This window comes from Amphiura filiformis, chromosome 16, assembly GCF_039555335.1.
Source record: "Amphiura filiformis chromosome 16, Afil_fr2py, whole genome shotgun sequence".
NCBI lineage: Eukaryota > Metazoa > Echinodermata > Ophiuroidea > Amphilepidida > Amphiuridae > Amphiura > Amphiura filiformis.
In genome coordinates, this window is record NC_092643.1 from 26,261,751 (window position 1) to 26,403,521 (window position 141,771).

General features: G+C 37.1%; 6 protein-coding genes across 7 annotated transcripts; 3 read left to right on the forward strand and 3 right to left on the reverse strand.

The window, feature by feature from the left end:
- Positions 1–1,051: 1,051 nt before the first annotated feature.
- On the reverse strand, positions 1,052–6,339 carry LOC140135798 (protein rolling stone-like). The gene is made up of 3 exons (XM_072157417.1): positions 6,099–6,339; positions 4,179–4,395; positions 1,052–2,516 (listed from the first exon to the last, which is right to left on the reverse strand). Exons 1-3 carry the CDS (start codon positions 6,207–6,209, stop codon positions 1,789–1,791), a joined length of 1,056 nt encoding a protein of 351 aa, XP_072013518.1. The 5' UTR covers positions 6,210–6,339; the 3' UTR covers positions 1,052–1,788.
- A 3,855-nt stretch (positions 6,340–10,194) lies between these two features.
- Positions 10,195–13,527, forward strand: LOC140135799 (uncharacterized). Its single transcript, XM_072157418.1, has 2 exons — positions 10,195–10,701; positions 12,978–13,527. Exons 1-2 carry the CDS (start codon positions 10,284–10,286, stop codon positions 13,514–13,516), a joined length of 957 nt encoding a protein of 318 aa, XP_072013519.1. The 5' UTR covers positions 10,195–10,283; the 3' UTR covers positions 13,517–13,527.
- Positions 13,528–21,792: 8,265 nt separating this feature from the next.
- On the reverse strand, positions 21,793–35,992 carry LOC140135800 (uncharacterized). Its single transcript, XM_072157419.1, has 8 exons — positions 35,818–35,992; positions 35,364–35,411; positions 33,623–33,910; positions 31,896–32,177; positions 30,592–30,849; positions 29,947–30,204; positions 28,402–28,689; positions 21,793–23,455 (listed from the first exon to the last, which is right to left on the reverse strand). The coding sequence occupies exons 1-8, from the start codon at positions 35,876–35,878 to the stop codon at positions 22,542–22,544; spliced, it is 2,397 nt and encodes a 798-aa protein (XP_072013520.1). The 5' UTR covers positions 35,879–35,992; the 3' UTR covers positions 21,793–22,541.
- Positions 35,993–39,517: 3,525 nt separating this feature from the next.
- On the forward strand, positions 39,518–50,660 carry LOC140135801 (uncharacterized). Of its 2 annotated transcripts, none has more exons than XM_072157420.1 (5): positions 39,518–39,663; positions 40,545–41,289; positions 44,563–44,742; positions 45,861–46,068; positions 48,255–50,660. In XM_072157420.1, exons 2-5 carry the CDS (start codon positions 40,561–40,563, stop codon positions 48,614–48,616), a joined length of 1,479 nt encoding a protein of 492 aa, XP_072013521.1. In that variant the 5' UTR covers positions 39,518–39,663; positions 40,545–40,560; the 3' UTR covers positions 48,617–50,660. The 2 variants fall into 2 exon arrangements, with proteins under 2 accessions (XP_072013521.1, XP_072013522.1); XM_072157421.1 differs by having other exon boundaries at positions 40,548–41,289.
- Positions 50,661–54,456: 3,796 nt separating this feature from the next.
- Positions 54,457–69,823, reverse strand: LOC140135803 (NADH dehydrogenase (ubiquinone) complex I, assembly factor 6-like). The gene is made up of 7 exons (XM_072157423.1): positions 69,659–69,823; positions 67,268–67,448; positions 66,663–66,761; positions 65,750–65,852; positions 64,339–64,472; positions 55,756–55,857; positions 54,457–54,986 (listed from the first exon to the last, which is right to left on the reverse strand). The coding sequence occupies exons 1-7, from the start codon at positions 69,805–69,807 to the stop codon at positions 54,801–54,803; spliced, it is 954 nt and encodes a 317-aa protein (XP_072013524.1). The 5' UTR covers positions 69,808–69,823; the 3' UTR covers positions 54,457–54,800.
- A 263-nt stretch (positions 69,824–70,086) lies between these two features.
- LOC140135802 (aspartate aminotransferase, mitochondrial-like) lies at positions 70,087–85,151 on the forward strand. The gene is made up of 11 exons (XM_072157422.1): positions 70,087–70,340; positions 73,929–74,082; positions 74,603–74,731; positions 76,047–76,180; positions 76,551–76,638; positions 77,453–77,521; positions 78,500–78,535; positions 80,183–80,333; positions 81,928–82,093; positions 83,541–83,691; positions 84,915–85,151. The coding sequence occupies exons 1-11, from the start codon at positions 70,246–70,248 to the stop codon at positions 85,035–85,037; spliced, it is 1,296 nt and encodes a 431-aa protein (XP_072013523.1). The 5' UTR covers positions 70,087–70,245; the 3' UTR covers positions 85,038–85,151.
- Positions 85,152–141,771: the final 56,620 nt, after the last annotated feature.

Sequence of the window (141,771 nt, forward strand, 5' to 3'; positions counted from 1 at the left end):
GGATTTTCACCTGAATAATCGAAGTATCGGCAAATTCACAGTCTCAACAGACTCAACCCCGGACTTAACCGATCGCTTACATACCAACATAAACGGACCTGTAACTGAACTTTGACTCTATGAGGTTATTACAAAAGCTAAATTTTCTCAAAAACGGCCCATAGATACTGGAATATATATGGCTAAAATTTAGATTTTATGTTTTTCTTCGTATGGTATTCATTTGGAGTGATTTCAGTCTGTAATAAAATGGCACAGATCAAATGAATGTCTATGTTTCTCTTTGTTTTTATATTTCTAACGAAGATGCACAAAAAATCCCTACACCACGTTAATTTGCGTATTTGAGCAATCCTATTTCCCTGAATCCGCGATAGTAGTATTCAGTTAGTCAACAGGCCATAATCCTCCTTCCCCCCCTGGCCTCCTTCATCTGGCCAGACGCCACCAACGGCCTACTATCTCTAGTTCCGAAAAACTCTGGATGCATTTTTGACACCACTGGGTATCAAGATCTGGTAATCAACTAACCTGTACAGCATGGGTGTTCTCAACCTAACACATTGCGATCTTTCACTACATGTCGCCAGCACAGTCAGAAATCGTGGCATTAAAGAATGAATTTGGAGAAAAACTTCTGATAATAGAGTTAGACTACCCCGTAGTCCACTTGCCCATTGTGCATACTCTGGATATTGTATATAAGCTTAAAACTCTGATTTAATTAATGTGTGCACAATAGATTTTCACATCTGATCAGTCACCCTACTCCCTCTGTTTGTTAGCTTCCCAAGTGAATTTTCTGAAATTACTGGAGCCCGAACCACCCAGGCTGGTCGCTCAGCATAGTATTTTAGAAGGTTTTCTCCAAATTCGTTTCCTAATGGTATGGAGAATAATAATAACAATAATAACAATTGTCAGTCTGTATATTCTATATTGCTTTTATTCAGTAAGAATCGATTCTAAGCATTTCTTACATTAAATTGCTGCAGCCCATTTTATTGTTTATTAAAGGTATTATCGGTGATTTGTCGAACCCGGGTGTCGAACCAGAACACCCTAACATTCATAAAATTCATACTTTTACATTTTTGGAACAAGCATGGATATCGATGTGCTGAAGCAGATACATGGCAAACGTGAATGCAATCAACGGCACGACGTCTCTAAATGAAGATACAGCTTATAGTTTTATCAGCTCGTATCGGCGGGCCTTATAACATTGCGGATTAATATCAACGTATTTTATTTGGAGAATTGTCTTGTGACATCTCGCCAGAAGTATTACAAATTATTATTTGAAGTTCTATACTTTGTCTGCTTTCTTTAACACCCAAAATATAGACCAGTCAGATCAATAATATCCTTCTCAACGTTGATCTACTTTTCGGCGTATAATTCTCGTCGATTACGAGCTGATCAAACTATACTTCAGTTTTTTCTTATCGCGCGAAATCGGAGTGTTAGCAGTAAACACCAAGGATAGCAATTTACACTTTTAGAGCGATTATTTACAAGTTTGCAATACATGGTAGGCTATCAAATCGGCCTATGTAAGTGTCGATCGTTTGGTAGTGCAGTTTTTCAAAATATTTCGTAAATAAAATATCTGATGAAGCCTAAAATATGGTATATTCAAAGAAAAGACTTTCTTATCCCTCTTGTCAAGGCAAATATATGACAACGTATCACCGTTTTATTATTGTTTGAATGTTTTTTAAACGTTTGTTCTAAGCACTTTAGATATTCCAATTGGCACCGTATGGATTCGTGGTCTTGTTAACCTTAAAGTTCAGATGAATCTACGCGTGCTAAGGGAGCGTGTTCAAACGTCCCGCCGTTTTCATCACCGGGTGTCGTAGTAGTCAACACAAAATACGCATGGTATGGCTTCGTAATCTGTTTCTTGGACGGCTTCTGTGGCTGCTTCTGGGACTGCTTGGGTGGTTTACGAGCCCCAGGGTTAGGAGCACAGCAACAACTATAAAAGCATACTCTTATTTTGTACAAGGCGTATCCAAATAAGTGCAATACCCCTATTACACCCAAAGCTCCTGCTAAGTAATACGCGGTATCGATGGGGGCATCCCAATCTATTATGGAGTAAACTGCAGTGTCATCCCAAGGAGTTGTGCCCCCTAAATACCAATAAATAACTGTAAAAGCGATGTAAAGAATCCCGAAGATAATGCCATATATCATATGCACAACGCGTACCGGTGCTGCCGAAATAAACAGATCTAAATAAACCAGAAAAGTAATAAATGCATGCTCATGAATGTCTATCGCGAAAAATTTGATATTTTCCGTCATCCCACCTGAAGATCCATAATACCCATTGTCTTTATCATACATCATGTACCAGTAGATGAGAGTTACAAACGGACACACGGAGAGACAGACGTCAAACAGTATCCAGGCTAATTTGAAAATAAACGGCGTTGACGTCTTGACGTGACGTGGCGGTTTTGGCGGTCCATCTGACTGCTTCAATACGTCATATCCATGTAGATCTGAAAATTAAGTTGAAGCACAAAGTGTAATATTTAAAAATTGTCCTTGTGCATCATCATATTCATATGCCTATTTATAGTATTAAATGAATGCGATATGTCTTTTATACAATATAACTGTAATGCAAGCCTTAGCTCTTTTCCAGGGTGGTCGGCACAGCACTATCAATGATAATGGTGATTTAGCGAAACAGAAAATCTAAAAATCATCACTACCCGTAAGACCAAAAACAACGGGTGTACTATATACGAACACTTGTAGCTACACGCAACGGAATGAAACCTCAAATTTATCAACGTTTCTTTTTTCGTTCTTATCAGTGCCAATTTTGTAATTACGAAACAATACCTAATGACAATTTTATAATGCTTCACTTTTAAGCCTTTCCTGCGAATTGTATTTTTTACGCTGGGATCACTGACAATGCTTAATTAGGACAATAAAATCATCTCGATCTAAACACATCAAAACTCAGTTTATAGCATGCAACAAAGAATTTGATTTCAGTACAACTTTGGAAACTGCATCTTTTTTATTCACAAAGTCATCCCGTCAATTAACCTTTCAAGGCATAGCGCACACCGACATCGCCTGGCTAATAATTACTTTGTCAGCAGAGATACTAAAATAAATACACGGGATCGATACACGTGAATTTGCTATGCACGAGTTTGATATGAGAAAAAAATCTTTGGATACCGGGGTAGAAAATGATGAATATCTCCCGTAAATGATTTCGTATAAAGAAACCAGATGTGGTTCCTTGCACATGAATATATATTTTGAACAGATATGATAGTCGTTAGCTTGCGTCTTGAGACAGTAGCTTGCGTCTTGAGTCAAAAACTGACAATATTTCTGATTTATATGTGCCGAATTATATAGCGCAGTGTATAGGCCAATCGTGGAAGTAGTCTAACAGAATATGACCTATGGCGTACTATGCTCGACTGACACACAGCGAGGTCAGTCACCGAGCTAATCGGGGCTATTGTCAGTAGCCTTAGTCAGATGTCCTTCGGCCCATTATGCGACTCAAAACTATTAAACAGGTCGATACAAAATGGCCATGCGTGGCGGTGGATTCAACCTACCATGGCGATTTCGGCCATGAAGATATCGGGGCGATGACACTGTGTGGCGTACACAATAGAAGGGCAGTATTCAATGTTGGTAAAACCCGGCAAATTCAAAAGCCTTTATCCATTTCGTGCAGCGCCATCCTATTGTGTCCGCCATACCTCTAAAAAGCTAATGGGCTATTTAAACAAACGAGATATCAAAATTAAGTTGACTATGGTTTTGTTGGGCTAGTGCAATTTTACAATTTTATCCTGTTTTGATCCAAATGGATTAAAATGCAAAATGCACAGGGCAATAATTGCTTTAATTTTTATTCTATTAGGAATTTTAGGGGGATTTTCCTTAAATACCGTAAGATCTCGTCTACAAGCATATAGAGTGGTTCTGATGAAAACTAATGTAATCCAGGGTCCATTATGGAGTTTGAGCAAATAAATTACAGATCCAAATATATACAAAACAAGTATTATTGTAAGACCAATCTATTGTATTGGCATATTTACGCATGTATCGCATTAATTTAGCTTTCATCAGAAACACTATATATGCTTGTAGACGAGGTTTTACGGTAGTCTTACCAGTTAACGCAGGCTTGTTACATAATGCACCGAATAGGGAAAGCAGCGAATATAGTGTAAACACGGATACCGTCCATTCAGTGATGAAGATAAAAAGCTTGAATCGGTATGATGGAAACAGTTGATAGATGATGAACGTTTGAGCGCCAGTAAGGTAACAGGCTAGGGCCAGACGGTATATGAGATATACAAAGCGGGATGGTAAACGTGTAGAACACTGTTAAACGAATAAAAAGAAAAGAACGAAAAAGATTGTCATATGTTATGTATAATATCACTTATAGAAAAAACGAAATGCAACAATTCTGAAAATTAAATTAAAAGCAGTGGTATTGGATATGCTTAGGCCTACATGACGTCATGGTGGTATCAATGAACGATTACTTTTTAGTATAGAAATAAAAAATGACAAAAATTACGACTGGTCAGTTGAAGAAACAAACATGTATAAATATGCACTGCGGTTAAAATAGCAGGGCAGCACTTAATAAACACTTGATCACTTTAATGACTAAGGTTTGTACAGTGACGGGTATAGGGGTGTGAATCTACATACGAAGAGCTTGGTTCCAAAAGGCGCTAAATCCACTTTTGGAAAAAATTGAGTTATTGGTACCAATGTATAGTGTTATAGCATTGGTTTCATGGAATCAAACTATTTTTTCCAAAAGGAGCTCAATCCCATTACAGGGTGGGCCATAAATTTGACTTTTTTTCCAAAAGGCGCTAACTCCATTTCAGTTTTTTTCCAAAAGGCGCTAAATCCAACCGACCAATCACTGTGCTCTGTAGGCCGTTAAAGACTAAAATTGCATAGGACTATTCTCCAGTTGACAAGGCAACTATTGATCAAAATGTAAATCATAAAAGTTTAGAATTTCAACTTGTACACACACCCCTACACTCCTAGCAAGCACATACGACAATTTGCGCGTAAAATGGAATGATTTGACAGAATTGTCGTTGTAAAATTTTTGAGAAAAAAAATTGCACAATTTTCTCACATTTTCAAGCTTTTGGTGAATAAATATCATTACATTGTTGAAATAAAGTGCAGTTTGATTTATTAAAACAATATTTGTGTGTATTTTGTTTAATATTGCAAATTATTTTGAATATCATTGAATATTTTGTTTCCAAAAGGTGCTAAATCCACGGTTATTGGATATTTTGTTTCCAAAAGGCGCTAAATCCACTTCAAGCCGTTTAATAAAAGAATACTTACAATTACACATTATAATCAGGATCTCAAAAACAGGTGTTTTTGTAGTTACTGACATTAGAACTAACATTTAAAACCAAAAAATAAATGAATAAATACCAATAAGGCTTTTAATTTAAAAAACATTGATTTTCTCCTATTTCACTAATATGGATTTAGCGCCTCAGTTAAACACGTAAAAAATATTAAGATATTTATGTTTTTAACACAAGATAGTGTTAAAAACCACACTTTTGACACTGTCGTGTGTTAAAAGCGACATTAACATCTTAATATTTTAACGTGTTTTAGTCCCGGGGTTTTAGTGTTTATAAATTAACACCCCTATACCTTCACTGTATAAACCTTAGCCATTAAAGTGTTCAAGTGTTTATTAAGTGTTGCTCTGCTGTTTTTGCCGGTGGTTCATGAGGTCTACGTGCACCCCCCCCCCCCGACGCACACACCACACCGGCACTTCCCCGTCACACACACCTTTCCACCCCACCCCACATACACACCCCATCCCTCTCACATTACATATGAAAATTTTGTGTCATCATCTGTAAAGAGAACACAATATTAAAGTAAGTAACCATTGAAATGACCGGAACGTTAATATAAAAAGTTGAAATCATAAAGATTGGCACGGGAATTATTTACCACAATCATGGATATGAAAGGTTACAAATTTTACTATATTATATAACATGACAAACCTGTGAGCGGGCAAAAACAGCTGGATCCTCGACATCAAAACCGAAATCAGAACATTTTGGTTTAGACCAAGCACACGGGTGCATGTTTCTCGTTGACTTCGACTTCGACATTTTGATTACACGAATTATCTGCACTATCAGTGAAAAAATCAAAATGGCGAGTAATTTTACCTAATAACTGGCTTTTCTACATAATTTGAATATAGGTCTGTATTATCATGATATTGACCCGTGACGTTGTGAATAGAAATAAAGAAGCTAAAGTTAATAAATGGATCTTGAGCTTGTCGTTTTGCATATTGTAAATGTTCGCGCACCGTATCGTATGAACTATAATTGCCACTCGAGCTCTGAGACGATTCGTCTCAGCTCGAGCTCGAGGTCTAGTGGCATATCAAAATGTAGGCGATAGGCCTTAACATTATCAGCATGAAGATTTTCAACATTAGAGGGTTTTTTTTTAATCTTGGGGTACCCGAATCATACGGTAACTGAATCTTTAATCCTTTGGTTAGAACTAACTGGCAATAAAATATATTAATTTTACAATTTGAGTGAAAATGGACGTAATTTTACATGTCTTCTTAAAATTGCAGTCACAAAATTCAAAGACTTGGTAGAAGAAGTCTATTCAAAATCTGGAATATTTAGTTTGCTCATGATTTTAAAATTTTATCTTTGTTATATAATTGGTTTGGAATGATCTGTACCGTATCAAGGTTCTTTTTTTTCTTCAAATATTCCAACCCCTTGTAAATCTAACACGCGGCGCGGTGCTCCCCATATCGGAATCAATTTACTTTGGGGGTAGGGGTAATGTAGTATTCCACATAGTATAATTTTACTTTCCCCTCGCGTTCGCTCAAACCTGTCGTAGGGCCTATTTACCCCCTCCTTTTCTCAAAAATTTCTATGCCTTTTTTTCAAAATTTCGTGTTCCCCCAGTTTCCTGAAGGAAAAATCGTCCTAAATTTTCCAATTGTTTGATATGTAATAAGTCATGGAGCTGAATACCGTATGTCATGTCCCGGCAAATAATTGTGTTATGGACAAGTGATTTTTAAATACGCGTAAGAGGTAACATAAATTATACATGTAGGCCTACGCCGTGATCATGCATTACCACGATGGCAAATAATTTGCGATCTCTAAAATCTTTAATGTATTCCTGATACTCTCTTTGGATGATGTTTCCGACATGAAATGTAACTTCCAGGATTTTATTTTAATCTTGTACTTATTGACATTCCTTAGTATGAAAATAAGGGCTCGACGACAACACGCTTACTCAGAGAATACCTATATAAATTTATATGCTCAAAATTAGACAACCAACACAGGCAAATAAAGACAGATCATTTTAGTTAAGCTGTTAGGCCAAATAATTGTGCACTTTCTGATAGAAGCATGAGAATTTCCGCACATGAAGTAATGTACCAAAGTTTATTTTATGATGTGAGTGGCGGCGGAAAAATTTTGGATTTAACCCCAAGTGACCGCTACAGGTCGCGAAATGTCATACAGGGGTAAAAATTCTACAATCTTGTCAAAAGATACACAAAATTATTAGTCTAATCGATCACAAGGAGGGATGTCACAATATACTTTGTGCTATATCTGAAGAGCTTATTTCCAAACCATTTTAATTCCACAACAACAAGTTTCTCATTTACTTGTGTGATACAATCACAATTAATACTGACAAGTTTGACATTAGCAACAATGAGTTGTACCATCAACAAGCCATTTTACCACAACAATGCTGGTTAACAATATGCAGACTATTGTTCTCATTTGGGAATCAAAGGCCTCACACAGTATATTGTTACTGTGCGTCCATCCACTGTTTGCTTTGTAATGGTGCATCCAACTGAAATTATAATACCTATAGCATCACAACCCACAGCAATATCGCACTTGCAGGTGAATCAGACACATGTGTTAGATTAGAGTTATTCTACAAAAGTTACGTTTTAGTCAAAATGTCACATTGTTAACTTGCTCCGATTTTGACCAAAATGGTGACAAGTTGTTTGTTTAGCTGAACGCAATCGGAAAAGAATAGTTTTGCCTATCTACTGTGTTAACCTACTAAGATACGGTACAAAAAGGTTGCTCGTACCAAGAGAGCTCATTTTAGATGGTGAGTACTTGACCTTTTTTGCTTTTTAATCATTTTGTGCCAAAATCGGAGCAAATTGAAATCTTACCCCTGTACAACCAAAATGTGTCGTTTTGACCTAAAAATTAAGTATTTGTGGGACAACCGTTAGGTCGTACATAGCACAAACTATACATTTATTATCTTTGAAAGCCTTGTGATCTTTCTACAAGATTGGAGATCATTATGGTTTACCCCTGTATGACCGTCTGCGACCTCAGTGGCGGTCACCAGGACTGGAGTCAAATCCAAAATCTTTAAACTTTACACCATACTTCATGTGTGGAAACCCATGCTTCTATCAGAAAGTACACAATTGTACCGCATTTGTGAACTTAGTAGCTTAACTAATTATGTTATCACCTTGAATTATCCCAATTGACGCATACCTCACACGTCATAGAAATCATGATCACGTACGCTATTGTTTCATACTCCCTAGAGCGCCATGAATGAGATCTTCATTTGATAGGGTTAATACTATCTAAGTTCAGGAAATTAAATAACACGCTTGCTGCACCTGCAGTTCATGCTCTTGAAAATGAGTTAATTGTTATAAAGCCCTTTCCGACATTGCAATTGTAATAATTGATGGATGTGGTAAGGATCGTTATGTATCTTAAAGGAGAATGATCTGATTGACGGATTCATTAAAATTGATATCAATTAAAAAATTATGAAGTATCCATGTGAGATTCATAAAATCGTTTTGCGAGGAGGTTCAGAGAACGGAAAGTCTACGTTAGTGGCAACTTTGTTATGACTGTACACTACGAGTATACCGCCAAGTGGTACATTCCCGGGGTACATTTACTTGAGACATGCATATTCAAGGACAAATACATTATTTACTGTAGCAGTAATTATTATTAGTAGCAGTATTATTATTATTATTATTTTTATTATTATTATTATTATTATTATTATTATTATTATTATTATTATTATTATTATTTATTATTTTATTATTATTATTATGGTAGTAGTGGTGGTAGTAGTGGTGGTAGTAGTGGTGGTAGTAGTGGTGTTAGTAGTGGTGTTAGTAGTGGTGTTAGTAGTGGTGTTAGTAGTGGTGGTAGTAGTGGTGTTAGTAGTGGTGTTAGTAGTGGTGTTAGTAGTGGTGTTAGTAGTGGTGTTAGTAGTGGTGTTAGTAGTGGTGTTAGTAGTGGTGTTATTATTATCATCATTATTATTATAAGCCTATTATCACCATCGAAACCCAATCATGAAGCATGCATGTGATTAATAAAACGTTTTTGCAAGGTGGTTCAGAGAACGGAAAATCTGCATTAGTGGCAATTTTGTTATGACCGGTACTACTATGCAACTGCAATGAAACCTATCTGTCTATTGAAATGTAAAGACTATTGAAATGGACCTGATAAAGTCAGAGCCACGTCTGGCGAAAGCTTGACCATTCACACAGTGACCGGCTGCACCGGTAAATGCAGCGATAACCGACGGCATGTAATCGATAACACTATTCAGATAAGTCCTGGAAGAAAGAACCATGTCTAAAAAATGGACTCTTACAGTGGGGTCGTTTCAATAACTCCCAAGGATTGACTCCTTGCGAAATCGTTAAAGATTTCCAACCGGAAACTGCTCATTTATTATTAGCTTGTTTCATAGATGTTTTTTCAAAATAATATTATTTAAAAGTAAACCAAAATCAAAGTCACCAGTTAATTATCTTTAAGAAGGGTTTTAAACCAGGGAGATGTTTATTAAAGAGGTTGCCACACTTATATCATGTTTATACTTGTTTAGAAGCAAACATCTGCATGATATGGCAGTTTTTGTTTACGCTTTTAATTTCCATTTCAATGTATGTACCGCATCAATCATTGCGCAAACAGGTGATCATCAACTTACAATTCCATATAAAGGCGGGGGTGTTGTTGCTATCTACTTAAGATTGGCGTTAGATTCTGATTCATCAACAACTCAGAAGAAACTCTCGCACCTGGTTGAGGTTACATTTTGAACTTGACAATAAAGTGGTTTAATATTGTTGAACGATAATGGCTAAGGCTGGTTTGGCTGCGCAGACTTGTAACGATCCTGTTAAATTAATCGGTCTGGTAACAAAGGCAGGAAAAGATATGTTTATGGTGTGTTTTTCAAAAGCTGACAAAAAGACTAAAGTCAATGCTCTTCCTCTTCTTCAAAAAATCAACAATGTTGAGATTGCTGCGATAATATTTGACGAAGTGGTCCGCCCAGAGGCAAAAGATAATCTGTTGACGGATGCTTATCTAGCGAAACTTCAGAGACAGACGGCCAAGATTCAAGATGATTTGGCGGCTGTGAAAGCCAAAATGGCGTGTAATGAGAATAGTGAAAAGCAAACTGTGAAAGAAGAATTCAAACAGTTTTGTGACGCCTTGGATGATGTTGAAAGCCTTCTTCATACCATTGACAACAAGCGCATTGGAACAGGTATGTGATAGCCCATAGTCTTGTTATAAACCCATCCATTAATTTCGATCCATAAGTCAAAGAAGAGGTGTTAAATCAAGACCTACTAAACGTATGTTACAGATAAATTTATTCCGCACAGTTTGAAACCTCATTTGTCCAAATCGATGCAGAATTGATGAAACAGTGACCATTAGAATTACACAATCACTTAAATTTTACAAGTTGCAGTAATTCCTATTCCAGTCTTAGTCCGTCTATTATGACGAATCTTGAGAAGCAGGAAAACCACACCAATAGGAATAACTGCAACTTTAATATCCTGGGAAGGTGCATTCAAAAGGTCATTGTGTGAATTCTGCATGGATTTGAGCTGATTTGGACAAATGAGGTATCAAACTGTGCGGAAAAGTTATCTGTAACATACTTTTGGTAGGTCTTGATTTAAGACCCCCCGTCTTTGACTTATGGACCAAAATCAAACTGGATACTTTCTTTTTGGGATGGGTTTGAAGGTCATGATTAAACGAATATTGCTTGATGCATCTTGTATAAAATTGAGCAAGGCTCAAATACTGCACTCGCATTTCATTTATGTTTGTCACAGCATAGGCTCTACCTTTCTAGGGTCTATGGTCACAGAGTCTAATATTAAAGGGTTTGATGTCACTATTTTCTATTCATTAAGGTGGTACTACACCCCCTGATCAATTTTGTGACTAATTTAGCATTTTCTCAAAACCTAACTACACACTGGTAACAAAAGTTATGTATATTATAGGGGCAAGGAATCTATATACTTCACTGAAATTTCAACGATTCAAGACAAGTGGTTCATTATATATGTTAAGAAATGAGGTACATTCTAGCGGTACCTCTTTTCTTATCATAAATAACGTACCGCTTGTCTTGAGTCACTGAAATTCCAGTGTAGTAACTGGATTCCTTGCCCCTATAATATACATAACTTTTGTTACCAGTGTATTATTATTTTTTTTTTGGAAAGTGCAAAAAATAGTCACAAATTTATCAAGGGTGTAGTACCACCTAAATCTGTATCCGGTAACTAAGGACTTCACAAAAAGTGACGTAGCCGTTATAAATTTGCCCATATCTTCAGAACTATTAATCGCATCAAATTTGAACATAGAAAGTAGGATGTTTTATTTACGCGCATTTTGATATCCCATTCGTCCACAAAGTCGTGCATATTACTATTTATAATAGTTTGATTTATTTGGTAAAATTTTGGGTCAAAATCATGATTTTAAACTAAATTAAAAATCATGATTTTAAACTAAATTAAATATTGTCGTTCTCATTGATTTATAATAATAATAAAATCGTAAAGTCTTCATATAATAGTGCATTGTCCAGTTTACAAAATCTTTTTTTTTACGAAATTGATTATGACACTTTATTTATTGTAATTTTAATTAAAAGGGCATTTCGTGATCCACAACCTCATCCCCCACTTTTCTCAAAAAAGTTGAGATTTTTATATCACTGGAAACCTCTGGCTACATAATGTTTATGTACAAAATATTTCTTGCAGATTAATTCGTTTAGCAGAGATATCGTGAAATTTGAATTTCGTTCTGGTGCACCAGAACGAAATTACAACGTATTGTCTATGGAGCAGTGTAATACACATAACCATGCATTGCATAACTCGCAAACGCAATATCGGAATCAACTGACATTTTGGGAATATGCTTTTTTCGTGAATATGTATTGAAAAATGTCATAAAAAGAGGATGCTAGGATCACGAAATGCTCCTTTAAGGCAATCGTAGCGCGTATATTTTATGTGTGTCAAAATATTTGGGAAAAGGAAATTATAAAAACTTTAGACATCAATAATTATGGTTATTATAAAGTAATCACAATTTCCTACATCGAAGGATTTATTTATTTCAAGTTGATATTTAGGACCTAGTTATACGGTTCGCTAGTCTGAAAGGTTTGCTAGAGTACCCCTGACAATTCGCCACTTGCACGGTTCCGCCATTATGCACTATATGCGGGAGAGCCTCGAACTGGCAGCATACATGAAAGGAAGAATTACGTAACCTTACACAGAATGTTATATGACTGGTTCAATTCCCATTCATGTATGCTGCCAGTTCGAGGCTCTCCCGCACATAGTGCATAATGGCGGAACCGTGCAAGTGGCGAATAACACCTACCTTATTAACTTTCAGAGTAGGGAACGGCGAACCCTTTTTATCTTTCGGACTATCGAATCTTATTTTTGGACCTTTCTTAATTGTTGTTTTTTATTTCATTTGTTTCAGAGTGCAAAAGTCACAGTGATGAGAAGGTCTACCAAATCAATATGCAGATGATTCAAGCCGACATATGCCTCCTCGAATCAGAGCGTAGTCGTAACAAATCAGTAGCAGAGTTACGTGATTTAACTGAAACACGTAAGCTAGCCGAACTTCGACTTATTGATGCCTTTGAAGAATCAGCCATGGAATCAGAATCACGGCAGCTAATCGAAGCTGATCGACACAAGAAGAAACTGGAAGCTCGGTGTGTGAAGATGGAGAAGAACCACACCGAGATTGAAATGGCTCATATGGAATTGGGAAAGGAAAGACGGGATACTATCGATGGCTATTTGGATGAGGTACGCCAACGATTTGGTATTTTGAAGGCTCAAGTTACGCAACCTGGCATAGCGTCTGCACCAAGCATTTTGAAGAAGCGAGAAGCGGAACACGGTGGAGGTGTTTCTCCTGCTATTGCGAAAAAGCGAGATCACGCTAAATCACGTGGCAATTTGAAAAAGCGGGAAACTGGGTCTAGACATAGTTCGCCAAAAATATAGTAGAAATATTGTTAGTACACTGTAAATTGGCCAGAACACATGGAACGCGTTCATTAATGTAACGGTTTTTTAACACATGACACGTGTTCAACTTATTTAGAGAACACTAGTGTTAATGTAGAGAACACAGGTGTTATTACCTCAGAACACTAGTGTAACGTGTTCTAATCCTTTAAACACTGGTGTTCAAAATTACTATCTATGAACACCTCGGACACATGAAAGAAATGTAACGGTTTGTTAACACATGACACGTGTTCAAACATTGATTTTCAGAATGCTGGTGTTCAACCTTTATTTATACATTTTCAAAATCTCATTACTCGACAATAAACAAATGCATGGTAGTATAAACAAAATAATGGCGGTGTTCAGAAGAATTCCGATGAAATCCGAGAGTTTTCACCTAAGGCAAGCCCAAGGCTCGAACCCTCGCCGATCGTATCTCCCGGCTGACAGCGCAATGCCTAAAACCGCTCGGCATCTCGCCCTCTTGTGTCTCTCCGATGCTTGTTTATCGCTGTCAACAGATATACGGACTCCCAATGTTGCCCTGAATTTCATTCTTCCCTAAATCCTTCGAATTTACTCTCACTATCATCCCATTTGTCTTGAAAAAGACAGTTTGGAATAGCGTTTCCCCCGGCGTTTCCACGTTGCATTGCCATTGTTGTTGTAGTCACTTATATCCCTCCTTCAAAGGAGCACCGTGTATTTCTCGCTGACACGTCGCAGCTCTCCAACGCCTCTATCTGCTTATCCACATCGGTATCATTACCTCATGCGTTCCATTTTTGAACATCAGTATTCAATATAATCATTCAGAACACTTGTGACACGTCTGATCAATACTTTGTGTTCTACATTATACTAAAAGAACACTAATGTGCTAGGCTTATCATATTTTCAAAAACACTAGTGTTCTAACGAGACAATTATGAACACCCCAGAAGCGTCTGAGAAGCGTCATGTGTTCGGGAAAATTTACAGTGTAGAAAAATATCTTCACCTGAGCCACTGTGGAGCTCTATTATAATGGATTTAATATCATACTCATTATACTTTATAGTGATATATTATTATAACAGTCGTATGATCTATTAAAGCCAGCCAGGCTATGTATGATATTTTAAAATGAATTTGGTCCATTTTTTGCAAACCTGATTTTTTTTGTGGCATATTTGAATACATTTACATATGTTCCAACTTACGCTCAGTTTATTGGAGTCTGCCAAATTTGTCGTGTTTGCAGATAAACAGCGCAATTTTGAAATAATGTATTATTAAATCCATTATAATAGAGCTCCACAGTGACCAAGTGGACAAGATAGTGGGCCTCCCTCAGTAATTCGACCTGAAATGACCAGAAAACTTTCCAGACACTATACTAATACTAGAGCGGTTCTCGGCTTTCGCGGTTCTCGGCATTCGCGGTTCTCGGTAGTGTGGGTTGGTCCGTATGTGACGTTTCTGTTCAGAACCTTGTGTGACCCTTCCCCCCAGAAAAAATCATCCGCCACCACTGCTTATAACAAGGGCCTTGTAAATGCAACTGGTGAGACAGAGCCTCGAATGACGTTTGTGTTTTCAGTCTGATTTCAGTTCCCTAACAGGTACAAAGTTTACGCATTATCATTAGGCCTACCAAGTATTGTATGTCCTATAATCTCTTATGTATGACATGGATCTTTACCATGATTGTGCAAGCCAAAAAAATGTCATTTCAATACCCCAAACATGCGTTAAAAAAAGACCATGTTTTACACATGCAACCTCAAGTTTAGACATATAATTTAATTTTCCCTAAACCCTCATGCACGGGGAAAATCATGCCGCCACCATTGGTTATGACAAGGGCCTTTTAGGGTGCACACCAGTAAATAACCCCCACTGACTTTCTGTACAGACAGGGGCCGGGAAAACAACTCAGTTCTTCAAAACTTCCCCTTTCTGCAAGCAGAAGGTCAGATGACGACATCCATTGTAAAAATTAATATATGGATTTCAGGATTTTTTCCCAGAAATATTGTAAAAAGTTCAACCTATAACCCATACAGCTAACGCCACCTCACAAACAGCTTGGTGTTTCTGAAATGTAACACATTTTGAAAGTCGTCATAAAAAGTCGGATCCTGCTAAATTTACACAGACAATCTAATTTACAGGCCTAAATGATGATTAAATATGAATCAGGGTCTAATAGTTGCCTTTTAAGCCTTTTCTAATGTATTACATTAAGTCATATTGCACATTTCCTCGTTTCAAATACTGTTTTTCCCTTCCAGGGTGTAGCTAGACTTCTCCGTACTCCACTTGCCAATTGCGCTTCTGGCTATTGCATTTAAGCTTAAAACTCTGATTATTATTTGTGCACAATTGATAGATTTTCACATCTAATCTTTTCAGTCACCGTACGCCCTCTGTTTGTTAGCTTCCCAAGTGGACTACTGACTTTGGATTGCGGATAACTTTTTAACACGGGATTCTATGGAGAGTTAGGCCAATTTCTGGCCTAACTAAAATTGGTCATGATGTAATGCATCTTTAAATGAATCTGGCTTGTGATTGGTCCCCAGATATCGTTATTGATTGAACAAATTCATCAGGATCGGTAGAGTAAACTAGTAAACCAGAGTTCGTAGTATCTGATCCAAGAAAATGCACTTACTGTGTACGTTTCAACAACCACTGTTGTCTTTGTCAACACTTGATGAGGAGTGACTGCAATCTACTGACAACCAACGCTAGAGGATATGTAAAATCAGGCGGTTTTTGGCGATTTTAGCCATTAAGCCCCCCCACCGCATAAATCTGAAAGCCCCTCTGAGCCCCCCTCCTGGAGACGCTATTGCAAAATCAATGGAGAGAAACTATACTACCTTGTTTCTTAATAAAATGTAACGGGGTACATCAGGCAACTATGAGAGCCAAAAAGGCCTCAAATTGAGCAAAGAAAGACATTAATTTTCACGTGCATTTCAACCAAGACGCTTCATTAGTGGTGTTCGCCCTTAATGTCATATTATCATGACCGTTTTATTTTGTTTTATGTTAAGGGCTGGGGTATGAACGTTTGGACAGTATTTATTGCGGGACATTAGAGCACATCAGACATATCGAATTGCATTCTGAATACTAAGAATGTCCTGATATCAAATAATTTTGATTTTTTGAAATTCGCAATGTAATACACATTTTATGACAAATCATTAAGAATTGATATTTTTGATATATAACAGTCCTCGAAGTAAATTTTATAAATTTAATGATACATTCTTTAAGTATATGTAGCTGGGAGGAAAGGCCGACGATCAATTGAAAATTTTGACCTTTCGTATTGAAGATATGGATACCCCCCAAAAAAAATAGGTCTTTTTGGGAAATAAAATCCATATCTTCAATATGAAAGGTCAAAATTTTCAATTGATCGTCGGCTTTTCCTCCCAGCTACATACACTTTAAGAATATGTCATTAGATTTATAAAATTTACTTCGAGGACTGTTATATATCAAAAATTTGAAAAATATCAAATTTTAATAATTTGTCATAAAATTTGCATTATATCGTGAATTTCAAAAAATGAAAATTATTTGATATGAGAAAGACATTCTTCGTATTCAGAATGCAATTCGATATGTCTGATGTGCTCTCATTTCCCACAAAAATACTGTCGAAACGCTCAAAACGCTCATTCCAGATCCCTTAAGTATATGTCATATTACATGTTTCACATTTGTACGATTTTAAATAATTCTTTATCATGTTTATAGGACATGCTCTGTTATATTTTTATATCCTCTTTTCATTCTTGAAAAGATAGATCATGCTTTTATTTCACCCATTGGGTATTTCTTTATTAATTTGTGTTTATATGGCGATTTCAAGTGGGATAATAACTCCTGGATGACGTAAGCATAATGTTGATAGATTTAAATATCATTATAAATAGGCACTTAATAATAATGATATTGAAATAAATTGATAAATAGATAAATTAATAGATAAATAAATAAAAGATATATAAGCCTAGATAAATAATAAATAAATGATAAACTAGGAGTAAATTGCAAACATTAAATATCTTAGAGCAAATGAGCATTTAATAAGTTTTTGCGACAAATATTTTGCCCCTTCTTGTACGTTTTATCATTATTTTATCTTTTACTAATTTTTTTGGGACATGCTCGCTTATTTATTTTTTATGTGTTCCTCTTATCATTTGTGAAGTATTTCTTTATTTTTGTTTTAGTACAAGTGATCACTGAGTATGTTTAACTGTGGAAATATCGGTAGATAAGGTGTTTTTTATTTCACCCTTGAGTATTATTTATAAGTGTATCAACATACATTTCACATGTCATGATTTTTCATTGTTTTATTTTAAAGCAATTCTTTATTGGGGTGCATGCTCTCATATATTAGGTGTTTTTTTTTCATGTTCCTCTTGTCATTCTTGATAGATGGCTGTTTATTTATGTCGCGTGTTAAGTATTTTTTTAATTTTTGGTCGAAGTGTATAATTATCATCACATGCTGTACGCTGTGTATTTATTTCGCCCTCATTTTCTTTACTTTTGTTTTTAGATCTTTAGTTCTTTATTTTTGTTTCTGTGAATATCATGCGAAAAGTAGGCCTTCTGCACATTATGATTTTTCCTTGCTTTATTTAACTCTTTACTGGGGTGCATGCTCTCTGCTGTTTTTTTTCATGTTCCTCTTATCATTATTGACAAGATAGCACCTGCTGTACGCTGTTTATTTATTTCGCCCTAAATTATTTCTTTACTTTTGTTTTTAGATTTTGAAGTTGATATCATGATATCACACGCTATGTTTTATACCAACCGCATTGTCTGGTTAAAGACAGTTCTTGTTTTAAATCCTGAATACAATGTCAACATTCAGTTCGTTCACCTCACAATGCGGTGCGATGTTATATAACTGTATATATTGCAGGGTTGCCAAACCCGCGATGTAATAGGCCTAGGTCAATAGGATGAGTTTTGAAGATTTTCCTCGCGACAATTTCCTGTCCTATAGACACCAATTGATGGTTAAGAAAAATATTGCATGACTTCTCAACATTGGCTTACGCGACTTCTGGTAGTTTTTTATCTCATAGAAACCAACGGTTGATAAAAAAAATATTTCAATGATTTGACCCGCGGTTTGCCCTCATTTGTTTGGCAACCGTGGTCTGTGTTAAGTGAATATATTTCGGTAAGAAAATAATTATCATAGACCATGTAGACAGAACGGACAATAGTCATAGGCGCTCTCCTCCATTTTGAGAAATATACTTTTACACACACACTACATTTATAATTAAAATGATCAGCCTTAAAGTTTTACCTTTTAGTGGGTTAAGCCAAATCTAAGTGGATGAAATATAAATCAACACTTCTGGCACTGATTGGTTTCCGTAGTTGTTATATGGAATACGAGCTGTCTGTAGCTACAAAATTGTCTGCAAATCGGCTTTTGCCGGGCCTCTCTTTTTCGGCGTTTTTCTCATTAAATTAGGGTCCCGTTCAAATAAAAAATAAACTGGTGTCTAGATGTAATCACAGTTAACACACCAGGAAAATTATAGAATATACAACAACCTAGTTACACCTGTAGACTGCGAACAAACATGCACCTGGCCAGACCTGGCCGTAAAACAAAGTGTTCTCCCTACGGATACCCTTAAGGGTCACACAATAATATTATTTCATAATGTTTGTCATAATTTTTGACAATAATCATTGTCAGCCAGACAAAAATAAAACATGTGACTTAGATTCTTTGACGCAGATTGTTTGGTTTGGCCATTTTTCCTTCCTGGTTGGATTGAAGTTTTGCCACTAAAGATTCATAATAAATTGTATTACTATATGTATCTTTTCTATAAGCTTATGAATCATGTACAACTGTTTCTCGTATACCCGTCTTGCTTAGGGTGGACTGTCGTTAGTACAACCATGTGCAACATTTCGTTTTAAATCTACAAGATCTACATCATACATCAGTATATTTGACAATGCACTATAACTATTACTAACAATGCGTACCAGTCATAAATCTCTTGTGTAAAATAAACTCCTCAACAAAAGTTTGGAAAGTTTTTTCAAGCATTTATATATCAGATTATTTGTGACATGTTCATATCATGTTGCATATCAATGAATAGCTAGTACTTCCCTTTCCAATGACACCACATTTGAAATGATCACGGTTTTCACGGCTGAATACACGTCTTGTGAATGTAGTGGGGTCTCAAACAGAATGTGCCAAATTGACCATTATTCTGTGCACCAAGCTGCAATTCCATATCTTCACAATCTGGGACCCAATCCTCCCAGATGAAAAGGGTACCCCCACAGAGCCAGGGAAGTCAACGACTACCTACAGAATATGGGAGTAGAAAGAATGGACAGGGCTGCAATCAGCTCAGATCTCAACCCGATTGAACACTTGTGGGACCAACTTGGTCGTGGTGTGTTTGCCAGAATAGCCAATGCAACCACATTGAATGACCTGCGACGAATCCTGGTTGAAGAAGGATATACCATCCTACAGCAACATAAGGAGGAGGTGATGGCTGTTCTGGCTGCGTGCCCGGGCTGCGTGTGGATTTTCCATCCGCTATTGAGGTAAGTGGCAATGTTGTTTGAGCACAGAACAATGGTCAATTTGGCACATTCTGTTTGAAACCTCATTACATTCACAAGATGTGATTATTTCAACTGTCATGACTGTGGTGTCATTGTAAAGGGGGATAATGTAGCGATCCATTGATATACAACATGATATGAACGTGTCACAAATAACCTGTGATATAGATGCTTGAAAAAAAATTCCAAATTTTTGTTGAGGAGTTTGGAAGGGACGATATCTTAGGAAAGACAACAAATCAAGTACATCTTTAGCACACTTTAAAAGTTCTTTAAAACTAATTTAATGAAAGAAGCATTTTCTTGGGTATGCATCACCATATTTTTGTTCACCTATTGTTTATGAGTAGATTAAGTTGTATTGTAAGTTAGTTTTATTTTGTAGTGTAAGAAAATCTCTGTATCGCGCCTGAGCGCAATTAATTTGGTGGAGATGAGCGCAATATAAATTCACATAATTATTATTATTCTATCGTATAACTCTGCGATGTATTATGAGATTTACAATGAGTCGTGGTCAGCTTGATTTGGTTGTTATAAAACTGAGTTCACTACCATTTCACATTTCCATTACTAGATTCCTATATTGTTGCCTCCCCAGATGTACTGCAGCCCAGCTATTTCATTGGTACTCGAGTGGTACTCTATAGAGTACAACCATCGGCATCACACGTACAATATACACACTGGTACTGCACTAGTACCCCGGGACTAGTACTCTAGAGTAGCTGGGCAGCAGCAATAGGAATCGGGTAATGTTAACATTCATTTTTGCAGGTTACTGTTGCTGAAAAGGTTGAATGTGTATATCAAAATAAAAAACAAGAATAATAGATGCACGACTTATGTTATTGACAGTATAATCCATTGCCATGATTGTGGCGCATACCAATATATGCGAGTACCCCGGGCTCATTTTAGCTGGCAGCGGGTCACCAAATCTATTAACTGTTCAAATAGAAACACGGACAAAACAAACCTTTTCGTTTGAACTTATACTGAAATTGAAAAGCAAAACAGCGCTTGTAAAGTCACATTGTACTGCCGCACGTCACAGTGTCATCGACCCTATATCTTCATGGCAGGAATCGCCATGGTAGGTTGAATCCACAGCCACGATTAGCCATTTGGTTCAAACCTTTAAAGCTCTTTAAAACTAATAATTAGTCGAGGGACATAACTAAGGCTACTCACAATAGCCGGGTAATCGATCTTGGTTGTGCGTGAATAAGCTTGTATACCCCATTGAGTTCAATAGTCATCGACTTTTATACTGCCTACAGTGAGTGCAGCTGTACTACACGTTGCACGCTGTAGGACCAACGCAATATAAAATGGTCAAATTTTGAGTTCAAAGCGCACGGCCAATTTTCAAAGCGCATTCTAGCGACTATCATATCTGTTCAACACGTATTTTCAAGTGTATGAGACCACATCTGGTTTCTTGAGAAAATTCATTTGCGGGAGATATTCATCAATTTCTAACCCACTATCCGAAGATTTTCGTCTGATATCAAAATCGTGCATAGCAATTCACGTGTATCGATCCCGTGTATTCATTATAGTGTCTCTGCTCCACCAAATAATTATTAGCCAGGCGGTGTCGGTCAGTGTGCCGTGGTTCAAATGTTTGGTTAACTCTAATAAACTCTGCTTTTCGTAATTTATTCAGTGTTCCACCATTCTGTCCACAGCCCGAAGAACAAGCTACTCAAGGCTTGCAATAGTTTTGTCAATCCAATTTGGAATTTTACAATAGGAAATAATTTTACAAGTCAGTAGAGTATTTCTACGAGTAAAGGTCCGTTCATACTACACCGCAATTGCGGTGCGGTGCGCTGCGTTGCCGATATATCGATTACTTTTGCCGTAACTCACAGCAACTCGTCACATTTCCAAGTTAAAATGTATTTAACTCATTACGATATCGCAATCAGTACAATGCGACGCGGCACACCGCATCGCAACGCAATTGCGGCGTTGTACGAACGGACCTTAAGCCGTCGGTTATCACAGTACCGGTGCAGCCGGTCCCTGTGTGAGTGGTCGAGAATTCGTCAGATGTGGCTCTGACTTGACTGACTGCACATCTGACGAAAGCTTGACCACTCACACAGGGACAGGCTGCACCGGTACTGTGATAACCGATGGTGTACTCGCAGAAATACTATAACTTTAATATTATGACTTCCCGTCGGGAAAGCCTATCTAGGTTACTGATGTATTTATATTCATATTTGCGCGGTCAAGCGCTTGAAGCTCTTGAATGGAACCTGTGTATCTAGTTGAACTCAAAATGAGTTATACAATGCTTTACAAAACCTATACAATATAACAGATTTTGTACGCAATTCACTGTGCTGTTACGTCACGCCGTCGTAACCGCGAGCACCTTATCTGCGATTTTCCTATCCAACGGAACTATCGTTTCTGCAAGCATTTGCTTAAATTCGACGTATCTTTTTGGTGCTTCACAATATCCCCTCCAGTCCGACAACATTTTATAACTCGGCCACCAAAAACATATATGTGACTTTTTCTCAAATTTGTCGATGTCTTCTGCAGAAAATTTGAGCTTCTCTGCAACAGTTTTCCATATAGGGTGTACAATTCTGGCAAGTGTTTTCAAGAATGGATCCCAATCGCCAGATTTCTCGTTTGAAGGTTTTGCAATGTTGTTCTGCAAACCACAACGAGATGACGAGGCTGCTTGTTTATCATGTTCACTGGACGTTTCAGACGTTTGACCGCTTTTAGGTGCAATACAAGAACGGTTTTCCGAGCATGTGTCAGTTGCATTTGATGGCGTGTTCAAGTTTGCAGATGTGGACTCTCTTTGAGGCTGAAGATCTTGAATTTGTTCAATTTTAGACTTATCTTTACTTCTTGATTTCTTAAGCTTTGAAACCCCATCATCAGTTCTACCGTCTTGTGATTTCCTATTCTCTCTAAAAGCACACGCCCCGTGACTACTTGTATGTAAGCCTACTTCTTCTTCCTGATCATGATGACCAGTTGATCTACTTTTGTGGCAAGGAATATGTGCGGGTTCAGCTCCCCTGGCTCGAGAACGAGATGAGCTGCTATGAGGAACCAGCGACTGCACCTTGTCTTTGCTATCTACGTTGAAGGGAGGGCCATTGTTTGGCGCCAGCCGATAGGTGTCATCATCCTGATGCGGAGACTTTTTCTCACTTGCCTTTCTGTTGTCAATAGCGTTTGATTGTTGCTCACTTGACCCTTCAGCAAGAGCGCAATTACTACATAGAGATTCACGAGGTCCTATGAAGTGAAATTACAGAAGCAAATTATTAGTGTTAAAATTGGATGTATCAACATAAACCGTTTGGTATTATTGTAGAGTTCAATATCTATACTATTGCTTGAATACAATGGTTTACGAAGTTACAAAAATGTTTCAAAGCCAAATACACAGAGCATATGGTGGTTTAATTTACAGAATGTATTTGATTCAACTGAACAGAACTATATACTAACTAGAGCGGTTCTCGGCTTTCGCGGTTCTCGGCATTCGCGGTTCTCGGTAGTGTGGGTTGGTCCGTATGTGACGTTTCTGTTCAGAACCTTGTGTGACCCTTCCCCCCCCCCCAGAAAAAAATCATCCGCCACCACTGCTTATAACAAGGGCCTTGTAAATGCAACTGGTGAGACAGAGCCTCGAATGACGTTTGTGTTTTCAGTCTGATTTCAGTTCCCTAACAGGTACAAAGTTTACGCATTATCATTAGGCCTACCAAGTATTGTATGTCCTATAATCTCTTATGTATGACATGGATCTTTACCATGATTGTGCAAGCCAAAAAATGTCATTTCAATACCCCAAACATGCGTTAAAAAAAGACCATGTTTTACACATGCAACCTCAAGTTTAGACATATAATTTAATTTTCCCTAAACCCTCATGCACGGGGAAAATCATGCCGCCACCATTGGTTATGACAAGGGCCTTTTAGGGTGCACACCAGTAAATAACCCCCACTGACTTTCTGTACAGACAGGGGCCGGGAAAACAACTCAGTTCTTCAAAACTTCCCTTTTCTGCAAGCAGAAGGTCAGATGACGACATCCATTGTAAAAATTAATATATGGATTTCAGGATTTTTTCCCAGAAATATTGTAAAAAGTTCAACCTATAACCCATACAGCTAACGCCACCTCACAAACAGCTTGGTGTTTCTGAAATGTAACACATTTTGAAAGTCGTCATAAAAAGTCGGATCCTGCTAAATTTACACAGACAATCTAATTTACAGGCCTAAATGATGATTAAATATGAATCAGGGTCTAATAGTTGCCTTTTAAGCCTTTTCTAATGTATTACATTAAGTCATATTGCACATTTCCTCGTTTCAAATACTGTTTTTCCCTCCAGGGTGTAGCTAGACTTCTCCGTACTCCACTTGCCAATTGCGCTTCTGGCTATTGCATTTAAGCTTAAAACTCTGATTATTATTTGTGCACAATTGATAGATTTTCACATCTAATCTTTTCAGTCACCGTACGCCCTCTGTTTGTTAGCTTCCCAAGTGGACTACTGACTTTGGATTGCGGATAACTTTTTAACACGGGATTCTATGGAGAGTTAGGCCAATTTCTGGCCTAACTAAAATTGGTCATGATGTAATGCATCTTTAAATGAATCTGGCTTGTGATTGGTCCCCCAGATATCGTTATTGATTGAACAAATTCATCAGGATCGGTAGAGTAAACTAGTAAACCAGAGTTCGTAGTATCTGATCCAAGAAAATGCACTTACTGTGTACGTTTCAACAACCACTGTTGTCTTTGTCAACACTTGATGAGGAGTGACTGCAATCTACTGACAACCAACGCTAGAGGGATATGTAAAATCAGGCGGTTTTTGGCGATTTTAGCCATTAAGCCCCCCTCCCCCACCGCATAAATCTGAAAGCCCCTCTGAGCCCCCCTCCTGGAGACGCTATTGCAAAATCAATGGAGAGAAACTATACTACCTTGTTTCTTAATAAAATGTAACGGGGTACATCAGGCAACTATGAGAGCCAAAAAGGCCTCAAATTGAGCAAAGAAAGACATTAATTTTCACGTGCATTTCAACCAAGACGCTTCATTAGTGGTGTTCGCCCTTAATGTCATATTATCATGACCGTTTTATTTTGTTTTATGTTAAGGGCTGGGTATGAACGTTTGGACAGTATTTATTGCGGGACATTAGAGCACATCAGACATATCGAATTGCATTCTGAATACTAAGAATGTCCTGATATCAAATAATTTTGATTTTTTGAAATTCGCAATGTAATACACATTTTATGACAAATCATTAAGAATTGATATTTTTGATATATAACAGTCCTCGAAGTAAATTTTATAAATTTAATGATACATTCTTTAAGTATATGTAGCTGGGAGGAAAGGCCGACGATCAATTGAAAATTTTGACCTTTCGTATTGAAGATATGGATTTCCCCCAAAAAAAAAAAAATAGGTCTTTTGGGAAATAAAATCCATATCTTCAATATGAAAGGTCAAAATTTTCAATTGATCGTCGGCTTTTCCTCCCAGCTACATACACTTTAAGAATATGTCATTAGATTTATAAAATTTACTTCGAGGACTGTTATATATCAAAAATTTGAAAAATATCAAATTTTTATAATTTGTCATAAAATTTGCATTATATCGTGAATTTCAAAAAATGAAAATTATTTGATATGAGAAAGACATTCTTCGTATTCAGAATGCAATTCGATATGTCTGATGTGCTCTCATTTCCCACAAAAATACTGTCGAAACGCTCAAAACGCTCATTCCAGATCCCTTAAGTATATGTCATATTACATGTTTCACATTTGTACGATTTTAAATAATTCTTTATCATGTTTATAGGACATGCTCTGTTATATTTTTATATCCTCTTTTCATTCTTGAAAAGATAGATCATGATTTTTATTTCACCCATTGGGTATTTCTTTATTAATTTGTGTTTATATGGCGATTTCAAGTGGGATAATAACTCCTGGATGACGTAAGCATAATGTTGATAGATTTAAATATCATTATAAATAGGCACTTAATAATAATGATATTGAAATAAATTGATAAATAGATAAATTAATAGATAAATAAATAAAAGATATATAAGCCTAGATAAATAATAAATAAATGATAAACTAGGAGTAAATTGCAAACATTAAATATCTTAGAGCAAATGAGCATTTAATAAGTTTTTGCGACAAGTTTTTTGCCCCTTCTTGTAAGTTTTATCATTATTTTATCTTTTACTAATTTTTTTGGGACATGCTCGCTTATTTATTTTTATGTGTTCCTCTTATCATTTGTGAAGTATTTCTTTATTTTTGTTTTAGTACAAGTGATCACTGAGTATGTTTAACTGTGGAAATATCGGTAGATAAGGTGTTTTTATTTCACCCTTGAGTATTATTTATAAGTGTATCAACATACATTTCACATGTCATGATTTTTCATTGTTTTATTTTAAAGCAATTCTTTATTGGGGTGCATGCTCTCATATATTAGGTGTTTTTTTTTCATGTTCCTCTTGTCATTCTTGATAGATGGCTGTTTATTTATGTCGCGTGTTAAGTATTTTTTTAATTTTTGGTTGAAGTGTATAATTATCATCACATGCTGTACGCTGTGTATTTATTTCGCCCTCATTTTCTTTACTTTTGTTTTTAGATCTTTAGTTCTTTATTTTTGTTTCTGTGAATATCATGCGAAAAGTAGGCCTTCTGCACATTATGATTTTTCCTTGCTTTATTTAACTCTTTACTGGGGTGCATGCTCTCTGCTGTTTTTTTCATGTTCCTCTTATCATTATTGACAAGATAGCACCTGCTGTACGCTGTTTATTTATTTCGCCCTAAATTATTTCTTTACTTTTGTTTTAGATTTTGAAGTTGATATCATGATATCACACGCTATGTTTTATACCAACCGCATTGTCTGGTTAAAGACAGTTCTTGTTTTAAATCCTGAATACAATGTCAACATTCAGTTCGTTCACCTCACAATGCGGTGCGATGTTATATAACTGTATATATTGCAGGGTTGCCAAACCCGCGATGTAATAGGCCTAGGTCAATAGGATGAGTTTTGAAGATTTTCCTCGCGACAATTTCCTGTCCTATAGACACCAATTGATGGTTAAGAAAAATATTGCATGACTTCTCAACATTGGCTTACGCGACTTCTGGTAGTTTTTTATCTCATAGAAACCAACGGTTGATAAAAAAAAATATTTCAATGATTTGACCCGCGGTTTGCCCTCATTTGTTTGGCAACCGTGGTCTGTGTTAAGTGAATATATTTCGGTAAGAAAATAATTATCATAGACCATGTAGACAGAACGGACAATAGTCATAGGCGCTCTCCTCCATTTTGAGAAATATACTTTTACACACACACTACATTTATAATTAAAATGATCAGCCTTAAAGTTTTACCTTTTAGTGGGTTAAGCCAAATCTAAGTGGATGAAATATAAATCAACACTTCTGGCACTGATTGGTTTCCGTAGTTGTTATATGGAATACGAGCTGTCTGTAGCTACAAAATTGTCTGCAAATCGGCTTTTGCCGGGCCTCTCTTTTTCGGCGTTTTTCTCATTAAATTAGGGTCCCGTTCAAATAAAAAATAAACTGGTGTCTAGATGTAATCACAGTTAACACACCAGGAAAATTATAGAATATACAACAACCTAGTTACACCTGTAGACTGCGAACAAACATGCACCTGGCCAGACCTGGCTGTAAAACAAAGTGTTCTCCCTACGGATACCCTTAAGGGTCACACAATAATGTGAGAAGTGCAGCGATCTAGTTTAGGATTCAGGAAGAAAAATGTCTAAAGAATGCAACTTGTTAGGCACGCATTTCAATACAGGACAGGAAGACAAATGCTAGGTATGATAACGTAAATTACCATCATTAACATGTTATAAATGCAACCTGCGATTATCAAAACCAAAAATGACTAACAAACATGATCGATAAGTTAATTTGTGAGAGTATACGGCAGAGCCAAATATAAGAGATTTGGGTACCCGCTGTTCGACATTTTCTATCTTATTAATGCCATGACATAGAAAACAATTTAATTTTGTGTATAACAGATGCCGTAGGAAGATCCGAAAGCATCTAGAAGCTAGAATCACACGACAAAGACAAGTACACTTGACACACCAAATGTACACCTATGCTTACCTGATGTTGCACCACATGGTGTACCTATCCTGGTGGCCAGATCAAGTGCAACCGGCTGCAGATCACATTCCTTCAAACATCTGATCAACTCCATCACTCTTCCTTGACGACTTCGATACCTATATCGACACAGGATCCTGTAGGCTTTTTCAGGATTCTCACGCTCGTGCAGTAGACCAGCAGTGGTAACATCTATATCTTTCTGATCGAACCCAAGGCAATTGGCTACTTCTTGCCATTTATTGCCTATTTTACCAGCAACCGTGTCCACTTCGGTTTCGTGTAACCCTATAAACAGAAAAAGACGTTCATATAATTTTACGGAACTACCCAAAATTAGAGCTAAACAACAAACCAAAACAGTATACCAACTGACCAGCAGGAGGAACTTGGATGGATCTAAACAAATTCAAGAAGTTATTACTAGAGTTCTCATAGCAAATCCAGGTACTCACAATTAGCAGTGACGTTTCGCAACCTTACTGGCTGGTTGCTTCTTCTTGACTGAGCTGTATCTAATACTAGCACTTGCTGTCTTAGCTGTAGTGTTGACAGTTGATTTTTCTTGGATAAGCTGATTGTATGCATGACTGAGAAAATAAGCTGCGCCTCCGGATTGTTCATAGCTTGCTCGTTGCGCCTCCTGATCCAGATTGACTCTCTTATCCATCATGGGAACTTATCACTTTCCCGATGAAGATTTTTGGCCCCTCCCAGTCTATGATGTGGTTGTGCTCTGCGACGTGATCTGAAATGGCAGACTTGTGTTGTTCTGAAACCGATGATAACCGAGCGCCTCTGGTACATGTCCTTTGGCTGATTTTATCTGATTCTTTCTGATGTTCTTTAATTCTTGTTCCAAACTGTCTTCCTGTTTCCCCAACATAAGTATGGGTGCAGTTGCGACAAGGAATTTCATACACACACCCTGATGTTTCACTTATGCCCCTTCTATATAGGGTGAACTAACATGTTCCTCGCAGCTTATTTTCTCAGTCATGCATACTATCAGCTTATCCAAGAAATATCAACTGGCAACACTACAGCTAAGACAGCAAGTGCTAATATTGGGTACAGCTCAGTCAAGAAGAAGCAACCAGCCAGTAAGGTTGCAAATTGTCATTATACTAATTGTGAGTACCTGGATTTGTTATGAGAACTCTAGTAATAATTTATATAGGCAATCCTGATGAATCTTTTCAATGAAAATTCAAGAACTGTTCACAAGCAAGGAAAATAAATGTGAACTTGAACTGTTTAATATGTATACAACAACATCCAAACTTTGGATGCTGGTGTACATATAATGGATTAAGGGCTAGTTCGAGATAGAGTGTACGATATACTTCTTGCTGTAACCAGGTTGGTGTGGTTGTGTTTTTAATGTAACATGCTAGTTTAGTTACTTTAATAAGTATCATTGAAAGTATAAACAAACGTAAGGCATAAAAAAGCGTTGTCATTCTTGAAAACAAAACGAGGTAAAATGAATAAATGATAATGCTCTCAGCAATATACGTAAATATAGCAGCAAACAATACCAACCTTCAACAAGGTAGTTTGCTAATCCCACGAATTCATCATGTTCTTTTAGGATCATAGCTAGTTCACCCAAAAGATCACAGGATGCAGGTTGGCGTTTTCTCCAGATCTCAAAAACTTCGCGACATTTGTCGTTGCTCGGGCCTTTTCTTGTTGCAATATTGTCGATGTCGGTTTGAGTGAGACCTAACCATTCTGCCAGATTCTGCCAGAGATGAAGCAACTTCTTGACCAAATACTCTAACTGATCATTATCCAAACCTGCAGGGGATAACCAATTGGACAAACGTTAGAAAAACATGCCTTATACAGAACACTAAGATTGCGATTAACCCGCCGCGGTTCTGCAAAGATATTTGACCAAATAGAGCTCTTTATCTTTTGATGAAGGTAATTACATGAGCTGGAATGAAGTGCTCCACTCAGAATTAGTCATGATGTGAGAAAGGTTTTTAACACAAGTCTTCACATACATAAATGACAGCCAGTGAAAAAATTTCACTGACCATCCAGGAGTTGAACCCGGGACCCTCGGACCAACTGAGCTAATGAGTCACATGGAGAAGAGCATGATGTGTATATAAATGAGATAATAAACATTGCAAAGACAGGCCGAAGTACTTTCAAATAATAACCGTAAACTATTACCTCTGCAAATGTCTCGTGACACGTGGTTCAGTTGGCAGGCGTCTAGAGCAGAACTGACGACGGTAAGCTTGTGTACAGAAAATGGCTGACATTGACTCCAGCATTTCAGCAGATGGAAAACTCTTGTTTTGGCATTTTTACATGCATTTTCCAAAACGTACAAAACATTTTGAGAAATATCCAGACTACCAGCCAAATTTTTCCAGTTATTTTCATCAACCATTCTAGATATGAATTCCATGGCATTCACGTCCAGACCTGTGAGTAAACATGTAAGATAAGTGAGGTAAGTATGCATTATATCCCATCACGGGATTTAGAATTAGAAATATAATGTGACGATTTTTGACTTGTTTAAATTTTTGGTAAAACAATATACTTCTAGGCAACTACAATCCCGGTCATAGGTAGTAGGAACGCTTGTGTAAAATTAGGATTGTTTTAACCCGAATTATAGTTATAACATGCTGAAATTTAGCTTCATTTCATTGGTGTAAAGTCTGAACCGTTTCCTGCTACAGCCCTCCCTCCTTCCCCACCAATCAATGTTGGATGTCTCTAAGGCCCCGTATCCATAGGCTGTTCCCTTGTGGCGTGTGCCCTTGTTCCATGTTCACTTGTTCCCATGTGACCTGCCACACAGACAATGAACCTTGTTTTGCTTAGTGGCCGTATCCATAGGTTGTCTGTGTGGCAGGTCACATGGGAACAAGTGAACACGAAACAAGGGCACACGCCACAAGGGAACAGCCTATGGATACAGGGCCTTAGGGTGCATGGCCAAATAAACAACTACAGACATTGATCGGGGGGATGGGGGCATATTCGAAGTACTCATGTTAAAGTGTTCCAACAATTATGTTCTGTTATCGTTCTCCAAATACAGTCCAACTATAATCCAAATGCCACTTTCGCATTATTTTATTGATGCATAGTGTGCCTGTCAATAGACACACTTTTTCTGCAAATTTGTCATCCAATGACCCACTTTTTGCAAAAATGTCCATAAGTTACACCCAATACCATTATAATGTATGGAAGTTATGCCTAAAGATACCTTTATATTGTCATCCTCGGGTCAAAATTCCAGTTGAAACCAGTTGGAGGTATCAACTGTGGTATATATCTTGTGTTTAAATATGTTCAACTGGATTGAACTAGGTTTCAACTTTTGGCCTATAGGTCCAACTGGAATTTGCTGTAGTTATGAATTGTATTTTTTTTTCCTATTAACACATCTCCAGTCTAAACAGATATGTGATGTATATTTATTATGCTGTTCTTAGATCTCCATTTAATCCTACCTTGTTCTATTTCGTTTGCGAGTGTGTTACTGCCACACTCACGACAAGCTTTCAATAAAACGGCCAGTTTTTCAGTTGGGTAACCATTGTAACTTTCCTCCCACAAAGCCAGGACACGTTTGACGCGGTCCTTGTTGCTTCTATTAGAGGTGTCAACATGTCGAATCTCGGCATTGCTAAGATGAAGACAATTTGCGAGTCGTCGCCACTTTCCCGCACTTTTCCAGCATCTCTCCGCAACTTCACTCACGATTGAACTGTGCAGATGTATCTTGATATGATCTATAAACAGACATATCCATGTAAACTGAGCTCAAAAAGAAACTTTTTTTTAAATTTTCACAAGGTCATATCATAAAACCCTGTCCTTCAAAATGAACCAAAATTACACGCAAGTTTACTTCAATTCTCTACTCTAAACACATGTCAGTAACCAAACAGTTTTCAACTCAACTTCAACATAAGCCTGTATGCAACCAATGAGCACATGTACAATTTGGCGATTGTTCCTCGCAATCAAGTGATTGCATCTTGACAAGTAAACATCTACCAAAAAGTAATTACTCTTTGTTGAAGTTGAGTTGAAAATGCATGCAGGTAGTTTCTAATATGGGTGTACAAAGAGCTTACTTTGGAGCTCTTTGGTTGGTCATCACTATTCATAAACTGAGCTCAAAGAGAAATTTATAATTTTCATAACTTGTGAATCAAAATGAATCAATACACACAGGATTACTTCAATACTCCAAACGGTTGTCCGTGTGCCAAATTTGGGATATGCAGTCGAAGCAGAATTTATATCTGCGCATTATGACACCCCATTTGTTGCAATGGTCCCAATATTGATGTCGCAGCGTACATTTTAATGAAAGTAACACAAGATTTGAAAGTTGCAGCAAAATCCTATCGCCTTGTATTCAGTATCCATTGAAGTAAATCTGTTCAAATCTGATTGGATTTTTTTTTTGTTCCATGCATTTGGAGGGGATCAAAACATGTGATAGTCAATAACATTGTCATTATTCACATCAGTGATCATTATTCACGTAATGTCAAATTGAAACATGAAGATTTCAATTTTTTGACCAACAAGGACCTAAATGGCCTTGAATTGCAAGTTGTCCTTTCAGTGGTAAAGTTAGATTCAACATTTACTGATTGTGAAGTGTTCACAACATCCCTATATCACAGAAAACATTGACGTTGTAATGTTTTAATTTGTTTAATATAGGCAACAATGACCACTGATGTGAATAATGACATTTTTTTTTATTGGTTATCACATGTTTTGACCTCCTCCTAATAATCCAATTGGCACGATGAGTGCCGAAAAACATTTCCTTCCATGGATACTGAATACAAGGCAATAGCACTTTGCTGCAGCTTTCAAATCTTGAGTTACTTTCATTTAAATATACGCTGCGACGTCAATATTGGGACCATTACAACAAATGAGGTGTCATAATGCGGAGAAATAAATTCTGCTTTGACTGCATATCCCAAATTTGGCATACGATTAACTGTTTAGGAATAATGCAGGGAATAATGGCCATTATTAAGGCGTGTGAAATTTGACATATGCCACTAACTTGGCCAAAATAACAAAACAACACTTACGATGATTTTATGATTTATCTGATTTACCAAAACTTATGCTTGATAACAATTCCATTTCACCACAAAAAGTTATATAGAGTGAAAAAAAAAAGAATTAAAGATAATAATACCTAATACATTCGGAAAGATAGAATCAGCAAGATTTTTCAAGTCAATTTCTGCCAAGGCTCTGTATAAATCAATAATAGCGTCTTGTCGATCATGAACTTTTTTCCACCATTCATCGAGAACAATTTTGACACGTTCATTCTTGTTGTCCGTCACTTTGGTTTTTCTCGCTATCTTCTCATTCACATTTCTATCGTGGTTGAGTAACTGTGCAGCAAAATCCCCATATCTGTTGCCGCGCGCCACTTGGTTGCAGATGTCATCAAACTGGCTTCTGCTGATAGGAATTTCTACATCGTATACAAGAAAAAAAAACCAAACCAGATTACAAATGTTAGTACCTAATACAGTTCGCCTGTTATTGAATTCTCATATCATGCTGATCACTCGCACCAGTAAGATTAGTGGTAGGCCTATTGTATCCAATCTATTTGCAGACAGACACATGCGATGAGTGCAACCTGCTTGTAGTGCAGGGCGATATATTTAAAAATTGTATTGCTACGGTAGTTAGGGATGCACCATTTGATACTCGGGGCGGGCGGGGGGTAGGATATTGGGGTCGGGGAAAGAATTTTTTTTTTGCCGCCGAAGGCGGCATGTTTTTTTTTTTAAATTTCATGCATTGTACACAGTTAGGTGGGGGAAGTTTTTTTTTTTAGTGTTGGTGGGGAAAGTTTTTTTTGTTTGAAAAACTTCCTACCCCCACCCTGAGAATCTAATGGTGCGTCCCTTAGTCCGATTATTACGTCACTTCTACGGCGAATATCAAATAACTTGAATACCTGTGACTGATGATGAAAGTTACCAAACTATGTTTTACCCTTTCTTTGAAAAGAGGGGATAAATGTACATATTCTCTGCATGACTATATTCTCGGCAGGGTCTGCAAGACTGTAATATCATTGGTCATACTGACACAAACATATTTTGAAAACTTGTGCAAAAACGTTCAGTCTAAATCAAAAAACGGGTGATTTTACATGATTTTAGCAATCTTTTTTTCTCATTACAAAATCCCAGAACGCAAAACCTGCAGGGTCGGTCGGGCCCGTAAAGCAGATTTTTTTCCCGTTGCCTTATTCAACAAATTTGCTTTTACAGAGTAAACCTAGACTCAGAGAATATTTGAGAGTAGACCTAATTGTACAAATTATACACCTTACATATAATGGTCTCACATAATGATCTCATATGACTTACAGTTTTAGCATGGTTGACCAATGGTTAAGCTACTCAGGTCACAGCGTTTTTTTAGGGGGGGCAACTTGCTGTCAACCTTCCCAGTGGTAAAATCCCCAAAATAGAAACACAGCCACTGTTATGTATCACAAACTTGCATGTATGCAACAAAGTGAATACGCATTGCTAAATGCAAATTCGAAATTCAATTTTGTCATGATCTTGTGGAACAACTCATGTTTTGCTCTTTCAGGTTGAAAATATTATGTAGGCCTACATGTTTGGTAGGCCTACTTCCGTGTCTGCCAAGAAGGGAGGGGTATTTTTGGATGTCTTTATCACCCGTTTATATTGTAAATGAATGTTGCTTCCTAATCCATATATTCACTGAGAAGGGACAATAAATAGTGCCGCCGGTGCATGTAAATGCATGTGTATCCTACATTAATTCTCATTCTACATTCTCAATGTTCACTGTACTGTACTATTCACATATACGTGCACCAACGGGAACACAAAACGTGAAATAGGTCTACTGGCCCATATCGAATTAACACGTACTGTTATTCGTCCTGAGGTGCTGGATCCGACATTTTAAACTTTTACTTCCTGAAACAAAAAAACAAAACAGAAACAAAAAGCAATTAAAAAAAAGTATAGGTCTAAACATAAAAAGGTTAAAATTAGGCCTTTGGTGTCAATCACACATGTCAAAAGCTACTGTCAATTTTAGTTTTTATAGGAAGAGTCTATCGGATAGGCCTACCAGACATGGATATGGACATGCATAGGCCTACAACATTAATTTTGAAAATCGAAGTGGTCTGTAAGACGAAAATTATACCAAACGGTCATCTATCAAATACTTCTTGCATTAACGATGTACCATGGACCATTCCTTCAGGCGTCACAAATAAATTAATATTACAAGTGTCTTACAATAATAATGTAGGTAGCCTATGCATACGATTTTTACTTCCATGGAAGAATATTATAATGCTAAAATAGTTTTTACCTTTGCAAGTTGCCATAATTCTGAATGTACCGATAGTGGTGATCTTTCCATCCAAGAGCATAAAATAAATAATTTCATATCAGAAATCCATCTTATAGGCCAAAACATAATAACATGACATGCAAGAACACAGCTATGCATGTTAAAGAGGACCGTTATTCGTGAAAACTGTTTAGTCACAGGTCATGCAAATTAACACAAACAACATTCCTCACATACACCGATGCAATGCTGTCACATGATATCAAAATTGCCCGATATTTTTTGTGTGTGATCAAAAATAACCATGGGATTTTTGCTAAATGGTAAAACCCTAATTAGCCACATATCAACGACGAAGTGTATTATTTTAATCACACAAATATTTGTTTAATATGTGGAAATACTTATTTCTGCACCTGTATATTGGGATATTCATAGGCCTTTAACAGTAATGTACACTGGAGCTATCAAAGTTCATGTTCATAAATTATTAGTAAATGGTAAGACAAACACAATAAACCAGTCATTTGTGTATGTGACAGTTGATCTACATTATTGTAGGTTTATGATTAGACACAGGAATTGTAATTCTGCGTGTGTATTTTTTTTTCAGAATAGTTCGTCATTTTGCCATTAAACTCATCAACCATGGGATGTCACAGTTTTAAGATGTTTCGTTCAATTAGGCCCTAATCTCATTTTTTACAGTTTACTGCTCTCATGTTCCATGTATTTTAACAACAATAACAACAACAACAACATCAACAACAACAACAACAACAACTTTAACAATAATAGTTGACACATGATTCGATCGACCGGGAACCCGGGATACGATAAGTCGACATTACCAGAGAGTTTGCAAAAGGCGGCTCAAAAGCACAAACTCTAACGTCGAGAGAATTATACAGGGTGGCCAAAATTTTACGAGTTTTGCTCTGTTTGGCCTCCCACCACATGACTTTGTTTTTCATGTATTTATCTATAGTGTTGCTTTAGTGGTAAAATAAATAAAATAAAGTTATAAAGGATTATCTATTCAAAACCACTCTGCCGTGAAAGCCTCTAGAAGTCGAAGTGAGTGCGAAAATCTATTGGACTTACTTGGACTTAATGCTTTCCTCCCTCGGATCCTGGGAACCTTGGAGCTAGCAGCCGTTTCACCATGGAAGTCCATATGCCTCTGTTTGTGACCATACTCCTTGCATTGTAGATTGATGTAATCCCAAGTTCTTGGCAGCTGCTTTTTAGTTTTTATGTTGTCAAGCCAGCGCTTTGGGGGTCTACCTCTAGGCCCGTGTCCAGGTACGGTATTCTACCTTCAAGGGCATGTGTAGGGTATCTGTCCTTTGGCATCCGTACGATGTGTCCAAAGTAGAACAATTGTTTGGCTTTGATTTTGTCTAGTATTGTGACCTGGCTGCTTGTTGCCTCTCTTATTGATGTGTTCCGTAGCCTATCTCTTCTGGAGACTCCCATTATCCATCTTAAACAAGACATCTGGAACACCAATAATCTCGAATATCTATAGTGAGCAGTAAATTATGAACGAAAATACGTCAATATAAAAACAATAGTTTCTATATTTCTCATGCAGTACAAAATTACAAGTTATCTCTTTTTGTTTGGGTAAAAAACACGACATGTTTTGTTGACAATTAGTGATTTAATTAGGTTAAAATATTTTTTGTTCCAAACATCCAGCTTGGAATATACTTTTGTGTGTGATCATGACGTAAAAAAGTTTACGTAAAAATGGTTTATTTTTACTGGAGCTAGCAGTGAATAGAATTACTTCTTAAAAGAGCATAGTAGGTGCATATATTTATAAAGTCTGCACAAAAAGTAACGCAGCTGTTATAAATACGCCTACAGCTTCAGAACTAATCATTGTTTCCACAATATTTCAACATCATGACATAGAATGAAGGATGGTTTATTTACGCGCATTTTGATACCCCATTTGTACAAATATCTTCAATATTAACAACACAATAGTGCTTTTAAAGAAAAATACCCGTATTTAAAAGTTGCAGTTTAAATACAGCGACCAATGGTTATTATTACCCAAGCATTGTGGCACGTAAAATCCTCCTTTTATCTTCGCGCAGACTTCAAATCAATACAAATTGCTGCAACTTTTAAATTCGGGTATTTTTCTTTAAAAACACTGCTGTGTTGTTAATATTAAACGAATTTGGACAAATGGGGTATTAAAATGCGCGTAAATAAATCATCCTTCTTTCTATTTTGAAATATTGTGAACACAATTATTAGTTTTGACGCTATAGGCGTATTTATAACAGCTGCGTTACTCTTTGTGCAGTCTTTATTTAAATGGAACATCATCATGGTCATAATTATGCTGCATCTCGTAAGAAAGGGGTAGAGAGGAGAGGGAGGACATTGAAAATAGACAAGGAGATGAATGGCTGCAGCCAAGGAGAGGGACAGCTCCCGATTGGGACATGATCTTGTCCTCCTGCTTAACCCCCCCCCCCCAATGTGGGATGCTGGCCGCAGTGATATTTTACGTTTTAAAGCATTTTTGCCCATTTTGGTCAATGTTTTCCCTTGAAAGTCGCCTCCCCCTGCCCTCCTAAAAGAAAACCCTGACAACGCCACTGGGGAGGAGGGAATGGGAGTGCCTTGGAGTGGGAGTGGGTTTAAGTTTAACAGACCGAGGGTAGATGGAGTCGAAAGGGAAAGGAGGATATGGAGAAGGAAGGAAGGGGGAGGGGAAACAGGAGGGGAAGGGGAGAGATTGAGAAGGAGGGGAAAGAAAGAAATAATTGGTGTTTCATTACGCTTTATGTTCTAATGTTAACTTAATAATGGAACCTTTATCAAATAAAAGTTATAGTTGAACAAGAAGGTATGATCTCCAAGTGGTGCAAATGAAGGAGAAAAAAGTAACGAATAAATATTTCCCCACCAGGGGTAACACTCCTCATAAGACCCGGGTCAATATTCCTTTAAAGGGCATTTCGTGATCCACAGCCTCATCCCCCCCCTCTTCCCAAAAAAAAGTTGAGATTTTTACACCACTGGATACCTCTGGCTACATAATGTTTATGTACCAAATATTTCTTGCAGATTAATTCGTTTAGCAAAAATATCGCCAAATTTGAATTTCGTTCTGGTGCACCAGAACGAAATTACAACACATTGTCTATGGAGCAGTGTAATACACATAATCATGCATAACTCGCAAACGCAAAATCGGAATCAACTGAAATTTTGGAAATAAGCTTTTTTTCGTGGATATCTACTGAAAAATGTCATAAAAAGAGGATGTTAGGATCACGAAATCCTCCTTTAAAAGACTCGGGAAAATATTCATATTTTGGGTCTTTTCTACATTCAAAATCTCAAAAAACCAAAAACAAACAAAACAACAAAACAAAAGTGTGATCCAGGGTGGTGTCACATGAAAGAAAAAAAAGACCGAAACGTGTGCCAGTGGTATACCGCAATATACTGTCGAAGCCCCATGGTTCAGCTATGGTTCTATTACCGCTTCAGTTATATTGGAACATACTAGGACATCGATTGCCAAGTTTACCCACATACTCATGTATTCCTGTTTTTTTCTGGGCCAATATAGGAATTCCCCGTTTCCGATTGATTACCCATGACCTTCAAGTTCATATACCATTGAATATAACGTCTATCGTGTACTTTCAATCGTGTACTTTCAACATACATATCAGAATAATTTCAATAATTTTAACAATACTTGTTTATTGTTTGTTTGTGCTTGTCGAAGCGAATTTGAATGCAGTATAAAGGTGACTGAATTGCATTACCTTGGTTTCCTTTTTAACCCAGCTATAACATGTATAAACAGTGTCAAGATTAATGGTAAGTACATGTAGGCTACTATTAATTATGTGGATTTTGTTCTTTTTGATTCAAAGATTAAATAACATATTTCTGGCGATAAAGTTATGATAAATGACATTAAAACATGTAGGCTACATCGAGGTGGTGCGAAAGGAGTAGCGGCAAAAATGATTGAGATTGCGGTATATTATGCGTCAAAATAGGGCAACGTAAATACTGTATTATGTAAGTATTATAGTTTGATCAGCTCGTAATCAGTGGGAATTGTTCGGCTTTTTACCACTACGCCGAAAAGTAGACTCATGTTAACAGTGATATTGTTGAGTGTCTGGTCTTCTATATTGTGCGTGTTAAATAAAAAAGACAAAGTATGCTTAAATAATACTTCTGGCGAGTTGCCAAGACAATTTTTGAAATAAAATATATTGATATTAATCCGCGATGTTATAAGGCCCGCCGATTACGAGCTGATCAATCTATAGTGATAAAATGCATAACTCACGAATACAATGTCCAAATCAACTGAAAATTTGGAAATAAGTTTCTTGCACTGTGGGTTTCTTGTGAATTAACCAGAGGATGGTGGAGTCATGCCCACACACAGCTTACTGTCCGTATGCCTTCATCGAAGCAGTAATTTAGATATTGGTTTTTATTGTAGGCCTATCTCTAAACGTAAGTAGGCTATAATAAAAGTATACACATTTTTAGAAAGGAAAAAGGAGTCCAACTAGCACAACAGATTCCTGCAAAAATGAGCAGTTTTTGAGAAAATCAGAAAATTTGATGTAACATTTTACTGCCTATAGAGGAAGGCACACGGACTACAATAAGCTACAATAGCAATAGATGTATAGGAAAATAATTTTCATCTTCACATCTTTTGATTATTGTCACAGCAGCAAAAGAATAACGATGGAATGGCTAACTACTGGCGATGAGCACAAACCACCTGAACCAGTTGTCAAAGACACGAAGGAAAATGAGGATTATGGGGATGATAAGATACATACGGAACATGAAGCAGCTGATATTCAAACAGAAGAGGAGCAAGATGGAAGTGGACATTTTGAAGTAGATGCGAAAAATGGCCATGATGACGATATGGAAAAAGAGGCAGAAAATGAAGACGAGGTAGAAGAGGAGGAAGATGATGAAATAAGACATTTTGAAGAAGCGAAGGGCAATGAGCAATTGATAGAAAAGGAAACAGTAGATGAAGTAGAACAGGGTGAAGAAGACGACGATGACGACGAAGTAGAAGAAGAAGAGGAGGAGCAGGAAGACGATGAAGAAGAGGAGGAGGAAGGCGACGAAGAGGAGGAGGAGGAGGAAGAAGACGAAGAAGAGGAGGAAGCTGACCAAGAAAAAGAAGACGAAGAATTAAGAAACCAAGATGAAGACGTAGAGGAGGAAGAGGAGGAGGAAGAGGGGGATGTTCGAAGACCAGAAATGGACGAAAAGGTGCAACATCAAAGAGGCCAATTTGAAGGAGGAACTAAAATTCCAGCAGCAGAATTAGAAGTGGAAGATCCGCAGCAAACACAACGAGCAGATGCCGACGTAAATGAAGACACACACCAAGGAACATGGACAGAAACTGAAACGAAAGAAGACGAGAATGAGATGGAGACGGAAGACGAGGTATGTAACCAACAACACCTGAGCTAGGGATACTTTCAATACAGGCCACATGTCACAGGGAAAGTTGCTCAAAGTTGGCAAAATTCTCCAAAGAACACCTGACATTTTGCAACATTTTATAATGTTAGGGCCTACGTAAAGTTCTCCAAAGCTGCGCAACATTGTCCGCATTGAGCTGCATTGGAAAATATTATTTTGGACAATTTCGTGAAATCGCGGCCACTTTACGCAGCTTGCGCGGAGTGTGAAGCAATTTTGAATAATTTTGAAAACTTTCGAGCGTCTTTTCAGCAACTTTGCGCAATTTTGAAAAAAATGTTAAGCAATTTTTGTGAAAATTTGAATAACTTTACGCGATTGTGAGAACCTTTAAAGCAAACTCTGAGTAACTTTATACTATTTTGACAATTTTGGGCAATTTCCCTTGTGACATGGGGCCTTAATACGCAAGGTGGTAAATGGGATCTATTTTGTAAATACTCAAGCAAGTTCTCGGTCTTGTTGAATTGATGTTACGGTTTGGAAAACAGATATTTTCGTACATCTAAAAATAACCTCTATGATTTTGAATTTGATTCCTTGATATGAATTTTCCAAGTTTTACAACTTTTATGTCAATTGTAACGATCTGAAAGCTTGCGAACAGTGGGTCCCCCGGGGTCCCCATGGCCCCCTGCACACACAAAAATGTTTCAAAAAGTGTTTTGTGTTGATCAACACGCTTTAATAACATTTAGACGTCGGGTTTAATATATGAAATTAAAGGTCATTAAAACTTTTTACGCCTATTAAAAACATTTTGTAGCAGTTTGTTTTGCTTTTCATTAGCATCTATTTCAAAATGTTATTGTAAAATATTTGTGGGCAAGCATCTGTGCAAAATATTTTTAACCCTTAAATACATTATGTTAGTATGTTTTGTAAGAAGTTTTCAAAAATGTTTTTGAATGTTTAAAAATTGTACGTCCTATATATTTACTATCTGTTATCTCAAGGTTTTCTGTAACATTTTGTGTCTACTAGGTCAACGTCATTTTCCCTAAAACAAAATTAATTTGTTCTAGTGAATATTTTGGCATTGGAAATTTCTTATTTGTCTACATTAGGTCAAAAAGGCTGGCCAAGGGCTCACCGATGTTTGCCAGCCAAGCTCTTAAACTAAACTATAGCTACGCGAGTACAAAGAAGAACACAAACCAACACTAAAGTAACAAAACTAAATAAGCCAAAAATAAAATGAAACAAAGAAAAACAAAATATACGAATAAATTTACTTTTTAAATGAATTAAACAAATATCCATACACCACATTTAACATTGGCTGTACATGTGGTAATTAAAATATTTGCTTAATTAGTTGGATTAGCAAAGTTGTGAGTAAATAAATACTACGACTGAATTGACCTTTGAACGTTTAACAGTACACTGATAAAACTGTAGTATATGTAGGCCTATAATAGTGTTTCAAGAGAGAACTATTAAGCATTGAAGGTTTTTCCTTTAATGAAAGGGCTGTAACTTGCAAGCACGTCGACAACACTACACATTGAATAAGAAATTGGACATATCGACAAGAACTCTGTTTCAAGTGTTGCATCAGGAATGACTTCCGTGCCAGAAGCACACGTAATGGATACTGAGGTAACTCAGGAAAAACACGTCACATCGGACTTGGGGACTGAACATAAAACTGCTGAATTAGACAGTCCCACCGGTCCTCTAATGTCAAATGGTGAAGATGAGTTGCAAAGCACTGCAACGAACACATTGTCTTCGGATTTAGAAAGAAATGACGGCATGGATTTAACATCACCAGATCTGGAAAAGATCATCACTGGCTCGGATCAAAACCAGTCGGTACAAAGTTGCAGTACTGACTCGGCTATAAAGGACACGTCTACTCAATCAAACAACAGTACTTCAGATGACACGAATCAAAGACAATTAACTCCTGGATCAGAGAGTTCTATGCCTACGACATCAGGTGCTGGTCAGACGGCGAGATGCTTAAATGAAACCCAAACATCTTCGGATGATCCATTACCACCAACGTTAACGGCGGCGCAGCTAGAAACAGACAAAATTCTACAGGCAAAATTCGCAACGCTCGAGAACTTATCTTCTGGTGTATGTATTATGAGCCACTTCATCAATATTTTGTCACTCTTGCTATAAATGAAAACAAATTTCAGTGTTAATTTTTCTTTCTAACCTTACAATGTATCATCATAACTACTACAATGAGGCACAGGCGTAGATTCCGGGGGATGGGGATTTATCCCCCCTAATATTTTGCCAGGGGATGGTCCATACAATCATCCCCCAATGTTGACGCCTGATAATGGGTTTCTGACCAAATTAACCTCATATTTGCCCATTTTAGCCCCAAAAGTGCAAATTTTCGCGCGCATTTAATCTACTTTTACACCATATTTCATCAGTTTAGCTTCAAAATAGCACAAATTTTCACGCGCTTCACGCGCATTTATATTATAAACTAATTCTGTCACCAAAGGGTGCTGGATTGACTATACTTCAAGATTTTTTTTTTTTTTCCTCCAACTTCATCCTCTCCACCCCCCATGTCAAAAAAGAAATCTACGCCACTGCAATGAGGCAAAATTGAAAAGAAACTGAAATTCGGAATTTGAAAAGTATGAATCACGTTGGGTCTAAGAGTGTGCTAACACTTTTCTTTGATGACTTTGACCACAATTATTTTTATTTTTATGGTTTATTGTGTATGTAGTATGAGCCGTTTTTAGGCATGTAGGCTATTTATGAACCTGCAAGCATATTGTGGCTAAATATGATGGGATCTTTTCGCATCTTCTCATCAGTGCAATCACAGATACCAATATCTGTGGTGCAATGAATTCAGTTTATTTTGTAAACAAAAACAAGATCAACTGGTTTCATTATTCGCGTCAAGCACTTTTATAATGTTAGTAACTAGAACCATTAAACAACATCTTGCAGTAGAACTAACATGCATACTTAGAACCATAAATTTGAGGGTTTTTCTTTTCAAAATACCCTTAGAAAATGGACATCAACTTTCAAACATAACGTAATACCAATAAAGAGACGAATCATCCAATTAACATGACTAAAATACGGACCTTGCCTGAATTATGTTTTATATAGTGTCTGTGGTCAAGTTAATGAATTTACTATGTCAGTAAAGATTCGTACTATAAAGCTACAAATAAAAAATGCAACATCTATTTTACTCGAAGAATATCATGGAACCATTTCTTCTTTTTTTGACAGAGGTACATCTTCCAGTTATCTGAACGGGAGAAAACCAACAAACTCTTCAACCTACAGTTCAATGTCGCTAGCAATAAGTACATCCGTGTGTCTGACGGTGACTGGGAGATTGAGGGATGGGATACTGCCGTGTATGAGAGTAAAAATATGTTCAGAAAAGAAGAACATGATTGGCAAATGGTAGGTATTTCTTGTTAGCTTGCTTTGAGGCCAGGCTTTGAGAAGACTTATGTCCTTACACGTACAACCCGAATGTATCCTGCAAATTCTTATGCAATACTATATAATCCGGGACTATAATATGACTGTATTTTTCTTTTAGAATCAGTTCATTTTATATTTTCATATATTATTTAAAAATAATTTCATGAAAATATCACCTCATGAACAGGTGTATCTCTCGTCTGGATCATTTAGACTAGGAGCTGAGAACCAGTATTGTAAGATTTTACACTTCAGGGTTTTAAGGTGGTACTACACCCCTGGCCAATTTTGTGCCTATTTTTGCATTTTTCTCAAAAATTATAACGCATTGGTGACAAGTAAGATATGTATATTATAGGGGCAAGGACTACAACTACTGCACTGAAAATTTTATTTCAGTACATACAACAGTTGTGGAGTTACAGTAAAAAATGAGGGAACCCCAATATAATATTTGATCAATAAATCAATAACTACTTGTCTTGAGTCACTGAAATTCCAGTGTGGTAACTGGATTCCTTGCCCCTATAATATACATCACTTTTGTTACCAGTGTTTTATTAGTTTTTGAGAAAAATGCAAAAATAGTCCCAACTTTTAACAAGGGGTGTAGTACCACTTTAACCGTTCCTTAGTGTGTACAGGGTGGTCCAAAAAGAACTTTACCCAATTTGAAAGGTTAATTTCTCGGAGTTTAGAGCAGCTATTCTCAAAAGTGTTATATATATTCTAAATATATGTCTTTCTAAGAATATGTGGTGAAACAATTACAGGAAAATGAGCTAAGTAACATAATGTCAGCAGTTTTACGTCAGAGGGCCCAAAATCACTTTGTCCACACGTAATTCAATCAGATGTACGTACTATGTATCCGATTGCCATCAGTATTGCATTAGGCATGCATATTGGTAAACACACTCATTCACAATTTTACATGCATGAATGAATTACAATCCTCAGTCATGCTAGATGAAATAATGTACCCGAAATTAACATGAACATTATTAAATTAATATAAAAATTATAAAACCTGTGAATCCATGAAAATTTATATTTTGTACATCATAATTTTATAACATAATTGTCTTTCCCAGGTGTATTTATCTCGTCAAGAAAGGAAATCTTTAGGATCCATCGAATGGCGTTTTGATTTCAGCAATGACACAGGCCTTGTGGCAGATCATGTCAGAATTAAAGCTATGAGCACTACATTCCACACTGGCAAAATATCTTGGACACTCAAATGTGCCTTCCCAGGATCATCAGGACTTGATATTAATGTTCCTTTTCCAACCGAAGCTGGTAAGTATGGATCACCTTAATTAAAGCCCAATGCACTGTCGTTTGTTTTGGTTTTTTTTGTCTTTTTTTTTCAGTTCTTGAACTGCAAATTGGGTAACAGAAGGCTTGGTTTTGTATTATCTTGCTTATCTTAAGGTGTTTAATATATTGCTTAAGGTATTTTATTTGTCAATTGAATCAACTCCCATGGTGCCGGTGCTGGTCACACTCTCTTTGTATATATGATATTTGAAACTTTGTGCTTTGATCTTTTATAATGTTTTTGCATGTGTCAGATATATGCTTGTTATTATCATTATCATTAAGTTAAGTTTATCTGTATTTGTAGCTTAAGGTATTTTATTTGTTCAGCGCCCAGAGGCTATCAGCGTTGGGCGCTATATTAAGTCTCTCTTATTATTATTATTAAAAACAATCATTCGCGAAAGGTTAGAAAAGGTTGCCAAAAAACATTTAAATGTCAGGTTATATAATGGACATATAAAAGGAATAAAACGTTTTCATAACATTCAAAAACATTTGCTGGTAACCTACAGTACATATTCTAACATAATGTTATTTAGGTGTTAACAAAATATTTAGCAAAAAATGTTTGTAAAAAATGTTTTACAATAACATTTTGAAAACATTTTACAAATATTGTTGAAGTGTGTTTTATACAAAACGTTTTAAAACGTTTCCATGACCTTTATCATTTAATGTTATTAAAACGTTTTTATCTAAACCAACCCAAAATATAACATGCATAAAACGTTTAAAAAACATTTTTGTGTTTGCTGGGTTGACATGTTAACATTTGATATGCTATATGTTGGTAAAAGACCTTGCCTAGCATATTTTGGCAAACATTTTTGCAAAACATTTTGTCAACACTTGAATAACATTCTGTTTATTAAAACTTTTTATTCCCTTTATATAACCAGACATTTACACGTTTTCTGTAAAACGTTTTTTGTTTGTTGGGTTGTCTACATGGAGGTATTTGGTTTTTTGAATTAACTTTGGCTAATAATACCAAATATGGTATCAAACTTGCTAACATGTGCTACAAGCTGCACATCACAAAATTAAAACAACAAAGGTTTTGCAAATATTGAAAAGATTTTATGTAGTCTGCCATACCTTTTAAACAACAGAAAGGGTGTTCTTAATGTAAACAGGTGGCATCACAAGTCGACCCATCTACAAGGATGTGCCAGGTTACATGCATGGAATCCATGCATTCAATTTACATATATGTGACCTGCTACCACAAAATGAACGTCAATTCACAAGTCGGTAGTTTCGAGACATCCTGGCTGTTGCATTGGTGTTTTTTGTTTCACACGCACCTGTTCAAGTCAAAAGTATGTCTGTACGAGTATGTCCTTCGTGAATGACAATGGGCCATTCACAAAGGACTGGCTTGTAGTACAGATGTGCGACAAACAAATAACATCAACTCGCCAGCCAGTTGTTTCAAAACTACCAACTTGCGACTTTAATGCTTCTGTGGTAGTAGGTCACAATATGATCTACCTTTAAGGGGGTACTACACCCCTGCCAAATTTTGTGCCTGTTTTTGCATTTTTCTCAAAAATTATAGCGTATTGGTGACAAGTAAGATATGTATATTATAGGGGCAAGGACTACAACTACTGCACTGGAAATTTTATTTCAGCACAGACAACAGTTGTGCAGTTACAGTCAAAAATGAGGGAAATCCAATATTTGATCAATAAATCAATAACTACTTGACTTGAGTTGCTGAATTTTCAGTGCAGCAGTTGTAGTCCTTGCCCCTATAATATACATATCTTACTTGTCACCAATGCGCTATAATTTTTGAGAAAAATGCAAAATTAGGCACAAAATTGGCCAGGGGTGTAGTACCCCCTTAACAAACACAATGTTTTACAAAAAAGATAAGTGTGTTTGAGATGACATTCAAAGTTACAATTCAAGAGAGCCATTATTTTAAGTACAAATTAATAGTGAACCTTTTACAAATAATTATTAGTGAAATGATGTAAACTTGCTCACAGTCTGTTTTCTCCTTGAATGTTTGCATTCCGATCTGGATAATGTTGAGTCTCCTCCCTTTGGTCAGTTGTATAATAAACTACAGCACTTCCATATTATTATTAGTTTGAAAGGTCTTTAAAAAAATCAAATTTATTATTATGTATTATATTATGTTTGTTCAGGTGAGCACGCAATGGACATTCCAAACTTGAAGGGTAGCAACGCCTTTACGCTACACGCCGATTTGAGCGGCGGAATAGGGGACGTAGATTGGCAACATGCACAGTTATTCAGAACAGGCCTTCGTGATTACAGCGGCCAACAATTGGAGATTACAGTACATTTTACTGATGAAATGTACAAAGTTGAGAAAGTGCTGCGAGGGAAGTACTTCAACGGCAAGCTGCGTTATCTTGTGAAATGGAGAGGGTACCCACATAGTGCAAATACATGGGAACCAGAGGCTCACTTGAATGTTACCTTGCGTAGACACCTGCACATCAATCCTGTTAGAATAACTGGAAAGCCTAAGAAAAAAAAGTAGAAACTGTCAATCACAAGGATCCACAACATGCTCATCTATCATGCCACAGTTCTTTAACCCCAATACATTTGTACATTCATTGAATGACCTTAGAAAATTTGGGTACAAAAAGCTATACTCTGCAACTTGAGGTCAAATTTTGCACTATGAGTGTTTAATTGAGGTTATTGAACTATGCCATTGGGATGAGGCCATTGTGGTCCATAATGAATGCTGGAACCATGATAAAAACAGTTCTACCTATGAAGAATATTTGAAACTTGATACCGGTAGTCAATCCCTAAAAACATTTTTGTATGCCTTGGGAGCTGACCGGCACCTTAAGAATTATTGGAGATGCTACAAATTCTAAGTGCATTTAGTGACAATGATTGGGAAATCGCTTGGCCAAAATGAACATTGGAAAACTTCTTTGCCCATGATAGATGTTGATTGACTAACTGTACACTCTCAGAAATAGGGGATACAAAGTCTGTTCTCTGTATGGAACCATCAAAAATTTGGAAAGGAATAAAAAATGTTTAATAAAAACAAAAAATGGTTCTGCAAAATGTTAAGAACCCTAAAGAACCTAAAATGTTCTTTCAGTTTTAAGAACTTTTTACGGTTCCATATACAGGACACAGAAGGTTCTTTAAGGCCTTTTACAGCCTGTTTCTGAGGGTGTATGGCATGCAAAATCCATCCCAGAACCATTTGGCCACTTGAATATTTCACTTTTATCCTAGTGAATGAACAATTCAAGCTATAGATAGGCGATATATGGTGATGAATGCCAAAATATTGGTACGGTAGCCATCATGGTGCCAGGTCCTTAGGTACTGGTATTGGTTTTCTAAGTATTGCCCACCTGAAAAACCGCATAAACAGTATTGGAAATAAAGCTGGTTCTCAGGCCAAATGCCAGTGAAATTCACTACAGGCCCACTGTTATACCACCATAGGGGCCTGTGAAATTTTGACACTAAAGTCATAAAAGTGCAAAAGTTCACTGTTTGAAACATGCATATATGTGTAAAATTTGATTTTGAGCCATACAAATTGATGATATTCTGTAGAATTTTAAACAAGCAGCCCAAAATGGCCCTTGAAATGTTCAGCTCTATTTCCAACACTGCACATAAATCATGACTCACAATACTTATAGTATGGACTTTGACAGCTACCTGGTTCTTTTTTATAAGTATATTTTTTCAAAATATTTTTGACGGCAATAGCTACTATTTTGCTTACATTACATTCATTTCACCATTCATTGTTTGGCATAACTTTAGAACATCATTAACCCTTCCATATGCATAGTATGTATCAAATCATTAAGACTGATTCACAAACCTACCTGCAAAGGTCATATCGTCAGCCTGCTACATTAATTGCCAAAGTCATTTTTTTGTAATTTTGAGAACAAAGTACAAAATATGGTTCAAACATGCATTTAAACATATTTATTCACCAATCTTTGCACAAGAACAAATGATAATGATACAAATGAAAGGGATTAATTTGAAATAATTAGGGTGATTACGTAACTGATGCGTGCTTGAACCACATTTTGTTCTTTGTTCTCAAAATTACAAAAAATAACTTAGGCAATTAGCGTAACAGGCTGACAATATGATATTACAAAGTTATGATATTACCAATTTCATGTGAATGTCACGCCATCTTAATTTAATAGTTTGTCTCAAAGCCCTTCCCAAGTTGAAAACCTAATAGGGAATGCGTTTTTATTTTAGGTTTTCTTTTTTCACTTCAATTTCTTATATGGGTGGGACAAGCTTTTTGACAAGAATAGATCACTTTTCATCTCAAAAGGAGGTATCACTGTAGTCAACATGAAGAATTTGGTTGAGAGTGATGATTTTGGCTATTTTCACGTCTCATTAAGGGGGGTCGATCTTTTGTGCGTAATTATAGAGGGCCAGGTGATTCACTCTATCATTAAAAAAATTATTTGAAGAAGTCAAAGAGCCCTAGGAATATAAACTGTAGTTTAATTCACGCCAGATACAATTTCTTTATACGACAAAAATTAATTTTTGTAATCGATCAATAAACAAACGTTTTATATCAATTTTAAATTTAGCCACAATCCGTAAATATGGTACCTCTCGCCCTTTTATAGGTCAAGGCTATTTTTACCATTATGCAGCGAACCATTGTTGAAGCTATTTCACATACATGTACAAAACATTGTAGAGAAAGAATGAGGACATATAGTGTTGAAATATCTTTTGTTGATTTCAATGATAATGTCATGAAGTCGTAAATTTTAAGGTCAAATTCCTAAAACCAAAACAAAACATTGCGACGCAGATAATTCCCGACTTACGCAATTTCATCATCACATCAGTGTCTTTATTATTTGTTTGAAACCTTTCCCAAACGTTAGTGCTATTTATGCATAAAACGGCTAATCTATCTTTACAAAACGTCTTTTTTAGTAAACAAAAGGCTAAAGATGGCATTATGAGATTTATCTTTTATCATTACACTCATCCGCTCAACTGCCACGGTGGCCGAGTGGTAAAGCGCTAGACGCCGTGTCGAAGGGAGTTTAGAATCGCTGGTTCGAGTCCCAACGAAGCCTGTGGAAACTTTTTTTCTTCAAAATTCATGATCGCATTCCGAAATGAGTCACTTGTCGGTAAATCATGTATCGTATCCTTAAGTCAGATGTGATATTGTTGTGTAGTGGATTTGGAATTTAAAAAAAAAGCGGAAAAAATGAAATTTACTCCCATCCTAGCGGGAATAACACACAAAAAGTGGGCAAATTTAACAATGTGCACAGGGGCTTTGAGATAAATTCATACACTCTTATATCAAAGCAGCCAATCAGAAAAGCTGTTAGAAAAGTACGAAACATGCATTGATTGTGTATATTGTGCACTCCAGCGTACTCTGCGCAGTGTTTCAGCAGCGCGTTCAAGCGTCGCGTAGTCTCGATTCATTTTTCAGGCGGGTTGATGCATTTAGATTTGGTTCTGTTTTCCAACATTTTTAGTGATAATTTGTTATATAAAAAAGTAAAAATCACGTGTTTTTTCTTCTCGTGTATGAAATAGATTAATAAACTTGTATTACTTACTCCCCCCTTCGGGGCTCGTGCATTAGACGCATCAACATCAGCATGTGTGCATTATTTTGTCTAATTTCTCTCCCAATAAGTAATACGCGTTCATTAACCTATAACTATTAAATCAAGATGGCCTAAGTATACATAATGAAATATTACAGAAAAACAACTTGCCTATTGTTATTATGGTTCACTATTTGTGACACTACTGTAAAAGTGGAAATTTTCGTGGTACATTAATTTTCACGCTCAATGCAGCTATCGTGATAATAAACACATGCGAATATGTTCTTTTTATGTGTAGGTCTATGTAAGAAAACTCAAAATCACAAATTTAAAAACATGTGAAATGGTTAAAAGCGTGACAATTTGAAATGGTTAAAAGCGTAACAATTTACACACACAAATATAACCACTTTTACAGCATTTGATCCATACAGGCCAATAACTAACTGTCAGTGTCACCAATCAGGGTTCGAATTTGGCTGTATCGCATAGCAGTTTGCTCCACATTTTGAAGTAACTGCTACCCAATTTTGCATTTGTATAGCACTTTTTATAGTGCTTTAGTATATGGAAGTATCCTGATTATGATGAATTAGCCAAAAACTGCTACACAAATTTTTTAATCGAATTTGAACCCTGCTATTATTACTCATAATAAGAGTTGTTCATGAGAAAAACCCTGTATTGTTGGCACACCTTTTGTGGATTTATGATACAAAAATGCCTGATTTCTTACATTTTCTACTTGTTTTGCCTAGATCTCAAATTCAAAATGTCCCTTGTTGTATAGATTGTATATAGAATTGATGACATTGAATCCTCAACAATTCAAAATTATTTCTTGATAACTTGATACTGCTCAGTACTAGTTTGATGAAAAATTTACACCACACAGTGGTGTTATTTTGGATGCACATCAACAAATAAACACATAGGGCCTAAATTAGGCCCTATGTGTTTATTTGTTGATGTGCATCCAAAATCGAATCTTTCATCAATATTACACAACTTACATTTGTCAAATCTGTAGCACCTGCAACGTTTATTAATTGCAAATATACTATCAGTACTAAAACAGACAATTTGAATGTGTGTTTATGCAGTATCTTTATCTTACATGTTGCTTACTATGAAACCTATGTATCAAGAAAGAAAACTGTGACCACCCACACCAATATGGACAGATTGTCCCTTGGTTTGCCTCTACCCTAAGGGACTGGTCACTATTTATGCCGGGGGAATCAGGGATTTAATATTTTTTGGATCAAAATAATTGCGTTCCCTCTTTCGCTTCAATTCAAAAATTCCATGTTCCCCCTTATTTTATGAAATTTCCACATTTAAATTTTCACAATTCCTCCTCTTTGCTAGGAAAACTTGTTTGCATTCCCTGGCATGAATAATGATCACTCCCTAACAGACCCAGACCTGTCAGGGGTTTAGCCTACCTGTCCACAGACCCAATGGCCACTCCCAGCTGAGAATAATGACTGCCAGTGAGTGTACCACACCACATGGCAAATTACAACCAACAAGTCTAGCAATGATCAAAATGACGACTGTTAATCACAATGTAACTGTGACAATGCATCAGAAATTGTCTTATAGACATTTGGAGGCTTTTATTCTACAACTATTGAAACTTTTTAAAAGAATTTTTAATTACAAATTATCGCATCAGGGATTTTGATCAGACATGTTATGGATGGCTTAGGCATTTTTCATAGCCATCCAAGTTCATGGTTTCCAAGTATGGAAGGACTGGTCACTGGCCTAAACGATGTGTGAACAGGCTAATGGTAACTGACGGTGAGGCATCAATAAGCACTAAAGAGTTAATAAATCAAATTTTACATCAAAACAATGATCCACATTCTAGCTCTCTTTGTGAAAGAGTAGAAATATTGCAACTTTACTTGATACATCCGATACTCTTAATTGTCACCCACTCTGACAAAACCAGGAACAAGCCCCATTTTTGACATTCCATGATTTGAATAAAAATGTAAGCACTAGACAACAAGCTTTAAAATGATACCAAAATTATATAAATAGCATCAATATTTTTCAAGATATTGGTAATTTTGTAAATGATACCTTGATATTTTTGTCAAATTGCTATTCTGAGTAATGGGCCAATTAGTTTCCTGCCTTACACAGGATTGAATAGGGATTATCATAGTTCAACTGTTATTCATTGATTAAATTGACATCTTTTTAATAAGTACTTTCAAGGATTTGAAATTGAAGTCCACATAGTTCTTCAGTCAAATACCATGAAATTAAAGAATTCCAAAATTTCATTTTTTAATGGTAATATCATCTTTATAGGCCTATAACTCAAAAACATGTCTGGTGACTTGCTACGGGTTTTGTTGGAGCTGGTTACAATTGTTTTAGTCATGTTGTTCTGAACTTCCTGCTAGTACTTTCTCAATTTGTCTCAAGATGTCATGTATTTTAGTAGATCATAAAACAGGCCATTATATTAGCTTGTATATTGCGCCAAAAAAGTATCGGAACACTCAAATCAAAAGCCATATCTTAAAGGCACTAAGTAGTCGATAGATGTAGAATTTTGTTCTGCCTACTTTGACACCTTATTCAGCACGATGAGGTTTATTCCACTAAGCTATTCTCATTTGAATGACAAATGGGCGAGTTTCAAAAGTGACGAACTAAGATATTTCCCCCTTCAATGTGATTTCTGCTACCTATTTTTACGTGTTCAGTAAAGCCTAATAGATGAACACTCACTCCGCTGTGATCAATATCTGCATGCTTCAAGTGAAAAGTCAATGCAAATTTTTGTCACTTTTTAAAATGCTCCTTTTTAATTCAAATTGCTGCAAGTTAGAAAAATGAAAATAAAGTCACACCATACTGAAAGATGTATAAAATAGGCAGAACAAAATGCTCTATCTATCAACTACTTTATTTTGCAATTTAGTTTTAGGCTAAATGGCTTTCTTTTAAGTATTCAGATACTTTTTTTGGTGAAGTATATATACTTACTATAATTATCAAGTTCAAATTGCTTGCCTGTTTTCACAACACAGCAAACATGCCACATTAAATGACTGATATAATATACTATGTTCAATAAATTTTCCTCTTGTTTTGTAACCAAAGTTTAAATGGCAGTAGCGTATCTTTCTTCCGCATCTTTGGATTAAACACATCAAAGTCACATTTCTGAAGCAGTTTGAGGTAGGATGATAATGGCGATGTACAGAGGAATACTGGTAGAGCTGAGGATGGAACTTCTTTCTTGAAGGATCTTGCCTGGAAGGAGAACAAAGGAAATAGTGTACTTGGTTAAATATCAGATTATATTGTTCAAGTCCAGAAATTTACTCACGTTTTAGATGTTTCATCTTCCATGCGGAAGATTTCATCAGTAATGCGCCGATACAGCCGCTGCACCACCTCTGGTTCTCCTACTCTCATCCCCAGGGTATGTAGTTGTTTGCAGTAGCTGATCGTATACATGACTCAAAGAATAAGTTCCTAGCGGTAAGGAAGGACTCAGTTGAGGAAATAACAAGTCAGCAATTACAGACCATGTTTCACAACAAAACCATGTGATTAATTGGGAAGGGGCCAAAGTCGTTGATAAGACTCATGTAAACAAACGTGGTGGATCAGAGAGGCCATGTGGATCAGAAAGCGGGGGGGACAACGTCATCAATCTCGATGAAGGAACTTATTCTTTGAGTCATGTATACGATCAACTACTGCAAACAACTACACACCCTGGGGATAAAATAACATTTAAAAAACATTTTTTTTAAACTTGACGCAAAATATTCTAAACAGAATGTTATTCAAGTGTTGACAAAACATTTTGCAAAAATGTTTGCCCAAAATACTTTACAATTACGTTTTAAAAATGTTTTCATGACCGTTATATAACACAACATTTAAAATGTTATTAAAACGTTTTAAATAAATGTTTTAAAGAACATTTTTGTGTTTGCTGGGAACACACAAGATGAATTTTCTTTTTTACCAGCTTAAATACTTTAAGTCTTCAAAGAAGAACTGGACTTACAGTTGAAAGGTGAACATGAGCCTGGCTTGCAATCTCATACACAACATCTCTCATGGGTTTGTCTTGGGAACCTCTGACCACCGCTGTCTGGGACAGACCATGCTACAAAATAAGTCAATGTAGGAATAATGTTTGCTTCTGTATCATTTTATAAACACAAATGTAATATGTTGTTGTGCAAATGGGAATGTTGGCAAATTAGTGCTGTCATTTTGATAACTGCTCTACCATTTTTCAGGAGTTCAGTTTGATTTGGGTCAGAAACATATATCTAGGGGTTTGTATGCATTTTTAAATGCCTCCAATTGAGGACCTACATATGGATACACACCATACAACGAGGACACACCTCCAAACGAGAGCGTCCTCGGTTTATTACTATGACCAGGATGATGTAAATGATGCAAATATGCATATAAGATAGGTCCCCCATAGGGGGTATAGGACAGGTCACAGTTGGATAGTATGTTGTCTGGTGTGTCTGTGTGAGGTCCACTGTGTGTCGATTAAAAACGGGTGTGTGAGTCCTCGGTTAGATCCTTGTTAAGTCAAGGTCCTCCTTTGAACGTATTTACAAACAGGGGTGTGTTTGTGCCTTTGGCATGTACAGAACATATCTGTGTAATTGCTGATGTCAGTGGGCCCTGGATTCTTTCTCTAGATCCAAAACAGCATAAGGATGCATTCAGGGTTCGAATTCGTTTAAAAAATTTTGTGTAGCAGTTTTTGGCTAATTCCTCATTACTTCCTATACTAAAGCACTATAAAAAGTGCTATACAAATGCAAAATTGGGTAGCAGTTACTTCAAAATGTGGAGCAAACTGCTATGCGATACATCCAAATTCGAACCCGGGATGCATTATAGCCATTGACCGCAATTGCTGGTGTAGTAGCATTTGCTCTTAGTATCGTATCTGGTCATTTTTACGGTAAAGGGTGTAACTTTGGATTTTTAACATTTTAATCCGTAGTGTTCTAATAAAGCCACAGAATTCCATGATTTTTGGCCACATAAGTCATCTAGTTAGCAGCTACCTTGGGTAGCATAATCAGCTTTGGGAGTTACTGCGTTCAGTTTTAGCAGGCTTAAATGTACTTAATATTGCCATTTTGAAAAACTATAAAAAACAGTAACATTTTGGTAAAACCCTGTGTTTTCTTCAGTTAGTTCATGGATAATTTTTCTTATCCTGAAAGTACAGTCATATGTTCAGTAAACACTGCCACATTAGATTTAATTGTGAACAGCCCTGTATTTTTGAGAACCGGACTTGATATTTGTCGTTTCGAGGCTTCATTTTCCGTTAACAATTGTTAACAAACTTTGTGGGTGTAGCTTTGGTTCATAATTCTTGGTTATTTCTTCACTTCTTCTTGATTCATAACAGTTGTTATCTTAACTTGAAATGGGTAACAAAAATTAGTCGATTTGCAAGCTTTTAAAATTTTTATAAAATCTTGACTTCAAAGAGCCGTTTTTCCGTTAACTTTTTGAAGCCTCCGAAACAAACTGTTCAGCAAGCTTGTGCAAATATAAATAAAAGAGCTCATCCAATCTATTTATCAAAATGTAGCAAAGTAGATCCTCAAGTCACATGTTTTTAAATCGTGGAGATATATATCACCGTTTGAAAATGGGACCCAATACAAACTTTCCGTTAACAATTGAAGCCTCCGAAACAAATGAAGCCTCCGAAACAACAATAAGATTAATTATCATCTATGCATATCTAAATTGGTGTGTTTCATACTGATATCTGCATTGTAATTATTACTTGATATGTGCAGAATGTCATAAATTAAAAAAAATTTTGACATTATGGTTAATGTTTGAAAAATATACTGATACCCAAAAAGCCTGTTTCGAGGCTTCACATGCAAAAAACACCATACTTAACAAATGGGTGAAAAAATTAACATGTGATAAATCTACAATATCTGCCGCATAGAATCATTGATTCAATACACACAAGAAAATAACAGCTTAGATGATCCCAACACTGTTGTTTTCAAAAAACTACTTCTGCAATGTTTAACAATTGTTAACATGAAGCCTCGAAACAAAAAAATGACTTGCTGTGATAATTTAATTTTTGTCACAACTGAAATTCAATACTTAGAAGCAAAGCATGAAAATTGGTAATTGTGATATTTTTTACCTATTTTTTATGTCAACTTGTAGTGGTTAGCCAAATATTTTACTTTTATGATCACCTGTGTTGTTAACTGAAGCCTCCGAAACACAAATCGCTTGAATTGCCAATTCTAAAAAATAACTCCAATTTCTGTGAAACTTGGCTGGGAGGTTCCTTTCATCAAGTAGTATTTGTACATGAAGTTAGACATTCAAATTATTTTAGGAACCCAATTAAAACTTAAAAAATATGTTTAAGGTTTGGAAATTTCCATTGTAAATGACACTTGATGTTAAAAATTTTCAAAACTGCAATTACAAACATAGCAAAACATGGTATAAAATTTAACTTATATCTGTTGACTTACTTTGGAATGGGATTTCACATGTATTCCAGCTTTCATGTCATAATTTTCTGAGGTTATGTAAAATACATTTTTTCTTAGATTTTAACCAAAATGTTATGGAAATGTCAATTTTTTTATTAGAAATCAAAAGGTTTAAGCCTTGAAACATTATTTTACTGGAATTTAAGTTGCTTCTATGCATGATTTCAGTAAACAGAAACATATTTAAGTAGTTTGAAATTTTGACCCAAAAAATCAAAAGTTACACCCTTTACTGTGAAAATGACCATCTATTAAAGCCTGTGCTCTCCCTATATGACTAACTGTAGCTATTACCTGTGTGGGTGTGTGTATGTGGGGGGGGGGTGTTTGTGAGGGGTGTGGTTGCATTGGGACATACTTACTTTAGCCATGACATCTAGGGGTAGATTTACTCTCTTGTATTGCGCATTATATGGTATAGCTCTATATAGTTGTTAAGCCGTGTGCTCTCCCTATATGACTAACTGTAACTATTACCTGTGTGTTTGTGTGTGTGAGTGGGATGCGTTGAGACATACTTACTTTAGCCATGACATCTAGGGGTAGATTTACCCTCTTGTATTGCGCATTATATGGTATAGCTCTTAGTATAGTTGTTAAGCCTTGTGCTCTCCCTATATGACTAATTGTAGCTATTACCTGTGTTTGTGTGTGTGAGCGGGATGCATTGGGATATACTTACTTTAGCCATGACATCTAGGGGTAGATTTACTCTCTTGTATTGCGCATTATATGGTATAGCTCTTAGTATAGTTGTTAAGCCTTGTGCTCTCCCTATATGACTAACTGTAACTATTACCTGTGTTTGTGTGTGTGAGTGGGATGCATTGGGACATACTTACTTTAGCCATGACATCTAGGGGTAGATTTACTCTCTTGTATTGTGCATTATATGGTATAGCTCTTAGTATAGTTGTTAAGCCTTGTGCTCTCCCTATATGACTAATTGTAGCTATTACCTGTGTAGGGGCGTGGGCGTGTGTGTGTGTGGGGGGGGGGGGTTTGTGAGTGGTTGCATTGGGACATACTTACTTTAGCCATGACATCTAGGGGTAGATTTACTCTCTTGTATTGTGCATTATATGGTATAGCTCTTAGTATAGTTGTTAAGCCTTGTGCTCTCCCTATATGACTAACTGTAACTATTACCTGTGTTTGTGTGTGTGAGTGGGATGCATTGGGACATACTTACTTTAGCCATGACATCTAGGGGTAGATTTACTCTCTTGTATTGTGCATTATATGGTATAGCTCTTAGTATAGTTGTTAAGCCTTGTGCTCTCCCTATATGACTAACTGTAACTATTACCTGTGTTTGTGTGTGTGAGTGGGATGCATTGGGACATACTTACTTTAGCCATGACATCTAGAGGTAGATTTACTCTCTTGTATTGTGCATTATATGGTATAGCTCTTAGTATAGTTGTTAAGCCTTGTGCTCTCCCTATATGACTAACTGTAACTATTACCTGTGTGTTTGTGTGTGTGAGTGGGTTGCATTGGGATATACTTACTTTAGCCATGACATCTAGGGGTAGATTTACTCTCTTGTATTGCGCATTATATGGTATAGCTCTTAGTATAGTTGTTAAGCCTTGTCCTCTCCCTATATGACTAACTGTAACTATTACCTGTGTGTTTGTGTGTGTGAGTGGGATGCATTGGGACATACTTACTTTAGCCATGACATCTAGGGGTAGATTTACTCTCTTGTATTGTGCATTATATGGTATAGCTCTTAGTATAGTTGTTAAGCCTTGTGCTCTCCCTATATGACTAACTGTAACTATTACCTGTGTGTTTGTGTGTGTGAGTGGGTTGCATTGGGATATACTTACTTTAGCCATGACATCTAGGGGTAGATTTACTCTCTTGTATTGCGCATTATATGGTATAGCTCTTAGTATAGTTGTTAAGCCTTGTCCTCTCCCTATATGACTAACTGTAACTATTACCTGTGTGTTTGTGTGTGTGAGTGGGATGCATTGGGACATACTTACTTTAGCCATGACATCTAGGGGTAGATTTACTCTCTTGTATTGTGCATTATATGGTATAGCTCTTAGTATAGTCGTTAAGCCTTGTCCTCTCCCTATATGACTAACTGTAACTATTACTGTGTGTTTGTGTGTGTGAGTGGGATGCATTGGGACATACTTACTTTAGCCATGACATCTAGGGGTAGATTTACTCTCTTGTATTGTGCATTATATGGTATAGCTCTTAGTATAGTTGTTAAGCCTTGTCCTCTCCCTATATGACTAACTGTAACTATTACTGTGTGTTTGTGTGTGTGAGTGGGATGCATTGGGACATACTTACTTTAGCCATGACATCTAGGGGTAGATTTACTCTCTTGTATTGTGCATTATATGGTATAGCTCTTAGTATAGTTGTTAAGCCTTGTGCTCTCCCTATATGACTAACTGTAACTATTACCTGTGTGTTTGTGTGTGTGAGTGGGATGCATTGGGATATACTTACTTTAGCCATGACATCTAGGGGTAGATTTACTCTCTTGTATTGTGCATTATATGGTATAGCTCTTAGTATAGTCGTTAAGCCTTGTCCTCTCCCTATATGACTAACTGTAACTATTACTGTGTGTTTGTGTGTGTGAGTGGGATGCATTGGGACATACTTACTTTAGCCATGACATCTAGGGGTAGATTTACTCTCTTGTATTGTGCATTATATGGTATAGCTCTTAGTATAGTTGTTAAGCCTTGTGCTCTCCCTATATGACTAACTGTAACTATTACATGTGTGTTTGTGTGTGTGAGTGGGATGCATTGGGACATACTTACTTTAGCCATGACATCTAGGGGTAGATTTACTCTCTTGTATTGTGCATTATATGGTATAGCTCTTAGTATAGTCGTTAAGCCTTGTCCTCTCCCTATATGACTAACTGTAACTATTACTGTGTGTTTGTGTGTGTGAGTGGGATGCATTGGGACATACTTACTTTAGCCATGACATCTAGGGGTAGATTTACTCTCTTGTATTGTGCATTATATGGTATAGCTCTTAGTATAGTCGTTAAGCCTTGTCCTCTCCCTATATGACTAACTGTAACTATTACTGTGTGTTTGTGTGTGTGAGTGGGATGCATTGGGACATACTTACATTAGCCATGACATCTAGGGGTAGATTTACTCTCTTGTATTGTGCATTATATGGTATAGCTCTTAGTATAGTTGTTAAGCCTTGTGCTCTCCCTATATGACTAACTGTAGCTATTACCTGTGTGTTTGTGTGTGTGAGTGGGATGCATTGGGATATACTTACTTTAGCCATGACATCTAGGGGTAGATTTACTCTCTTGTATTGTGCATTATATGGTATAGCTCTTAGTATAGTCGTTAAGCCTTGTCCTCTCCCTATATGACTAACTGTAACTATTACCTGTGTGTTTGTGTGTGTGAGTGGGATGCATTGGGACATACTTACTTTAGCCATGACATCTAGGGGTAGATTTACTCTCTTGTATTGTGCATTATATGGTATAGCTCTTAGTATAGTTGTTAAGCCTTGTGCTCTCCCTATATGACTAACTGTAACTATTACTGTGTGTTTGTGTGTGTGAGTGGGATGCATTGGGACATACTTACTTTAGCCATGACATCTAGGGGTAGATTTACTCTCTTGTATTGTGCATTATATGGTATAGCTCTTAGTATAGTTGTTAAGCCTTGTGCTCTCCCTATATGACTAACTGTAACTATTACCTGTGTGTTTGTGTGTGTGAGTGGGATGCATTGGGACATACTTACATTAGCCATGACATCTAGGGGTAGATTTACTCTCTTGTATTGTGCATTATATGGTATAGCTCTTAGTATAGTTGTTAAGCCTTGTGCTCTCCCTATATGACTAACTGTAACTATTACCTGTGTGTTTGTGTGTGTGAGTGGGTTGCATTGGGACATACTTACTTTAGCCATGACATCTAGGGGTAGATTTACTCTCTTGTATTGTGCATTATATGGTATAGCTCTTAGTATAGTTGTTAAGCCTTGTGCTCTCCCTATATGACTAACTGTAACTATTACTGTGTGTTTGTGTGTGTGAGTGGGATGCATTGGGATATACTTACTTTAGCCATGACATCTAGGGGTAGATTTACTCTCTTGTATTGTGCATTATATGGTATAGCTCTTAGTATAGTTGTTAAGCCTTGTGCTCTCCCTATATGACTAACTGTAACTATTACTTGTGTGGTTGTGTGTGTGAGTGAGTTGCATTGGGACATACTTACTTTAGCCATGACATCTAGGGGTAGATTTACTCTCTTGTATTGTGCATTATATGGTATAGCTCTTAGTATAGTCGTTAAGCCTTGTGCTCTCCCTATATGACTAACTGTAACTATTACCTGTGTGTTTGTGTGTGTGAGTGGGATGCATTGGGATATACTTACTTTAGCCATGACATCTAGGGGTAGATTTACTCTCTTGTATTGTGCATTATATGGTATAGCTCTTAGTATAGTTGTTAAGCCTTGTGCTCTCCCTATATGACTAACTGTAACTATTACTTGTGTGGTTGTGTGTGTGAGTGGGTTGCATTGGGACATACTTACTTTAGCCATGACATCTAGGGGTAGATTTACTCTCTTGTATTGCGCATTATATGGTATAGCTCTTAGTATAGTTGTTAAGCCTTGTGCTCTCCCTATATGACTAACTGTAACTATTACTGTGTGTTTGTGTGTGTGAGTGGGATGCATTGGGACATACTTACTTTAGCCATGACATCTAGGGGTAGATTTACTCTCTTGTATTGTGCATTATATGGTATAGCTCTTAGTGTAGTTGTTAAGCCTTGTGCTCTCCCTATATGACTAATTGTAGCTATTACCTGTGTGTTTGTGTGTGTGAGTGGGATGCATTGGGACATACTTACTTTAGCCATGACATCTAGGGGTAGATTTACTCTCTTGTATTGCACATTATATGGTATAGCTCTTAGTATAGTTGTTAAGCCTTGTCCTCTCCCTATATGACTAACTGTAACTATTACCTGTGTGTTTGTGTGTGTGAGTGGGGTGCATTGGGACATACTTACTTTAGCCATGACATCTAGGGGTAGATTTACTCTCTTGTATTGTGCATTATATGGTATAGCTCTTAGTATAGTTGTCAAGCCTTGTGCTCTCCCTATATGACTAACTGTAACTATTACTGTGTGTTTGTGTGTGTGAGTGGGATGCATTGGGACATACTTACTTTAGCCATGACATCTAGGGGTAGATTTACTCTCTTGTATTGTGCATTATATGGTATAGCTCTTAGTATAGTTGTTAAGCCTTGTGCTCTCCCTATATGACTAACTGTAACTATTACTTGTGTGTTTGTGTGTGTGAGTGGGATGCATTGGGACATACTTACTTTAGCCATGACATCTAGGGGTAGATTTACTCTCTTGTATTGTGCATTATATGGTATAGCTCTTAGTATAGTTGTTAAGCCTTGTCCTCTCCCTATATGACTAACTGTAACTATTACTTGTGTGTTTGTGTGTGTGAGTGGGATGCATTGGGACATACTTACTTTAGCCATGACATCTAGGGGTAGATTTACTCTCTTGTATTGTACATTATATGGTATAGCTCTTAGTATAGTTGTTAAGCCTTGTGCTCTCCCTATATGACTAGCTGTAACTATTACCTGTGTGTTTGTGTGTGTGAGTGGGTTGCATTGGGATATACTTACTTTAGCCATGACATCTAGGGGTAGATTTACTCTCTTGTATTGTGCATTATATGGTATAGCTCTTAGTATAGTCGTTAAGCCTTGTGCTCTCCCTATATGACTAGCTGTAACTATTACTGTGTGTTTGTGTGTGTGAGTGGGATGCATTGGGACATACTTACTTTAGCCATGACATCTAGGGGTAGATATACTCTCTTGTATTGCGCATTATATGGTATAGCTCTTAGTGTAGTTGTTAAGCCTTGTGCTCTCCCTATATGACTAATTGTAGCTATTACCTGAGTGGGTGTGTGTATGTCAGGGGTTGGATGTTTGGGAGGGGATGCATTGGGATATACTTACTTTAGCCATGACATCTAGAGGTAGATTTACTCTCTTGTATTGTGCATTATATGGTATAGCTCTTAGTATAGTCGTTAAGCCTTGTGCTCTCCCTATATGACTCGCTGCATGATCTGCATTCACATCTTTGATTCCTGAAAAAAAGATAATGTAATTAATACATTTTGGGATTTATAATGCATGATGCAAACCCACAGCCACACTAAAGGTGAAACAAACTGTAATTACAACTGTTTAGTATGATACAGCTATTTACTGTAAAATTTGCTGTTCAAGTGGTGCATAATATGCTAGAACTACCTCCGCCTAAAAAATCTTCATCTTATCTGGCACTAAAATGATGTTTGTACCTTCTATATGGCCTGTGCTTGGCCGCAAATGTGTTAAATTGCTCATTTCCTTGTGATACTGAATAGTGAAATTATTTTTGAAGTAGGTCATCAAAAAGACTTTTCCCCCTCAAAGTGCTATTCCAGTTGAAATCCATACTCCCCATATGCAAGACATGACCATAATCTTCCACGCAGGCGTTGTAAATTTTAAATGGAGTCGTCCATCAGGTAACCTATTTGAAATTCGCATCCCCTGTGTGGAGGAGTAAGGTCATATCTTCCATAGGGGGTGGATGGATTTCAACTGGAATTGCACAATATACTGCCCAGAACATACGCCACTCAACATACTGGGCAAAAATGATGCACACCATTGACCTTTTCGGTAAATCCCATAAGCCTTTGCGTGTACACCTGAGAAATTTGATGTCACGCTGATCTGCACATCGTTTATCGAACATTGTTACTGTACTGCGCATTGCAAGTCGGCATGACGTTAAATGACGAGTTCTCAGGTGTACACGCAAAAGGCTTATGGGATTTACCGAAAAGGTCAATTAAACATCAAACCCTTACCCATCAATGCTTCTAGTGTTAAGTACAGCAGGGATGAGGATGTGTTCTCTGCATAACTTTCTATCTCTTCTACACCAAACCCTTACCCAATGCTTCTAGTGTTAAGTACAGCAGGGATGAGGATGTGTTCTCTGCATAACTTTCTATCTCTTCTACAACAGACCCTTACCCAAAGCTTCTAGTGTTAAATACAGCAGGGACGATGAGGTGTTCTCTGCATAACTTTCTATCTCTTCTACAACAAACCCTTACCCAATGCTTCTAGTGTTAAATACAGCGCAGGGATGAGGATGTGTTCTCTGCATAACTTTCTATCTCTTCTACACCAAACCCTTACCCAATGCTTCTAGTGTTAAGTACAGCAGGAATGAGGATGTGTTCTCTGCATAACTTTCTATCTCTTCTACAACAAACCCTTACCCAATGCTTCTAGTGTTAAATACAGCAGGGATGAGGATGTGTTCTCTGCATAACTTTCTATCTCTTCTACACCAAACCCTTACCCAATGCTTCTAGTGTTAAATACAGCAGGGATGAGGATGTGTTCTCTGCATAACTTTCTATCTCTTCTACTGTGTGAAATGGCCTGTCATCAAGCATTCTCTCCTAAAATTGAAAATCACACAAATTTAAATATAAATCTCTGCAGCAAGAAATACATATTTTTAAGGGATATTATTGTCATGCTTGTACAAAGGAAGGTACCAACTGCCAAGAATACCTACCTTGAGGGATTAGTTGAGAAGGCTGAAATTATCTAATGTCTATTTACCTTTGTACACTTACTCTTTGTACACTTCTCTCCCCCATCAAAATAAGAAAAAAAACCAAAAAACTTTCAGGCCTAAATTTTGAATTTTGCTTTGCCCCTTTACCCTCTCAGAAAAAGAAGGTGGCCTTTCTGGTTTGTCTTTTTAAACAAGATTTTTATGATAATGCATGTAATATAATATAACACAGGTCAATCCAGACTAAACTTTTTGCGTACATATTCCAAGTATGACATTAGAAGCCAGAGCTAGTTTGTATTTACCCGTATAAGTTTAATTACAGATCAGTCATAAATGTCCTGACATCACTACATTAGACTTGGAATTTGAACAACTACCGTATTCATTCCCCCAGGGCACTTAACAAAGTCATTTAGGGTGGGCGCTTATTTTTTTACCTTGTTTACCTAATTTTTTCGTAACGGGTATTCATTCGAGACGAATTTACGTATGTTATAGAAGGCTTGAAAAGTTTACGCAGGACTTGTACCGGTAGTCCTGCAGCTATTTCACTGTATCAACATCTATCTGTCACTTCAACATTAATGTTACCCTTTAGCAAATTGAAAATACCCTGGATGGGCGCTTATTGGGGCATGGGCGCTTATTGGAACGAATACGGTATATCTAGTTCTTATAAACTTACTCTTTCCTCTAGAATTCTACTAAGCCATAGTTTAGATAACTTATGCTTGTGGACAGCATAACTTAATTCCATTGCAACAGGTTGAGATGGAGCACTACCCTGGAAGGACAGATTGAGAGAAAGTAGATCAAAGCCTTTGGTTAATGATAAAGAATATGTAGACAATCAATAATCAATCCCGTAATCAAGCAATCAATCAATCAATCAATCTTTATTTTTCATCAATCTCATACAAACAGTATACTTAGCAAAGGAATTACAATTATTGCACATTGGCTGAGGCCTGATAATGATGTACCACCTTTTAGGGTCTTTTAGCATTTTAGCAAAACCAGCCCTGTTCTAAGCAAAACACATGGAGCCCTTGCTATTACAATTTTGATATAAAATTGGATCAATTGAGCCCATATTCATTGGTAGAACAAATATAAGGCAAGACATATTCGAGCCCAATATTTTAAAACCCATAGCAAGACCAATAAATATTGGGCGTAAAGCATCTAATTTGTGATTAATAATTACTATGTTTTGGAGCCAATATTTTCACACACTTGGATTCATCAAAACTAATTATAATCCAAGAAAATATACATTTTGACACTTACAGAATATATTTTATTTAGTGATTCTCTCCAGAACACCATTCTCCCCTGCCCAAGACGGTGATCTGATACCACGTCCCTCACAGTTGCTATCTCCACATTAAAGGCTCTTATTGCTAGAACTGATGCTATGGCTGACTCAGGTAAGAACAGAGTACACAGGAAATGCTCATAATCTTGTTTTCTGTGAAAAAAAAAGTTAAAAATGAGGAAAATGTGAATTTTCAATGATAATGATGAAACACAATTGACTCTTGCTGTATCATATAAATTATGTAGATAAAATTGATTTCATGAATACATGAAAATTGTTTATAGTTTGCAACTTTCTGTGAACCAGTATAGCCAAGCTCTGTGTACCAATCGAGGGGGGGGGGGGGTATATGGATGCACCAAGTTTTTTTTTGGCAAATATCAGAGAAGGCCAATCAATATGGAAGTCTTGCCGAAAAGACACTAGATCTACATTGTAGCCTACGCTCGTTTTTTTTGAAAAGGCAAAAAAAAAGTGCCCTCATCCTCCTTTTTGAAAAAAGTTAGGACGAGAAACTAATATTTTTTAACTGTTAAGTATAGTACAAACGGTTGCTCCTGGGAGGGTGGGGGCTGGGGGAGTCATTTTCTTCGGAAGGGGGGTCCCATATTTGCAAAAAGTCGGCATCAATAAAATTGCGAAACCCCTATTTTGGCAACAAAAATGTTATGACCCCCCTACCACCGATACACCTTACCCCTAAACAGGCTAAAATTGAAATAAGTCTTTTTGAATAAAAATAAACCGCTGTGGACATCTTGTGTCGTGACTCCCAACATTTTGGTCATCAAAAATTTTATGACCCCCCTATTTTTCTTTCCAAAATTTATGATCCCCCAGTATATTTGGGACCCCCCATCCGAAGAAAATGATAGCCCCTTCCTTAAAAGCACCCAATTTAAGGCAAATTTGGGTGATTTTTTTGTGTTTTTTGTTGAAAATTGGTATACTGATGGGTAGCAAAAACAGCAAAAAGTTGGTATTCTCTCGGTCACGGCCATGTAACATAAATTCATGCATTGGCGTGAAAACAACTTATCGCATATTTTTATTTGCAGCTCTAGAGTCAAACCTGGCACAATAGTGTGATAGCTTGTGATACACTCTAGAGTTCAGTGAATGCGAATCACTATTGTCAAGCCGGTTTGGCCCCGATGTCCGACCGACAGAATAGAGAAAGTCAGCATCCGAAAGTCTCAAATTTTTTTAAGACCCCCCCGAGCGGTTAGGGGCTGTGCAATAATAATTTCCAAACAGCTCGCCCCCCTCTCGGCCCGCCAAAAATCGCTTGCCCTACCTCCTCAGCCTGCCAAAAATTCTTTGCCCACCTTGCACATCCCAATTTACAAACCTTAAATGGTCTAGATACATGTTGCGAGTGCAGCGAGCAGGAAAATTTGCACATTTGAGTGTTTCCGTACTGTTTTCCTAAGGGGTGGTGCAATAATTATGTGTACCCCCGGGGTGGTGAATTCTCAAAATGGTCTGCCAAAAATCAGGCTGTGCCAAAAAATCTTTGCCCCCCCCTTTTGACGTGCCAAAAACCCTTTTCCCCCCCTTTTGATGTGCCAAAAAATCTTTGCCCCCCCCCCTACACAGCTAGATTTTTGGGAACCTGAATTTAAAACCTTAAATTGTCGGAGCGATTGCCAAATAGGGTGCAACTCTACTAGTCTTATTACAAGACTGCCCTACCCCAACCCTAACCCTAAACTCCGTAAACGAGGACTGGACTCAAGTCTAGCAAGTTTCCCCCTATTCGGTAATTGTACCAAATTGTATTATCAATCATATAATATAATTTTGAATATTTGAACGTGTTCCTAACGTTTTCCTACACCTTTTTAGGGCATAATATAGAAACGGTGCCCAAAATATCTGTGCCAAAAATCGCTTGCCCCCTTTCAACCTGCCAAAAATTGCTTGACCCCCCTTTCTACCTGCCAAAAAATGCATGCCCCCAGGGCCCCCCCTTTTGGCTTGCCAAAAAATCTTTGCCCCCCTATAATTCACATAATTATTGCACCCATACACATAATTATTGCACCACCCCTAAGTCTTTCTAAAACAGTAAAGCGTTTAATATTTTAAGGCGCCCCATGAATGATGAATGTGTGCCAAAAATCGCTTTCCCCCTCTCAGCTTGCAAAAAATTGCTTGCCCCCCCCCCTTTTGGCTCGCCAACATATCTTGCCCTTCCCCACAATTTTACCCTCCCCCATGGCTCATGATTATTGTACAGCGGCTGACTATTAAAAGTTTAAGTATCGTATAGCAGATAGGGCTAGCAATCCATGGCTAGCGTACATGCGTAAATTGATACAAAACTAGATCGAGAATTGGGGCAATTTACAACTTACCGAACGAGTTCTAAACAAAACTGCGAATTGCTTGACATCGATTTCACACAAAAACGTACATTAGATTGGTATTTAGCTAAAACCGAGCTAGTAAATGAGCTTTTATTTCGGCTGCATCGCCCTAGAAAAGATCTTATGGAGGCTGCCATATTTTTTACCTTTGACCTGTCCTTGACCTACACTTTGGTCTTGTTTCTACTACTTTCTTTACAATTCTCAATAAAATTAAAAAATAACTAAAAGTTTCTTTGTTTTATATTGCTATCCTTATTAAGCAATGTAAATTAGTCAGCAATTTAGAAATGTTGCTAATATTGATATTTTCTGCTAATTAAATGTAAAATTTGATAAGACTTTTGGGACAAAATAAAAACACCACTGCTGTGCATGCCGTGCGTGCATGATTGCTTTTGAACCCTTGAGCTAAAAGGTCATCACAGCTGTCGTGCCGTGCGTGTGATCGTTGTTGTGTGTGGAGGAGTTGTCCAAAAACTTTTAGTGCAGCTACATTTCATGATTTTAAGCTTTCATTGCTCATAGCATTTAGTGCCGATTTCTGCGAATATATTTTTGGAAAGAGCACAGCAATGGCTTTAAGAGCAACAGTGAAATCTCTTGCTGGAGGAGTTGGCAGAGAGCAATGCATTCGCATGCTGAGCGTGAGCTCTGCAAAGCAAGCAAGGTCAGTGATTGATGCACATTCTTGTATTTTAAATTTGCATGATTTGGCCATGTTAAAGGGGCATTTCGTGATCCACAGCCTCATCCCCCCACTTTTCTCAAAAAAAGTTGAGATTTTTATATCACTGGAAACCTCTGGCTACATAATGTTTATGTACTACAAAATATTTCTTGCAGATATTCGTTTTGCAAAGATATCGTGAAATTTGAATTTCGTTCTGGTGCAGAATGAAATAAGCCAGTTCGCAATTTCAGAATCATGATGCATTGTGGGTAATATTTGCCGATTTTTTGGAGATAAACACAAGGAGGCTGCAGTGCATTTCCAATGGCGGCGAACTTTGCACTTCCTTCAAAAACATATTTTTGTAAAACATTTTTTATTCATTCCTACATATGTTAATATTTCCTGTGAAATACAAATATAAATTTCCTGCGAAGACCAAACTGTCAGCGAAATTCCAGTACAAAACGCTTTTTCACGGAAACGTCAAAGTTCACCCCATTGAAAATGTACAGTAGCCTCGTTGTGTTTATCGCTATATTTATTTGGCGACTTTGTTTCTGCACATGCGCAGTTGTAATTGCGAAAGAGCTTATTACAACGCATTGTCAGTGTAATACACATAATCATGCATAACTCGCAAACGCAAAATCGGAATCAACTGAAATTTTGGGAATAGGATTTTTTCGCGGATATGTACTGAAAAATGTAATAAAAAGAGGATGCTAGGAATTAGGATCACGAAATACTCCTTTAATAATTACAACTTTAAAAGTAAACAACTACAAAATGTGCAAGTAGGCCTACTACTATCTATACCATCATGATTCAAGGATTCAACAATTTTAAGATGAAAAAGTTTAAAAAGTATTGTGGATTTAGGGGTTCGTTGACAACTCAATGTTGAACTTCAGTCATATTTTCATGACTAATACACGGTTGTTTATGCCCTCGGGCTGGAAGTGGCCCTCAGGCATAAACAACCATTTAGTCATGAAAATATATGAATGAACCCCTAAATCATCATTCACGGTCACCTCATGACCTGCATTGATCATGGTGATGCAGATATATTAGGCAATAAAATTGGGAGTAGAATATAATTTATGATGATCCAGATCTTTTTATGTCATGATGTAGGGTTGCTTGAATCATTGTCGTTAATTAAAATTGCTCGAGTCATATTCATGATCATGATTATTCTTTTTATAATTTTAATTCTAAAAATGACGGAAAAATTCAATGACATTGGGTGAAGACCACGCTTGTCGCTATGTATAAAGGACCAAGTCTAAATTTTTACTTTTGCATCATCACAAGGTTTAGTTTTGCATGATGGTTAAAAAGTTGCCAAACATTTTGGAGCAAGGTTTAATGTATTGGAATTTGAAGGAGGGAAGGGCTTCGATATGAGGGAAATTATGGGGTAAAAAACAAGTTCAAAAACAACTTTTGGAAAACAAGTGAAAATGGCCATTTTTCCTGGGAGTTTTTGTCTCGAAAATTTTAAAATAATCGGAATCGGAGCTAGACTAGAAACATAGCATCACTTCTGTCACATGAAAGATGATTAGATGAGTGAAAAAAGTTGCAGGAAATTTGAGAAATATGGGAATTTCCATCTTGAATATGCAGAATTGCGACACCCAGTAAACCAATGTCAAACGCGCTTGAAAATGCCTGATTCGCTAGTGTAAATTGCAGTCAAAACGTGCATACATCATGCGCTCATGCTACAGGAAAGCTTCGGAGCTGGTATCCAAGGCATTTATTAGCCAGAGAGGTGTCTTTATTAGGGTGTCCAAAATAGTCAAAAATACCTTATGTAAATCAGGGTGTCCACTTCCTGTTCACTCCATTATAAAAATCAGAATTTTAGGGTGTCCAAATTGAAAACAGGGCATCCAAATGACACCTGGACACTAGGGGTGTGATTTTCGGGTAATTTTGTGCCCGGGTACCCGGCGCATTTTTCGGGCGGGTAAACGGGTACCCGAAATTGCAACAAAAAATAAAATTGCAAAAAAACAACAAAAAATGCTAGGATCATTCATGGTTGACCTAAAAAAAATAAAAATTCAAGATATTTTGTATTTTTAATATGAAAATTGATAATTTGTATTCATGTCATACTCTATTAATGATTTCAAAATGCATTCAAATTCAATGCATTTTGAAATCATTAATAGAGTATGACATGCATACAAATTATCAATTTTCATATTAAAAATACAAAACATCTTGATTTTTTTATATTTTTTTTTTTAGGTCAACCATGAATGATCAGCTACATTTAGGTCTAGGTCCAGAGACACTACAAAACCGAAAAAAAACTTTGAAAAAATTTTTTTTTTTTTTTTTTTTTGGTACCCGGCAGGAAATTTCCTGCCCGGTAATAGGATTATCGGGCGGGACTCAATTCCCGGGACTCACTCACACCCTTACTGGACACCCCTCTGGCTATAATGCCTTGCTGGTATCACCGGTTTTGCATCAAGCTCTTTTACATAGCTAAAAAATGTGAATTCTGGAACAAAACAAAGATTGTTCAACATCGACAGAATAAAAGATGTATGTACATTGTAAAAACAAGTTTAACCTTGTTGATAGTTTAATTTGATAGATTAGCAATGTTAACCTTAACCTTGTGGTCTGTCAGGGCTTTGTTTATGTCCCCTCCCTGTCCGTTCTCTCATTTTTCTCTCTCCACTTTCATTTGTTTTCCATCTTTCTTTCTATGATTACCTGTATCTCTTTAATTTGTTTTCTCTCCTGTTAGAACTTTCTTCCAGCAAATTATTTAAACTTATATATATATGTATGTTCTACGAACTTTTTGTACCGGTACTCAATTTAAATTTTATTATAGGATGCATACAGATTTACTGATGCGAGCAATGCAACCGCGGCCATCACATAAATGTGCCCACAACCATTGCATAACGCGCACACAATAACTGTACGTATAGTTCATGGCCTGGCAGAATCATTGGCAATTTCCCAGTGATGGTCCATGCACATAAAATGTCCTTACTACTGCATACATCTCACACATTATTTCACATCTCCAAGCATTTCTTACAAATGAACATATACATTTGTATAAAAGGACAAGAACACTCTCTGACTTGTAGCTGGCTTAGCTGCTGAAAGTGATTAGATTGATTGTATTTTGAGTGACAAAAAAATTATGTTAGCTGAGATGGGTCCATTTGGTGTGAAATGAGATAACATTGGGATCAGTGTTCGAAATAAGCACTTATCCTCTTGTCCTCTTGTCCAAAAATCACTGGGGACAACCATACTGAGCTATGTACTTATCCCCTGGACAACCACTATATTTTTCCTCCAAAAGTATTACACATTTTGGGGACAACCAAAATGTAGTGAGGACAAGCAGAATTTATACTTTAGTTATCCTTGGGATAACCTCCATATTTTCCTTATTTCGGACACTGATTGGGATTGAACTTGAGGAAAGTAAAACCACCGCAGGACTCTAGCCTACATGTAGTTGTCTGAAAAATAATGAAAATTTTTGATACATTTTTAAGGTAACCGTCTTGTTTTGTGCACATTTTTCAGTTGGTGGACTGATGTAGAGATGGGCCCACCAGATGCGATTCTTGGCGTCACTGAAGCTTTCAAGAAAGATAGCAACCCAAATAAGATCAATCTTGGTGTAGGTGCATACAGAGATGACAATGGCAAACCATTTGTTCTGGCTTCTGTCAGGAAGGTAACACAATTTTATACATGTATGTACATATACTAAAGTAGGTCTACATGTATGTGATTAATCTTTAGATACAGGAAATTGTCATGTTTATTTATTTGACTGAAAGAGTATTTCAGATAAGATTCCCTGTTGGCTACTGCCAGTAGCCTCAATAGATCACCAGAGATGTAAGTCTTCCGGACAGGCTGCAAAATAAGGATTCTGAAGGGCACCCATTTGAAGGCTATTTCGAAAGGGCACATCTAACAAGGCAATTGCATGTTAAAGAATAGCAGCAATTAATAGGGCATCAAGGCAACTGGTAGGAGCACCAAAGGCAATTGCCTTCGGTACCTTCGGTTTTTGGCAGCCTGCTTCCGGAAATGCCATGTAGGTCCTATGGGCATTGCTGCCTGTATCTCTCCATGTAGAAAAGATTCTGTGGACCTCCAAGTTACAGATTACTGTTACCCCTAGTTGTAGCCACATGTTTTACATACAATCATTCAATTAATAAATGTTATTATTGTTTCCCCTGAAGGCTGAAGAATTGATAGCATCCCAGAAGCTGGACAAGGAATATCTGGGTATTGGTGGATTGGCTGATTTCACTAAAGCATCAGCAAAACTGGCACTGGGAGCTGACAGTGAGGTCCTCCAATCGGGAAGAGTAAGTAATTAGTATAGGACAGGGGAATTTGTCGACAGTCAGGCAGAGACAGATATTTATAAGTAGACACAGAAGAGATATATTTCAGATAAGAGAAAATAGATCTGCAAACAGAAATAGAAAATCAGATATATCTAGGAAATCAGCTGGTTTAAGGTAGTACTACACCCCCTGATAAATTTGCGACTATTTTTGCATTTGTCTCAAAAAATAATAACACACTGGTAACAAAAGTTATGTATATTATGGGGCAAGGAATCCAGTTACTATACTGGAATTTCAGTGACTCAAGACAAGCGGTGCATTATTTATGATAAGAAAAGAGGTACCGCTAGAATGTACCTGATTTCTTTTAATGAACCACTTGTCTTGAATCACTGAAATTTCAGTGAAGTAATTGGATTCCTTGCCCCTATAATATACATAACTTTTGTTACCAGTGTGTAGTTATTTTTGAGAAAATGCAAAATTAGTCACAAAATTTATCAGGGGGTGTAGTACCACCTTAATTTATTCAATTACTCAATAAAGAAGCATGCTTGTGTTGTTGATTAGGAAATCAACCACTTTAATAAAATGTATGTAACATTTGTAATTAATGTAATTAAATCTTTTAAAAAATGCTTTACTGGACATTTGCCAACATGTGATTTTCTCCAATCTTGTTGCCCACAACCTTCTGCTGCAAAGGAGGTGACTACAAGATTTCTCCATGCACTGCAATCTTGGAACACGTTTGGCTATTGATGTTCTACCTGAATTATGCTATCATAATATCCCAATTCATACTGTAAAATCTCGATAGTTAGCATATGTGCTTACTATAGAGCAGTTTTGAAAACATGAAATTGTACTATAGTCTGGCGCTTTACCAACTGAGCTAATGGGGTTGAGACACACATTTGCAGGTTTACTTGTTCGTACATGTATGTAACTATGTGTATCGATGATTTGCTCAAAACCATTTACACTTTTGTGGATGGGGCTCTTTTGTTTGCATGTATTAAAAGCGCTCGATAGTAAGCACATATATGCTTATACTCTTAAGTTTTTACAGTATTCTAGGTTAAAGTGTGATATGTCTCACCAGCAGTAGCAAATTGGCAGCAGTTACATTATTTTAATTGTAGAATATCATCTTTTTCCTGCGCATGTCTTGATTAGTAGTCATGTGAGTGACACTCCTCAGTTTTGCAAGCTGAGTGTCATCTGTCATAATTTTACTCTCAGAATTTACCCATGAATCTTGTTATTTCCTTTTGATGTTTCAGAGCATCACAGTCCAGAATTAACCCAGTAATCTTGTTATTTTCAGAGCATCACAGTGCAAGGCATATCTGGTACTGGCTCTCTGAGAATTGGAGCTAACTTCTTGCAGAAATTCTTCCCTGGAAACAAAGTGATTTATCTGCCATCACCTTCTTGGGGAAACCACACACCAATATTCAAGTAGGTTTAATGCTTTAGTAGTATAATTATATCTGAATCCAGTTTCATACTGTCAAAAGAAAATATAGTCGGTCAACAGGGATTTTCGTGTTACATGTAGGAAAAAAACCTATTCTACGTACCAGCCAACACAGATTTTGCATTTTGGATATTTTTTATTTTGTTTAGGTGTGCAAAATTTAAAACAGGGGCTCCGTTTTTTGGCTGAAGTTTTTTTGCAGCTTTTTCAAGCTTTCAGTGATTTTTAGGGTCGTTTTGGCCTCTTCCATCCCCTAAAGAATCCTGACTTAGCAGTTCTGTCTAACCACCTTTAGAAAAGAGTTTTTCTGATGCTTAATGGATATTTTCTAAATGTTGCTATCACTTTCAGACATGCTGGTGTTGACGTGAAGGCATACCGTTACTATGACAAGAATACATGTGGTTTTGATGAAGCAGGGGCTCTTGAAGATATTGCGGTAAGAAAATATTTAAAATAAGACCTTCTATCTATTATGGTCTGCACAGTTGGTATCACAATACTTATGTGGTTACAAGGGCTATAGTTTGATCAGCTCGTAATCGGCTGGCCAGCCTTATAACATTGTGGATCAATATCAATATATTTTATTTCGAGAATTGTCATCTCACCAGAAGCATCTCAAATTATTAATTTGAAGTCCTACTTTATCTACTTTCTTTAACTTGCACAATATAGACCAGACAGGTCTATATCACTTTTAACATGGGTCTATTTTTCGGTGTAGTGGTTAAAGCCTAACAACAATTCCCGCCGGTAAGAGCTGATCGAACTTTATACATTTTATCATTTGAGAAATATTTTCATGTGGGGCTATTTTGTGAAATTAGGGAGCTAATCTTCTTTAGTGCAGTACTGTAGTTGTCATAAGTTCTACTGTTGATCTTATGACCTATTGAATCAATACCAAGATTAGAGCATGAAGCTTTTGCAGCATGATGCAAAGTATTGTTTGAGATCACTTCCCTGTAAATACAAAATATCTTTATAATGTTTTTGGCAACATTGGATTGCCTTTACATTACATGTTTGACGAATATGCATGTAGTGGCGTGGTGCTTTATTTGCCACTTGGAGTCTACTTCTGACCCAAGTGTAAAAGAGAAATATACTGGTCTACATCTAGGATGAGACTACCCCTAAATCCAGGGTATATTATGTCTTCGAATGTAGATAGTAAATTCAAATTTTCTACATAAATATTTTTATGTTCGCGACTTACAATCTTTTATGACTTTATATTTTTCCCTCAGAATATTCCCAAGAAGTCCATCATCATGTTGCATGCATGTGCACATAATCCTACTGGTGTAGACCCAAAGGTGAGTGTACTAAAATACTTCCTCTAATCTCTTGTATCCTAAAATTCAGTGTTGCCAATTTCAGGAAATTTTACTTGGATGATCCTGTACAAATGTATAGGCAAAGAACATTTTTCAGGAAATTTTTTGCCATTTCAGGATTTTTTGACAACACTGACGGGCATCTCTGAAAATTATACAGTAAAAGTCCGTTCATAGTACGCTGCAATTGCTTTGTGGTGTGGTGCATTGCCGATATATGTATTACTTTTTGCCGAAACTCATCGCAACTCGTCGCATTTCCAAGTTAAAATGTATTTAACTTTATTGCAATACCGCAATGCAGTATTTTGCAAAAGTAGTATTAACGGTGTAGTATGAACGGACCTTTAAGCCTGATATTTTCATACATTAAGAAATGGCATTTACAACAAGTTTGACCATGCTGCAAAGACAAGCCTTTGAGGAACCTACGTAATCTGGCTTGGCAGATTTTCCAAAACATTTCAGAAGATGCCATAAGTGTGTACAACTGGAAGGGAAGTGAGACTTGTAGCCACATAAAACTACTTGAGAAATGAATTAGGCACCCTCTATAATCAACTTTAGACTGATGGCAAATAGTCAAAACAAGCAAAACCACATACCTCTGATAATCACCTTGAAATAATAAACTTTTCCAGTAAAATATGAGGTGTTAGCTTTAATTGCTGTTGTGACTTTTGAAGGCGAAACACTGATGTTGCATAAAAATATCTCATCGGTTCCTAATGAGATCTGCTAATGAAGGGATTTCCCCAGATTCCAATTCAGACCAAAGACCTAAGTCTAACCGATTCGGAAGTGACCAATCTGATCAGTTTATCAATAGTTTACATGTTGCATGTACAGCACTGTCCATACAGAAATTTTAAAGGAGACAAGCGAATTTGAAAGTACGATAATGGATGGGGAAAAAAGCAAAACATAATAAAGTAATCCTTTTTGTCTTTGTCACAGCCGGACCAATGGAAGGCATTGTCTAAAGTCATTAAGGTAAGAATTGTGCTATCACTGTGGTAAGGAAGGAAGAAAGAAAGCAGAAAAACTGAAAAAGCAATGCCTTTGTCAAATACCAAATTGTAATTAGCTGTTTTATTTGAGCTCAAGTAAACTGAACATACGAGGGGGTATCAAAAAGTTTTAGAAATCGCCCAGAAGTGAAAGAGCTATATCAATGAAGTTTTGTCAGTGCAATCACTGGTCCATATGTACATTATGGTCCAAAAATGGTCTCGTAGGTATGTTTACTTTTTTTACAGGTGGCACTAGATGTCAATAACCTGCTGCCCCAGTTACTGCGCATAAACTGCAAGATTGAGAAAATTGAGGCAAGCAGCATTATGAAGATCCTGCTTTAGAAGGGTTGCAGTGCCTAGAAAATTGATGATGAAATGAAAGTTATCTTCGGTGGTGATTGTGATATGTCACTGTCGCTTTTTGGAAAAGGAATTTTTATTTCATCACAAATTTTCTGGGCACTGTAACCCTTAAATGGAACTTAATCATGCTGCATGCCTCAATTTTCTCCATTTTGCTGGTTATGCGGTTACATAGGCAGGTAGTGACATCTAGCTCCTGTAAAAAAAAGTAAACATACTTATGAGACCATTTTTGCACCATAGTGTACATAAGGACCAGTAATTGCACTGACAAAATTTCATTGATATAGCTCTTTCACTTCTGTGCGATTTCTAAAACTTTTTGATACCCCCTCGTATTTAACCATAACAACACATGATTTATTATTTGGACTCTTTGGACCCGGACTGCTGAAGTTGGGTAAATAATGTTTTGAAGGTCCACTTAAAAAAAAACTTTGAATGTCTGCACTGGCGTGGTAAAATCGGTGGTGGGGGTGGGGGTTGACCAATCAGAAACGTCGACTGATCACCCGAGTGTCCTCACACAGTTTGTTTAGTGACAAAGGAGCGTAAGCCAGTTGGGATTGAGATTAATTTAAGGGGGCCAATATACAGTAAGCAAAATAATTAAGTTAGCAGATATGTTCACTCCTGTATATCCTAAGTAAAGTCAAATGTGTCAAAATTAAAACATGCAGCCGATGCCTGTACTCTTTAGGTCTGATTTAAGACCTTATTTGTTGAAATTGGTTGAGAATTATAGAAACGGTGATCCAAAACCTAATGAAGATACGAAATAAAAAGTTGCACTTTTGTGTTCTAATCAATGAAAGCATGATGCTAGTTTTTCGTGCTAATCAATGAAACCACGGCGCTATGAGTTCTCTTGTTCGCGAACGCTTTGTGTACAAATCAATAGGACATGCAATGTGGTAAACTGCAACTTTTATATTTGCATCTTCCTTGGGTTTTTGGATCATCGTGTCTTTATTTCTTGAACAATTTCAACGAATGAGGTCTTAAATTCGAGCTAAAAGATGCAGCTATTGGCTGATGGTTCCAATTATGACACATCTGCCTTTGTTTAGGATATACAGGGGGTGAACGTAACTGGTACCTTAATTATTTGGCTTACTGTATTTAAACAATAGGTAAACTGCAATTTCTAGCAAATAGAATGGGTAATGCATCAGATTTGCCCCTATTTAGAGTTGAATAATTGAAGTATAGCATAATTGTAATCCAAATAATTTTGTTGGTACCACTGATTTTTTTACAGGAAAGGGAGTTGTTTCCCTTCTTCGACATGGCATATCAGGGTTTTGCCAGTGGCAATACTGATCGTGATGCGGGGGCACTCAGGCAGTTTATTCAAGATGGACATAATGTCTGTCTCTCACAGTCTTTTGCCAAGAACATGGGTCTCTATGGTAAGCAAATATGGTATTCAGAGATTGTATAGTCAGAGTTATGTGAACTCATCTGTACACAAAAGCTGAGAGAGGGAGTTTGCCATGTTGCGATTTAAGGTGAAAAAATATCCTGATATTGATTTAAGGTGAAAAAATATCCTGATATTGACTGTATCACAATGTTTTTTTAAACTTCCTTAAGCTTCAAAACAACTTGAGCACGCAATCAAATCTAAATTACTTCGGTAATGTTATGGATTTAAGTCATATTTGAGATAAGTTGAGGTAGTGAAAAACATGTGAACCAGCAGGGAGTAAACCTGAGCACATGGCTATTTCTGATCCTTAAGGTGCACCATTGTGCTGGATAATCTAAGCTAGTTTTTAGGTAGTCTTAAGTAATCATTACCAGCTTTAGAGGAGAAAATGCTTCACCCTGAATGAAGCAGTATGAAATACAGGTTTCAAAAAACAAAAACAAATTGTCATAAATGTTATAAATGCTTAAAGAGGAAGCCCCGCCAGAGCAGTTCTTCTGAGGTGAACCAAACCTGCCTGGTTATCAAAATAATCACCAAAGCAATGAATAGACTCCGCATTGCCCTCCCGATCATGAGGACCATTTATTAAGCTATTTATGACCATTCAACAATTTTATATTCATATACATAAATATAATTGAGATAAATAATGATAGATTTCATAGCACTTTCATAGCAATTAAGACATAATATAAATAGAGATAACCATACTGAATTATTTATCTTCCAATAAATATTATTAATAACACAATACAAGAATTATTGGAAAAATGTGTACAACAAGCCAACCATATAGGCTGAACATGCAAGAATTGACTTCTATATCACATTTAACCAAATTTCATCTTAAGCAAATACAGATACCTCTTTGGATCAAACAGAGGATTGAATTGGAAAACAATATTTATAACGCAATTATTAAATAAACAAATCTCCAAAAGAAGAAACAATGCCAACTCTATCAATGAATTAAATCTTTAAATCCCTATATAAGCTGGTAATTATTGAAAAGTCAGCCAAAATTTACTATAAAATAATATTAATAAATGAAATAATCCACTGACAAAAACAATCAAGCCAAAAAGATACTTTTTTGGTCCAGCATGATCGGAGGAGCAAATGCAAGTGGCTTACTAAGAAAGGTGTGAACACAACAAAAGAAATGGAATTAAAGCAGAGACCTGATTGGCTGCACCCCACTAAAGTGCCATCTGAATGGCCAGGAATCTGGGATTGTTGCTATAACAACACAACAACTCCTACATCATTCCACCCATGACCCAAATCAATAGCATAAACTTTCAAGAGGACTTGATATGGCTCAAGTGGAACTGATAGGATAATTGTCCAGACTTGGCTGCACATGAATGCCCAAGTTTCCCTGATGCTGAGACAATCTGGTTTTTAAAAGATTTTCAACTTTGAAAAACATCATTAATTTGATAACCAGGCAGGTTTGGTTTACCCCAGAATAACTGATCTGGTGGGGCTTCATCTTTAAGAACATTTTAGGTTGTATTGCAAGAGTGATCAATTTTGACAAACTGATATTGTATTGTTTGTTGTTTCAGGTGAACGAGTAGGAGCATTCTCATTGATCTGCCAAGATGCAGATGAAGCCAAGAGATGCGAGTCACAGCTCAAGATCATCATCAGACCTATGTACTCTAACCCACCTGTCAACGGTGCTCGTATCGCTAGTACCATCATGAACACACCAGATTTGAATACTGTGTGGTAAGTTAATTTGATATCATCAGACCTATGTACTCCAATCCACCTGTCAATGGTGCTCGTATCGCTAGTACCATCATGAACACACCAGATTTGAATACTGTGTGGTGAGTTATAGTGAACAAAACCACTGATTGATCAGCAATTGTTAATTTCCCCTTATGGTCATCATATTCATGATTTCAGCAATCTTTGGCCCATTTTTGTAATAATCAAATGTTCTACACAGCTAACTGTTGCTTTGTATGTCAAAGGTTCCTGTCAATTGGTCAGTGCTCCTGAGGGGTTACTTGAGAATTTGTGGTTGGGTATTGAAAAACTAGGATTCTTGCCTCTATCTATTGATGATAAGGCAACAAGTTATATCTGTAACCACTCTATAATTTAATTATTCATTCTATCTTTATTCTGCAAAAATTCTTTCAATACATAAATAATGGTCTCAAAAGAGGCATGGATAACAAAATTAATACACACAGTTACACACAATCTTCTTAGAATTACAGAATTAAAACTCATTAAAGGTCCGTAACCCGATCGACAGCATCATCCCCCCGATTTTTTTCATTGTTGATGAAGTTTTGGTATCACATAATAGATACTATTTTTCTCATTACTATCCTGAAATTTGACGCTCCAAGTCGATGTATTTCCGGAGAAATCTGAAACACATCGGCTTTTACAGGCTACCAGTTTGTAAACAATGGTAAATACTTTGGATTTCTGGGCCGGGAATTATGAACGAAATAGCTCGAATATCAGTCTCCTCAACAGCTACTTTGGTTTCACGTATACACATTCTGTGAAAAAGCGAACCACACTAACTGCTGAGGAGACGCTGCCTAGACGGTGTGCCGTATTTAATTATAAAATTTCCACGATGGAGGCAGCGGGCGATTAGCTCAATCGGTTAGCGCCGCTTCATGTTTCTACCGAGAGGTACCCGTTCAAAATCCGCACGGAATGTTTTTTTTCCTCTCCATTTTAACCCAAACTTTTTTATATTCATTTGACATGTACATATTGCAAGGGGAAATATATTTTGTTTCCTTTTTTTTCTGAAACGGTACGAAAAAACCAAATATTTTTCGTTCAATACGGGCCGGGCATTGATTGTACAGCATGTCAGCATTAAATTCGTCATACTGAACGGAAATGGTTGTTGTTGCTTGCCTACCCAGAATGCAATTCACGTATACCAAGGTATTGGATTGCAAATTTGGCTATTTATTCACATTTACGCTGAAAATGCTCGCTTTTTTTCACAAAGCAGCATAAAGGGGGCGATATTTGATATTATTATGTAATTTTAAAGACAATCCATATCCAAAACCAATAGGGTTACCCCCCTTTAAAGTAAACAAAATAAATGAAAAATACAGATAAAAATGATTAAATAACAAAATGGAAATAAATAAACTTAACTGGGTATGTTACAACTGTTTTACAGGTTAGATGAATTGAAGGTGATGTCTGGACGTATTATCACGATGAGAGAGCAGCTGGTAGCTAACCTGCAGAAAGAAGGCTCTACAAGGAACTGGCAACATATCACAGACCAGATTGGCATGTTCTGTTTCACAGGAATTGGTCCAGACCAGGTATGTATATGCATCCATGGGCATAGTCACAAATACACTCCCCACATATACCCTTGCATAACAGATATTTCTTAGGATCTGGAAATGTAATTTTTAAAGTCCTAAAGTCCTCTGTTTGTTGGTCTATCATGCCAAAGCCTCACAAAGTCAGTGATCAAATCCTCAAAAGGTCAAAACCCCTTGTATTTGAGTGTATTTGTACATTCCAATGGTCGCAAAACCAAATCATGTGTACCAACGTAATCCTGCAATGTGTTGCTTCCTTAAGTTTAGTGAAAGATGTGTTATCTTATTGAACTTGCAAGCTGTATCAAAATGATTGGTACCATCAGTTTTCATCGATAATGGATGAGTCTGACACATCAAAATTTGACATACGTTCCAAATAATTTGAAGAGTAATTGTATAACAAGTCATAGACTATACATTCTGGACATATCGAGAGTATCCAATGTTGCATTTGGAACAGACAGGCAGGCTTTACAATAAACATCAAAATTGACGGGGACCAAACATTTTGATATAACCTGTAGAATAATTGTCTGATGTTTCATACATGGTCCTGTGTCACAACCTGGGGTACCTTTGTGTTACATAGTAAAAAAATGAAATGGTTCATACATTTTACCTACACATCTCATTTGAAGTGGTTCATCCTTCTGAGCATTTTGACACCTTTTTATGGAAATCGGTTAAAAATGAGAGAGTGCTTGGCAAAAACAATCACAAAGTAGGGAGGATGTAACCCCACCTCTTTTTTCCACATTTACAATCATTCTGAGCAAGTATTGGTCTTTTAAATGAACTTTTGTATTTATTCACTTGGTTTAGATGTCTGGGAGTTCATTTAGACATTTTTTTACTAGATTCAAATTTTTAAAGGGGGTTTTAAATCAAATTTACAATATGAATCCCTCCCCCTAATCCTCCTCCCCCACCCTTGGCACATTTCATGCCAAACGTCATAAGAAAATAATTGAAAAATATTTGAAAACTGGATAAAAACATGAGTAATATAGAATAAATTAGCCTCAATTTAAGACCTAATTGAATCTTCTAAGTGAAGGAATACTCAAGGGACAGTGTTTTGAAATCCAAACTGCACATCAAAATGTAACAAAGCCACCTTTTTGTGTACCCCAGTATATGGCACAGGATCACATTGAACACCCAGGAAATTAATCCAATTGTGCTTTTCTTTTATTTTCTTTTTGACATGACAGGTAGCTAAAATGACTAAGGATTTCTCTGTATATCTGACAAAAGATGGTAGGATCTCGGTTGCCGGTATTTCATCCAAGAATAATGCATACCTAGCACACGCAATGCATGAAGTCACCAAATAAGTTGACGCATCTAAAGTATTATAATATGGTTGTTATTATTGAACTTGTGTGTAGTGGTGAAAGCTTAATATTTGTGACCCATCACATTGAAACACAAAATAATCAAAAACAATTGTCAAAACTCCCTCACACTCCCCGCCCCCCATATAAAGATAATAATAAATAATAATAAATATGTATAATGGGCTATTCCAGTTACAGTTACAATTCATACACCCCCTATGGAGGACCTTAATCTACACAGGTTGTGTAGATTTCAAATGGAGTCACCCATTCAGGTAACCCCATTTGAAATTCACACTCCCTGTGTGGAGGATTAAGGTCTTGTCTTCCATAGTTAGTGTATGGAAATGGAAATAATATCAATAGAAATAATTACACTCTGCCGCCTAAAACCAATATTTTACATCCTACAAAAATGCAGGTAACATGTTTAAGAAAAATTAAACATTTTCAAAGACAAATGTTTTGATGTGATGGCTCACATTATATGGTCTAAACCTATGCACTGTTTTTAAGTGTGTGTGAGTGGACATAAAGACTGCTTACTAAACCACAAAAAGGAATTAAAATGGAGGAGCTCAACTGGCTGAATGAAGATGCAGTTTTTACCACATCACTATGGGATTAGTGCAGTGTGAAGGTTTTGACCTAAAATATAATCAGCTTGTAATAGGGGAGACTCATAACATGGATTAATCTGGAATGGTGTACACACAGCTGGGCACAGCACCTACACGACCTGCACTTTGCGTGACTGACGCACGCTTCTGTGAATTTACGCAGGCGTAAGTTGGAACTACATTGTAGCGTGCAGTAACAAAAATCAAATAGTCCTTGCCTATTGCGAGCTGATCATAGTATAAAATATAGTATAAGAAAGTTTTAACTTACGTCTCACGACTATATTATTAAAAGCTGTGGTAGCCTGTGGCTTGCATCCACAAGCCATCGGAGCCACTGGTTTATTCTGCGGTCGTCACATTAAAATATAAGTATAAAATATGTTATACATTTTAGACTTTTACACAGCTATTGTCATATTGCCACTTAGAGATCTCTATATTATTCCATTTTGTTCAAGGTGAGGCTGACTGCTTTGTCAAAATTGTAGGGTATAGTCAAATGCAGCAAACCTTTGACGAGCGCGACTACCGTGATGTTGCAAATTCGGCGCTAACAACGCGTACGGCGCACAGTTCATTCATAAATTTGCACTCAGCAGCAACATATCGCCTTAGCAGCCAATCAGAGACAAGTGCGTGCAACGCAGTAGGCCACGCGATGTATCCTTACAATACGCGCTCGTCAAAGGTTTACTGCATTTTAGTATAATGCAAATTGTTCTTAATTTTGGAGTAGATTGTGCATTTTCCAATGAGGTTTAAAGCAGGATAAATGTTATCAGTTAAATAGATTTTGCAGTTCTTGTATTATGAGGTCAGTACTTTTAGGTTAAGTACTTTCTACATTTTTAACCTTGATTCAAGACCTGATGAAATATAAGTACAATGCACATGACGCCATCTCCAAACTAGTTAGTTTCATCTTTGAGTTATTTACAGGCTTGTTCTTGTGTTCATCGTTTTAGATTATAAGTACAAATTTACGTAAGCTTCCATAAAATAGCCTGTGCTTCTCAAAATTGAGCTAAGCCAGTTGAAATCCATACACCCCCTATGGAAGTCACAACCTTAATCTCACACACATCGGGCATAGATTTCAAATGGAGTTTCCACATTAAGGTAACCTCAATTGAAATTCACTACCTGTGTGGCAGAGTAATTATAAGGTCATGTCTTCCATAGGGGGTGTATGGACTGGAAAAACCATTGTGAGAAGCAAGTGAATATTGTCAGTTCATGATAGGGACATCAATACAGTCCCGAATACATGTATTTGTAATGATAGGCCTCAAGTGTGCATGTAGAAAATGTTCAAGATGTATTTATGATGTTATAGGAATGCTTCCCATCTTTGTTTTCGGTAAAATTCTGAATTCTTGAGTTAAAAGGGCATTTCGTGATCCACAGCCTCATCCCCCCACTTTTCTCAAAAAAAGTTGAGATTTTTATACCACTGGCCACAATGTTTATGTACCAAAAATGTTTATGTACCAAAAATTTCTTGCAGATTAATTCGTTTAGCAAAAATATCGCCAAATTTGAATTTCATTCTGGTATACCAGAACGAAATTACAACAGTGGCCTATGGAGCAGTGTAATGTACACATAATCATGCATAACTCGCAAACGCAAAATCGGAATCAACCGAAATTTTGGGAATAAGGTTTTTTCGTGGATATCTACTGAAAAATGTCATAAAAAGAGGATGCTAGGATCACGAAATACTCCTTTAAGTGGTAATTTGAATCCCGCTTATGGCCATCACATTATTCCATTCACTCAATATGCTCTTGTTTCACTTTAGTGGGAGGGATTGGAAGTTATCAAAGCACATGAGCTGATGCCTAAACTCAGTGGAGTTGTTCCAGGGTATATATCTTGTGAATAGACAATACCTTATCTTATACCTTGAATCTTAAAGTTCAGTGATATGTGAATTGTTCCGCAAATTGTGTTTACTATAACACCGTCAAAAACAAATTATAAAGAAAATATTGTCAATATATGAAAAGATTTGTATGAATTATACAGTATTATAATTAACTTGTCTCATAGATGTTATCTACTAAAATGAGCTGTTAAGTTATGTCAAAAACATACTGCAGTCTGTGTACACTCTGAAGAATGTAAATATGAGTGAAGAGGTGCAGATAAAATATACTTTTGTTCTTTCATATGCAAACACATTTTAGTCACATGGTGATATGTACTGAATGCAGTAGTGCTGTCATTGACATACAATTTCTATTGCAACATTTATCAACATTGTTTATGACATACCGTATTTCGTCAAATAAACGCCCCCGGGGGCGTTACATTTTCCCAAGGGGGGCGTTTATTCAAGGTCAATTTTAGAATGATAATTCCCGTTAAAATCATTCGGTAAACTTAAAACTCACACTAAAATGACGAACTATGAACTAGAAACACTGACTTTTGGTTCACTTCCGGGTTTCCAATACAGATTTTCGCCAATTATTGACGCTATTATCGACCATGTGGGCAACTTGGTAAGCTTACTACACAAGATAGCATGGAAATATCAGTATTTTTGAAACATCTTGGTTGAAAAAAGTGGTGGGGGCATTTATTTGAGGGGGGGGGGACTATTTGACGAAATATGGTATGGTACTCGCGTAAAATACCAATTATGTTTAAGAAATACTCAAAAAGCAATTAGAAGATGTGACCGTTGTTCATCGTACTGATTTTTTATTCAAATTCATTGACATTCTTTTCAGTCATGAGCATACTTTTATGTTGACATGTTGTCGACATGTCGATAAATGTTTCTGAAATATCGATAAGAAAAAAAACATTTCAATGACGGCACTAGAATGCAGACTGCTTGAATTGGGTTCAACAAAGTCTAATATAAGAACTGATTGGTGCACAAAAATGCTAACTGCATTAGCTGCCTGGGGCACAAAAGGATTAACACCTTTGTTCAACCTAAGCAGTTACCCCTTTTGTGCACCAAGTAGCCCATACAGTTTACTTTTAGTGCACCAAGCAACATGTACATTGTAATCCACTCTTGTGTCAAACACAGAACAATAAATCGCACTGATCTTTAAATCACACTGTTATAATCCATTTGCAGTATTTTTATGTATTCAAGAACAAATTTGTTGTAGAAATAGTCGTTATTTTTGATAGGATTTGAATTATTAAAGTATGCAGTGTCTCCAACATGGTTATCTTTGTAAGCTTTATAAGCTTTATAACATATACGCATCCATAGATTCTATGGTAGTGATGCTATTCAATTAAAATCTACACATGGCTGTTAAGAGTTGAAAATCTGTTGAAATGTGTAAAACGAATTTTAGAGTACTGAAGGCTTCCATTCATAATGATAGTAAAATTATGCTATCCTGTATTGACAGATATATAATTACACTTTTCCATATGCTTGTGAAATGGAACAAGCCATGTTATTTTCTTACCATCACAAGCAGGTATTGTAATTTGTGTAATATTGCACTGCTATTATCATCCATGCTTGCACTTTGAGATTGTAGTAGCATTCCTTAGTAGCATACTAGCATTCCTTTCGTGAATGTGTCTAATTTTCGTAAAATGGTTTGAATTCAAAGATACTTTAAATTGTCTGCCATATTGGTTTGCAGTGAATGTTCCTCCGGCGAGAATTGCCATCTTTAAGTTCGATCATTACACTTAATTTAGCACTTATATCTGCATTACACACACACACACAGCACAAGCAACCAGACTATAAGTAATAGTTTGCCAGGTGTATGTTAAAATAATCCAGACTTTTGTGCTCTCCATGAGATAGATCATGGGAGAGTTCAGACACAAGTCTAATGTCTTTGTTTTTAATCAGATATGTATGGTAACAAATTGTGCAATTGATATGTTGCTAACTGTGATAGACAGTCAATAAGTTATTAGTAGACGTTCATACATACTCACGATATAACGACGTTTCTGATTGGATTTATGCCCTTTTTGCTGGTCATAAATACCGCTTATGACCAGTACGCAGGGCATAAACAAGCGGCGTCACGCAGCGTTGGAACCCAATTAACACGATCCACGATTTGCTAGTGTTGCCTACACGCGCATGTCACCGCGTCCATCTCACGCGGAGCGCAAAAGATGACGCGTATCACGCGTTGACTCCCGGCCGTTGACCTCATGAGCCGAGCTGCTTCCTGCAAGTAGGCCTACTCATTTTCTTCCATTTTATGAAGGAAAACGGTATGGAAATGTTATTTAAACTTGTAAACCCTTATTATTTTCATCTGTATTGAATTGCTAAGAATGTTGGGTATGATGAACGGGTTCATTCATAGATTTCGGCATGATCGTTGTTTATGCCCTCGGCTCACGCCTCGGGCATAAACAGCGATCATGCCCTCAATCCAATGAATGAACCCCTAATTCATGAAGGTTCATTATTAGTAGAGTGAACAGAAACTTTATCACAGCAGCAGGGTTAGAATTTAAGTATCTGTGACAACCAGGGCTGAGAGTATGTCTTTGAAAAAAAGACTGTTTTTAGCTAAAATAAATATGAAATTATTTAAACCATACATACATTTGTAAACAACCAGTGTAGAAAAATATCTGGAAGTTAAAAAAATATCTGGAAACAGAAAAATATCTGGTCTCTCACACGCCTGGTGACAACATTTTCTCTGATTCTTATAAACAGTGAATCGGAATTGTTTCTCATAACATTTGATTTCAAGTGTACACAAAATGGGACTTCTAGGAATCAACCTATTCCTTCCAAAAAGAGTGCAAGATTCTAAATCTAACCCTGCATATCATTTGAAAAGTTAGATTTTCCAAATATTGTCCAGGAATTTTGGTTTTCTGCTCCTTTTCATCATCATTATCTTGCACAAGTGTATTATCATGTGGTAACTGTTTATTCGAGATTTGTGGTAATTCAAGTAATTGTTTAAAGCTTACCAATAACATTGCAATATCAGAATATTAAGAGTCGTAGCTTTGATGGAATTTTAATGCATGTGTCTGTGGTAATCAATTAATAACCTTAATAGCTGCTCTTAACAGTTAAATATCACTGCCTTTATAAAGTGAGTTAAAAGCCACTTGCAATGGCAAGGGGCTATTCCAGTTAAAACCCTTACATACAGAAGAAATGACCTTTGTCGCCCGCACAGGGGTGTATCAAATGGAATGGAGTTACCCATTCAGATTGTAACCCAAAAGATTAAGGTAATGTCTTCTATACGCCATAGAAGTGACGTCATAATCGGATTAACTACCATAGCAATTGATGAATACAATTTTTGAATAGACCGCCCTGCACTACAAGCAGATTGCACTAATTACCTGTGTATGTCAGCAAACATAGATTGAATACAATACCGCTCTTTTCAAAGATAATATCTTAAAGGTGCGAGTGATCAGCCTTTCTTTAACATGTATGGTTCAATGCATCGGTACCGTGTGAACGTTATAATGCAGGGCGGTATAGTCAAAATTGTATTAATCTATTGCTATGGTAGTTAATCCGATTAACTACGTCACTTCTACGGCGTATAGGGGATGTATGGGTTTCAACTGAAATAGCCCAATGTGTGTTTGGAAAGGAATTATACGAGTGTAAAAACTGCAAAAAAATGGATTTTGTATAGTATAGGTATAGCAATATGAAAACGAACACAGACAGAGAGAGTGTAAAAATGTTTCCAACTGTTTTGATCCATAAAGTGTACTAAAAGAATGATTTTCAAATCTTTTTCGTTCTATTTTTATTCAGCAGATCAAATTAAAAGTCAATGTATATTTAACATATTTGATTGTCAAATGTTTTTTTTTGAGCATTGTGTTTGTAAAGGATTGATAACTCGACTTCATTCCCCAGTTTCAGAAGTCTGAACAAGGGAGCTTCCTGGAATTTCATGTTTGTGCTTTTTGCAGTCAATTTCAGAACTGTTAAAAGCATGTGAAACTATGATTGACCCATATGTTTTGATGTGGAGCTACCAGGGATGTAAATCTTTATATTCTTTTTGACATTTCTGGAATTGGATGATGGTATTTCGGCAGAACAAGAGCAATTAAAAAATAGGGGGAGGTGGTGATACCTGCCATAACCTAGTACCCGGATGAGGCCCATAAATGTTCAATGCCGCACAGAAGCACTCAGCACCTGTACAAGAGATCTTGTACCCATTTACATCCTTGGTAGCTACTAGCTGTTTGAAACTGAATACTAGCAATCCCTAACTGTTGAGAACAGTTAAAATCACACAAAAACTGCTAAAATATCCCCTTTACAATACATACAAAAAGAAAGTCCCCACTTGATTATGTGGTCATAACTTTGAGTGCAATTAATTAAAAGTAATAAAATCAAAATGAACTTTGGATTGGCTTTGAAATTGGATTGGCTGAGATTTAAACAGTTGCAGAGACATTTATTGTGTAAAAGGGTTTGTGATAAATCTCTTAAACTTCAATGAGAATGTTTGGGTGTATTCCCTATTCCAGAAAAATACAGCACTAATTTTTTGGAATTAAAAAATATTATCTTGTTTTGCCTAAATAGCTAAATCCTAATCCTTTATTTAGTTCTAACTGGCAATAAATTTTAGTATTTGGACAATTTAAGAGAAAATGGGCCAAAAACATGCAATTTAATTTGCATGTTTTCTTACAATTGTAGTCACAAAATTCTTAAAACGTGGCCCAAGTCTACGCATTCGAAATCTTGATTATAGGCCAAGAGTGAGCTCAAAATTTTAATATTTTGTTATTTTTGATAATTGGTTATGGAAAAAATATGTTTTCCAAAAGTTAGAATGCATCATTCAAAATTAGTATTTGTTCAAGTCTTTGGGCTTGATTATCACAGCATACAAAAAACACCCTAAAAAGGCATGTTTATGGCCTTTATTTCCAAAAATTGACCAAATATTAATAACTTTTATTGCCACTGAGAACTAAATAAAGGATTAAGTTGCGTTTCATTTGGCAAAACAGGATAATATTTCAAAAATATTAGTCACTGTATTTCTCTGGAATAGGGAGCAAGATAGAAACACTTCCAGCAGTCATCTCCCACTGATGTGGCACATCTACACCAGGCACAAAAAGAAACTCGTCAGTTATATTCATCCTTGCTGTTCAATCAATTTATAATTTAGGATTGTTTTGAAATATACATTTTGTTAATTGGACTTTTCTTTCTCATTTGACACCCTGTTCGTGAACATTGAGCAAGAATTGACCAAGATATGCGCCTCCAAACTCTCAAACCCCAAAATGAAAAGTTGCAATTTTAACGATTCAATTGTGCCTGTTACACTGTGTGATTTATTGATTGGCCTGTGGTGCTTGTGTGCAATACAACGGTGCTTCCCATTAAAAATCGTTGAAAATGCAACTTTTGATTTTGGGGTTTGTGGCTTTGGAGGCGCATATCTTGGTCAATTCTTGTTTGTTTTTCACGAACAGGGTGTCAAATGAGAAAGCAAAGTCCAATTAATAAAATGTATATTTCAGAATAATCCAAAATTTTCAAGTTATTGAACAGCAGTGATAAATATAACTGACGAGTTTCTTTTTGTGCCTGGTGTATTTCCTAAGTTCAAGAGCCTCTGCAATCTTATTATGTGATCTGTTCGTACAAAATGAGCATACGTGTAGTCACAAGTTGGTAGTTTTGAGACATCCTGGCTGCTGAGTTGATGTTCTTTGTTTGTCGCACATCTGTACAAGCCAGTAGTATGTCCTTTGTGGATGGCCTGTTATGCCCCCATTCATCTCGAAACTAACAACTTGCGAATTTTGCTCATTTCTTGGTAGAGGTCACATATATTCAAGGAAACACAACCAGAATCAAACGGATTCAGAAGAATGATCGTTCTTTCATACAATCTTTATTTCATGATCCAGACAAGTACAGAAATATAGTTTCAATACTACATGTATATTTCACATTAATTTTTACCGAGTCTACAAACAATGCGAACTTTCATTCATTTAAGGGCTTGGTTACCCACCTTTGCACAGCATATTCTGTGGGACCTGATAGCACATCAGACACACCAAATGGCATACTGAATCTGAGGAATGTCCCGATATAAAATAATTTTGACTTTTTGAAATTTTATTACAATATATTTCAAATTTGACATTTTTGACAATTATGTATCCTCAAAGTATTCAGACTGAATGCAATTTGGTGTGTCTGATGTGCTCTCAGGTCCCACAAAAATACTGTGCAAAGGTGGGTGAGTGAGCCCTAAACAAGTACAAATTTATGAATTATTTCATCAAATACAAAGTTTTGAAAGCAGCTTCAATACATCATACATTACTCATAAATTTATAAATTGAACATGTGGTCATTATATGCTCTACTTTAGTTTTATCTCAAGTTTAGTATTGATACATTTATGTGCATATTTCGATGGTCATCGTATGGAATTGTGTTTGTTGCACGCTTGCAGCACACCCGCATAAAAAGCACTGACACCAGTACCAAACTCCTCATGTAATAAAGTACGGTATACATGACATGATGTAGTAACATGAAGCTACATGAGTTTATTGCCACTTACACTGATTTTGAAATATGAGTGAAAAGAGTGCTTAACTTTTTTGGTACCTTCAACTTTTCTTTTACAATAATAAGAATATAATTGCCACATCCCCCCTCTCATTGATTTTATGCTCTGTACTTGGAGCTGGCGGTAGGAAAGAAAAACATGGATCCAGCAGCTCCCACAACACATCTTACATTTACCGGATTTTTAAAGGCCACATATTTGGCATTTACATATTAAAGACTTAAATAAAAACTGATTCATTCTGTTACATTCTAATAATATAACAGTTGACTTTGTCAGTGACTCCCATGACTTCATATTACGACCTATTCTCATGAAATGAGCATAAAGATGACAAAATAAGATATTTCCAGATTTGAACTCCTTATTGTATGACTATGAGCTTTAAAAGCATACCAAACATGCAAGAGTCAATTCTTGATTTGCTCTTCAAAAACAAATCAATATTTTCTCCAGTATTTTTCTGTTTCTATTAAATTTTGTTGAGTTTTGGGCTGTTATCTTCCAAAGTGCCCTGAAGACTTAACAGGCACATTGTGGAGCATGTCACATATGCGACAAACAGGGCATACATATCAGCAAGTGCCACTCCTTTAAAGACCAATGCATATAATTGGGAAACCTTCGACTTGATTTTACACATCAAATGCAGTTTGTACTTCCGACTATAATGATTATACATGTATCACCCCTTGCAGTCATCAAGTTTTGAGAGTAGAGCCTCAAACTAGCAGTATACACGAGTGGGAATTGAACCAGTCATATAACCCTGTCAAGTTATGCAATTCTTCCTTTCAGGTACATGTCTGTTGCCAGTTTAAGGCTCTAACCAATATGATGTAATGGGGTGAATACCTGATCAAATACATTCTTGGTAAATTGGTGTGGTTTAACTTAGAAGCGCTATGCTTATAAATTTGATTGCTCTTAATAAACTTTTGATTGCTTAGCTCACAAAAAAAACAACCTTGATTTTTGAAAAACACTCAGAACATTTTCAAAATATGTTGCGAAATAATTATCAAATTTTTGCGAAATTATTAAGCTTTAGGGTCATTTTAGCCTCCAGAAAAAAATTAATTCAGACCAAACGACCCTACCTTGAAAAGTCCCTTAAAGCCATATTGTAACATTTCCATACAAAATAGAACAGTATTTCATTTCAACAAAATGCTAGATTTCACAGTCAGATATGTCCTCATTTAATTTCGGTCCAAATTAAGGAATAGTATAGTAACTGGGGAGATTAGACCAAGAGGTCAAAGGTTAAAAGGTCAAATGTCAAAGTCCACTACCTCAGAAAACCCTACAATTTTCATGTTCATAAAGCTCTCCTATACTAATCACTTTTTCAGAAAAAAAAAGCGTGTTCACCTTAGGGATTAAAGTTTACATATTAGGGGTGAAGTTGAATTTGGAATATTAACATAAACAGAAATTTTACTGTAAATTTTCCAAACATTTCAATAAGTAATCGCTCTTTTCTGGCGATGAACTTTGTAGTAACTAGTATACTAGCTCTTCCCACTAAACAAACAAATGGTTTATTAAATAAGATTTACTTTTTGCGCTCGACGACATATTGACAGGAACTACTCTCTAACCAGGGCTTATACAAAATTCTAAACCGCTGTAATAAAAATTCCTTTAAAAGGAATAGGGAATATATGACACAACATCGATTTCCAATGGGGGAATAACACAAAACGTATAAACAAAGTTAAAAGAGTTTTTAACTTTATACATTTATTCCCCCATTGGAGGTTGTGTCATATTTTCGATTTTAATCTTATCTATTGCTTATCCTTTGTTCTCTGCTGGTCAGTTGGAACAGATTTTCCCTGTTTTTATATTATCATAACAGAAGACATTTTATGTTAACATTTTATATAAAACATTGTTATAAAACTTTTGTAGATAATAGTTATTTAAAACATTTTCGTAATCATACCTAGAGTTTTTTTATCATCAGATAGAAAGACTTCTGCTCATCTTCTCTGGTGAGACAACAGGGCTGGGGTATCTTTCCATATCAAAGTTTAAAAATCTGTCATATCAATTTCCTCAATATGTTGTTTTGATACAACTTATGAGGGGAAAAGTTTGGTTTTACAATATTTCGATATTATTTTTGAACTTTGTAACTTTATTATGATTAACATAACTGTATTTCAAAGCGCCAAACTATATCATTATTTTGTCCCAATAAAAATAATCCAGGGAATAAAATATTCATTCATATGTTTATTTATTTTATTCAACCTGGGCCATTTCTACTGGTGCACATGCATTCTAATAATTTGTCTATAATACCTTATACAAGCATCAGCAAGCACTATTTGTCACAAGATTTGTCACGATGCTATTAATTTAGCCCAAAGATTAGGAAAACTAGCAAAACTGGTGAACTGGTACTGTTCAAATAAAAACATCTGCAAATCTTGCTGCAATTTCCAGTAAAACCTCATTATAACGAAATCGGATACAAGAAAAACCCTGTTATAAAGAAGTATTTTTCCAGAACCATGATACAAAATTCTTTTGTTATTTATTGTTTTTACAACCCTGATATAACGAAATTTGGATATAAAGAACTAATTTCTCTGTCCCTGACAACTTCGTTATAATGAGTTTCCACTGTAGTATTTCTAATACTTAAATAATTATTTTTGTTATTTCTTTTAATACAAACACATTACTGCCTGTGACGACTTTATCGTATTACTTACATATCAAAATCAAGTAATAATTACAAAACTCGCCATAAAGTATCACCTTTGTGGGTGTTTGGAATATATTCGGCACGAATATTTTCTCAACACTGCGGCATGTGAAAAAGTAGGTCAATAGTCAGAGAGATATAGTGGAAAAGTGCACGCCGCACTCACCAAAAAACTCTTAAAAGAGAAGAGAAAGACAACAGAAAGTATTGATCAACTTCGTGTTGTGTAATCAATTTCCAAACTCTATTGAAATTCTTGTACAGGTTGAGAAGTCATTTATAAACTTCACAACTCACAATACAAGCAACTGAACAACCAGTGCCACCAAATGAAACTGAGACAACAACAACTGTGGTGAACATCGCCAAGGAGACTGGGCATTTCAAATAAAGTGCTACTGAAGCTTCACAACTCACAATACCAGCAACTGAACAACCAGTGCCACCAAATGAAACTGAGACAACAACAACTGTGGTGAACATCGCCAAGGAGACTGGGCATTTCAAATAAAGTGCTACTGAAGCTTCACAACTCACAATACCAGCAACTGAACAACCAGTGCCACCAAATGAAACTGAGACAACAACTGCGGTGAACCAGGGCCGTAGCAAGCGGGGCGGCCGGGGATGCCATGGCCGCCCCACTTTTTGAGAAATTTGTTATGTTTTTCTTTATATCTTTATTTCAATTTGGGCATATATTTGTAATTTGGCCGCCCCACATTTGTGATGGCCGCCCCACATTTGTCAACCTTGCTACGGCCCTGCGGTGAACATCGCCAAGGAGACTGGGCATTTCAAATAAAGTGCTACTGAAGCTTCACAACTCACAATACCAGCAACTGAACAACCAGTGCCACCAAATGAAACCGAGACAACAACTGCGGTGAACATCGCCAAGGAGACTGGGCATTTCAAATAAAGTGTTACTGAAGCTTCACAACTCACAATACCAGCAACTGAACAACCAGTGCCACCAAATGAAACTGAGACAACAACAACTGTAGTGAACATCGCCAAGGAGACTGGGCATTTCAAATACAGTGCTACTGAAACTTCACAACTCACAATACCAGCAACTGAACAACCAGTGCCACAATAAATGGAAACTGAAACAACTGGAATGAACATCACCAAGGAGATGCCAGCAACTATACAACTAAAGCCAATGCCATCATCAATGGAAAGTTAAAAATGTTTGCGGGGAAAAAAGAGAGTGCAAAAGGAGAAGAATTGCAACCAAAGGTTAATCATCTTCAAAGCTTTTAACAAGAATTAACAGTATTAGATAATCTGCTCTCCAAGAATATAACATTTACACCAGCTCTAAATAGCATAAATGACTTGAATACACGTAAAAGGCTATTTGCTCTGAGAGACCCTGATCCGAAGACCCTGCCCTGGATAACTCTCCACTTCCTCCATATATGCTGTTCTAGGATAGCAACACAAGGGTACAGATGATACTAAAAGTTGATCAAAACGTCAACACCATTTATAGCGGAACTGTTTCGTTGCAAGAAATAAAATATTCGCTTAATGAATCCATACCAGAACCAAATGTAGCAAGTCTTCAGAGTGAATCTGCTATTCCTGTCAAGTTATTGTACCACTGGTAGCAACATGCAGAGTACCAAATGTGCCAGATTTCATCAGGGGTTTTTGTTGACAAGCTTCTCAGAAGTACAAACTACACTGTTACATGAACAAACATCAATTCTGATGTCTACAATATTTGCAGAAATCTAAAAAGTTTTAAACTCAAGTGCGTGGTGAATATCAGACTCTGCTTTCTTCTACAGTGGACAGTGGCCATCTTAAGACTTCACAAAATTATTACTAACATCAAAGAGGAGAGCTGTCAAATCCATCTGTAAACAAGTAGGCCAAGTGGAAATTTCCTCTGTAGAACTTGATTGGAGAGGACTAGAGCTGTTTCACATCCTGTTATTAGAAATGGTTTGAAGGTGTACGGTTGCCTTCAGATACATTTTATGAACTTGACTTAATCAATAACAAATTGGATTGTAATACAGCAGAAAAGCCATGGATATCTGCCATTCCAGGAGGCTTAGTGAATAAACATATAGTCCAACTCCAAGAACTACGCAAAGAACTTGGCTGCTCATGGAATATAGTAGTGACTTGGCTAAAAAATCTTCTGCCTCATTTCCCTGCAGATGGGGAGCATTGGGCGCGTAACATACAATATCAGTGGGAAAAGTCAATTCTTGAAAAACGGAGTTCGCACCTGAAGTCACAAAAAAAGTATCCAGAGCGACTGCACGAATGGGAAGAAACTCCATACACACTACCTGCCGTCAAAGAGAGAGAAACATTGCCTATGCTCGTTGGAAAAACAATAGACCACACATTTGAAGATGGTATTGCCTGGCGTGGTACTGTCATATCCCAAGTGCCAGGATTTTGTTCGTGGTTTAATGTGAAATATGTTAATGATGAAAACATATAATTCTTACAGACTAATTGAAAGTGGCAACATTGAAATTGTGTCTGGTCTGGCCACAGAATAATATACAATTTGTCACACAAATGAAATGAAATACACATGGTTTTATTGTATTTCTCATTTTAATATTACATGTTTTTATGAACACAATGATATGACAACATTTTCATTTGATTGGAAATTGACACCTTGAGTATAATTATAATACCAGTGCCTTTCTGACATTCCTACATCACAGATATTGGACTACATGTAGTACTTAATGCATAAAAACTAATCTTATCAACATAGTTTTTGACTGAAGTTACCATTTCAAATGACTGTAAATCACATATTTTTTGGGGAAAAGCATACTGTAATGCAATTGTTAGTATGCAGTAACTAAGGTGTTGTTATGGTAATATTTCCATAGCAACACCCTAGTTACCAGTGCTTTTCTGACTCTAACAATTGTTAAATAGGTTCCTAGTATTGCATATTATTTATATGTAAGAAAAAATCTTAAATGCAAATATTTTTGACCTAGAAAAGTTACCGTTTCAAATGGCCGTAAATGGCATTTTTAGGCAAAAAGGTAAACAAAGTGATAATGCTGTTGCTATGGTAACAAAGAGTCCTACATTACTCTTAATGTTATTAATTGATTTGTTATACATGGTAACTAAGTAAATAGCTTGCTGTTGCCAAGCAAATTCCTATATTTTTTGCATTATAAGGATTTGTTTATTATTATAAGGATTTGTTTATTGACATAATTTGCATTTTTCTCGTTGCCATGGTAACGGATAATTGACACGACACAACTTCGAAAACAGACTTGCTTGAATCTTTGTGACTTGAGGTACCTGTAAATAAAAAGGGTAGTACATACTATGTATTATATTCATTCTACATGTGTTTGAAGTTGTTTACCTTTTTATGAATATTTAATTAGCTTAAAACAATGGAAGTAAACACCCCATTTTGACCAAGATTTTGCATTGAACACTTGGCCGAAAAGGGGCGAAATAAAAAAACTGAAAAATGACCGTTCTCGGCTACCCCTGGACCGATTTTCAAAATTCAAGTGGCAATCAAAAGCTATAGCCCATAGCTATCCAATGATAATAAAATCAAACTCAAATAATCAATTTGAAATTTTCATATATGGTTCCTATTATAATCGTAGAAACACCAAGAAGACTTTTGGAGTAACAAAACCCTCTGGATCAGGCAAAAGCACCAAAAAGTTATAATCATAGAAACACCAAGAAGACTTTTGGAGTAATTACCAAGATTGCCATCTATTTGGATGCTTTCTTGTTTGCGTATAAAACTAACCCTCTGGATCAGGCAAAAACACCAAGGAGATAATGTCTATCGTAGACACTGTGAAGGACTGCGACAGTATTGTACTTGCCAAAGAACAAAAAGTGGGGGGGGGGGGGTAAATATGCCCAGTTTTTTTGCGATATCTTATCAACAAGGAGTAATAATTTGTGAACCATACAAGAAAATGACTGGTGACTTTTTTGAAGACTTCATTGATTGCAACTTTGACAATATGTTTGAAGCTTTGGAGTAAAAGTCAAGAGTGTTTGTGCAGGATGGTGTCAAGATGTTCATTTCTATTTTTTATTTCATTTTTTCGACGGGTGTGACTTTTGGAGTAATTACCAAGATTGCCATCTATTTGGATGCTTTCTTGTTTGCGTATAAAACTAACCCTCTGGATCAGGCAAAAACACCAAGGAGATAATGTCTATCGAAGACACTGTGAGGGACTGCGACAGTATTGTACTTGCCAAAGAACAAAAAGTGGGGGGGTAAATATGCCCAGTTTTTTGCGATATCTTATCAACAAGGAGTAATAATTTGTGAACCATACAAGAAAATGACTGGTGACTTTTTTGAAGACTTCATTGATTGCAACTTTGACAATATGTTTGAAGCTTTGGAGTAAAAGTCAAGAGTGTTTGTGCAGGATGGTGTCAAGATGTTCATTTCTATTTTTTATTTCATTTTTTCGACGGGTGTGACTGTACCAATTGCAGAATTAAGCCATTCTTCAATGCTGGTGACTGCAAATGCTGTAGAGAGATCCCCCCAAGTAATGGCAGAGGCAGATCTGCAAGGTTCATGGTGCATAACAGATTCGGAGGCTTTCGAACCTGACATATTGCATCCAACTTCTCTTTATATTGGGTGGATGGAGTACACAGCAAGGTGGCGGAGAGCATTTACTATAAAACGATTAATGATGGCAACTGGACTTTCTGAATCATGACGTCAGCAATCACACTGTGTCAAATGTGTAAAACAGGAATGAAATTACATGTATGTACCACACACCGTCGACGTCCTATACGATAAATATAAATTTAATACTCCGTTGGTGAGCGACGGGCGAGTGGTAGTGAGCGACAGGCGAGTGGTATTTCACTGAACGCAAGAAAAGGAGTTCTATCTGATTGGCTAGCAATCGATCGCTTAGGTCGCTCAGTAGTCAACTACAAACTCATGCATTCAATTCGATTGAAATCGATTATTCTATTATTGACGAAGATAAAGAGCGTGATAGTGTGTCAATAATGTACATTGTATTGCACCTGGCTTTACCAGCATTCCTTTATAAAATAATTTTCTCAAAGAGTTGAATATTATCAAAATTTTTACCCAGGATTTCAAATTTTTACCCGCAAATTGCAGTTAAACATATCCACAGCAAAATACCGGTCCTCACTAATTAGTACATTTAATTTCCAGTTAGTACATTTAAACGAAACCTGTGATTTACGTGACAACAAATAAAATTTTCTTACAATAGAAATATCATATGGGATACTGATATGGTAGGCCGCAACCGCCACAACGTGGAGCTGCCACGCGTAGCTGACTTTTTGTTCCGTGGAGTCAAATTGACCAATCATGTTAGAGTTTTTCATTACTCGGAGGTAAAACTGACCAATCAAGTACGACTTACTCATTACGTGAAGCGAATTTAGTCATTAAGAATTTGCCAGACGAGCTTCACGTGGTTGCAAGATATCCTCGGTCACGATAGTTATGATTCAAAAAGTAATTTATGAAAAGTACGAACCGACTTATTATTAAGATGGACATGCACTCACAAGAAACTCATACAGTATTGTACACAACTATATAGCTAGGCAGAGTGGTGGTAAACCATGCACACAATTCAGGCTGATTTGTACATCTTATGCGGCGTGGCGTCTCATGCGAATTCGACCTTCAGCAAACCAGTTCGGATTTACTTTATATACTAGTAGTAGGCCATACATACTGTAGTTACGATACTGCCCGCTTTTCCTATACACAATACTCAGTGCGCCACCATTGACGCGCGACCTAGTGTATGTTAGAAGTATTATGCCATTGCCTATATGACGTCACTGTGTAAAAAATAACCAGTCAATATTTAAAGTATTCTCTGAAATTCTAGAAAATATAGTTTTGTAACATTTCCTAAATTTTTAGCTAATTTAGGTGTTTGGAAATATTGGTACTTTTGTGTTTTAGGAAGGATATGTAAACGACAGATAACACCAAAAAATATGAACAAATTATTTCTAAACCGTGTTAAGTCTGCAAACCATTATGCTTCTCATTTTCAAGAACGCTGGTTAACAATAAGCAGACTATTGTCTCATTTCGTAAACAAAAGCCCAGACAGTATTGTTACCTTATGCGTCATGCTTTATAATCATTCACCCAACTGAAACTATAATACCAGCTCATTGTTCATTGCACAGGTAAAACAGACACAAGTGCAGTGTGTATTTAACCAGAGAAGATCTGATGTAACATAGTTGAGCTGTTTTCATTGAGTGTTATCTTGGTTTAATAGCTTTTAATGGGGTTTAAGTCCTTCAAAGGTCGTGGTGAATTCTACTGTAGACATGACTGCATCATGATTATTTTAAAGTCAACAACATTCAACAATATGATCACCGTGATAGTATGACAGTATCAGTACCGTGGGTGTCAGTGATCCTGGCCTGACACAGTAGACAAACAAACAAACACGCCACACACATGGCACATGCATGCAAGGTAACATTGACTATACACTAATCAAACAATGGTATTGATCCTGTACAACTGTTTGTGGTTTATTTACATTCGATTCATTTAAAATCCACATAGTAAACATTAATTTTGGCAAGAGTTTTCTCTCTGGAACGATGATGCATCAACTGGCTCCGCGTAATGAAAAGATCTAACATGATTGGTCAATTTAGCTCCATGGCGAAAAAGTAAGCTACTGCGTAGCAGCTCCACGTTAGGCGTTACGGCCAGCCATATACTGATCATGCGAAAATCGTAAAACATAGAATAGAAACAGTGTGGCCGGCTCTCAAAATCTCAAATTGTATGCATAGCCTGAGTCGCATGCGGCCTATCTCAAACAAAATAGCTCAAAATCACCATGCGTAGTTGTTGAAAAACGTGAGGATTTATCGTATTACCACGGCAATTTTAACACGAAGATATAGGGATGTCGACGGTGTGTACCAGACACAGAAAAAAGGCATGCTTTTTCTGCAGGACTTCAAAATATGTGCCACATTTACTCAAGAGATCTTGAAGAAACACCAAGAAGACTTTTGGAGTAATTACCAAGGTTGCCTTCTATTTGGATGCATTCTTGTTTGCATATAAAACTAACCCTCTGGATCAGGCAAAAGCACCAAGGAGTTACATGTATAATCGTAGACGCTGTGAAGGACTGCGACGGTATTGTACACCCAAGGGACAAAAAGAAGGAAGTGGGGGTAAATATGCCCAGTTTGTAGTTGCAATATCTTATCAACAAGGAGTAATAGTGGCCAAGTTTAAGGATGTCACACCATCACAAGTGAAAGTTGCGATGCAGGGAAAATTCACGGGGAAGAAGTTTTATTTTGGTAATGCAGAAATAAATATTTGTATTTCAATTTGTTTTCCAGTATTTGCTGTTATAACATGAACTCATGAATATCATTTATCTTTACAGAAAATAAAGATGGCAAAGAAGCTCCAAAAACAGAACAGAACACAGAAAAGGCTCATCTAGGCACAAACTAACTTTTGAGACAGTTCGTATATTGAAGGAGAAAAACTAACCATAAGACATACTGCATTTCATTGCACTCAGAAATTTCGATCACAACAAATCATAAGCAATTTATGAGTTTGATCAAGTGAAGACACATAGACGAGAAGAGGGACATTTACTATAAAACGATTAATGATGGCAACTGTTATGTCAGCATTCAAACTGTCAACTGGGGGAATGTGATTAGCATGTGGGGCAGTCCATCTCAAATCACCTAATGGGTTGGCTGGTCACCCTCTCAGATTTTGTTTAAAATCACTTATATCATAGCCCTATGTGCCAAATGAACACATTTCAAACGGTAGGTCTCTACTCCTTGTCGTTTCCAAGAACCGGCCTATTGAAAATTGGGTCAGACCCCCCCTTTTTGGGCATGTGTGTCGCGATATTAATTTTCCTCCGAGTTTAGACATCCATATCTTACCCTAGGGGTAAGCTACAGGGCTACAAATTGGAATGTAGGGTGTCTTTGACCCAAATAACCAGATTCTGGACTCATAAACAATGTATCTCACCTCCATTTGCTGATATAGACATATCAAAATACATGTTCGTGTTGACGACATTGTGACATATTCCTGTTTTTGACCACCCCTCCTCTTCATACCAGATGTGAGACATCATCTATTTTGCCTTTAGTAGGCAATATAGGTTCAAGTGTGACCCCCTATAGCAGGGTAGACCACTCATTGGCTTAATAAAAATTTCACAGGGGCTCAAAGATGACTCCTCAGCCAAAAGACCCCCCGTTCGTGTCCCCATTTGACCTTGTGGGAAATAATTCACCATAACCAAACTCACACAAATTCAAAATACTTGCATGATGTTCCTCTGTACCAAAAATCTTAGTGGTGTCAAGCCATCTTCATGGTTAAAATAGTGTTTGAATAGATTGAAATACACAGTAAATTGATGAACTTTGCATTCTGGGAATTAGAACATTACTGTGTATTTCAATGCGATCTCCAAACAGTCATTTAACCATGAAGATGGCTTGACACCACTTTGATTTCTGGTACAGAGGAACATCATTGAAGTATTTTGAATATGTGTGAGTTTGATTATGGTGGCTCATTTCCCACATAATAAAATCTGGGTTGGTATTTAGGACAATTTTGTGTGTATTTCAATGAGAAGTGGACAAATTGCGTCAAAAAACATCAAATATTCAACGAGCCATAACTCAGAAACGACAAGGAGTTGAGACCTAATATTTGAAATGTGTTCATTTGACCCATAGGGCTATGATATAAGTGATTTTAAAGAAAATCTAAGAGGGTGACCAGCCAACCTTTTCTGAAAATTAGGTGATTTGATATGGAATGACTCATGTAACAGACATGGAAAAGAGGCATTCTTTCTCTGCAGGACTTCAAAATATGTGCCACATTTGCTCAAGAGATCTTGAAGAAACACCAAGAAGATTTTTGGAGTAACAAAACCCTCTGGATCAGGCACTTATAGACCAAGTTCTAATTTACGTAATGTAAATCGGGCAGCGGATGTGGACTGTGGACAGAAATACAGATAGACAAACCAGATCACAGGCGTCTGATTACTACTAATCTAATTTACGTAATGTAAATCGGGCAGCGGATGTGGACTGTGGACAGAAATACAGATAGACAAACCAGATCACAGGCGTCTGATTACTACTAATCTAATTTACGTAATGTAAATCGGGCAGCGGATGTGGACTGTGGACAGAAATACAGATAGACAAACCAGATCACAGGCGTCTAATTACTACTAATAGTAATACCAATGACGGGGAGAATGGTTCTGTACCAAATTACCAAGATCAAAACCGTGGATGTGGTCGTGTACAGGTGTCGACATGGATATAAGAGAGCATGTTTTCATTTATAAACATCAGAATGCTTTGTACAAGCGACAACAGATTGGGTTTTGAGTTATCTTTTATTTATTTATAATGATATGTATGCACATGTTATAGAATGTAACATTAATAATTTATCCATTGTAACTTCAGGTCACACGCCTGTGGAAAATCTTGGGAATTTTAGCTGGGAGCAGTTGACCTGTATGCACCAGTACCTTTATGAAGACGTAAACTCTGTCATCACTGTAAACTTTTAAGTACTACATGATGGCTAGAGACCAGGATGCTCTTGAAGCTTTCAAAGAGCCTAATCGTTTCATAACATTCAACATGGACCGTGCTGCTCGAGTATATAAAACTGATTGTGTGGCTAAAGCACCAAGGAAAAAGGTAACATCCAAGGTGCAGTACAAAAGAACAGCTACTGAAGAAGACAAAGCATCTAAATCAGTTCGCATCAAAACGGAGGAAGCTGGCAAGACAGAAAGCTCTGGAAGTACTGGTTGCAAAGAAAGAGAAGAAAGCTCTTGCAGCAAAGAAGCAGAGATAGAAAGTTTTAATATATATCAAGAACTTTGGAGTGCTGGTAAATGTAGTGGCATTTAAGCAGTGCAATGTCAATAAATTGTTAAAAATGCATTTTTACAAGCTCATTCTACCCTCTGAAAAGGACCTTATAGGGCTAAGAAAATGGGCATGTAAGTATACTAATAATTGAACTACACTACTGATAAAGATGTTTACATTTACAGTTGGTATTTTTCTGTTGTTAAAGAGTTTATAGTTGTGTCATAATACTGTCATTTTACCCTGCAGAATGGGCCCTCCCTGGGGTCTTAAAAGTGCTAAAACCCAGGAACGAGAGCTTTAAAATATACAATATTTGTGTTTGTTTGGTTAAACAATTATTGTTCCTTGGGGAAACACTCTTTCGTACTTGTGTTGGTGTTTTAATGTCATTATTACTTTATTTGTTTATTTTTGTACAGGTCCAACAAGGACACTGCTAAAATACAGCCTGAACCGAAAGTTTAGAGGATCAGACAAGACACCCCAAGATGTGCTGGTGAAATACGGGCTGATACTTTAGGACCTAGACTTGTGCGTGGATCAATATGTGTGCTTAGAATGCGGTGCATTTCGGTGCAAATTGGCGCAGCTGCAAACTGCGCCAAATGGGAGCAAATGCCCCACAGTCAGAACTCTTGCCCCCCCTCGTTGCCCCCCAAAAACCCAAAATTAATTTGTTGATTTTGCCCCCCCCCTGAAATTCACTTTGCCCCCTCAATGCCCCACCCCCCCGAAAAAAAATTCCTGGCGCCGTCACTGGTCACAACCTAAAAGTTACCTTTAGTGAGAAGTTTCACCAAAAGCTACCAAATAAGCATCTCAATCACTCTGGTCTTAGATTTTGGACAGATTGGACGTGCAAAAGTTTCTTCGTATTCGTTAAAATTTTGTGAGTCTTAGCAGGGATGGCCACCAACGCAGGGCTCGGCCCATATATGATAGACGGCAATCGCAGAGGTGGCAGAGTCCTGGTTGTCGACTCCTTTTGCTACAACAGGAGTAATAGCAGTGTTCAGAGAAGGATATATTGGAGATGTTCCAGGAGAATGTGTGAGGAAACAATTATCACAAACAAATTTGATTTGAGTGGTGAACCCCGCAATACAAGTACTCTGCGCGGGGATTGCTGGACATGATCATCCCCCTGAAGACAACATATTATTCGCAGACGCTTTGTGGATGATGTTATTGCAGCAATCACGAGGGATCCGTCACAGCCAATTAAAAGGGCATATGGCTAAGTTGCAAATCAATTGCGGAACGTTCCACCGTTCGAACAGCTAAGAAGTGTTCTTCAAAAGACAAGGAATACGCTCTGTCCATCCGTGCCCAGATGCATTGCTGATGTAGCAATAAATGGCGTTTGGGCCCAGAACTGGGATGGGACAAGAAGGCTGCTCATCAATGACACCAACAGTGGTGTAGCTGTTTTTTTTGCAGCGAGAGGGAGTTTAGGACTATGCAAGGATGCAGAACATTATTGTTCGATGGAACTTTCCGGACCGCCCGAACCCATATGTTCAGATAGTAACAATCCATGGCATGCAGGATGAGTGGGTCATTCCTTTAGGAATGGCCCTACTCACGGGGAAGACATAAATGCAGTATGAAACAATAATAAGCATTAGTTAGTACTATTAGCTGGTTCTCAGTGTTGCAACAGGCTCTACTAACATGATCACGACAAGCTTGAACAATATACCAGATGCGAATCTCTAAGATTCACTGGCATGCCAGAGAACCAACATGACCAAGATGATCTTGAAGGAGCTACAATGTATCACCAAAATTGCCCACGATATTGGTGTTAAAGTCATCGCTGATGATATTGAGGTTATTCATCGCACTAGTAAGAAGATTGAATTGGAATTGAATAGAAATATTTTTTTGCAGCGTCCTCTTATTAATGACCCAGCTAATCCGAACATGTACGCTGCTGTCCTTGTGAACAAAAGGGAGCTGTACAAGGCAGAGCAGAAGGTTGTTTCAAAAGGCCCTTAAGAGGACCTGCCTATCTTTTGAATGCTGTCATCTGTCTAGTATTCAGCCAGGAAGAACTTGCCAGCTCTTCTTCACTAGGAATAAGGACGGCTAAGAAGAAAAAGGTGCCTAACAGGAAGCCCCTGGACAAAGTGTCGGTGATGGAAGCAATTAGAGGTAAGGTCTTGCATATTTACAGTACAGAGCAACCTTATAAACCTGAAATCTAATTAACTTTGGAAACATAATTATCATCAAGAATAATTACTGTAACAGTCAATATTTTCGTGATTTTGGGTCTAACAGACATTTTGTGACAAAGAATTTCATCTGATCAAGACCAGTCAAAACTTTGTTTTTCTGGACGTTACATCAACCATCGGTTGACTTCATCAGCAGTGTTGCTGTTTTGAAGTGCTGTGTGATATTGAACCGGCAAGTCGTTGGAGCAGCATCAGATGTGAAAGTTGGTAGGCCACCTCATCTTGAGGATTGATTCGCAAAAATAAAAACCTTACGAAAAGCTCTACTTTTACATCAAGAATGTTATAGAAACTTTTCTATGTCCTCACTAATTTTTGAGAGGACAACAGCACTGCAGGATAATTTTAGGTAGAACATACAATATTAAGTTTTTTCTCATTTGAGATGTGTATGAAAATAAATTGTACATCGCTATCAAATCAATTAAACCTACCTACTCTTCTTTTTCTGTCCTATTTTTCAGAATACCTAAAGGCAGTCACTGCTAAATATGGCTGGGAACCCACAACGGACCATGCATTCAATACACGCTTCACAAACAAGTGTTGCAACGCCAGGGCAAAGACTCCAAAAAAATCAAAATACCTAAGGCCTGGTCGGTAGGGGGTACAGGGCGTTAGTCCAACATTGTGCTAGTTCGACATTGCGCTAGATCGAATTTGAAAAACACTGCGCTAGTCCGAATCTGAACTTGGGAAACTGTACTAGACCAATATTCGAACTAGTGCAGTGTTTATCAGATTTGGACTAGCGCTGTGGTTTCAAGTTTCGGACTAGCGCAATGTCGTACTAAAGAGACGTTTTCTAGATTAGGACTAGCACAGTGTATTTTGGATTTTGACTAGGGTCGTGTATGACTGAAAAAGTGTTTTCAGATTTTGGACTAGCGCCGTGTCTGACTGTTGGAGTGGTTTTCATTTGGACTAGCGCAGTGTTTTTCATTTTCTGACTGAGATAGGGAATTTGTGCAGTCAGACGGAGTGGTGCACCCCAGCCTGGTCAACTGGAGGGTTTATGCAGGAACTAAATATTACTAAATGTTTATACTAGGATTTGGGCAGGTAATCGTGTCCTTACATATCACATTATTAGATGGTCAAGACCTTGGCAAGTGAAAACCATGTGATTCCTGCATGATTATTAATTTTCTATCATATAACTATAAGGCACAATGTTGTGATTGCCATAGACATCTTTTAAAGTACTCCTGATGATAAGAACAATTGCTTACCGTACTTGTTCCTATTAAATGCTCCGGGGGCTTTGCATTTTTCACCGACAACCAATAGCTTCCTTGATGCAAAAATGGTCAGCTTGCATGCTATTTTAGTGATTACAACACAAATTATGACAGTCCCGGCCATTAAACAGATATGGACTTTGGGCAATTTTTTTAATAGAAAATTTGAGGGGGGGGGGGCTTTTAATAGGACCAATATGGTAAAAGATCAAATGATTACAGTATGTTTCTAGTATGTACCATTAAATGATTTGCAATCATAACAGAATGCACTAGTATTTCTTTCAGTTTTGTAAATTTTTATTGCAAGACCTTATGTATAGATTCTATCAATGTAAAAGACAAGACAATTCACAGGAAACATTGGCTAGAATAAATCGGCACTATTTCAGCATGCAGGTGAGCTTCTCTTAACCTTTAAAAATTGAAAGGTTTAGGAAGTTATCCTTAACCTTTCAGATGCTATTAAATGTTAATTTCCCTTTCAGAGATGTTTACCTTTAAATGTTAGAGAACACAGTCTTAACCTTGGAAAGGTTTAGCTCATTTAAATATTTCGCCTCTATACAAGGTTAACAAGCATTTCTTTAACATTTAAAGGTTAAGAAGCCTAACCTTAACCTTTCAAAGGTTAAGAAGCCTAACCTTAACCTTTCAAATTATGCTTAACCTTTCAGGAGCATAAACCTTGTTAACTTTTGCTTAACCTTTAAAGTTTAAGCTCATTTAAATAATTCGCTTCCCTGACAGGTTAATAAGCATATTTCTTAACCTTAACCTTTCAAATTTACCATTATGTTAACACATTCCACCTAAGTAGTATTTAGTTTAAATTTAACATTTGCTACACAGTTTTCAGCAGGTTAAGAAAAGGTTAACCAAATGTTAGTGATTTGGGTAAGGGAAGACTCCATGTGTAGAAAGAATTGAATTTGAATATAGAATTGAAATCAATTTTCTGGAGTGAAATAACAATAGATTCAATATGCATCATTTATGTGTAACTTCTTACGGTTATGACGTTGGTGTTTTGGTGGGTGCACCGTTCATCTGGACTGACATTAAAGGAGAACTACATTTCAAGAGAGTGTTATCAGGATGTAGTAATTGCATGTCATGCTGCAGTACTCCACATCAAAGCCACAAGGGATTATACACCTTCCCAACCAGTGTGTTTTCCCAAAAGCGGGTCAGACTGTTGCGAGGATTTTTTCTCACAGAACGGATCGTGGGTAATGAACAGATTCAATTAATAGTTTTGGGGGCATGATCAATTCAATGCTCTGTCCCCTTCATGTCTTAAAAAAGAAACACAAAATTTTAATAATATGAGTTAAAACTCCAAAAATTACCGTTTAGAGTTATTTCTCATTGGAGTCATAGTGTTACACCGAAATTGTTAAGTGTGCAAATTTAGTTGATTTGAAGCTTGAGAGTACACAATTGAATGCCTAGCATTCATGTGTGTGGAAAATTGTGAACAAGGCAATGTCCCTGAAGGAGACCAACCATGCAATAAAGAAACATGACAAGGTCAAGGACTGAATATCAAAGACGCTAACCGTGTTCTGAGTTCGCGCCTGTGTAATACACAAACGTATTATCGCGATCACTGAGGAAAACACGATTGCCACCATTGCGTGGCGGCACGAACGCTCTCTTATCCCGGTGGGTTCAGTCTTCACTGACAATGTGTATGCATGATGGTTCCAATTAGGGGTACTTTTCAAGAAATGTCTGCGAAATTTTCGAGGACAAAATTGTTCGCGATTGTCCAAATTAGGGGTGTTTTGGAGCAAAATTGTCCTTGAAATGAAAAATAGGGTGTATTTCTAGGCCTTTCGTCCACGTTTCACCACTACAGTTTTCGTTATTGCCCTCATTTCCCCGTGAAATAGGGGGAATATTCAAAAGCGTCCTTGAAATGGTAAAATAGGGGTATTTATTTCGGGAAAATGTCCTCGATTCCTCGTGATAAGGGGGTGAAATGAAAATGCGTCCTCAAAATGATAAAAATAAGGGAGGTATTTGAGGGCAAATTTTCCTTGATTTTACGCAAAATAGGGGGTAAAATTGCTGCAAATGTCCTCGATTCCCCATGAAATAGGGGCCATTTTCAAATCCTGGACCGGTCATACGTCCTATCTTTAGTTACAAACTGAACCCAAACAGAAATCACTATCCAGATTAAATAATGTGAATTCTTTACAAGACATGCCCACTGAATAAGAATGCATTTTGTTATGAGCTGATATAGCGCTATGATTCTCATAAAAATTAATTATTAATTAATGAACTTGATTCTATCACGGTCTTAAAAGTTTGCAATAATCTATGAAACTTTATTAAACTAATTAAACTAACTGCCTAAATCTTTTCAAATTATTTTATATTGAAAGTGATATGAATAACCATCATAATTCTTTTTCAGGTTGAGGATAGAAAGAAAAGGTATTGGGAGGTGGTAGCTAAAGATGTAAATCAATATTCTGGCATAGGGCGCAAGTGGTATCACTGCCGTCGCAAATGGAGTTCGCTGAAAAGTGATGCAGGGAAGATCCGGAAACACAATGAGGGGACTGATATGTCAATATGTTAACATTAATAAGTTAATTAATTTCATAATCCCATAATTTTTGCTATTATTATAACTAAGTTGTCACTAAATATCTTTGCTAATGAATGAATCCTACATGATGCATTCAATAGCATTTCACATAGAACGCAAGATGAATACTTTCTCAGTTGCCAGAGTTCCTGTTGCCCTAATAGGATGGTTGATTTAATACTTTTAATAATTTTTAAATTGGGAGAATACATAGTAGGTCTACTATAATCATTCTGGCACATTCTGTATTTGAATATTAATATGCTTTCACTTGCCAATAATTAATTAATAATTAATAATTAATAATAAATAATTTTATTTTCATTTTCTTTCATTTCTGTCACATAATGGATATGGGCTAATTGGATATTTTCTGTTCTCTCCATTTTGTTTATTCAAGCCAATAAAACATGACACTGCACCTGAAGGAAGAGGCGGTATCCGCCGTACACAGTATTTTTCAAGTATTTCTTTAGATGAATCGGAACATGAAGGGCCACTATACAAACCAACATCAATGAGAAACCTTGTTTTATTTTTGTGGCATCCGAGATGCTTGATTTAATTTTAAGAAAGGTACACCAAAAGAAGACAAAAGAACGGCTTCGCACATCAACATCAAGTGCAAGTACATCAGCATCTGCCAGGATAGAACACAATATTCCTGATCATACCGATTTTGATACGTATGTGCCGCATCCCGTATCCACTGGGCCCTCCGACACACCATCCTATCTTCAAACAACATCTAATGGAGGAATATGGTGTGTTGGAGTGGCATTTGAACACAAAGAAAGGAGACATTATTGCCATGAACAACATCGATCTGGACACATACATACAGGGAGATTCTTGAAAAACTGGTTTGTACACACTACCAGAAGATTATTGGAGGGCAACAACTTTCAATACCTTTGTACGTGCAAGATGATTGCCACTGTACTCCGCATGCAGAAGTCAACCAATATCAACAACATGAATACCTTGCTGAAGAATTAGAACCACATGTCAGTGCATACTTTCAGACGTTAGGAAACAACCCACCTGTAAACGCTGCTTCACGGCTTGGAAGTAATTGGAGTTCTGTACTGTGAGACATGCTTCTGAGTCACTCCAACTTTTTTGGTGTATTTTTACTTTATAATTTTCCAGTAATTTTTATCATTTTTCTGTCGCCTATATTTTTTATTTTCATTTTTTCTTTCATTGTCACATAATGGATATAGGCCAATTAGAGATTTTCTGTTCTTTCAATTTTTGTTCATTCAATCCAATTACACTGCACCTGAAGGAAGAGGTGGTATCCAACGTACACAGTAATTTTCAAGTATTTCTTTAGATGAATCGAAGGGCCACTATACAAACCAACATCAATGAGAAACCTTATTTTTGTGGTGTCATGATAAGATATCCGAGATGCTTGATTTAATTTTAAGAAAGGCACACCAAAAGAAGACAAAAGAATGGCTTTGCACATCAACATCAAGTGCAAGTACATCAGCATCTGCCAGGATAGAGCACAATATTCCTGATCATACCGATTTTGATAAATATGTGCTGCATCCTGCATCCACTGCAGGCGCATGCCGGGAGCTTCGAGTCCCCGGTCTTGCCAAAAAAAAAAAAAAAAAAGGGACTTGACCATGATCATACGGAAATGTTTCAGAACATAACTATTGTTAAGATAGTGTCCACTCTCCCTGTCACATGTTGCGAGTGTAAGCGGTCATTTAGTGCCCTTAGATGCTTGAAGACATTTAATAGGTTTGTGCCTTCCGTTTTTTAGTATTATTGTACAAAATTAACTAGAGAAAGAATAATCAATATGCCATGTTATTATTGAAAGCCTGCTACGATCTTCCATTTAGAAAGCACATGTACACTTAAAGTAAAATCATTTATTTTAATTTTTATTGCAGGACAACAATGACTGAAGACCGTCTGAACGGGCAAGCTGTGTTGGCTGTACATCGGGATATTCATTTAGATATCGATGCTATAGCCAACCGATACATTGCAGAAAATCTCCATTGACTCGAATATGCAGGATTCTTGGGCAATGATTAGCAATTAAACACTTTTGAAGACATGGAGGAGACAGGAGGAGACAGGTCTTGAAGAAATGGAGGAGACAGATAATTCTGCCTTCACTTTGTAAACACGTTTAGAAACTAAACATGTGTAAAATTTCTAAACACTGGTATTCAATTTCTAAACATCTGCCATCCATATTCTAAACATAACGTTCCTAAGCACATTCCTGCCATCGCTTTCTAAACACTTTTTTGCAGTAGTATATCCAATAAAACGTCTTCATCATGTGGGATCTGACATATCTTCAGTATGGTTTTTATGTTCGGAAACATTTCCGTATGATTCTTTCCTATACCCGATAAATGTTTTCCATTTCCTATCTGATAATAAACCACTATGTAGTGTACTAAAAATATGCAATAATATAGTCTATTTTTTGCTGGAAAAAATATGGTTGGTGAATGTTTTTTACTGACTTTGGAATTAAAAGAAACAAATTTGGTAGGTTTTTAAAGCGTCCCGGCTCTATACATATCCAGCAAACAAGCAAATATGTTAAAACCTACTGTATATTATAGAGCACAAAATTTCCTGGTCATATCCTAAAAGATTATGATCATAAATCAACATTGTTGTTTTTGATAATTTAACAGTACTTTATAATTTATATGGCTTTAACTGAGATGGTTTGTACTCTAATGATGATAAAACATATTTTCATTTCAAAATATAACTGCAAAGATCATGCGTCAAATCTCGACATCATTGTGTATTTATTAGTGTATTTCTAAAGATGTTCTATTTCTTAAAAGATACATATACATTAAGTCTAACCGGAGATATGCGGTCAGAGAAACCATGGAGAAACGGACAAGTTTAATTTCCTTTTTCTTGAAAATATATTAACATCAAAACCCGTCACAGTGTCGACAAGGAATCAAAAATACAATGGGTGATCAAGCCGCAACTCAAAAATGCTTCAATGACAAACAGGAAGCGTACCGGGAGTCTATTGTGCCTGAAGTGACGGAAGAATGGAATGAACTTGATAATGAGACACAAACACAAAATCTAATGGAGGAATAAGGTGTGTTGGAGTGGCGTTTGCACACATATAAAGCAGACATCATTGCAATGAACGATATCGATCTGGACACAGTTAGATTTTTGACAAACAGGTTTGTACACACTACCAGAAGATTATTGGAGGATAACAACTTTCAATACCTTTGTACATGTACCTGCAAGATGATTGCCACTGTACTCCGCATGCAGAAGTCAACAAACATCAACAACAGGAATACCTGTATGCATGTTCGCTTTTTCGCTGAAGAATTAGAATCGCATGTCAGTGCATACTTTCAGACGTTAGGAAACAACCCACCTGTAAAAGCTGCTTGCTTCACAGCTTGGAAAAAAAGTCAATCATGCAATATCAAATGCTAATGTTCCAGTTGTCAGGTTGGACTTGGATAGACAGAATCATAGATTTTCTGTTATCTCATCTGGACTTGCCCAAACATGTGCTATCGTTAAGTTACAAGGCAACAGGTTTTCCTGCCAGGCAGGAGTGGGTCTAGCCACCAAGGGACACAAAAGAAAACTGACTTCACAGCTTGGAAGGAAAATCAATCATGCAAAATCAAATGCTAATGTTCCAGTTGTCATTGGACTTGAATAGACAGTATCATAGATTTTGTGTTATCATCTGGACTTGCCCAAACATATGCTATCAAGTTACAAGGCAACAGGTTTTCCTGCCAGGCAGGAGTGTGTCTAGCCACCAAGGGACACAATTTTGTATATGATTAAATACTTAGTTTTTTAAACTTATTAGGCCTTATTTTTCAAGCTATTGCAACAAATTATTTGAAACACAGTTGATTTAATACTTTTAGTAATTCTTTTTCAAATTGGGAGAACACACAGTAGGCCTACTTTATCATTCTGGCACAGTAGGCCTACTATAATCGTAGGAGGAAAGGGTGACAGCAGGGCTCTGCAGGGTTCTGTCTGTTGGACTGGATGAAGGTTGGCTGAAGAGAGTTGTGTGCATCTATAGAGGGGAATTTGTCCACGATGGACAACGATGTGAAGACCCCATCACCCTAATGACAGGCTTTACAAGACATGATTAAGCAGAACACTAATGAAATAGCTCTGTAGACATTTTCTTTTTCTGAAAATTTGATATCTTATACAGTTACGGGAAGCAAGCTTGCCAGTACCATAAATGGAGCTTTGTCTGCTGCGGGATCCTATCAACAGGTGCTCAACCTGATGGACAGCCTACAACCCTGCCCACTACTCCATCCAATCCTGATCCTATCCCACTCCCGACACCATCTGAGAGGACGACACAAACCATATAGAGGGTGATTGATGAAAAGGTATAAAACACCTGAAATCTAAGACTAAGGACTGATACGGAGTATAATACAACCATTAGCCATTTTCTAATCTAATCTACCCCAGTGCCTGTATGGGACCATGACAACCCCTCTCTGACATTACAAAATCCACCAGTCCTATAACTATCCTCATAGAAATCCAGATTGCTGGGGTTGGTTGACTGACAGACTAAACAAAGATAAGGAGAAGACTCCAAGAACAATATATATACTGTCAGTCTCGTGCACAGTGCACAAGCCTGTATGGTATTTTTTATGAAGCGGTTGCATCAGAGACCAGCTTTGCCATGTACCATGCAACCTCACCCAAGGACATTCAGTTAGAGATTGTGAAGGATTTTGAAAAAGAAGATGGCAAGATCCGGGTTTTATTTGCGACTATAGCATTTCATGGGGGTTGACATGAAATGGGTACACACAATCATACACCTCGGTGTGCCAAGTGATATTGATGAGTACATCCAAGAAAGCGGAAGAGCTGGGAGGGACGGCATCCAGAGCATATCAGTTTTACTGAAATACAATGCCATGTACAAATTAATGACAGCAAGGTTACAAAGCGTATGAAGGAACTGGTTACCAATCAGAGCCAATGTAGAAGGCAACAACTACTTGCACATTATGATGTAAAAGACCATAGACATAGCAAGGCAGCTCAGACGACAAGTCACAAATGTCACGCGCCTCGCTGCTCGGCACATTTACGGGAAGCAAGCTTGCCAGTGCCATAAATGGAGCTTCATCTGCTGCGGGTTCCTATCAACAGGTGCTCAACCTGATGGACAGCCTACAACCCTGCCCAATACTCCATCCAATCCTGATCCTATCCCACTCCTGACACCATCTAAAAGGACGGCATAAACCGTATAGAGGGTGCTATTAAGGTATAAAACACATGAAATCTAAGACTAAGGACTGATATGGAGTATAATACAACCATTAGCCATTTTCTAATCTACCCAATCAGAGCAAGGTCCTGTTGCCAAGGGTCATGAATTGCAGAGGATTTCTTGTTGGGACTTTTTCTGCAATTTGTGACCATATCTGTCATTGTCTGGTGGAGACGGCATTTAAAGTATTGTATTATTTAGATTTGATGATGAAGTGGCAATTTTTACTTGGCAATTACTTGGTTCTAACTTCATACCAACCATGATGCGCATCATGTGTGATATATTTTGATGCATTATATTGATGCTTGATATTGTACGTCCATGTTGTATATTCCCAAGATATGGTTATCTATAGCCCACCAAAATAGTGAACATAAACAATTGTTTTATTGATTATTCCAATGTTTAGTATTAATATTTCTGATTATTAGTGAAAATAAAATTTCCAACTGAAGATTAATTTTCATTTTGAATCCTAATGCTTTTAAAAATAGAGTTTACAAAACAATAGGAAACAAAATAAAATACTTCCTTTGTTTTGCTGTATCTTAAAGTCAATAATTCCAGCATTAGATTGATTTTGCTTGAACACATGTCATATGCAGTTGGGTGTAGTGCAGGAGTGAAGAGTAATAAGGCTTTAGTGCTTGATGGCAACTTTATACCACCACACAGGATCGCCTTTGTTGTTTCCATGGCAATGTAAGAGATTAAGATAGTTTGTCATTTTGGGCCCTTCTTGCATGAAAACATGGAGTTGGGCCTTACATCTTCCATGTATATTACTATTGACATGATTCAAATTAATATTTAGAGAGTGAGTTTGATCTTTTTCTTTATGTACACTTATGTGAAAGACAGTTGCATCTGCAAGAAATTGGCCGTCCTAACCCCATTTGCCAAAAATATTGGAGTTGGGCCCTTGCCTGAATTCATTCAATTGTTTCCAATGTTTTCCACAAAAACAAAATAGTGCTGAACCTCAGCTCCATTGGTGCTCTTGTTTGAATGTTAGTGAGATTAAACTCAAGAAGTGATTAAGTCTCCACGCAGCAATACAAGGCTGTTTGTGTTGAAACGTGGAACAAAGTAACAACATCTTCCCTGTTAATTGAGACCTCCTATGATCCGCATCTTTAAGGGGGTACTACACCCCTGTGGTACATTTGTGACTATTTTTGCATTTTTCTCAAAAAATAATAACACACTGGTAACAAAAGTTATGTATATTATTGGGGCAAGGAATCCAATTACTATACTGAAATTTCAGTGACTCAAGGCAAGCGGTTCAGTATATATGATTGGAAATGAGGTACATCCTAGCGGTACCTCTTTTCTTATCATAAATAATCTAACCGCTTGTCATGGGTCACTGAAATTCCAGTGTAGTAATTGGATTTCTTGCCCCTATAATATACGTAACTTTTTTTACCGCTATGTTATTAGTTTTTGAGAAAAATGCAAAAATAGACACAAATTTATCGAGGGGTGTAGTACCCCCTTAACGTGTGTTTGAAAAAGATAACTTGCATTGCTTTGATATTGCATTAAGATCCATACAGACTACCCTGTTGACCACCAACGGGAAGCTACAGTCCATAATGATTATTTTTTCTGATAATAAGCGAGTTTGATAATTCGCATAGCGCAATTCGGGATGTCCATATCCGGTGGTGTAAAACGGTGCGGTCCTTGTTGTTTATCCCGAAATCTATCCCATCATCCTTTGCGTGCAGGAATTATTGGATTGGCGTATTGCACATGACCTTTGGTGGCTATAGTGGACACTGATGTATTTGCTTTTTCTTAGTTAACAAAATCATTTGTCAAATTCTAACACTTTGATATGACTTGGTAAATTAGTCAACATTAGTACACCATTATATTTGCAGGGTATGGTTACGAAGATTTTAAGAAAAAAAACTACTATAGCAAAGTGAGAAAGGGAAAACAAAAAAGAAAGTTCACCTTGAAGTGCTTTAGGTATAAAGTACAGGCAAAAAGATAAAAGAATCCCTCAAAATGGTTAGAAAAACAAAATCTCCTGACCGCCTGTACGTATAACGTGCATCCCTTAGATTCAAAATTTTAGATCTGGATAAGCACCAATGGGTAAACACTCTATTAACCAAACTGTACAATTTGCTTTGCAGTTCCAAGAAAGAAGAGGCAGGTGATCAAAACCAGAAAAATGGGGCAGCGGCACAATTGGACATCAGAGGAGAATGAAGAGGTGTCAACACTGTTTGCCAAATTTTTTGATAAAAACAAGACGCCAGGAGAAGAGGCAGTGAGGAAGGCCATTGAACTCAGCAAGAAGAGAGGCGGGCTGATATGGAAACTGCCCATGAAAAACATCAAGAGCAAAGTCTCCTGGATGAGGCTTCACCCATCAAATTCATCAAAGTAGCAATACCAAAGTGGAACCAGTATAGTAGTTTGTAGTGTAAAGAGTGGTCTATGGCCAGCTTTGCATTTGAACCCGGGGTTTTAACCCAAGCTGGGGTAACCTTGTTGCCTAAGGGGTTGTTGTAGAGTTCCATCATTTCATACATAATATATACATGACACGTTGAAGGACCTCTAGCAATTTTGTTGAAAATCAACCTATGCACCGCTAAAGGAACTTCCTGAAGATTTTTTGTTACCAAATGTGATGAAAATCAAATAATATTGTACCTGTTAAAAACAATACTGACTGAGGTTTGCATACCTTCGGAGGTTATCGACCATAAAGAGACAACAACTTCAAATAAATTGCTAAGTGACATTTTAATTAATCTAAAACAATAACCAGTAACAAATAAATATCAAAATAATTGTGTAAGTTTAATTTAAAGCATCTTAAATTGGTTTTCTTATCGGGGGAGGAACAGACTTATGACACACCGTATATATCTCATCTGTTATATGCTGTTTGTTTGCTGCTCGGAGATTACTTTCCTTTGTATTAAATATCCTGCCCTGACTGAAAGAAAATCCCTCTCTCTCTCCCTCTGCAGGTATACAGAAGATTGCAAAGGATTGGCATTTGTACTACACATGCAACAGGCATCAGGATTTGAGATGCAATCAAAGGGGGTTTCATAAGAAGATCGTTGAGGCTATAATGCAAGGAGAGCACATCAGGCTGATTGGGGATAATATCGATTTTTCAATTGGTGTAAGGGATGAGAGGAAAACCCGCCATAGAAAATTACATCACTATTTTGGGTCGGCATTCCTGATACATAAGTTTGACCTGAAAAATACGAATCTGTCAACAACATCACCACAGAAACAATACCGCCAAACTAGACCAGCAGATTTGCTCCCAACTAAAGAGGATGAAGAGAAACTGATCCAAGATTATGTGGAGCTTGTGGTCCAAGTTGCCAAGCAGATGGCAGCCTTCAGGTTTCTTGGTCCCCCAAAAAACACCAAGAAAGAACCTACACCTAAAACGATGCTCTGCCAGCCTTGCATAAACATGAACAGCAGTATGGCGATGTATGTGACATCCTCCGGTTTTACGAAAGTCTACTGGAGTATATGTACAAAGAGGCTGGCATTGAACTCACAGACGATGTTTAAGATACACACAGGGGGCGACCAGCTGACTAGACAAGCAAGGTAAATATTCTATATACTGCCCCATCCTCCTATTCAAAAATGGCCTGATTATAGCCTCAAAGTAACCCTAACCCGACTGAAATTTATATGATGTGATAACACACTCAGTTCAAGTCACATATTCGTATAGAATAGCTGACAGCGCCAAAACAACTCCCATACCAGAGGTCCAAATTCTAAATCCCAGCGATAGCAAGTCACTTCTTTGTTCATGTTTCCCCCATTTTCATTTCTTCTTTCTCTTCCGATAGCAAAAACACTTGCTGAGTTACGTAGCATTGATATAACTTTAACATTTGTTGCCTCAAGTATACTTTATTATATCTAACTAAACCAGCGCAACTGCTTGCTGAATAATAACAGTAGTGATCATCACATTATCAAGATCACCTGAATTCTCATTTCAAGGAATTAATGTCTTTCCAAGAAATTGCAAGCCATACAACTTCTTTTCACCATCAGATTCAAACCATCTAGGATAATATAAGTAAAGAATCTTTAATCCTACTAACAAAGTGAACCTGTTTCCAATGCTAAGATTTGCATGCTATCTTATGTCAGTAAGCTTACCATAGCCACCACCCTTCATTACTGCTGCATTCTGTTGTAAGTACACCAAAATCCATGTATAAGGCAAGTCAAAGATCATAAATTCGAAATTCATCATATCAGCATGATTTTGAACCTCATCTAACAATTCCTTCAATAATTATTCAAAAAAAAAAAATCTCTAATAGATACCCCCTTACATTTAATAACTTGAATGCAGTACATAACCTTCACATTGTGCTTCCCAAATATTAAAACCACTTTCTTCTGATTCATAAATACCACTACAAGTACTGCAGCCAAAACCTGCACTACACATTAGCAAAGCTCCAAAAGACACTTTTCACCAACAATTCCATTGTACTTGCTTCATTTTGTAAACTCTCTTTAATTTTTATTTCACAACAGATCACACCATGGATCAACCAACTGTTGACAGTTGGCAACACTAATTGGTTGCAACCAATTCCCATCCATCCTGTGCAGAACTCGAGACAGCAAGCCATCCTTTGTGATGTGACGTTCCTTGTCGAAGAACAACCCATTCCAGCTCACAAAGCTATATTGACCACCATCCCATACTTCGACAGGATGTTTAATTCCGGATTCAAAGAAAGCATGTTGACCAAAGTGGAAGTCCCTGGCATCCCCAAACAGGCTTTCAATCATATGATAGATTTCGTGTATACAGGTTACTTCCACCTGACCCCAAGTACAGCAAAGGATGTACTCAAAACAGCTTGTTACTTCTTCTTTGAGAAATGCATGGGGGACATGTGCAGAATTTCTAACTCGAAACATAATCTGCTCCCTCTTGTCTTTTGATGACATTTATGAAATCAGCCACGTTGCCAAACAACACCCAACCTTACAAGCCTTGGCAAGCTTCTACCACCAGCAATTAATAAAGAACTTTCACCATGCATAAGACTCAAACCTCTTCATGGAACATACTACACTTCCTGAGCTCATACAGTATCTCACCGACAAAAAGATTGAAACTCACCACTGCACAGAAGACAAGGTTAGTATAATCTGCCTCATAGTCATATATATATATACAAAACATTAACTCTATTGGACGCAATGCTTATACTATAATCTTTTCCAAGCTTCCTTTGACAGCTTAACTATTGCTTATACAGGCGCAATGTCAACATGTGCAATGGACTAACTTCGGAACTGTCAAGATGTGGTTTTATTTTATTGCTACCAATGATATATCATTTCGAAAATTCCCAAAATTATACAAAATGTATATTTCCATCTTACCCACTTACTAAGCATTTCGACAGTTCCTTTGCAACTGCAGGTAGAAGTAATAACAACCAATAATTACGAATGCAAACTTTTTCATCATCGGTAAACCTAATATTTGGAAAAGAGCACAATATGGTGCTCAGCTCACATGCACCCCGATTGTAAAAGAACCTGTAACAACTCTAACACACACAATTATCCATTTATTTACACGATCTTTCATCAACATTCATTTTCTATTTATCTAACCATCAGCTCCTGCAAATTGTTGTCCACTGGGTTGAATTTGCGTGGGAAACCAGACATGCCAACATCTCAGAACTACTGCAACATATACGTCTTGGGTTGGTATCATCAAGTCTACTCAGCAGAATCTTCCAACGACTCTATGCTTGCCAACATTCCAGATTGCAAAACCCTGAAAACAAATCTAGATAACCTTGCAAACTCTGCTATTTTTTGCACAGAAATGAAATTCCTTGGCTAGTCTACCCATCAATCACTGAAATATTTCATTAGTATTTATAGTAAGTACATCTTCTTATAAACCAGTTTAAACCTCAAATCATTTCTTTCAAAAAGAATATTTTCTATCATCACTTGTATTATCAACAGGTTAAAGACCCACAATCAGGGCCTTTCTGGAGGAAAGACAAACTGGTTATCAACGATGAAAGCGGTAAGGAGTACATAAAGCTGTGGAATGCCACATTGCCAACAGGTTAAAGACCCACAATCAGGGCCTTACTGGAGAAAAGACACACTGGTTATCAACGATGAAAGTGGTAAGGAGTACATAAAGCTGTGGAATGCCACATTGCCAACAGGTTAAAGACCCACAATCGGGTCCTTACTGGAGGAAAGACACACTGGTTATCATCGATGAAAGAAGTAAGGAGTACATTAAGCTGTGGAATGCCACATTGCCAACAGGTTAAAGACCCACAATCGGGTCCTTACTGGAGAAAAGACACACTGGTTATCAACTATGAAAGTGATAAGGAGTACATTAAGCTGTGGAATGCCACATTGCCAACAGGTTAAAGTCCCACAATCAGGGCCATACTGGAAAAAAGACACACTCGTTATCAACGATGAAAGCGGTAAGGGTTACATAAAGCTCTGGAATGCCACATTGCCAACAGGTTAAAGACCCACAATCAGGGCCTTACTGGAGGAAAGACACAGTGGTTAGTGGTTATCAACGATGAAAGCGGTAAGGAGTACATTAACCTGTGAAAGAACACATTGCCAGGCAATGTCGAAGGCAAAACAGTAGAATGTGCTAACATCATGGTAATAGAGTTTGTGTCCAAGACAGGCATAACATACCGCAACTTAGAGTCGTCAGCGAACAGGTCTCTAAAGGTAAAAAAACTGCAAAAAAAACTGCAAAAACTGTAGTAGTCATACAAGCAGGTGACTCATTTCACTGTTGTGCATGGAAACAACAAGGAGTCCACTTGATGGTCATTTTGTCAGACTATCTACAACATGAAAAATATGCTGTCAATGTGTTCCTCAGAAGAATATTCAAATGACTGAATGATGAGATCATCACTTTGAGAAGATTGTCATGTACTCTGATGGTGCAGCCAGCCAATTCAAACAATGCCACTTGTTGTGCAGCCACACCCTCTTTAGCAGACCAATAGTGTGGAACTTTTTTGCACCAGCCATGGCAAAGAGCCAGTAGATGGCATCTGGAGGACAGCAAAGAGAGTTGTTGCCACAGAGGGTAAGATTCAAGAAAAATACAACCAATTGATCACAGCTTACAACACAGAAGACAAGTATAAGTATCACCAATGGGAACTGGGGAACGAGACCTACCAAGACAAAAATGGGAAGTGGCACATAATAAAATGATGGAAACAAGTAGAAAAGCAATCATGTGTCAAGGATCTGGTTACTCAAGTGTGTTCAGCATTTGAACACCACACCAGTCACCTATTTCGCTCTGATTGAAATTTATTTTATCGGATATGAAAGCTCACATCAACCAGGAAAAGAGAAGCAACATAATCAACATACATATATCTAATGTGTGGGGCTGTGTGAAAAGATCATTCTCCAGGAAGTCATTTGACGTCAACGCCTCCATTAATGTCAAATTTTCAGATGATTATGGAAATGAATGAGCCATGAGCTTGGGGGGGGGGGGGACACTGAGGGAAATGTTTACCCTCAGCCTGAGGCAGGTAGCAGGGCGCTACTTCAGTGCTGATGGGTTAATTTTCTTACATATTGCTGTCTTATTCTACACATGCCTTTATCTCAACTTGATTTCTTGCAGGGTTACAGTGAAGTCGATATTGAATGACATGAAAGCTCATATCGACACAGAAAGAAAGAGCAATATTATAAACATACATCGTTCAAATGTGTGGGGCTGCATGAAGCGCGCCTTTACCAGAAAATCATTTGATGTCAACACCCCCATTGACGTCAGATTTTCAGAAGATTATGGCATTGAAGGTGCTGTGGACTTGGGGGGTCCACTGAGGGAGATGCTTACCCTCAGCCTGAGGCATGTAGCAGAGCGCTACTTGAGTACTGATGGGTATTTAATACCCATGGAAAAAATTGGTGGTAAGAATATGTGATGCAAATATGTGACACACGCTGCTCCATGGGGGCCAAAGGAGGCATTTTTAAAGATTTAGAAAATTTAATTATTACCTTATACAAATATTAGGTTATCATAATTATACTGGAAACACCAACATATCACACAACTCCTGCTTATGCAAGTACCACAAGAATATTTGTTTACTTTTACAATCCTTCAAAAACTCAGGCCTCTTTATCTTCTGACTGATTTTTGCAGTTTCATTTCCTTCTTGTATGTGATCAAGGGATGAAGATTGCAAGGCTGGAATATGCGATAATTGTCCAGTGATAGACAACCCCGCCCTTGCAAAACGAACATATCATGGCAGCAGTGGAATAACTCGAAGTGTGTTTGAAGGAACTGTACAGGACTGTTTTGACGAGCTGGAGCAGCTTGCTTGCCCCCCCCCAGCTGCTTGCTGCCCCCCCCACTGGTTATGCCACTGCCGATACATTGTATATAAGAAAGATGACACCACCCACCATGGACAACATCCAGTCTGTCAGTTTTGCCAAGATCAGATGCTGCAGTGCTCAGAGGAGCGTTATGTATTAAAAAAGAGAAACACATTCTAATTATTCTGGTGATCAGGGAATTATATAACCCAGACAAGATTCCAAAGCAGTGGAGGACAATGACATGTGAACAACTTTTCTCATGGTTATCCAAATATAAAAGAATAACAACACCAATGCCAAAAGTTCACCAGATGTTCTTCTTACACAGAGTGTGTAAGAGAAGAAACAAGTATACAGCTAGGTGTTTACAGCTTGGCATTCAGCCATTGCTTCCACAGCTGAAAGGTGCAAAGAAAGTGTAGGTATTGAAAGCTGTACATTCAACAGAAGGGGAGGTGTTCTTCCATTGCAAAGGTGGACACCATGTGTTAAAAATGTTACTGTAAAGACACTTTCATTGATCATATGATCAACCCTAACCAAAAGGTTTTTTTATGTTGAATGAAAATGAAAATATTCTTGCCACTGAACTCGTAAACATTCAATATTAATCGCTAACAACATATTATATATTGTAACAAGGTGGATCTGCAGTGGCAGGTTAATGAATTACAAGAACAGGAAGAGGATCTTGAGGCTAGAAAATACTGATGGGGCATTTTTGTCTTACTTTTGTCTTATTACAGTGTGAAAGGGGAGTTGAAGAACTTATTAACACCACATGGGCGATTGAACATGCACCAGAGCTTCTCGAAAGATTGAAGAAGAAAAGGCTGCAGGCAAAAGAAGAGCAGTGCAAGTGCGACATGGAAGAATTGGATGAAGATGGCACAAGATATCTTGGACAATTAATATATAGACAAAATCTGTGTGATAGCTTTTGCGGGCTGGTCGAGGACAGCACCTGAACATTTTGCTGACAGGCACTGCTAATTGTGGAAACAATTTCCTTTTCTGGCAGTGAAATATTCAAATGCTTCCAAAACCCTGCTGCATCGCTATTTGCCTGGTAACAACACATATACCAGGAAGCATGCCAACTAACATGTCAACAACTAATATGCCAACAACACATACTCCAGTATCCCATTCACAGTCAGCAACAAGCACCGATAACACTGAGAAATATGTGCCACCAACTGATCTCAATGAACTATTGGGCCGTATTGACAGCAATAAACAACTGGCACCTATTGCTGTCACAATCAAGCAAATTGACTTCAACTCATTAAGTAATCTTGCCAACTATGTCACCTGGGGTCTCTCACTAGCAAAGGGGATATCTTCAAATATCTTTGATTTTGCATCATTGGCCACGGATGCAATGACCAGACTACAAACAGCAAAATAGCCCAATGATGGGATAGAACCTAGTCTGCAACCAAAGGTGAACAATGAATACCTTGGAGAGCGAGAGATGATGCAAAAGCAATGTACAAGGCAATCAAAGACAACCAAACATGGGAGACTTTCATGGGTGGATTGATGCTTGGAGGTAAGTTTTACTATCTATCTTTCTGAAGCAGAGCATGCTGTTGTGTTGTTTGATGATGGGATGGAATCTAGTCTGCAACCAAAGGTGAACAATGAATACCTTGGAGAGGGAGATGATGCAAAAGCAATGTACAAGGCAATCAAAGACAACCAAACATGGGAGACTTTCATGGGTGGATTGATGCTTGGAGATAAGTTTTACTTTCTATCTTTCTGAAGCAAAGCAAGCTGTTGTGTTGTTTGATGATGGGATGGAACCTAGTCTGCAACCAAAGGTGAACAATGAATACCTTGGAGAGGGAGATGATGCAATAGCAATGTACAAGGCAATCAAAGACAACCAAACATGGGAGACTTTCATGGCTGGATTGATGCTTGGAGGTAAGTTTTACTTTCTATCTTTCTGAAGCAAAGCAAGCTGTTGTGTTGTTTGATGATGGGATGGAACCTAGTCTGCAACCAAAGGTGAACAATGAATACCTTGGAGAGGGAGATGATGCAATAGCAATGTACAAGGCAATCAAAGACAACCAAACATGGGAGACTTTCATGGCTGGATTGATGCTTGGAGGTAAGTTTTACTTTCTATCTTTCTGAAGCAAAGCATGCTGTTGTGTTGTTTGATGATGGGATGGAACCTAGTCTGCAACCAAAGGTGAACAATGAATACCTTGGAGAGGGAGATGATGCAAAAGCAATGTACAAGGCAATCAAAGACAACCAAACATGGGAGACTTTCATGGGTGGATTGATGCTTGGAGCTAAGTTTTACTATCTATCTTTCTGAAGCAAAGCAAGCTGTTGTGTTGTTTGATGATGGGATGGAACCTAGTCTGCAACCAAAGGTGAACAATGAATACCTTGGAGAGGGAGATGATGCAATAGCAATGTACAAGGCAATCAAAGACAACCAAACATGGGAGACTTTCATGGGTGGATTGATGCTTGGAGGTAAGTTTTACTATCTATCTTTCTGAAGCAGAGCATGCTGTTGTGTTGTTTGATGATGGGATGGAATCTAGTCTGCAACCAAAGGTGAACAATGAATACCTTGGAGAGGGAGATGATGCAATAGCAATGTACAAGGCAATCAAAGACAACCAAACATGGGAGACTTTCATGGGTGGATTGATGCTTGGAGGTAAGTTTTACTATCTATCTTTCTGAAGCAGAGCATGCTGTTGTGTTGTTTGATGATGGGATGGAACCTAGTCTGCAACCAAAGGTGAACAATGAATACCTTGGAGAGGGAGATGATGCAAAAGCAATGTACAAGGCAATCAAAGACAACCAAACATGGGAGACTTTCATGGCTGGATTGATGCTTGGAGATAAGTTTTACTATCTATCTTTCTGAAGCAAAGCAAGCTGTTGTGTTGTTTGATGATGGGATGGAACCTAGTCTGCAACCAAAGGTGAACAATGAATACCTTGGAGAGGGAGATGATGCAAAAGCAATGTACAAGGCAATCAAAGACAACCAAACATGGGAGACTTTCATGGGTGGATTGATGCTTGGAGGTAAGTTTTACTATCTATCTTTCTGAAGCAGAGCATGCTGTTGTGTTGTTTGATGATGGGATGGAATCTAGTCTGCAACCAAAGGTGAACAATGAATACTTTGGAGAGGGAGATGATGCAAAAGCAATGTACAAGGCAATCAAAGACAACCAAACATGGGAGACTTTCATGGCTGGATTGATGCTTGGAGGTAAGTTTTACTTTCTATCTTCCTGAAGCATAGCATGCTGTTGTGTTGTTTGATGATGGGATGGAATCTAGTCTGCAACCAAAGGTGAACAATGAATACCTTGGAGAGGGAGATGATGCAATAGCAATGTACAAGGCAATCAAAGACAACCAAACATGGGAGACTTTCATGGCTGGATTGATGCTTGGAGGTAAGTTTTACTTTCTATCTTCCTGAAGCATAGCATGCTGTTGTGTTGTTTGATGATGGGATGGAATCTAGTCTGCAACCAAAGGTGAACAATGAATACCTTGGAGAGGGAGATGATGCAATAGCAATGTACAAGGCAATCAAAGACAACCAAACATGGGAGACTTTCATGGGTGGATTGATGCTTGGAGGTAAGTTTTACTATCTTTCTTGCTAGCATTTTTGTTTTGGACTATTTTGTGAACACATGAATAAGCTCCTTAAGGATGCACACAGGATCACTGAAGTGTTACATGGCCAAAATTGAGTTTTCATCATTAATGTCATCTTCAAACCGTATTTTATCTTGTCATTAATAGATTTTAAAGAAATCTTAAAATTTGAACCATAAGAAAAGCTATTTTAAAGACCCTTTTTCATTAAAAATTCGTCAAAATGCAAAAGCAAATAAATCATTGTTTTCCCGCAATATATCGCGTTCTCGAAACGCGAACTGCGGCGTACAGCTAACAAAGACACGCACACATGGTAAACTGGATGGGCGAGGTGATTGCTGATTGAGGCGCTGAGTCGCCAATCGCGATAACTACCGTATTTTATCGTATTGATCTCTTCCAAGGTAGGTAAAGCTTGCACCATTGCATTCTTGAAACTGCGGCCGACAGACCACCACCGTCCCCATCCTAGAATCAGTAGGCCTACTCGATAAATTTAAGCCAAAAAAGTGCTGATATAGTGGTATAAATTATAGGTTTTTATATGAACATAATTTAGTGAATTTTTTGTTTGTTTTTATTTTGTTTTCAAGTTTCATTCTGAACTTGAAAAGATGAAATTATCTGTAAGAAGTAGTTACCCGTAAGAAGCCCTGTAATGATGGCGCAATCTGGTAGATACGATAGAAAACGTGAGGCCCTAAATATTTTGCTAGTAGGCTAGACTTAGCCCGTACATCATTAGGCTTATTGTTTTATGTTTAAAAATTTGTTTTATTTCATTCATTCATATCATTCATTCATTCATTCATTTCATTGTTATTATTTGATTTACCAAGTTGGTGTAGTTGGACAAGAATATAGGCCTATTATATTAGCTTATAATTATGCAGTCCTAGCCTTGGTTCGGGGGCCTCTGCGGTCGTTCAGTCTCGTCTTAATTTTGAAGACCATAAAAATAGGCAAGCAGTTACTACCGGTAGGCCTATATTAGATACCTAAGGCCCTGAATAATGTTTCAAAGTGTTATTAAAACACGGATTTAAGATTCGTTTTTCAAGCGTTCTCTACTCCTGATTGATTATGATTGCGATAAAAGCTTTTGGTTTTACAACACTTTTTGCGAATGTTTTGGCGAATGCCTTTTTATTTGCAATGTTTGCCTGGTTTTCAACTTTCACGTTTATAATGTTTTCTGCATACTTTAAAAGGTAAACTGCTTTAAAGCATTTTTCGTGAATGTTTTCATGCAGTGTTTTAAAACGCTCTTTACAGCATGATGCCTATACGGTAGGCCTACTGCATAAACCACAATCTAATTTAAAGCCACAAGTGTTCCGTTTTCTACTTTTGAAATTCGGTTTTGTTAGGCTATGTCAATTTCCGTGTTTTCAGTTTTCTTGTGACCTCTCCGTGTTTTGCCCGTTTAACATAATATATAGGCCTACTTTTTGTCCGTTTTACAAGAAGTTTATTCAAGACATATTACAACTTTTACCCCAATTTTTACGTTTATTTGATTGAAAACAACAACAGACACACTTTTTTATATTTTTTGTTGTTGTATTTTATTCACTTTTTATGCGGTACAAAATATTTTACAACTTTATTGTAGACCTTTGTACGTGTTTGATATTCCGTAAAAAGTTAAAAATAAAATATGATAACTACAAACAATTACAATAACAAAAACGGAATATTGAGTAATGCGACACATCAGAATATTTTCAAATTTTACTTGGGATTCCTAACTAAAAAGAAAAAGCAACGGGTAGTAACAACATCATGTTTGCGGTTCAGAAAAGGACAATGAACATAAAATGCAATATTTGTCAACACCAAAAAAAAAAAAGGAAAGAAAATAACCAAAAGCGATAAATTAAAAACATTGCATTTTTAAAGCAAAATTAAGAAAATTAGGACAAAACAGAAATCACAATTATAATATGTCTCAATTTATTCTTCATTTCATAAAACTTCCTGATTATCTGCTAAAATAATTGCTTGTCAGTTATTCTATGCTACTTTTAATGTTCTGATGTCCGCAAATTTTAATACAGAGCATGATCTTTTTTTTTTTTGTATCTGGACAAAATTGTGCTTAAATAATCATGGTTTAGTTCAAGGCAACACTAACATGCACTGTGCAACTTATTCGCAGTAACCTGTCTGTCTGTCCGCGCCCTGTCGCTCCTCAAGCGCTGACGCTGACGCCCTTGTGCGCCATACGGCCTTGCCGGAAGCTCTGCTGCACCATGGAAACAAGACTGCAGTAAATAAAATGATTACACCATGTGGATAAATATCTGCCGCATGTGCACGGATAATTGAGTAAAATTGTATATTTTACCTTCTAAATCACCAAAAAATGCCAATCTGCTGCAGTTGGGCGCCCTTCTCATTTTCTAACTTGACCAAGCGTCACAAGTCACGGATTATATATTTATGGAATAATCTTCAAAAATGGACCTAAACTCCGCTGTATTTTTCTAAATCGCGATTTTAAGCAAGTTCACTTTTGACCACTTTTAACCATTTTTGGTCCGCCATAGCGTCTAAATGAAGCATCACTGAGGTAAGTTTTTTAAGTGAAACGTTTAGATATGGCCAAAATCTAGATAGTGTTTTTTCATTTTTTAAATTAGGGCCTAGAACTTTTTTTATCACCCATGATTCACAAATTTGAACACGGGTCATACGTTTTTACTGATTTTTTGCCTATATTTTAAAAACTAAGCAAAATTTTGAAAAAATCAAAAAACACTTTCTAGATTTATTTGTCTGAATTAATAAAATTCATGTTTTACAGTTTTGATTTTCAAATAATTTTTTATGGCGGACCAAAATTTTTGGTCAAAAAAGCCGTTTTTGGGGATTTTCTCGAAAATTGTACTTTTTGACCCAAAACTAACATTTTAAATGGATTGATGAGCTCATTTCCGTTCAAAAAATGTATACTTTTATATACTTTACATAAATAGTTTTCGAGTTATGAGGTGAATAATAATGGATAATTAGTGATCCTGTGTGCCTCCTTAAGTAACACCTGAGAAAATATGTGGTATTTATTTCTTTTACAGCTACACTGTTGAAAGTGTTAACAGATTAGGATGGCATCAGAAACAGTTCATCCTATCCAAAACGTTGTTCCTGGATACCAAAGTCATTCCTGAAGTAGAGCATGCTGTTGTGTTGTTTGATGATGGGATGGAATCTAGTCTGCAACCAAAGGTGAACAATGAATACTTTGGAGAGGAGATGATGCAAAAGCAATGTACAAGGCAATCAAAGACAACCAAACATGGGAGACTTTCATGGGTGGATTGATGCTTGGAGGTAAGTTTTACTATCTATCTTTCTGAAGTAGAGCATGCTGTTGTGTTGTTTGATGATGGGATGGAACCTAGTCTGCAACCAAAGGTGAACAATGAATACCTTGGAGAGGAGATGATGCAATAGCAATGTACAAGGCAATCAAAGACAACCAAACATGGGAGACTTTCATGGCTGGATTGATACTTGGAGCTAAGTTTTACTATCTATCTTTCTGAAGTAGAGCATGCTGTTGTGTTGTTTGATGATGGGATGGAACCTAGTCTGCAACCAAAGGTGAACAATGAATACCTTGGAGAGGGAGATGATGCAAAAGCAATGTACAAGGCAATCAAAGACAACCAAACATGGGAGACTTTCATGGGTGGATTGATGCTTGGAGGTAAGTTTTACTATCTATCTTTCTGAAGCAGAGCATACTGTTGTGTTGTTTGATGATGGGATGGAACCTAGTCTGCAACCAAAGGTGAACAATGAATACCTTGGAGAGGGAGATGATGCAAAAGCAATGTAAAAGGCAATCAAAGACAACCAAACATGGGAGACTTTCATGGGTGGATTGATGCTTGGAGGTAAGTTTTACTATCTATCTTTCTGAAGCAGAGCATGCTGTTGTGTTGTTTTGGGATGGAACCTAGTCTGCAACCAAAGGTGAACAATGAATACCTTGGAGAGGGAGATGATGCAAAAGCAACGTACAAGGCAATCAAAGACAACCAAACATGGAAGACTTTCATGGGTGGATTGATGCTTTTGGAGGTAAGTTTTACTATCTATCTTTCTGAAGTAGAGTATGCTATTGTGTTGTTTGATGATGGGATGGAACCTAGTCTGCAACCAAATGTGAACAATGAATACCTGGGAGAGGGAGATGATGCAAAAGCAATGTACAAGGCAATCAAAGACAACCAAACATGGGAGACTTTCATGGGTGGATTGATGCTTGGAGGTAAGTTTTACTATATTTCTTTCTAGCATTTTTGTTTTGTCTTCTTGCAGCCAAAAGAAAATGAGATTTTTGTGGTAAAATCAGCTTAAACCTGAGTAGGCATTTGGATGTTCATTTCACTGATACAAAATGAAGCAAGAGGCCCAATTCAGTGATTTGCTCACATAGGAACTAATAATCTAAAGCATGATTCCATGGATGGTATCACTACCAAATTGCAAAAACTCCAGGACTTCATACAATCTCACATCAACAAAAACTGGGAAGTTGCATCTCTTCTATCCTTTCGTAGGAAGGATAGACATGACTCCACATTGATGTGGTGAACCAGATAATTTCAGACTTGTGTGATAATAACAAATGGGCTTTCATAGACAAGAGCAGTGAACACAAGTATGCTATCAGACAATGTTCACCCTAATGATCGTGGTATGAGTTTCAGAATTTTTTTATTTCTTTTTCCAATGACATTTAGTGGACAATAATGACTCCAGCAATTTACATGTTAAGGGAATTTTCAAAGATGATAATGTAGAGTTGGATAATAAAGACTGTAAATATGCTTGACTCTGATAATGACCTGTTTATTTACATTGATTACATTGATATAATCACTCAAGCAAATTTGTTTTGGAAACTGCCATGTGTTTTGAGACAATTTTTTTATCCTAATCTTGAAAAACATCTTACCAACCAGGCAGAACATTGTAGGGTACTACTAAGAGAAAGCAATGCTGCACTGAAAACAACAGTTGAACATCAATCTACTTTGATCACGAGACAACAAGCTCAGTTTGCGACTCAGACCATAAACAAAAACGATGCAACATTGAAGGTCACTGATGCAGTAGATACCCCACTCATTCGCTGTCGAAGTGCAAGTTAGTAACCATCGGTTACTGCTCATGGTTACTGCTCATACACCTGTTCCGAATTTTGATATGTCATAGGCTTTGTGTTGTGATCATTCGATCAGTGGTTCGTAACAAAGAAAGTGTGAGCCAGTTGACCCAGCAACAGTCATATTCTAACATGCACTACGACAGCAACTTGGGGACTCTATGATCAAAGTTATAAATCCAAGAGGACTGATGAACACCAAAGTTAAATGCATACCCAGAGCAAATATAAAGGACATTTAAGACCATCTTGCTTTGCACTCTGCACTCCCATACAAGACATTTATTCTGCACATAGGAACAAACGACATGGTCATTTCATCTGCTAGTGACGCTTTAAAAGAAACATTGAAGGACAAAGTTACCAGAGCTCCAAATGCTACCAAAGGGCTTTCAATGGCATGTCCAAGACCTGATGAGAGCAAGAACCAAGAGAGAGTACAACGATTTAATGAGAACCTCAATGTAACAGCATGTGCCACTGCAAATTGATAGATGCTACAAGGGATAACGATCATCTCGCGGATCACACCAATCATCTTTTTAATGTTTGGCTTTTATTATCATTGTTTACAGAAAGCAACAGTACCCACGAGCGGATCCACCACCACACCAGCACGCACCACCCCAACAGCACGCACCGGCACACCAACCACTGGGATAGTAAGTGTTGATCAAGTCAGAGATTTAGGCCCATATTCTTTTAAAATGCATGAACAATTGATGCTGAAAATAAAATGCTTCCAAACGTTGCAATGCATACATTTTCTCAACTATATAAGTATTATGGCCGCAATATCATTGAAGATGAGGTCTGAAGTGCCATATGGGCACAAAATTATTATTTTCTTTTTTTAAATTTTTCTTTGAACACTTCTCGAGTATGTCATGTCTGTCCAGAGATTTCAGGTGAACCATGTATGCAGATGCCTTACACTAGCTCTTCACTGACACTTGATTCTTCTGCCATGTCTGTCCAGAGAGGTGAACCACGAATGGCTTCTAGTTCTACGCTGACACCTGCTTCTTCTGTCCAGCCCATTAACAATCAAGTGGTAATTATTAGAAAACTTTGAATAATGGTGCAGATTGCAGAATTTTACACATCTGTGATTGTGAATACACATATTATTATATTAACACTTGGCCATAAGGGACCCAACATTTGTTTTTCACAGATTACACTACTTTCGATGATAATGAGATGCCGTTTAGACTTTGAAGGCTTCCCTGGAACTGTTGGGGCTCTCACCATACATGTACAACCCTTGCAATAATCTTGCACCAAAATCAACTTGATCTTGAAGATTGCCCTTTATTAGCTAACCACTGAGGGTAATTTTTTTCATTTCACAATGAACGTTCAGATTTTTCACGTGAAGGTGTATAGAGATCCGATTCCAAAAGCCATATTTCTTTTGTTATGGGGGCATATAAAGAGACCAGATATTAGGCCAGTATTTGATTTTAACATTCAATGCCTCATGATACTAAGATACTAATGTCGAGCTAAAATCGTGCTGCTTGTATTGCTCCTTTGGACCTTTTGTCCTGTTGGCTAATAATCATTCAATTGCCTTTGTTACAGAACTACTCTGAGACCTGCATTGGGTGTGGGATGCTAGAACAGAGGGTGGCAGCTCTGGAGGGTATTGTATCCGAGCTACAACGCCAAATAAGTACAGCACCACGACCAGTACAACCGCAGGCACCAGGACCACCACAAGTACCAGCACCACAGCAGGCACCAGGACCACAGCAGGCACCAGCACCAGAACCACAGCAGGCCCCAGCACCACAGCAGGCACCAGCACAAGAACCACCGCAAGAACTAGCACCACTACTGTTTCATGCCCATCTCAACATACCTGAATTAGATGAGAATGGGAGAGTTGTCAGAGTTGAGCTGACGGAGGACTTACATGATGATGTGCTATTATTAGTGGAACAGGGAAGGGAAGCTATATCACATTTTTTGGTAAGAACATTTTATACAGAGGTGGAGAGATGTCAGAGAAATTGTACTGGGCGAGTAGGTAAACAATGTCTTGACCCGGTATAGTTGGACGTGCGAAAGCATACAGCTTTTGGAATAATCCCTTGTGCGCGTGCAGAGAGAAGCACTGCGTGGAAGTCTTGTGTCAGGTCAATAGACTCTATGAATAGTATGGTGCATCAAACACCACTCATGTCATGCAGATTTTTTCTACCTAGTCTTAAAATGTTCCATTGGGCTAGAAAACACCCTGTGTAAAATTGGAGGTGGCCTAGGGTGGCCTCGGTGGCGAGGTATTGAAATTGCCTTCTTACATACGGCAGCTGTTTAGAAACACCTTTGTTACCACAGGATAAAATACTAAAATAGCTGCCATTTGTTTTATTGCCTACAGTGATACTGAGTGATCATAATGGATATCAAAAAGTTCCAAAATAAAAACAATAATCATGCATAAGCTTTAGAATCCTCACTTATCAACTTACAAAGGAATAGCAGCCATATGTGCTATTTTCCAATAATGACTGTATGTTGTTTATCCTCCTAGTTCCGTAATATATGTTGGTTTCTTGACAATGCTGTAGGTTTAAATGATATTTGTTTCTGCAAAAACACATAAATAGGGTATTCCTAATGCTCAGAACCATTCATTTCTAACATAGTATCTAATAACACCAATGCCTATCATTCATAGAAGTTGGGAATGATGCAGATTTCAACATTTGAGAAATTTTGAGCTGTAATTATGTTCAAACGCCCTGGGGCACTGCATTAAGTCTAGATGGATGGCAAAAGTCTAGTATTCAATCATAGATTATCAAAAAACAGTCTCAATTCATTATATTTATTTATTGCTTTCATTTTGCTTTACAGACTTTCCAGATGAGTGGTTTCAAAATGTAGAAGACGATGCCAAGAATATTGGGAAGGAGACCACCTTACCAAAAGAGGCGTTTGGTGATAGGGATGCAGAGCAAATAACTGTAGGGCCACCAACAGATGACCACCAACATCACAGCAAGTGACATGATTCACAAGTACAAGATCTGCTACTTACCATGCTATCTTTTTATTTTCTGAAACATTGCTGAGCCATTGCTGAATTGCTGAATCTATGATTCAATAAAGATCTGTCTCCTAGAAGAATCCATTAAGCAACTTTCTGTATTGGCTCATTAATCAATTCAATGTCAAACACAGAGAGGCAAATGGTAGCCCTAAAATTAGGTGAAACTCAAAGCTAATGTTTGCTGGACAAGGCAGATTAAATAAGTGCAATATACAAATCATTGAATCATCTGTGTAGTTATGACATAACCAAATACTTGTGTAATAATGGTGTAACCATGTCATATGGACATGACGAAGATTTGGCTTGACATCAAGATGTTTTGCAGACAATGTTACGACTGTGTGGAACGAATGACCTGGGCTGCAAACCTGCAGATAAGAAAAACTTTACAGAAGTCATTCAGAAGGTGTTTGATATTGACATCACCAGTGACATTGACACGATTCATCCACCAAAGGTTTATTTTACACATAGGACTCGACTCTTCCAGTTTAAAAAACTTTTAAGCATGGCGGGTAGTGAGACTTCCACATTTCTGGAGCCTTTTGCCACACTCCCCGCACTGCAGTATTGGCAACCGTCAAAGCGCAGGAAAAAATGGAACAAGCCAGGATCTTAAGAAACATTTTCAGGTGCAAAACCAGGAACACGCGTTATTTCTATGCCAAAATAAGATGAACTTCATGCTGATGTTGAACACCCGATTGGGCAGCATGATTGTAGTCATGAGATCAAATGTCCAGAAAAATGGGTCAAAATCTATCATGACAACTGTAGACAACAAGGCCAATGCGATTTCAAAATTAATCAATTCTATGTCAAATACAGAGAAGCAAGAATTAGCCCTAAAATAAGGTGAAACCCAAAGCCAATCTTTGCTGGACAAGGCTGATGAAATAAGTGCAATATATATATATAAATCATTGAATCAGCTGTGTACGTATGAAATAACCAAATATTTGTGTTCTAAGGCCAAAAAAATAAACAAGTTTGTTTCCTGTAGCGCGCATTACGTTTTTGACGGCTTATTTTGCGGATTAGAAATTTTTTTTCACTTACAAAGAAAAAAAAAACCCAAACCAGAAAAATCGCAAAAAATAATGTAAAACACTACTGGAGTAAACATTTACACATCCCACAACAAACGAGCATAGTGAAAAACTACTGGAGAAAACATCACACATTTTTTAAATAGCTTTTTTAAATTTGCAGGTTGAAAGGGGATATAATATTCTTGAATATGAAGAAATATGATTTTTTTTGTGTGTGTCGGAGAGACCCACTGTAAAAAGTTTTTTTTTTTTTTTTTTTTTTTTTTCTTATAAAAAAATAAAAATAAAAAACCACATTTCACTTTTTTGACTTGCTGCAGGAAACAAATGTTTTCTTTTTGGCCTAAATGGTGTAACCAATAAGCATGTCATGTACATTGGTAGGTGCATTTTATTTAACAAATCTTTAACAAATGTCAGGTGGTGAAAAGTACCTTTTAGCAATGACCATGGAATTGTTTTTTAAATTGTACCAAAAATCACGCACAGCAAAATTATCATTTATGCGCAATCTTTTGTCATACCATACAGATTTGCCAAAAGGCGCATATGGGCACCATTTACATTACTGGTATTTTAGGCACAAACTAAAAGTGCCATCCCGTAAAAATCCCACTTAGAAAGAAGGGTATGGACCCGTAATTCTTGCTGGGATTTTCGAAGGAGGGAGCTCTCTATTTGTACTTGATGTTTACCCTATAGGTAAAAGAGCCCATGTGTGCCATAAGGCAAATCTTTACGGTTTGTCAGTAGAGACAGGGTACATGTAGGTATGCTGAGATTGGATTCAACCAGTTCTGCAGGGAATCACACTACAGTACAGAAAAGGATTGGTTGCATGACCAAGCAAATGCTACTAGCCCAGTATGTCCATATTATTGCGGTCTTTGATAATGACCAGGGGATTAGGAAGACGTAGAGTGTCCAGCACAACAAAGTTAGGGTATCTGTAATCTCCAATTGTGTGATGATGCAGCTAGAACAAGATGGAACCATCCAAGAAAACAGTCAGCAAAGACCAGGGAAATGGCATGGAGAATGTATAAGGCCAAAAAAAAAAGTTGTTTGTTTGTCCTCCACCGCCCGCTCCTCAGATGAAGGCCTGACCAATATTTTTTTTTTTTCTATTTTTTTTTTTTTTTTTATAAAAATAAGTAAAATTCTTCTTTTTTTTTCAGATTTGGAGTATCTTTGGACCTCTTTCATGGTTGAAAATTAAAAAAAGTCCACCAAATCATTAAAAGACTATGACATGAACACAAATTATAACTTTAACTGCAGCTGCATATTAAAGAAACAAAATGGGGTTTTTTTAAGTCACCAAGAATGATTGTAGCATTTAGCTCTAGCAAGGTCCAGAAATACGCCAAATCCGAAGAAAAAAAAATTAAAAAAAAAAAAAATCTGTCCGCCCGCACATCCTCTTTCAAAGCTGTGGAGGACAAACAAACAATTATTTTTTTTTGGCCTAATGAGAAGTTGCTGCAACCTGTTCGCTCCATGATGCAGTTGGATCACGCTGATGATCCAGAGAAAGTGCTTACCTGCTTTGTCAATGTGGATATTGAGGAGATGTAAGAGATAACATGCCAAAGTACATTGCAGCTACAACTAGAACTATTTTTGATTTTACCATCTGTGATTTCTTTGAACCCATGTAAGAACATGCCTTTGAAGTATATAAGAATTTTTTTCTTTTTCTGGAAGCTAAAATACCCTAAATGTCACCAAAATCTGAACATTTTTTACAAACTTATTTTCTAACAATTTCATCAAAAAAACCAGCTGATTTTACATTTATTGCAAAATTAAAAGAAAAAAAAGAAAAGAAAAATTGAGGGTCGGGAAAGCACAGATTTTTTTTTTCAGATTGGGTGTTTTTTGAGAAAAAAGGTTTCAAATGCACCCAAATTTGTTACTTTGGATACTAAAAAATAATAATTTGAACTACCAAAATTGTTATGGTCATATCTGGGTCATCTGAGATCAC

Excerpts from the sequence above, each read along its gene's own strand:
- LOC140135798 (XM_072157417.1), bottom strand. The coding sequence starts at position 6,209 with ATGTCGAAGTCGAAGTCAACGAGAAACATGCACCCGTGTGCTTGGTCT. Across the intron at positions 4,396-6,098 it reads CTGTTTTTGCCCGCTCACAG|TGTTCTACACGTTTACCATC; the intron begins GTTTGTCATGTT and ends TTCGTTTAACAG. Across the intron at positions 2,517-4,178 it reads TAACAAGCCTGCGTTAACTG|ATCTACATGGATATGACGTA; the intron begins GTAAGACTACCG and ends CTTAATTTTCAG.
- LOC140135799 (XM_072157418.1), top strand. The coding sequence starts at position 10,284 with ATGGCTAAGGCTGGTTTGGCTGCGCAGACTTGTAACGATCCTGTTAAA. Across the intron at positions 10,702-12,977 it reads CAACAAGCGCATTGGAACAG|AGTGCAAAAGTCACAGTGAT; the intron begins GTATGTGATAGC and ends CATTTGTTTCAG.
- LOC140135800 (XM_072157419.1), bottom strand. The coding sequence starts at position 35,878 with ATGCTCTTGGATGGAAAGATCACCACTATCGGTACATTCAGAATTATG. Across the intron at positions 30,850-31,895 it reads CGCAAACGAAATAGAACAAG|GTCTGGACGTGAATGCCATG; the intron begins GTAGGATTAAAT and ends GTTTACTCACAG. Across the intron at positions 28,690-29,946 it reads AGCAAACTACCTTGTTGAAG|GGTTACACGAAACCGAAGTG; the intron begins GTTGGTATTGTT and ends TTCTGTTTATAG.
- LOC140135801 (XM_072157420.1), top strand. The coding sequence starts at position 40,561 with ATGGAATGGCTAACTACTGGCGATGAGCACAAACCACCTGAACCAGTT. Across the intron at positions 44,743-45,860 it reads AAGAACATGATTGGCAAATG|GTGTATTTATCTCGTCAAGA; the intron begins GTAGGTATTTCT and ends TGTCTTTCCCAG. Across the intron at positions 46,069-48,254 it reads TCCTTTTCCAACCGAAGCTG|GTGAGCACGCAATGGACATT; the intron begins GTAAGTATGGAT and ends ATGTTTGTTCAG.
- LOC140135803 (XM_072157423.1), bottom strand. The coding sequence starts at position 69,807 with ATGGCAGCCTCCATAAGATCTTTTCTAGGGCGATGCAGCCGAAATAAA. Across the intron at positions 66,762-67,267 it reads CACTAAATAAAATATATTCT|GGTAGTGCTCCATCTCAACC; the intron begins GTAAGTGTCAAA and ends CTGTCCTTCCAG. Across the intron at positions 54,987-55,755 it reads CTCATGTTCACCTTTCAACT|GCAAGATCCTTCAAGAAAGA; the intron begins GTAAGTCCAGTT and ends TTCTCCTTCCAG.
- LOC140135802 (XM_072157422.1), top strand. The coding sequence starts at position 70,246 with ATGGCTTTAAGAGCAACAGTGAAATCTCTTGCTGGAGGAGTTGGCAGA. Across the intron at positions 76,639-77,452 it reads GGGCTCTTGAAGATATTGCG|AATATTCCCAAGAAGTCCAT; the intron begins GTAAGAAAATAT and ends TTTTTCCCTCAG. Across the intron at positions 78,536-80,182 it reads CATTGTCTAAAGTCATTAAG|GAAAGGGAGTTGTTTCCCTT; the intron begins GTAAGAATTGTG and ends ATTTTTTTACAG.